Genomic DNA, 144,179 nt, shown 5'->3' with positions numbered 1-144,179 from the left:
TTATTCAATACTTTTTTTCTAAATAATTTAATGTATTTGGATAAACTTAAAAAATTATTTATTTTAATTATCAAAAAATTATATCATACACAAAAATATACCTATATTTTAAAATATTACAAAATTAACCTTTTTTCATAATATCTAAAAGAATTAAATAATTTTAAAAAGCTTATTAAACAATATTAAACGGAAGCCTAAGTTAGTAGACTTTCCTACTATGCTAAAGGCATGCCAACCGCACAGAGGTAAAGCCAAACTTTGGCATATTATTATTAGTATTATTAATATTATTCTTTATTAATTACAGTAGGACTAGTTTGATGAACAGGCACAAGAGGTGGTGAGGCCTAACTAAACAAAATTAGGTATAATTATCCAACACAAAGCCTGATTGTTAAGTATATTAACAATATAAAATCTTACATTATACATGGTAATCAGAGAGGAAGGAAAAGGTGGGATATTGAAGAAAAGTGTAGACGAGACGGGGTAGATAAAATAACTAGTTAATTGATAAGCTTTGCCAGAAAGTGGAATTTTAAGGAATTCTTGAAGGTATGAAGACTATGAGAAAGACTAATTGGTTGGGAAAGGCAAATTAGTAGAAACCGATAACCCTAAATAAGGCTTGTAGGTGAGAGTGGGAGATGTGAATGAGAACAGAGGACAGATGTGGTTTGTTGTCAGAGCACAGGGGTAAGGAATGGGCCATATTTGCATTCTGGAATATAAGTGGGCAGTCAGGCACAGGGAAGTAGTAAAGAGAATTATGTAGTTGATATAGCAAGTATGCCTATGAACAAGCATGTTAGTTGCATCTGGATTTAGAAAGGGTGGGTATAAGGTTTGTATTTGAGATGACAGTAGGGGAAAGTGGAGACTCGCTCAATGGGATGAGTAAAAAAAAAAAAGGTCAGAGTCAAAAAAGAATGCCAAGGCTGGCATCCTGTGTGTTTGTCAGGGGTCCGCGGCTAAGAGGGGAGGCTGCACGCAACTTGCAGCACTCACCCTCAGTCCATCGCCGCCCGCGGTCTCTCCTCCTCCTACCTGTCGGCGAGCGGCGTCTCCTCTCCGCCGCTCGCATCCTCCATGCCTCCCAGCGGCAGCATGTATAACGCTGCACGCTGGAAGGTCGTTAATTTATGCAAACGCCGAGGTCACGTGAGTGACCCGGCGTTAAAGCAACAGTACCACAATCACAGTGGGAGGCGTAGATATCTCCCACGTGTGATTGTTAATTCTGATTGGAAGTTATCCAATCAGAATTAAACCTAGGGCATTTATACTTACCTTTCCTGTCTTTCAGTGCCCTGTTGTGGTCTTGTGTTACCTGTAGTGCAGTTTTCTCGTGTTGCTCTCTGGTTACCGATTGTTTTGCTCGTTATTCCGATTATCCTGTCTTCTCCTCTCCTTTGACCTCGGTTTGTTTCTCGTTCTCCCGTTTTCTGGCTCCCTTTACTTGGCTTGTCTCCTGACAATTCTTAGTGTGCTTAGCCCGGCCACTCTAAGGACCGGTATAGCACCCTTCCTCTCTGTGACCTGTTAGCGTGTTTGGTTCCAGAATCGTGACAGTGTTAGAGTTAGCAACTAAAAAGATCTGGGTATCATGAGCATATAGATGGTACTAGAATTAAAAGGAACCAATGAGACCACAAATGCCTCATTTCCACTGAGCAGAACGGTTCAGGTCAGTATAGTTTGGAAGGGTTACAATGGTCCAGCCTATTCAGGTGAGCGTTTCCACTGCAAGTCGGACCGCCAGGGGCCATGCGGGGTTTAGACCAAATGCCTATCATGTCATAACGTGTTATTTGTCGTGAGCATTGACGTCCGCCAATCAATGGATTGCATAGTGTGATGCTGGTAGCTCCGCCCTAACCGTACCGTACCATTTCCTATGGACCTTCATCTGAAGGGGGACCAGGAATGATGTGGTGCGGTTCGGTTCTATTGTATGGGCCACTTTCATAATGGAAACACTCATAATAGCGTATTGTACCGAACTGACCCAAACCGTTCCGCTCAGTGGAAACGAGGCATTAGAGTTGAAGCACAGATTGAGCAATGACCAGCGCTGTATTTGCATATGCATGGTAGGCATAGAATCTCAGGCATCCTCTCTGCTCTTGTTTAAGCCCACTCGAGAAAATTCTTGAGAAAACAAAACTTGAGAAAAAATATTTAAATATGACAAAAAAATTTTCTATGCACACAGTGGTTTACCACTCCCTTGCCTGGTGGTCCGGTAACATATTTCTGAGTTCTCCAGAGCCGATGAAGCCGGAATCCACCCCATCACCATTCATTGGCTGAGAACATCAGCTGGCCACTCTCAGCTGATGACTGACATTCTGTGCAATGACTTGCAATGAAGATTGCACAGAATTGACATGTCAGCCCAGAATTCTAATTCTGAGCTGGTTGTTGATAGCTCCTATCATGACTGTACCAGTGGAGAAGTTACCCCACAGGCAGCTGAGGGGTTAATATCTGTATGTGCAGCATTTCAAAGTGAAACGCTGCTCATACAAACTCCATGTACCTTGACCATTTTAAATCCCTGAAATGGTCATGGTGCTTGGAGTAACCTTTAAATGAGGTGGTCATTTAGGTATCTAGTGGCCATGATTCCAGGCGATTAGAGGAGATGGAATAGCTCTTTGGGGATGTCCAAGAGAGAATTTTTAGCGTAGTAGCGTAGGCACCTGTGGTGCCCCATTTGGACATGTGTCTGTGAGCAGGTGTCTTCTCTGCCTAATTATAAAATTGGTCCTGGCAATGACAGAGAGAGAGGTGAGAGAAGAACCATGAAAGAACATGAAGACAGAGGTTACAGAGGATGTGTAGAAGCTTTCACATACATAGTCCAGATGCTGCATCCCTCATCCTGTAATATTAATCTCACATACCACAAAAAATCTAGAATACCAAAAAACACACGTAGATCAGTGTTAAAATGGCTAGATTAATTTAAAAAAACTAGACAAATCACTGGGGTATTCACCAGATAACACATAGTGTAATATCAACAGTTATTCGTGTATCTTAACAGTATTATTATTAGTATGTAAATATGCCAACATTTTACACAGTGCTTTACAATTAATAAACAGGGATATTGGACAACAAGCAATAAACATACACAATAATGTTGACAGACACAAAAGGTGAGGAAGGTCCTTCTCAAATGAGTTTAGAATCTAGGAGAAAGAGGTAAAGGAACAAAAGAGGAGAAACAAGATGTTGGGGGGGATGGTTGAAGAATATAATACAGTATTATGCTAATAAAAGTTGTGTATGGACGAACCAAACGAGAGAGTGAACTTGACTATGAACTATGCACAGGGCTCAAAATTTCAACTAACCACTAGAAAATGGAGAGTGAAAGAGTAGCCCTGGCGAGCAGAAATTCACCCCTGGTGAGAGGGCCACGGACCCTTTACTGTAGCAATGATATATGACAATAAAACATTTGGTGGTAATATCAGGACTCTGCACTGGTCATAAAGATGCAGTACATACCCACACTGTTATGTTTTATAGTATGAGTGCGTATATGTCATAGGTCTGGCACTAGCAGTCTCCCAGTTCACTCACCGGAGTTCACGTCTCTGGCCAAAGGTCCTCATGAAAGTCCCAGAATGGAGGACTAAAACAATGTATTTCTATTATTGTGATGCTGTCTAAAAAAAGTAGCTTTTTGATTTCTTTGAAAATATCCAATGTGTGCTCTCCTCTAACAAACTACATAAAAGATCACATATTTACATTGGACCTGTTTAAGGATTACATGGTTGAATAGTCTGAGTTGGTTCGAAAGGACCCACAACCAGTAACCTGTGTTTATTATACATTATCCCCCCACAACCAGTAACCTGTGTTTATTATACATTATCCCCCCCATAGCCAATAACCTGTGTTTATTATACATTATCCCCCCATAGCCAGTAACCTGTGTTTATTATACATTATCCCCCCATAGCCAGTAACCTGTGTTTATTATACATTATCCTCCCCATAGCCAGTAACCTGTGTTTATTATACATTATCCCCCCCATAGCCAGTAACCTGTGTTTATTATACATTATCCTCCCATAGCCAGTAACCTGTTTATTATACATTATCCCTTCATAGCCAGTAACCTGTGTTTATTATACATTATCCCCCATAGCCAGTAACCTGTGTTTATTATACATTATCCCCCATAGCCAGTAACCTGTGTTTATTATACATTATCCTCCCATAACCAGTAACCTGTGTTTATTATACATTATCCCCCATAGCCAGTAACCTGTGTTTATTATACATTATCCCTCCCATAGCCAGTAACCTGTGTTTATTATACATTATCCTCCCATAGCCAGTAACCTGTGTTTATTATACATTATCCTCCCATAGCCAGTAAGCTGTGTTTATTATACATTATCTCCCCCATAGCCAGTAACCTGTGTTTATTATACATTATCCCCCCCACAACCAGTAACCTGTATTTATTATACATTATCCCCCCCACAACCAGTAACCTGTGTTTATTATACATTATCCCCCCACAACCAGTAACCTGTGTTTATTATACATTATCCCCCCCATAGCCAGTAACCTGTGTTTATTATACATTATCCTCCCCATAGCCAGTACCATGTGTTTATTATACATTATCCCTCCCATAGCCAGTAACCTGTGTTTATTATACATTATCCTCCCCATAGCCAGTAACCTGTGTTTATTATACATTATCCCTCCCATAGCCAGTAACCTGTGTTTATTATACATTATCCCCCATAGCCAGTAACCTGTGTTTATTATACATTATCCTCCCCATAGCCAGTAACCTGTGTTTATTATACATTATCCCCCCATAGCCAGTAACCTGTGTTTATTATACATTATCCTCCCATAGCCAGTAACCTGTTTATTATACATTATCCCTTCATAGCCAGTAACCTGTGTTTATTATACATTATCCCTCCCATAGCCAGTAACCTGTGTTTATTATACATTATGCCCCCATAGCTAGTAACCTGTGTTTATTATACATTATCCCCCATAGCCAGTAACCTGTGTTTATTATACATTATCCTCCCATAGCCAGTAACCTGTGTTTATTATACATTATCCTCCCCATAGCCAGTAACCTGTGTTTATTATACATTATCCCCCCATAGCCAGTAACCTGTGTTTATTATACATTATCCTCCCCATAGCCAGTAACCTGTGTTTATTATACATTATCCCCCCATAGCCAGTAACCTGTGTTTATTATACATTATCCCCATAGCCAGTAACCTGTGTTTATTATACAGTATCATCCCATAGCCAGTAACCTGTGTTTATTATACATTATCCTCCCATAGCCAGTAACCTGTGTTTATTATACATTAACCCCCATAGTCATTTATCGTTGGACCTAGGCAGCATGATGTCTTAGGCCGGCCTAGAGAGTGAGTGAGTGAGTGAATAATATAATATATATGTTCAGAAACATATTAGTAATATATGTAAATCGGGATCATGCAAAGAGGGTGAAAAGGTATTAAAGAAAAACACACTTATTGCATCAAATTTACAAAGCCAAACTTTTAATAGCTTTCCTCATTTCTTTCCTGGGATGAGGAATATATCGGTTGTAGACTGAGGATTTCCATCTGCCCAATATTTTAATAATATGCACTGGAGTGTCAGTGTTGAAGGAGACCGACATTCTAAATGAAAGACCCGAGACATGCATACAACCCAATCTTAGGAGTAGTGTTCTGATGTAGAAGATGAATTTAGCCGTAGTCAGAGGGATTCAGTGAGAGTAGTGGTGAAATGTGTGTGGCATGACTGAGTGTGGGTAAGTAAGAGTCAAGTATTTTAACTGGGCACTAGTTCTAGGTGGGATAAAGTGGTATAGCGGATGGCATCAGTGAGGACAAGGAACGGGACATGGCTAGCTTGGTATCCAACCTTGTGCAAATGGGGAGTTTGCAGTTGTGCAAATGGACTGTTTGCGGTTGTTTGCGGTGCGTTAAACGGGGAGTTTGGTCTGTCACTGTGAAGCGGGCGTAACCCTTACACTACCTGATTGATACAACATCATACCTGATGTTTTAAAGCACGTTATTCCAAACTATTTAGGAATGTTAGGTGATTTATGCCCTTTATGGATTAAAACCAGACTCATCAACTATGTAATTTTCCATGGGAGTTTTGCCATGGATCCCCCTCCGGCATGCCACAGTCCAGGTGTTAGTCCTTTTGAAACAACTTTTCCATCACTATTGTGGCCAGAAAGAGTCCCTTGGGTTTTAAAATTCGCCTGCCTATTGAAGTCTATGGCGGTTCGCCGGGTTCGCCCGTTCGCGAACATTTGTGGAAGTTCGCGTTCGCCGTTCGCGAACGTTAAATTTTATGTTCGCGACATCACTAGTCAAGTATATCATGTTTTGCTATTGTCTGTCTCTAACATAATGTGGGTCCTCACACAAAGCACTTTGGGTTGATAGGAACACTCCAAGCACCATAACCACTATATTTTGCTACCCCATTGTAAAACCATTGCAGGCCCTGCAGAGCTTAGCTAAGGAACTTCTGGCTCTCCAGCATTAGTAGTGGAGGTGAGGAGTGATGCCTAAGAGACCGTAGGTAAGAATTCAAACCGTCCAGGAATGGTTTGACTTCTTATAATGGGGAGTGCCAGGGCTCCCCTGGTACCATAACCACTACTGTGTGCTTGGAGTGTTCCTTTAACCTCTGCCAGAGATCTCATAATCTAAACGCACCTGGATACAGCACTCCCTGTGACGCATCAAACACACCCCATTAGTACCATTACTCAGATTCATATGTACCAAAGAACATCATAGAATTTTGTCAATGTAACATGTGCCTTTGAAACGCCCAAATTGTACTATAGCCTGTTGTTTGATATTATTGGCCCACACATGCATTAGGAAAAACTGTTAATAACTGTAATGTCATTAAATCAGGAATTTAAGAGATCTTTATTCTAATTCATTCTAATTCTAAAAAGAGATCTTCATTCTAATGATTATTTAGGGTAATCAGGGAAATAACCCAAAGTGTCATTTTTGAGCAGTCACTGAGACTGAAAGGCGTCTAGACTGTACGCCCACTTCTACTGCATCAAAGTTGGGCAAGCACCCTGTGTAACTATCTTTATTGCCAGCGTACCAACTTGTGACTGAGAAGGGGGAGAAATACCTATTTTTAAATAGTTTTTTTCTCTTAATCCATAGGTTTGCTAGAAAAAGTGCTAAAATACTGTAGATATGAAATGTTATGCTCTTTCAAATGAGCATACATTGTAGGCACCATGACAGGTCCTTTTAAAAGGATAAGAGGTCATCAGTGCTGTAGCAATTTAGATTTTGCGGATCCTTTGAATGTTGCTGCTGCTGGTACCATAAGGTACTAGAGATTAAGCTTTGTCTCACAATAATTCTAGTATTTTTTTAAAAATTTGCATTCAGCGACAGGTATTGTGGGATGCAACACAAATCATATTTGCGTGGGCAAAGATGTAAGGCACATATGGGACTGATGTAGGTGCATATATATTCAGCCCCTGAAAACTGGGAAAGCTCTAAATAACTTTTTATCTATACATCTGCAAGTTTGAATAGCGTAATGTATAGATGACTTTATAAATGCATTAAATAATGACCCTCGGATTTATAGCAGACAGAATTTTTTGTGTCTTAGATTTTTCAGAAAACATCTGATAGTACCCTGTTTCCTGAAGTAGAACAAATTCCTAGCATTTTAATGATTGTATGTGTAATCAGAAGAAGATTTAAAGGATTACAATGATTATTATAAGTAGATCAAGCCGTCTCCTGTATCAGTTAGTGGAGGCAAGACCTAAGGAAACTTTGAGATTATGTTGCGCAAACAGGCCCTCAGACATTTCCTCCTAATGAAACATCTGTTTTGCAATATTAACTCAGCAGAATGGTAACTTGTGAGGCTCCTCATTCTAGAGTGTAAATGATATGCCTCATGTGCCTCAATTCTGTTTAGGACATACTATAAAGTTTGACTGCTCTAGAAAAATTATAGAGATGATGGACAATGAAATTAGAGAAGAAACAAAAAACAAAACAAAAAGAGTGTAATATTGTTTGAACATTTCTGCACTTTGAAATTTTTGCTGCCCAATTTTGTTAACATTGTTGATTCCTTATAACAGATGTGTTCCTCTCTTCTTTCCATCCACAATTTATAGTTATAAAATAGAACAAAAAGTAGGTGTAATATGATTAAAATTAATTGCAAATAAAACAAAACAATTAATTAAAGGACCACTATAGTGCCAGTTAGAGATGTCGCGAACATAAAATTTTGCGTTCGCAAACGGCGAACGCGAATTTCCGGAAATGTTTGCGAACGGGCGAACCGCCATAGACTTCAATAGGCAGGTGAATTTTAAAACCCACAGGGACTCTCTCTGGCCACAATAGTGATGGAAAAGTTGTTTCAAGGGGACTAACACCTGGACTGTGGCATGCCGGAGGGGGATCCATGGCAAAACTCCCATGGAATATTACTCTTCCTCCACCCAGCCAAGTACAACACCAAGGGTCCCCGAAAGGTGACAACAAGCCCCCTGGGACGCCTGATGTGTTTGGTCTTCCACCTCCTCAAAGCCACCTTCCTCCTCTGACTCCTCTTCTTCAGACTCCTCTCTCTGCGTTGCCTCTCTCTGCGTTATTATAAGGTGTGTTAAGTAGTACTATTCCTATCAGTTTAATCCCTGTTACGTCCCCTATCAGGGGATGTGTATATGGCATAGATTTTAGGAACCGGGAGATGGAAAAAGATGCTTGGTCAGTCCTCCTACTTCAAATTTGGGGCACTGCGCGTGCAATCTAATGTGCCACCAGATAGGAGTGGTGTGTTAAGTAGTACTATTCTTATCAGTTTAATCCCTGTTACGTCCCCTATCAGGGGACGTGAATATGGCATCATTTTTAGGAACCGGGAGATGGAAAAAGATGCTTGGTTGGTCTTCCTACTTCAAATTTGGGGCACTGCGCGTGTAATCTAATGTGCCACCAGATAGGAGTGGTGTGTTAAGTAGTACTATTCTTATCAGTTTAATCCCTGTTACGTCCCCCTCATCAGGCCTTTTTTAGTCGAATGTATCGCCCACTGTCAGTCCCTTCGGGATCCATCCCTCATTCATCTTAATAAAGGTGAGGTAATCTAGACTTTTTTGACCTAGGCGACTTCTCTTCTCAGTGACAATACCTCCTGCTGCACTGAAGGTCCTTTCTGACAGGTAACTTGAAGCGGGGAAGGCCAGAAGTTCTATCGCAAATTGGGATAGCTCAGGCCACAGGTCAAGCCTGCACACCCAGTAGTCAAGGGGTTCATCGCTCCTCAGAGTGTCGATATTTGCAGTTAAGACGAGGTAGTCTGCTACCTGTCGGTGGTTCTCTGAGGGTGGACCCCGAAGGGCTGTGGCGATGCGTAGGACTTAAAAAGCTCCGCATGTCCTCCATCAACAACACGTCTGTAAAGCGTCCTGTCCTTGCCGGCGTGGTCATGGGAGGAGGAGGATTACTTTCACCTCTTCCCCTGTTAGATTCCCGTTGTGCTGTGGCATCACCCTTATACGCTGTGTAAAGCATACTTTTTAATTTATTTTGGAACTGCTGCATCCTTTCCGACTTGTGGTAATTCAGTAATATTTCAGGCCCTTTCTGCTTATACCGGGGGTCTAGAAGCGTGGACACCCAGTACAGGTCGTTCAACTTCAGCCTTTTTATACGAGGGTCCCTCAACAGGCACGACAGCATGAAAGACCCCATTTGCACTAGGTTGGATGCCGAGCTACTCATGTCCCGTTCCTCGTCCTCAGTGATCTCACTGAAGGTATGTTCTTCCCCCCACCCACGGACAACACCACGGGTACCAGATAGGTGACAACGAGCACCATGGGATGACTGTTGTGGTTGGTCTTCCTCCTCCTCCTCAAAGCCACATTCCTCCTCTGACTCCTCTTTCTCACAATCCTCTTCCAGCGTTGCCGCAGGTCCGGCAAGCGATGCTGATAAGGCTGTTTCTGGTGGTGATGGTGACCACAACTCTTCCTCTTCACGCTTATCTACGGCCTGATCCAGCACTCTTCGCAGGGCACGCTCCAGGAAGAAAACAAATGGTATGATGTCGCTGATGGTGCCTTCGGTGCGACTGACTAGGTTTGTCACCTCCTCAAAAGGACGCATGAGCCTACAGGCATTGCGCATGAGCGTCCAGTAACGTGGCAAAAAAATTCCCAGCTACGCAGAGGTTGTCCTAGCTGTCACGACCCTCCTTAGTCGACATGCCCTCGTGCAGTACTCGCACTCACCACTGTTTCTGTTTGGCACTGTTTCTCATTTCCTTTCGTTAGGCACTACACCTGGCCCTTGTTTAGCACCTATATATTCTGGTTTCTCCCCTCACTCCCTGTCAGATCATTATCCTCTATCCTTGACCCTGTACCTGCTGGCTCCTGTCTCCTGTCTCCTGTGTCTTGTTTCCTGAGTATCCTGAGTATCTTGTGTTTCCTGATCTGGTGTTCCGATGTCCTTATGGTCCTGTGTCCTGTGCCTCCTGTTCCAGTGTTCGCCTGCAATGTTCCTGTCTAGACTCCTTCTCCAGTGATTCTGACCTTGCTGCATTATTTCTGTGTGACCTGCTTAGGACTTTGCCCCTTGATGTTCATTTTGTACTTGGTGGCTGCACTAACCTGACTAAGCCTTTACCTTTGCCTAGGACTATCGTGGACTCTGCCTGCTCTATTGTATATATTGGGTTATTGTATATATTTATATATTTGTGGCATTGTCATATTTTGTTTTGTATATATTATATATATCTATATCCTTTTGGTTTGCCTTAATACATTTTCTTTATTACTCCATTTATCGTGTCCTAGAATTATTTCTCTGCTAAGTTGGTTCCCACACTTAAAGGGACAGTGCTGTTGCAGGGCAGCACCCCTTCATGTCATGACACTAGCACCCCGGTCATACAAATAGTCGTTAACGGCTTTTTCTTGTTGGAGCAGGCGGTCGAACATTAGGAGTGTTGAATTCCAACGTGTCGGGCTGTCGCAAATCAAGCGCCTCACTGGCAAGTTGTTTCGCCGCTGGATATCTGAAAAGTGCGCCATGGCCGTGTAGGAACGCCTGAAATGGCCACACACCTTCATGGCCTGCTTCAGGACGTCCTGTAAGCCTGGGTACTTATGCACAAAGAGTTGTACGATTAGATTACACACATGTGCCATGCACGGCACATGTGTCAACTTGCCCAAATTCAATGCCGCCAACAAATTTCTTCCATTGTCAGAAACCACTTTGCCGATCTCCAGTTGGTGCGGAGTCAGCCACTTTTCCACCTGTGCGTTCAGGGCGGGCAGGAGTGCTGGTCCGGTGTGACTCTCTGCTTTCAGGTAAGTCAACCCCAAGACGGCGTATCCGGGATGTGGAATAGTACCTGGGGAGCTGGTGGGATGCCGTTGATGTGGAGCAAGACGCAGCAGCAGAAGAGGACTCAGCCGAGGAAGTTATGGAAGAGGATGGAGTAGGAGGATTAGAGGAGATGGCAGCAGGCCTGCCTGCAAGTCGTGGCGGTATCACCAACTCCTCTGCAGAGCCACGCATTCCATGCTTGGCAGCCATCAGCAGGTTTACCCAATGCGCAGTGTAGGTGATATACCTGCCCTGACCATGCTTTGCAGACCAGGTATCAGTGGTCAGATGGACCCTTGCCCCAACACTGTGTGCCAGACATGCCATTACTTCCTTTTGCACAATCGAGTACAGGTTGGGGATTGCCTTTTGTGCAAAGAAATTTCGACCGGGTACCTTCCACTGCGGTGTCCCAATAGCTACACATTTTTGGAACGCCTCAGACTCCACCAGCTTGTATGGTAAAAGCTGGCGGGCTAAGAGTTCAGACAAGCCAGCTGTCAGATGCCGGGCAAGGGGGTGACTTTGTGACATTGGCTTCTTACGCTCAAACATGTCCTTGACAGACACCTGACTGTGGGCAGATGAGCAGGAACTGCTCAAGGCGAGAGACGGAGTGGCGGATGGTTGAGAGGGGGCAAGGAGGACAGCAGTGGCTGAAGATGCTGGACCAGGAGGAGGATGGCGGCTTTGAGTTTGTGTGCTGCTTGTACTCATGTGTTGATCCCATAGGTGTTTGTGATGTGCGATCATGTGCCTTCGAAAAGCAGTTGTACCTAGGTGGGTGTTGGACTTCCCACGACTCAGTTTCTTTTGGCACAGGTTGCAAATGGCATCGCTGTTGTCAGAGGCAGACACACAAAGAAAATGCCACACTTCTGAGCTCTGCAATGACAGCATTCTGGTGGTGGCAACAGCATGCGTTGATTGGCGTGCTGTCTGGCTGACCCCGGGTGCCGATGCATGCTGTCTGACTGTGCCACTTGCTCCTTGCGATGACCTCCCCCTGCTTCCAACTCATCTCCTCCTCCTCTCTGTCTCCCCATCTGAACTTTCCCCCTGTTCTTCTTCTCTTCTAGCGGGCACCCACGTGACATCCACGGATGCATCGTCATCATCAACCGCTTCACTTGAATCTGACAACTCAGCACCGTACGTCCATGTGTGTAATGCTGCCTGACTGAGACATATCCCTGTTATCTACATCCTCTGGCAATAATGGTTGCGCATCACTCATTTCTTCCAACAGATGTGTAAATAACTCCTCTGACAAATCAAGTGAAGTGGCTGTGTTGGTGGTGGCGGCAGGCGGGCGAGTGGTAACTTGAGAGGTGCCCGAAGCTAAGCTGGAAGAGGATGGTGCGTCAAGGTTCCGAGCGGAAGCTGTAGAAGATCGGGTGTCCTGTTTTAGCCAGTCAACTATGTCCTCAGAACTTTTCGAGTTCAGGGTACGTGGCCTCTGAACACTGGGCATTATTCTAGGGCAAAAGGGAATCACAGCACCACGACGGCCCCTGTGGGGTGGCCTGCCTCTGCCTGTCATTTTTTTTTCGATTAGTGGTACTATGCGTGCAAGCTACTGTGACAACAGGTATGAGTGGCACTGTGCACTGGCAGAAGTTGGCAGAGTAGACGCTGTAGGCCTGACACCAGGGCCGGACTGGCCCACCGGGATACCGGGAAATTTCCCGGTGGGCCGCGGCACCTGGGGGCTGCAGAGGTATGTGCCACCGGGTGGCCGGTCCGGTGGCACACTCAGAGGGGGCCGGCCGCTTTCTAGGCTGGTGCCGTCGGGCCGGGTGGCAGCCTCGCCGGTCCGGCGGCACTTCTAATGCTGAGGACGGAGGAGCATGAAGGAGGAGGGAGGAGCATGTCTCTGTACCATGCTCCCTCGCGGTTCCTGTGCTGGGAATTGTGGGAACCGCGAGGGAGCATGGTACAGAGACATGCTCCTCCCTCCTCCTTCATGCTCCTCCGTCCTCAGCATTAGAAGTGCCGCCGGACCGGCGAGGCTGCCACCCGGCCCGACGGCACCAGCCTAGAAAGCGGCCGGCCCCCTCTGACTACTCTCAGGTAAATGGAGGGGATGGGGCACAAGGGGGGAGGGGGGTAATATTGGGGCACAAGGGAGGAGGGGGGGTAATATTGGGGCACAAGGGGGGAGGGGGTAATATTGGGGCACACGGGGGGAGGGGGGGTAATATTGGGGCACAAGGGGGGGTAATATTGGGGCACAAGGGGGGAGGGGGGGTAATATTGGGGCACACGGGGGGAGGGGGGGTAATATTGGGGCACACGGGGGGGGTAATATTGGGGCACACGGGGGAGGGGGGTAATATTGGGGCACAAGGGGGAGGGGGTAATATTGGGGCACAAGGGGGGAGGGGGGTAATATTGGGGCACAAGGGGGAGGGGGGGTAATATTGGGGCACAAGGGGGAGGGGGGTAATATTGGGGCACAAGGGGGGGTAATATTGGGGCACAAGGGGGGCAATATAGGGGCACAAGGGGGGTAGGGTAATATAGGGGCACAAGGGGGGGTAATATAGGGGCACAAGGGGGGGAATATAGGGGCACAAGGGGGGGTGTAATATAGAGACACAAGGGGGGGTAATATAGAGACACAAGGGTTGTAATATAGAGACACAAGGGGAGGGGGGGGAATAAAACAGAGATAGGGAAGAAAGAGACAGTGGGAGAATAGAGAGAGACAGAGAGGGAGGGAGAGTGAGACACAAGGGGAGAAAGAGATGTTAGAGAGGGAGAGAGAGACAGGGAAAAGGGGGAAAAAGAAACAGAGGGGAAGAGAGATACACAAGGGGAGGGGCGAAAGAGGCAGAGGGGGAAGAGAGTGACTGGGAAGGAGAGGGGAGACATGGACACAGAGGAGCAGTGAGGGGGAGAAAGAAACATAGATGTGTGTGTGTGATCCAGGGGGGGCAACGGGCAATTGCCCTTTCCCCCCCAGGCTGGCACTGTCCAAGCACCATGTGCCTTCACAGACCGGAGGGGAGATCAGAGGTCTCCCTCCCTGTTCTGGAGGCACCATGCAGGCAGCCGGCAAGGGAGGGAGGAAGAGAGGACCCGGGAGCTCAGCCTGCAGCTCCTCCGGGTCCTTCTTGCGCGAGTACAGAGCGTTGCAGCGGTTACAGTGGCAACGCTCCAGCTCTCGCGAGAGTGAACTCTAGCGCTGGAGCAACGGGCTAGAGTTCACTCTCACCACTGCGACCTCTAGCCCCATACACACACCTAGACCCCCCCATACACACATTGCCCCCCACACACACACACAGGCACCCAAACACACATTGCCCCACACACCCTACACACTGAACCTTTCACACAAACTGCACCCCTCACACATTGCACCACTGCTCCTATACCCTACTACAGCCCCATATCCCAGCAGACCCCAGGTAAGTTGTCAAACTGTTCTTAAACGGTTTGACTACTTACTCTGGGAGCGGGTCCGGGCACTCCTGGCACCATAACCACTACACAGAGCAGTAGTGGTTATTGTGCATGGATTATTTCTTTAAATCTATAAGTGCCCCTCCCGAGATCAGGCTCTGGATCCGCCACTGGTGTGGGTGTATATATATATCTATATCTATCTATCGTATATTAATGTGTGTATTAGTTTTATATATATATATATATAATTATGCCTATTATATTTACACATATATTAATGTACATATATATATATATATATATATATATATATATATATATATACGTAATACACAGAGAAATGTAATTGATATGTACCATATGTAATGAGCAGATATTGGCCAAGTCTTGTTGCTAGGTGCATACTCCAGCACAATAACATATTTAAAGTGAAGAGCGCACCCACAGGACTTTAAACTAAACAAGATACCGTCATTTTTTACAGTTGTGCGCTACATACATTTACCATTTCAGTCCCATGACCAAGCTTTCCTTAATATATCATGGTAGTTGGACTGAAACATTGGTTATATGCAAAGGCACGTCTGCTTAAAATAAATCTGCACTCTTGGTTTTTTTGAAGCCTATATGTGCTTTTTTTTTTTTTACATTGGAGTAATAATTTTTAATCTTAAATTATCTTTTCTAACGCTGTATTTGCACATTATGCTGGCGTGACGCATTATGGGGCTGGTAAATAATTTTTTTCCAGGGCTGCTTTTAATTCCCAGTCCGGCCCTGCCTGACACACACGCTTGCAGACAACTATCTGCTATTCAATCTATTACAGTCAAAATTGTATTATTTTTTTTTAAATGTACACTACTGTTACACCAGATATGAGTTGCACTGGTGTGACACTGTGCCCTGGCAGGCCCTGAAACGCACACGTGTGAAGGAAACTGACTGCTATTATTTCACAGTCAAATTTCTAGTTTTTTTTTTAAATGTACACTACTGTTTCACCAGATATGAGTTGCACTGGTGTGACACTGTGCCCTGGCACTAGCCTAGCTATCGATTTCCCTATTAAATCAGCAGCAGCTACACTGTCCCTCCTCTCACTAAGAATGCAGCTTCCGAATGAATCTAAAATGGATGCTGTCCAGGAAGTGGGAGGGTCTGGGAGGGAGGGTCTGCTGCTGATTGTCTGGAATGTGTCTGCTGACTGTGAGGTACAGGGTCAAAGTTTACTCAATGGGTGGACTGAACATCGCATATGTTCGCCCGCCGTGGTGAACGCGAACAAGCTATGTTCGCCAGGAACTATTCACCAGCGAACTATTCGGAACATCTCTAGTGCCAGTAAAACAAACTTGTTTTCCTGGCACTATAGGGTCATTAGAGTCCCCCCCACCCCACCCTTGTGCCCCCCTCATGCTGAGCTGAAGTGGTTAAAACCCGTTCAGCCACTTACCTTTCTCTAGCACCGGGCTCCCTCGGCGCTGGTGACCTCTCCTCCTCCTGCCAACGTCAGATCCGAATGCGCATTCACGGCAAGAGCCGTGCCCGGATTCAAAGCGCCCATAGGAAAGCATTACTCAATGCTTTCCTATGGACGTCAGCGTCTTCTCGCTGTGATTTTCACAGTGAGAATTGCGGAAGCTGCCTGTAGCGACTGTCAATGAGACAGCCCCTAGAGGTTGGATTAACCCTCAGTGAAACATAGCAATTTCTCTGAAACTGCTATGTTTTCAGCTGCAGGGTTAACACTAGAGGGACCTAGCACCAAGACCCCTTCATTAAGCTGAAGTGGTCTTGGTGCCTATAGTGGTCCTTTATACACTAGATTAGGAACTAGTATTTTAAAGAAACAATCCAGACTTCTAGTAAACTTCAGCTCACTGAAGTGCTTTAGTAGTTAACAGAAGGTCCCATTTGACTTATTTTAGGAAAGTGACAGACAAGCTCTTCCTTATATTAAATTATGTTATAGCTTAACCAAAGGCTTGGTGACAAACAGTCTGACACTTTACATTCTTACGTTGTTTCCTATTTTATTCTACCAAAACAACTTGAAGCATTCGTTTGTCAGTTAAAAAATGATGTTAATGACATTAATGTTGTTAAAGGTTAGAAATATATCACTCCTATACCTACTTTATGTATATATGACTCCCCACATCACAATCCAACACAAGATGGCGCATAACTACACAATGTTCCAAATTATTATGCAAATTCTATTTAAGTGTCACAAAGATTAAATATTTTGTTTTTCAGTTTAAGTCATGGATGGCATTGTGTCTCAGGGCTCTTTTGATCACTGAAAACAATCTCGGACACCTGTGATAATTAGATTGCCAGGTGAGCCCAAATTAAGGAAAAACTACTAAAGGAGGGTGTTCCACATTATTAAGCAGAGCACCATTTTCATGCAATATGGGGAAGAAAAAGGATCTCTCTGCTGCCGAAAAGAGTGAAATAGTTCAATGCCTTGGACGAAGTATGAAAACATTAGATATTTCACGAAAACGTAAGCGTGATCATCGCACTATTAAGAGATTTGTGGCTGATTCAGAGCACAGACGGGTTAGTGCAGATAAAGGCACATTGAGAAAGATTTCTGTCAGATCCATGCATCGGATCAAGAGAGCAGCTGCTAAAATACCATTACATAGCAGCAAACAGATATTTGAAGCTGCTGGTGCCTCTGGAGTCCCACGGACATTAAGGTGTTGAGTCCTCCAGAGTCTTGCAATTGTGCATAAACCTTCTAATCGGCCACCACTAACCAATGCTCACAAGCAGAAACTGCTGCATTGGGCAGAAAAATACATGAAGACTAATTTTCAAACAGTCCTGTTCACTGATGAGTGCCGTGCAACCCTGGATGGTCCAGATGGATGGAGTAGTGGATGGTTGGTGGACGTCCACCCTGTTCCAACAAGGCTGCGATGTCAGGAAGGCGGTGGTGGAGTCATGTTTTGGGCCGGAATCATGGGAAGAGAGCTGGTCGGCCCCTTTGAGGCCCCCAAAGGTGTAAAGATGACCTCTGCAAAGTATGTGGAGTTTCTGACTGACCACTTTCTTCCCTGGTACAGAAGGAAGAACTGTGCTTTCCGTAATAAAATAATCTTCATGCAAGACAATGCACCATCTCATACTGCAAAGAATACCTCTGCATCAATGGCTAGTATGGGGATAAAAGGAGAGAAAGTCATGGTGTGGCCTCCATCCTCCCTGACCTCAATCATATTGAGAACCTTTGGAGCATCCTCAAGCAAAAGATCTATGAAGGTGGGAGGCAGTTTACATCCAAACAGCAGCTCTGGGATGCTATTCTGACATCTTGCAAACAAATTTAAGCAGAAACTGTCCAAAAACTCACAAGTTCAATGGATGCAAGACTCGTGAAGCTGCTATCAAATAAGGGGTCCTATGTTAAAATGTAACATGATCTGTTAAAATGTTTAAAAAGTTAAAATTTTGTTATAAGTTTGATTGAAATAGCTTTTGATTTCAGTAAATATGCTGCAAACACAACAAATTACAATGTTCAGTTCTTTACAACCTATAAAGTGTTTTGAAACTTACTGTGCGTAACAATTTGGAACAGTGCATTGTAAGTTTTTTATGTTTAAAATAAATACTGTTATCATTAGGAGGTTTGTTCAATAAAATTTGAATTGTACTCTTAATAGTTGATAACATGAGAATTATTTATACGAATAGATAAGTAAATATACTGGCGCTTTTTACAAAACCTTAATATAATCAGATAGCCGCTGTATCACCAAGTGTAATCTTCCCACATACACGAAATACAAATACAAAAAAGAAGAAAGGTGTAGCGCTACATACAATTCTCAAATAAGTCCACACTCTTAGGAGTATTCACTTCCCAAATGTTCGCAGGGTGGATGAAATTATATAAAGTATTCTGAAAAAGAAATTAAATCTTCATAGTGCAACTCTGTCATTCAGTGTATAAATTTTAAGTTTGTGTATAGAACCACTCACATTTAGTTGAGCTTATAGCCAAGCTCAGGAGTACACGCTTTCAGGTCCGTAAAGGCGACCTTTACCCTTCTTCAATCTTTTCTCACGATGTAGCTAGAGCTCAAGCGAAAAAGTATATAGTACAGTATCGTCTGTTACCAGTATTCCATATAAAAGAAGTATAGGAATTATACTCACAAATAGGGAGCCAACTATTAGGCTCAATTTCAGCACGATGTGTAGTTTAAGGACTACACTCCTTTAGAGCAGGAACCAGTAGCCCAGATGACTTCAAAAAATATATTTATTAAGTATTAAGATCTAAAATTGTAATGGCCAATTACAATATATAAGAATCGATATACTTTAAAAACAATATAATAACTATGTATACAATACACTGGGCATAAAGGTGATAATAATATTGCAATCCCCAGGACGCGTTTCGCCAAAACAATATCGGCTTCCTCAGCTAGGTGCAAAAGTTCTCCAAGTATACTCCAAGCGCGCCAGAAAACAGCTGAACGCCGGACTGAAAATTCAACACTAAGGTATAAGAGCAGGACTCCTGACAGTAGGAGGAATACTTGGAGAACTAAGGGGGTTATACTTGGAGGACTTATTTGAGAATTGTATGTAGCGCTACACCTTTCTTCCTTTTTTGAACATGAGAATTATGCTGACTGTTATTTACATCAATTATTTCGGTAAATGAGAAAAATATAATTTGCATAATAATTTGGAACACGTTGTATCTACGTGTTCCAAATGATCTTATCATATTTCTTTGTTTGCACTGTGTATTCAAAGGCTGTCTGTCCCCTACTCTCCCCTTCTCCCCTGCAAAATGAGTATTTCATATAGATAAAATATTTCTGAAGTACTCATAGTGACTGTTCTGAAATTTCACTGAAATTCCATCCTAGTCAAAAGATATACTGAGAAAAAGTAGGGACTACTTTGTCTCAGTATTTTTCTACCCTGACACTTTGAGACACTGGACAGAACTGCCGCCATCTAAAAGTGCTAATCTCCCAGATGTCCCAGATGTTGCATGCAAGAGAGTACAACAGTAAATTTGACTCCTGCTGCTTCAAGATAGGATAGGACAGAAAAAGATGGTGGCGCCCGCGAGAGACAGGTTTAGGTAAGTAAATCTCACCTTTCTCTATCCCTCCGGCCACCGGACCACCCGCGTCGATATCACCATTGTGGGTATTTGCAAATTATGCAAAATCCACAGACAGCTACTTCACTCTGCTGTCTTGGGGTTGTACTGCTGGATGTAGTAGACAATGAAAACTACTTAAAAAGGTACTTATGGTCGCAAAGTATTATAAGCCTGGTTGGAGAGGCGTTTTAGGTCTCTTTTGAAAATCTGCTGATTTGCTGTAATTATTGTTTATATTTGTAGCTCTGCTCCCTGGGTTGATGGTCAAAACCATACCTCTCTTTTATTTTTGTCAAGGTATTTGTGTGATGAGGAAAGAGACTACCATGCAATGTTTAATGGAAGGTAAAAAATATCCCGTGAGGTTAGATGAGCCATCATTGTAAATTGCTCAGTAAAGTGAGGGCATGACCTATGTGCAATCCTGATGTGTCATATATTACAAGGGCTCAACCAGATTTGACCAGTTTATTCGAGCCATATATTAAAAACACACTCATTTTTACATATAATGCTGGCCACTAGCATTCTCAATTTTTATATATTTTACATATATTATGTACATTATGATTATGGAGCAGCATGATTAAATTGAAGCCAGTCTTCCGCAGGCCTAAACCGTGCTGAAAATGTTCTCTTGTCTAGCTCTCTCAGGTTCTTGTCCCAAACCCCTGCAATCTCACTGCTCAATTTTCTGCAATTTAGGAGTTAAATCACTTTTGTTTCTGTTTATGCAGCACTTCCCGGACCTCTGCTGCATTAAAAAAAAAATATCTATTTATAATCCGATCTTACAGCACAGTATGTTTACTTTAGAAGTTATCTCCCATTCCTATAATCGAACTTTAGTCACACACATGTGGATGATGCACACTCTAACAGGCTATTAACGGAGCAGAAAATAAGAAATTATAGTTGAAACAGTATACTTGTTGTGAGGTTTAAGCATAATGAATTAATACGCAGAGCTTTCTTAATAAAATTATTATATTATTTAATCGAAATAGAAGATTTTCATTAAATAACATGTTGCATGTAATGACTCGTGGCTCATGAATAAAAAAACTGACTGTTAAAGAAGCAACATAAATAAATGTAAATCCTTCTAACTGTTCACTTGTGTGTAGTGTTCACAGTCGTTCAAACATGAGTCATATGAAAACTGACTGATGCATACACTCTTGTGCAGAGCGAAAAAAAATTGCTTCCTTCGAACCACCTCAGCAGAATTTTTGTAATTTTTTTTCAGAACAGGAGAAATTAGAAAAATGGTGACCATGCCTACGCTGACATGCACAAACTGCTACGATATAGTCTGGTCTAATGGCAATATCAGGCATTTTTGCGATGCCAATTTTGAGTTGCAAGAATTATATTATTATATATCTGGACTAAAAAAAAAATTGGAAGTGAAAGAGCTTGCTGACTCACTTTCTTCCCCCAAACTGCCAACAGCCTCCCACCCCAAACCGCAGCTACTTCACTCTGCTGTCTTGGGGTTGTACTGCTGGAAGTAGTAGACAATGACAACGTAATAGGTTTAATGCACACATCTTCGTTGAATAGCATGACTTTCTATCAGTCTTTTGGATTGGAGAGCCAATATCTAAATATACTAGGATTACACTGGGAAGCAAGCATCCATTAGCAATTAGCAATGTATTCACTTAGATGAGCAGTGAGGGGCTATCAGCCAATGTTTACCTCTGAATATAGACACCAATAACATGCTTTCACTCATGGCTAACTGGCTCTGCTGCCCAAATGGCAACTCAATGGAAATTTCTGAAATGTTTTCTTAAAGGACACTAGGCATGTGTAAAACCTGCTGAAACAGGGCAGATTTCAAACCAGCCCCATTTTTCACCCATATAAAAACTGACGGAGAACTAACCCAAAAACTGGTGGAGAGCCTCCACTGTAGGCCCAGACAGTGAGGGAGCATGCTCACCTGAGCTCTTCCTGCTCAGCTCCCTCACACACCACTTAATGAAGCCGGGAACCGGAATATGACGTCACTCCGGCTCCCGGCATCACTAAGCAGCGCGCGATGGGGCTGAGCAGGAATATCAGAGCTCCCTCACCGCCTACTCAGCCTGTCCGCCCCCTACCTTCCCGCCCAGCAGCCCCGCTAGACCGCAGGTAAGTAATCCACTCGAGCTCTCCCAGGGAGGCTGGGTAGATTTAAATTAAAATAACAATTTTAAGTGTTGGGGGAAATGTGTGTGTGTGTGTCTAAGTGTGGGTGTGTCTAAGTGAATGTGTGTGTGTGTCTAAGTGTGTGTGTGTGTCTGTAAGTGTGTGTGTCTAAGTGAATGTGGATGTGTCGGTCACAGAGTACGTGCGTCTGTCAGTGAGTGCGTGCGTCTGTCAGTGAGTGCGTCTGTCAGTGTGTACATCTTTCAGAGTGTGCGTATGTCAGTGAGAGTGTGCGTCTGTCAGTAAGTGTGAGTTTGTCAGTGTGTGTCCGAGTAATAGTGTGTGTCTGTCTATCAGTGTGTCAAATCAGTGAGAGTGTGTGTTTTTCATTGTTTGTCAGTGTATATGAGAGTGTGTGTCTGTCAGTGAGTGTGCGTCTGTCAGTCAAAGTGCGGCCTTGACGGGAAGGGGTGGGGAAAATTTAGGGGTGGTGTCCGAGCACCGTCCTGCCTAGGGCAGCACAAATCCAAAATACACCACTGTGTAGTATATAGATATAACTTGTTGTTTTTGTTAATTTGTTAAGGAAATTAAGAAACTGTGCAAGAGTTTTGGTATGTTAGCATAAAATCCTGAAGTGTGGATGTTGATGACCCTTGCATTGATCATCCTGGTTATTTCCTTATTTTACTTTATGAGTTCTGGATTTGTCAAATGCTCATATGGCCTGTAGGGGAGAACCTTATTCTCTAGATCAGTGGCAGTGGCATACTTCCCATCCCATATTAATCACTCATTCCCACTTTTCTTCACTCATTCCCACTTTTCTTCCTGATCACCTGGTCAAAAGCCCTGTCGTTTGAAGATGATTTATGAGTGAGAAAGGATAGAGTAAAGGGGCTGTGGACTTGCAAACAACCAATGTTTCCAAGTGTAGTTTTTAAATGTGACGCATACTCTCTTTAGGTGCAGATAAACATTGTCTTTATAAATACCTTTGGTTTTGTTTTTCCAGGGGAGCAAAGAGAGGTACCACTGGCAGAGCCATAATGTGAAACAAAGTGGAGTAGATGACATGGTCCTTCTATCAAAGATCTCAGAAGATGCAATTGTGGACAACCTAAAAAAGAGATACTTAGATGATTACATTTTTGTATCCTTTATAAAGTCTTTCTAAACCGCTTTGATTTTCAAAGAACACATTGACACCATCCTAATATATCATACGACTTATCAGGAAGATGTACAAAGGTATGATGAACTACATCCATTTAAAATCCACTGAATGTATACTTTTTTTGAAATGTAACTTTTTTGCAATCTCACAAATTTAGTGCAATTGTTCTGTGCTAAAATCATTGAGTGACCGGACTATATGAGCTGAATGCTTTGTCATATTGGAGGAATCCTAATAAAATAAGCTTGTCTGCAATATCCCATTTGTATATGTATATGTATATAGATGCAGATTTACAGGGTACGGTACTCAGTATATGTGAACAATTAAGCACAATATATAGTGAAAAGGGGCATCATTTTCCATTGCTACACATAGACCACTTGATACTAATATTGGTTTATTTAATTTAATTTATTTATTTATTATTTATTGCTTTTACATTTTACAAAATACAGACATTACATTAATAGACATTGGTATAGTATAAATAATAATGAAATGCAATTAACATATTAGACTTACATACTTTAGATTACCAACAAAAACAAACACATACACGCAGAACGGGTCACTTGTCAGCTGGGATATTATTTAGAACTAAGGGGGTTATGCTAACTAGTATTTAAATAGTAGGACTATTCAATTAGTTATTGTATGCTAATTGAGTCAAACAGACTTTCAGTTTAAGATCAAAGTGCCCAGCCTGGGTTACCATCTCTTTTCATACGAATCTTTGTTATCGTAGTATATACCTTTTTCCATAATGTATTGATATTTGAGTTGATTTAGTATATATTCCCAAATAGGAGTATCTTGTTTCAACCAATATCTAGATATTGCAACTTTAGCAGCCATAGTCAAGTGGATTAATAAATATATTTTTTGAAGCGGTATATTAGATAGATTGAAATAGAACATAACAACTTGAAATTCGTTCCCTAAATAATGGCCCAATAATGTGGCTAGTTCTTCCAAAATCCTGCCCAATAGAGGAGTTAAAAAATTGCAATCCCACCAGATATACTTCGAGCTTCCCATACCTCTATTACACCTCCAGCATAGCAGTGAGATTTCTGGATCTATTGTATTTGTACTTTTGGAAACAAAATGCCACCGATGAAGTTCGATAAGGTTTAAACAACGTAAAGCTTGTTTAACTGCTAATATAGGTTTATACACTTGATCAATATGTACAGAAACTCTAAAATCCCTAACAGATTGGGGGTGTTTTGTTAGGAGCTACCGAACATAAGTTAAGTCTATACGCAAACAATATCATGCTCACTTTGACAGATCCAGAGGCCTCACTGGCTGCTTTGGTCCCAGAGATCGAAAGGTATAGTGAAGTGTCCAACTACAAATTAAATATGGAGAAGTCACAAATAATGGCCAATAATCTGTCTCCTGCTGCAATGGAAATTATTAAACAGGATTATCATTTTATATGGACCTCCAAGGGTTTTATTTACTTGGGTATTTACTTTTCTCAAAATCTAATGGAAATGTTTGTAAAAAAAATTTACATTCTATTTAAAGATACCAGCAAAAAACCTTTGAAAGAATGGAAAAATATTGGCATTTTCTGGCTGGGAAGAATAAATCATTATCAAATCATATATCCTCCCCAAGTGGTCTTATCTATTTAGGATGCTGCCTTTATCGATACCTATAATTAAACTCGAACAAGTACATGGACTTTTTATAAACAATATCTGGGGATGCAAGAGACCGAGAATTTCAGCCTCACATCTAATATTATTTGGCAGGCCTCGGATTCAGTTCAAGAAACATGGTATAAAGTAGAGTCCAGCTTTTTAATAATGGTCTATTTTATGCTATACATAACTTTTCTTAGAAGTATTCCAATGTCTAGAGCTATCTAGTCCACCTGGACCAACTCAGTAAGCTCGCACTTGGCCTCACACTGCAAAATGCATCCAAAAGGGCCAAAATAACTAGGTGGTCCAACAATGTTTATGCAGTGTTCCTTTATTTGTGCTCCATATTGTTGTTGTTTTTTATAGCCAAGAACTGCATTTCAAATGTATAACAATTTTGTCTGTACATAATAGCCCTCAAAAAAATCAGAAGATCAAGATTTATGAAATAAGGAATTATGGATAATTCAAACTCAAAGATTAAAGGAATGCTATAGTGTTGGAATACAAACATGTATTACTACCTCTTTAGTGCTATTGTGGCTGTTCAGGCTTTCGGCCATGCTGGTCTCTGCACAGCTGGCTCAACCTCCATGGCTAAGATCATCCGTCTTGATAATCTCAGCCACTCCAGTGCTTTTCTAGGGGAAGACTATTACACATGTGCGGCAAAACTCTGCGCCAATCAGCATCTTCTCATAGAGATGCATTGAATCAATGCATCTTTATTGGGAATGTTCATAGCGTGGAGTCAAGGAACACCAGTCTTGCACACTGTCCACCACTGACACAGGTAGAACCTCTAGTGGCTGTCTGAGTGGTTGCCCCTAGAGGTGTTACTAGGCACTAATGTAAAGCCTGCAGGTACAGGTTACAGACCCCAGAACCACTGCATTAAGCTGTAGTTTTTCTGGTGACTATAGTGTCCCTTTAACCAAATTATTACATCTAACTTTGATCAAAAGTTCTGAAGTTGATCAAAAGATGGGTATATGTGGACATTATATGGCCACACATGATTAGGTCAGCTACGTCTATTTTTATTTTAGGAAAAGGGAAGACTGAGTCTGCTTAATTATAGGAAATAAATGTGTGTTTATCCTCTTCTTTGTGTGCTTTGTTTATGCTAAATTCCAGGTGCAAAGGACAGAGTTTATGACAATGATTGACAGGTAGCTAAGATGGAGGCGCCCAGTACCAGGACAAAGGGGTGCAGATTTGTACATTTAATTGTATCTTCTCACTGTATTGATACATATTTGTTAATTACAGAAATAGGTAAAATTAATATTAAAAAGTCTCGGAAAAGAGAGTTCCCCTTAAAAATGTGATGTCGTGGTTAAAAGAAAATCAGTTGTTTCATAGAAATTTTTTAAAAATGATACTGTGTCACTAAAAATGTGTAATCATGTGCTGAGTGGGTGGGAGGGGAGAAAGAGAGAAGCTGTGGTTTGTCTTATAGAAAGAGTCTCCTTAAATGGACAAGACAAAGAAAGACAGGAGAGGAAGGAAGAGGTGGCCCTCTTAAACAACATATATTAAAATAATTTATATATTAAGTAGTGTGCATTATTTAGAGATATATAGATAGATAAAGTAGATAGATAGATAGATAGATAGATAGATAGATAGATAGATAGATAGATTTTCTTATATAAGATTGTATAAAATCCTGTGTTACGCGTTTCGCACTCCCAGTGCATGTTGAGAAAGCACCATGGGGGTGCGAAACGCATCCAGGGTACTCACTCTTACCTTTTTGTGGGTGGCCATATAGGTGGTCTTCCTTATGTCTGGAAGTAGCAGGTATCACAACTACTTAATATGTCATTCCTTAAGTGTTCCTATTTTTTGCAAATGTGCTGTCCTTGCCTGGATATCTGTATATTCATCTTGTGATTATTATATGCTGTTTGCATTACTCAATATTCCTGCTCTTATATTCAGCTTTTTTGGAGTGCTGCCATGACCATTTTCTGCCATACATCGCTGCAATTTTTAGATCAATAAATGTGCACTTTTTCATTATATCTGTTTATTTTTCTGTGGATCATAAGGGCAGACTGCATTTTGTTTTGTGCTATTTTAAAGGGACACTACAGGAACTCCGACCACCTCATTTCAATAGAATGGTGTCATGTCCCTATCAGTTGAACCCTGCAACTTAAAACCTAGCCTTTCTGCAGTAACAGCAACACTAATATTGCAGGATTAATATGCTTCTAGTGGCGTTTTCACCAAAATTGGGGGGGAAACCATCAGATTGGCAAATCGAGGCGTTTTGCCATGCCTCGCTGCAATGAGGGAGCCGGCCTGCCGATAAGAGAGATGGTTTGATCTCTCTTCCGGACAGTGCATTAAGCTGCACATGCATTAAGGTGTGCCTTAGCACACCCGACACACCACGTTCACCTATGTTTCTATCTCTAACACTATAGTGCTCGTTTAACAATTAAATAAGCATCTGTATCTTTATAACTATATCTGTATAACAGCGTCTTTATCTGTTTAATAATTAAATAGGCATCCACATTTTCTGTAACACATAGGTTAATTGCAGTGTTGGCGTTTGTGTATTTTTTTACCAGCTCTTTAATTTTAATTTTGAAATTTACATTCGAAAAATTACATCTTGTCATCTTCATATTTTTACATTGACTAGAACGTTACGACCTCTAAACAGCCACTTACGCACGCAACAAGCCAAGCAAGAGGCATTGACCATTTTAGCCTCTTTGAGCGCTATATTAAAAATCCACCCAGACGCACATAAGTGCCACTAAGTGTTTGTATTCTATGCCTATTCACAGATTCAATACATCCATATATTGACATTATACTGGTAATACATTTAGAAATATGACAGAGACTCATAGGCCTCAGTTTCCTTCCTCAATCTTACAGGATGTGTGAATCAGCACACTTGTATTGTGGTAGGAGATGTACATTTTCTCTCAAAATGAGAATTACTGTATCTTAAAACACACTTACAAGAAACGCATCTTTTAAAAATGAAAGGATATATTGTACTGTAAATACTCCGCATTTTATACTTCTTGTAACAGTCTTCAGTTTTTAGAGGATTTATAAAAAGCCTATTAAGTACGATACTTTTTACACTAAATAAAATAGTAGCTAGTATTCATGAGTATGTATCATCAAGTAAGTTGGACTTCAGAACAAACAGCATATACATGAATTAAAGATTTCCTAAGACATACATTGGTAGAAATGTAGAAAAAGTTTTAAAGGTGGAATATTCACCAGGTATCCAGAAATCAGAGGGTTATTGAAAACATCAAATACTGCCTAATATTTGTTTTTATGAATAGAATCCTAGGTAGCTATCTCAGGTCTCAAAATTGCCAATAGACCTTAACCATTCTTGATCAAAAATGTAGCCCTGGTGAGTAAAAATTCACCCCACGTTATTGTGCCATGAACCGTCCTGGCTTACAGTGGCAGGTAAATTTTAAGGTCTGGCTAGTAGCCTAGGACTTCACATTTAAAGCCTTGACTATCTGCTTTATAACATGGCTGTAAAAAAAAAAATGTTTTAAAGGGACACTACAGGCATCAATACAACCATAGCATGAAGCAGTTTCATAGAAACTTAGAAACTTTCTCCCCAACACTGACATCACTAAAGACAGAAAATTTGAAAAATGATCACCAGAGGAATACCGCAGCAAATACTGCGCATTATTGGTAGTTCCTATGATTTAGAGCAGGAAAATTACCCTCACTCAATCCTTGACATATATTCTGTGCTGTTAACATAACACACATAGCACACACACCTAAAGATGTGATTGACAAGTAAGGGAAGGTAGCATATTTATTTTAGATCTATTGAAAAATATATACATTTGTTAGCAATTCTGCTAGCACAAACTTGCAAATTTTGTCTCGTCAATTTAAAAGGGGGTAGAAATGTACTTCTCAATCCATGAACCTCCCATAAAGATATGAGTTTGGTAAATTCTTGAAAATTGTAGAGGTTATAAAAGTAATCTGACTTTCTTCTGGAGACCATGTGTCTGCTCTTAAATGTGTTTAGCTGTATATATGGGGCTATTGTTATCCTATCATATGGAAACATCATGACAGAGGGGCCTATCATTCATCTGGGTGCATCCAATCTTCTAAAAAGTCTTCCTATTCAATGGCCACATTCTGTTCATGTGGATCAATTGTTGAATATAATTACTTCCATGTGACAGCTGATCATTTTATCATTCCTCCAAGTTTCCCAGTCTTTATCAGAAATTATACGTTGAAGGCGTCCTTTGTGTTCTCCAAATATAGACATCCCTGGATTAAACGTAGTGTTAACTATGACAATATTACAAGGACAGAGGAGCTGAAACAATACTTAGTTAATCTGTGCAGTTGTGGCATTTCGCAATATTGGATGTTTCGGACTGTCTATCCCCGTCATCACCGACCATTATTCCTCTTTGTTAGCATAGTTTGTCTATATTTGGCAAATTTGTATCTATATTTTTCAGACTGTGACCCATGACATATTAAATCATTTTGCTGATTTTGTGACTAATGCACCCTCATTCCATGCAGCAAAGATGCACCTTTTAGAAACTCCATTTGTTCCTTTGAAAAACTCTCATATTGAAATGTTAATTGTCAGGTGTCTTTCATAGCGAATACGTGTTGCTAATTAGTAATCAACTTAAAGGAATACATGTAATAATGAATAAATGTAATTATTTTAAATGTTGGGATTTTCCTGTTTCTTTTTAGAATGAGGACACCTTTAAATATAAACTACTTCTAATCCACATAAGACCATATCAGCTTGCCTCGGCCTCCAGGAGATTGACACGAGTGACCTTCATTTCCCAAACTAATATTATTATATAGCTCCAGGATATGCCATAGCGATTTACAATCAGAAAAAAGGCCTTGCTCGAAGAGCTTATAATCTATAGTAGCCAAATATGCATCATCGGGTGCCTTGTTCTAAGACATTTTTTGATAGGGTGGTCTGACCAGGATTGAAACCTGAGTTTCCCAGTTCAAAGGCAGTTATGCTACCATTCACTAACCAGTCAAGATACTCCATAGTCTCCCTTGCATAGACCAAATACACCGACTTTGAACAAATGCAAGAATAAAAAACAAATAAACTAATAGAAACATAGAAACATAGAATGTGACGGCAGATAAGAACCATTCGGCCCATCTAGTCTGCCCAGTTTTCTAAATACTTTCATTAGTCCCTGGCCTTATCTTATAGTTAGGATAGCCTTATGCCTATCCCACGCATGCTTAAACTCCTTTACTGTGTTAACCTCTACCACTTCAGCTGGAAGGCTATTCCATGCATCCACTACCCTCTCAGTAAAGTAATACTTCCTGGTATTATTTTTAAACCTTTGTCCCTCTAATTTAAGACTATGTCCTCTTGTTGTGGTAGTTTTTCTTCTTTTAAATATAGTCTCCTCCTTTACTGTGTTGATTCCCTTTATGTATTTAAATGTTTCTATCATATCCCCCCTGTCTCGTCTTTCCTCCAAGCTATACATGTTAAGATCCTTCAACCTTTCCTGGTAAGTTTTATCCTGCAATCCATGAACCAGTTTAGTAGCCCTTCTTTGAACTCTCTCTAAGGTATCAATATCCTTCTGAAGATAGGGTCTCCAGTACTGTGTACAGTACTCCAAGTGAGGTCTCACCAGTGTTCTGTACAATGGCATGAGCACTTCCCTCTTTCTACTGCTAATACCTCTCCCTATACAACCAAGCATTCTGCTAGCATTTCCTGCTGCTCTATTACATTGTCTGCCTACCTTTAAGTCATCAGAAATAATCACCCCTAAATCCCTTTCCTCAGATGTTGAGGTTAGGACTCTATCAAATATTTTGTACTCTACCCTTGGGTTTTTACGTCCAAGATGCATTATCTTGCACTTATCCACATTAAATGTCAGTTGCCACAACTCTGACCATTTTTCTAGTTTACCTAAATCATTTTCCATTTGGCTTATCCCTCCTGGAACATCAACCCTGTTACATATCTTAGTATCATCCGCAAAAAGACACACCTTACCATCAAGACCTTCTGCAATATCACTAATAAAAATATTAAAGAGAATGGGTCCAAGTACAGATCCCTGAGGTACCCCACTGGTGACAAGCCCAAGCTTCGAATATACTCCATTGACTACAACCCTCTGTTGCCTGTCACTCAGCCACTGCCTTACCCATTCAACAATATTCGAATCCAAACTCAAAGATTGTAGTTTATTGATAAGCCTTCTATGTGCAACAGTGTCAAAAGCCTTACTGAAATCTAAGTAAGCAATGTCTACTGCACCACCCTGATCTATAATTTTAGTTACCCAATCAAAAAAATCAATAAGATTAGTTTGGCATGATCTCCCTGAAGTAAACCCATGTTGTCTCTGGTCTTGAAATCCATGTGTTTTTAGATGTTCAACAATCCTATCCTTTAACATGGTTTCCATCACTTTCCCCACTACTGAAGTAAGGCTTACTGGCCTATAGTTGCCCGACTCCTCCCTATTACCTTTCTTGTGAATGGGCACAACATTCGCTAACTTCCAATCTTCTGGGACTACTCCTGTTTTCAATGATTGGTTAAATAAATCTGTTAATGGTTTTGCTAGTACACCACTAAGCTCTTTTAATAGCTTTGGGTGTATTCCATCAGGTCCCATTGACTTATTTGTCTTTACTTTTGACAGTTGAAATAGAACCTCTTCCTCTGTAAACTCACGTGTAATAAATGACTCATTTATCCTTTTTGTTAACAGAGGTCCCTTTCCTTCATTTTCATCTGTAAATACCGAACAAAAATATTCATTGAGGCAGTCAGCTAGACCTTTATCCTCATCTACATACCTTCCTTCTTTTGTTTTTAATCTAACTAATCCTTGTTTTACTTTTCTTTTCTCATTTATGTATCTAAAAAAAGTTTTGTCCCCCTTTTTTACTGACTGTGCTATTTTCTCTTCTGTGTGGGATTTGGAAGCTCTTATAACTTGCTTAGCCTCTTTCTGCCTAATCTTATAGGTCATTCTGTCTTCCTCACTCTGGTTTTTTTTATAATTACTAAATGCTAACTTTTTGTTTTTTACTATTTTGGCCACATCTGCGGAGTACCACAGTGGTTTCTTGAATTTTTTGCTTTTACTGACAAGCCTAATGCAATTTTCTGTTGCCTTCAGTAGTGCAACTTTTAAATAATCCCATTTATTTTGGACTCCATATAAATTGCTCCAGTCTGATAATGACTCCTTTACTAATAATAAAGTAAGAATGAAGACTAATGTAAGAATAAAGAAATAGATCAACTAATAAAGTAAGAATAAACAATAAATCAACTAATAATAAAGTAAGAATAAAGAGATAAATTAACTAATAAAGTAAGAATAAAAAATCCACTAATAATAAAGTAAGAATAAAGAATACAAAATAAATTGACTAATAATAAAGTAAGAATAAAAACAAATCAACTAATAATAAAGTAAGAATAAAGAATAATGTAAGAATATAGAATAAAGAAATAGATCAACTTATAAAGTAAGAATAAACAATAAATCAACTAATAAAAAATAAGAATAAAGAAATAAATTAACTAATAAAGTAAGAATAAAAAAACAACTAATAATAAAGTAAGAATAAAGAATACAAAATAAATCGACTAATAATAAAGTGAGAATAAAAAATAAATCAACTAATAATAAAGTAAGAATAATAAATAAATCAACTAATAAAAAAGTAAGAACAAAGAATATAAAAATAAATAAAATAAAAAATATTAAAAATATGTGTGAGACTAAAAAATACTCATATAAATATGATGCCATGCCAAAAAAAAGTAGAAGTGTCTGCTCAGTCCAAGCTCAAAATACAGCCACATATAACAAAGCTACATTGTGGTTTAATGAAAAACTGAAATGTCGTGAGACTGAAAACATTTAAGCAAAATTACCAAGTGTTGGGAAATCGTAGATGGTGTACCTATAATCTTTGCATAACTCTCTTTACTGAAACTCCCAGCAGCACAGAACAATCAATCAAAAACACTTCAATGTTACACAAAAGGACCTGCTACACACATCACTTTCATCACTTTACAGTGCAAGCTAATCTGCCACTACAAGGCAAACCTCTTAGGTGAGCCCTCCATTAACAATTTACCTGGATGTTTCAAGTTAAAATCTGTAATTAGAATGGTATTTTTTATAAACCTTTAGATACTTATTAACCCCAACACACATAGGGTGAGCGGCAGCACTGTAACATGGGTATGTAATACAAAGCAAATACAAATATACAAAAACACAAATACATACAAAAAAAGTTAACTGCGCATTATCCCAAATCCCTATGCACATTTAAATAACAGGAGATTTTAAGTGTCACCCCAATGGCCATTAAAGTGCAAGCTCACCTGCCAAGTCAAGGCAAATCTTTCATTTCTCCACTACTTTGGCTTAAAATTTAAAATTCACTTTGAATTCACTTTAAATTCTCACTTGAGTGAATAACTCTGTCACTGTACCATTGGTTGAAATCTTTGTTGATGTAACCCTTTACAAGAAATATATTTCATATTCATAATTGATGCATTTCCTCTTGGCTTTAGCATGCTAACCATACTACCTTCATTTTTGGTGCAATACACCCTGCATAGAATGTTCTTCATCTTGCAGGCATGTTGGTCATTCTTTCTCTAAGGCAATTTCCAGATCTTTTGAAGAGATTCTGAAGTTGCTAGGTCCAACATATTTTCATGGACACGTATGAAACATGGCGTCTTGCAGCTGGGATTCTTACCTGATAAATACATTTTTCTTCTAGGTTATGAATTCTATATGTAATGATATATGTCCAAGAAAACCAGAATGTACTTTGTTGATATATTTGGACCAAAAATTAAAGGGACACTATAGTCACCAGAATTTGTTCTGGTGAGTAGAACCATTACCTTCAGGCTTTTTGCTGTAAACACTGACTTTTCAGAGAAAATGCAGTGTTTACATTACAGCCTAGTGATAACTTCACTGGCCACTCCTCAGATGGCTGTTAGAGATCCTTCCAGGGTCATGGCTGCCTAAAATGCATCCAAACATTCAGTATCTCCTCCCTCTGCATGCAGACACTGAACTTTCCTCATAGAGATTCATTGATTTAATTAATCTCTATGAGGAGATGCTGATTGGCCAGGGCTGTGTTTGAATCATGCTGGCTCTGCCCCTGATCTGCCTCCTTCTCAGTCTCAGCCAATCTCATGGGGAAGCATTGTGATTGGATCAGGCTACCACTTCTGATGATGTCATCAGACTGCTTGTTTTTCTGAGTCTAACAGCATGCAGAGTTACAGCTTCAGGCTTGAATACAGTAATATTTTTACTATATTTATGGAGGCATGAGGGGCCCAGGGGGCTAGATGGTGATTTTAACACTATAGGCTCAGGAATACATGTTTGTGTTCCTGACCCTATAGTGATCCTTTAACTTAATCTAAATGCAAACATTTCTCAAAAGTGATCCTTTGGAGGAGGTGTGGTGAACACATTGTAAATTATTTACACATTTGGTGGCACTGTATAGGGATAATTGTTACCTGAAATAAGATTTTTTTATTATATTTCTGTTAAACTTAAAATACTCTTAATCCCTTCTCCTATGAAAGCACTTTTACACTTTTACATCTTTTTAGAATTAAATTCAGCAACTATTAAAAATAGATATTTAATTATTCAAATATTCTTAGCTATGGAAATAATTATTGCAAGGAAATGGAGACATACAGAAACAATATCCGGGCCTGAAGTGGTAAATCGAGTGAACTACCAATGTGTGATGGGATATTATCATACCTTGGATACATTTAATTCATTATTAAATAGATGGCTAAAATCATGTTTCTGACATTGACAAATTATATCAAATATGGTAATTATAATATTTTTTCCTCTTTCAAAATCCTCAGTCTTGAGGTAAATCAGATCAACACTGCATGAAAATATACACTAATCTAATATCTTGTAAGTAATATCAAACATATGTTAAATGTTTGTAACATTGTAGTCTCTGGTTCTGTTTTGTCTTGTGTAATATTTTGATGTAAACTATAATCTTATCAATCATTTTTTTTCAAGTTTGCTAAACATTAAATGACCAGGCAATTTTTATTAATTTATTTTGTTATTTTTGTCAGATTTCTGACAAATCAATAAGAGTATGTCAACTTTTTTTTTTTAATTCTTTATTTTTGTGGTGCAAATAGTTAACACGAGCTCTTGCCATGCCCCAACAGCAGGTACAAGATTGGTAAAATACACATATGAACACGTTTAAGGCATAGAGGGTCACTGCACACATTTTTTTGAAGTTAAGTAGCTAGGTCACAGGGGAGTCAAACACGTCTAGAGAGTACATAGCATAACATAAGATGTGATCTATATGAGTTACGAAGACATGAGTGAGTGTGAGACAAGCCGGTGAAGCATGAGTGTCAACAGAGTAAAATATTAAACGAGTAAAGTATTAGGCAAACACATGTGTCAATGTAAGATTAATTGGGAACAGGCTATCTGAACACATGCCTAATGAGTGCTGTATAAGATTATAAAAACATAAAAGTACAATATAAAATAATCATGCTGGATCTGTGTAAGGAGCTTTGAAGAAGATATCACCCTGGTTACTTGAGCTGGTTCAGGAGATAGGGACCGGCACTACGGTGAGCCCGAGTCCTCACAGAACGGAGCAGTCTCATGGTAAGCCGATAGCTGCTCTGCCGTATCGGTGTAGTAGGGAGCGAGTGTCCGTCGGGGCAGGAATCTGGGCACAGTCCAGCAATGCTTTTCGTTGAACTCCTCGCTGGGCTCCCTTGGGCTGCGGCTGTGGTAAGTTGGGCCTGCCATATTTGTTAATCAGGAGGCTAATGTCCGCCAAGGTAGGAAGCTGAACGTTGTCCGAGAAAACTTGCCGCTGTTTTTCGCACTGGATTTTTCGGGGCCGTCGTAATACAAGATGGGTGTAAGGTGAGTATGGGGTCGGCCCCTTTGCAGGAGTACCTCGCTTGGCGGCAGGATCGGTTGTCCCTGACAGGAAAGGTCATTGTGTGGTGTTTTGTTTCTTCGGTACAGCAGCTGTCAGCAGCTTGGTTGGATCGCCTGTCCTGCTTGCCGCTGGTTTGGATTGCTGCGGAGACAGGTGAGGGTTCTTCCGTTTGTTTGTGTTGCAGGGTACGAAGGCCGCAAGCCCATCAGGCTTGTGCCCGGGAGCCGCACTGGTTGCTGTGAGCATGGGGAGAGAGCAGGTCTTCCCTCTGCCTCCTGCGCACATGGCGCCCGCCATTTTAGGTGCACCGTTCTGGCCGCAGATCAAGGCGGTGTTGTTGCTGGGCCTTAGTTGCGTCGCCATGTTCGGGGCCACAGGGTGAGGACCGGGATCACCCCCGCCGGTCCATAGGGGAAGGGAACATGGCCAGGTCCACGTGGGTTTGGGTCTCTGGGTGGGCTCCGTTAGGCAGTATAGCGGGGCAGCGGCCATCCGCCCCACTCACCGCCAGAGAAGGCCCCACCTGGGACATAGAAGATTTCTTCTCCAGGGGACTGAAGCTCAAGGAGCCAGCCTCTCCCTGGATCCAGTGTTCCTTTATTCGCTGAGGACCCTCGCTGTTGATCTGTTTTTAAGTTGAAAATCATGATTTTAAAGCTTATACGCTGATACATTGCAGGAGCTGATCCTGCTTGCGACCATCCAGCTTGGCGGTCCGGCCCCGTCCCCCAAGAGTATGTCAACTTTTAAGCAGATTTGGAGATTGTTTAAGTCCGAACTGCAATTCATCTGGTGGCAATCAGTCGAATTCCGGAGCTTCGAACAAAACTGTAGCCATGTCAAGCCCTTCTCTGAGAAGTTTGTTATCATGGTGTTATTTCCCGTGATATTAAAACGACTTAACTTACCACATTGTCGACTACAACATACAGATTAGTGGTCAGTTTCACTTCGCCTGTTATGGGAATATCAGATATATTCACACAAACATATATATATATATATATATATATATATATATATATATATATATATATATATATATATATATATATATATACACTAAAACCTGATCAAAGTTTATGTTCTAAACGGAAACTGTGACCCAATGAATGAAAACACCTTTTCCTATTTTGCAAAACCATGTCTTTGGAGTGCCGTTTTTCTGTTTGAAGTCTACTGAACATTGCACTGAGCTATAAGTTAATTGAAGTCCTCAAGATTTAGGTGTTGTTTTATATAATTAATGCAATGTTTTGTATTATTGTATAACCGCGCATGTTTTCTAATTGAATTTATGTCTTTCTGTCGGCATATTGTTATGTTCAACTTAAAATAATCCATTCACATATTTTTCCTTGATAACGCCTCCAGACATATATAGGTTCTGTCTTAATCTCTGTTAATCCGTTCAAACAGATGCCCTATTTCACAGACAGAGAAATTGAACTTTACCAAGGGGCTGTAAGTTATTATATTTACCTGTTCTACTAATATTTATTTGCTATGCAATAAAGAATTTATATATATATATATATATATATATATATATATATATATATTTGTATGTTATGGCATGTATAAATGTGACTACTTTCTTAACCAAAGTCTTGCTTTTTATGCTTAAACATTTCTTGCTACATACTGTAGTCTATAAGTACCTTATGTCAGTATGGTATACCCTGCTTAATAAACATTATGAGCACTATATAGACGTGCTAACTTTAATTAAGTGGGACATTACCTTTTGATGTAGGATATTTAATGGCTATTTTACCATGATTGATTTATTTCATCATTGGTCTTTAGGAGGATTATATTAACCTAACTGTGCATAAATTCATCAGGATTTGGGCCAATCAGGAGATCAGTCGAATTCCCGAGCTCTGAACCAAAATGTAGCCAAATCACGAACCATCCGAAACGTGCAATTACCAAGAATTTTCGTTTTGAGTTGTGATTCGGGATTCTGTCCGTGGCGCAAAAAAAAAAAAAAAGATGATTGATGGGGAAAAAAGATGAATAATAGCTACTTTAAAGTCACTAATGTAAATAGAAAAGATCTACAGACCAGAAAAAAATCATAGAGTAGTATAGCCAGTATACATAGAATCACCAATTATTAAGTTGCACTCACAGACATAATTTAATAGTAGGCGTATCCAGGGGCGTATTAGCCGCGAGGCAAACAAGGCATTTGCCTTGGGCGGCATTTTCCAGGGGGCGGCAAAAAAAGCCGCCCCCAAATGCCCAAGGCAAATGTCTTGTTAGCCTTGTGGCTAACAGACATGCCGGCGGGCTGCTGGGCTGGGTGGGCGGCATTGGCAGGCGGCTGGCGAGGGAGCACTTCCTCTGAGCTGTCTGCTCAGCTCCCTTGATCTGAAGTGGTCGTGGTGGTAGGAATATGTATGTGTCATCTTTCTTCTTGAAACACTGCAGACATTGAGTTATTGCCACTTGTGTGCTAGGGTCTTGTTCTGGGCTGCCTAATGTCAGTTCTGTGCATAAACAACATGTGGCATCAGCAACAGGGACATCATATTCCGGCTCCCAGCCTCACTCTGAGGCGCGCGAGGGAGGTGAGCAGACAGCTCAGAGGAAGTGCTCCCTCGCCAGCCGCCCGCCAATGCCGCCCACCCAGCAGCCACTGGACCACCAGGGAGGAAGAGACCCCCCCCCCCCAGCATTCCCAAAGGTAAGGAGGCTGTGTTTAAATAAATTTTAAAAAATGTGTTAATGTGGGTGTGTGTGTCTGTTAGTGTGTGTGTGTTAGTGTGTGTGTGTGTGTGTGTGTGTTAGTGTGTGTGTGTGTTAGTGTGTGTCTGTTAGTGTGTGTTAGTGTGTGTCTGTTAGTGTGTGTGTGTGTGTCTGTTAGTGTGTGTGTGTTAGTGTGTGTGTCTGTTAGTGTGTGTCTGTTAGTGAGTGTGTTTGTCTGTTACTAAGTGTGAGTGTGTCTGTTAGTGTGTGTGTGTCTGTTAGTGTGTGTCTGTTTGTGTGTGTGTCTGTTAGTGTGTGTGTCTGTTAGTGTGTTTGCCTGTGAGTGTGTGTGTCTGACTGTGTGTGTCTGTTAGTGAGTGTGTCTGACTGTGAGTGTGTGTGTATGTTAGTGAGTGTGTGTGTCTGCTAGTTTGTGTCTGCTAGTGAGTGAGTGTGTGTCTGTTAGTGTGTGTCTGTTAGTGAGTGTGTTTGTCTGTTACTGAGTGTGAGTGTGTCTGTTAGTGTGTGTGTGTTTCTGTTAGCGAGTGTGTGTTTCTGTTAGCTAGTGTATGCGTATCTGTCAGTGAATGTGTGTGTGTGTATTTAGAATGCGGGGCGGGGGAAAGGTTGGGTGGGGGTGGCGCGGGGGGGAGGGGGGCGCCTGAGTTTTGTCCTGCCTAGGGCAGCACAAAACCAGGATACACCACTGGGCGTATCTCAATAGTGGAGAGATGATATGGGATCCTCAACATGGATGTATGGACATGTAGGAGAGAAATAAACCACAAATAAGTGTAGATGGTAGATTAATATACCCTGCACTACAATAAATTACACTTACGAAATTTGTAGTGATATAAAAGCATATCATCAGATATTATCCACGGCCATCCTCCTCCAATCGATGTAAAATAAGAGGGATACCGTCACTAAATTAAAAAAAAAAAGTCTAAATAAAAACAAATTTAATACAATAAAAGTCTCTCTACGATAGTCCAACCCTACGCGTTTCGTCCGTAACAGATCGGACTTCCTCAGGGGTAATTGTTACCAGGATCTCCCGTGCAGCGTCGTCCTTCTCTTTTCAGCGTGGTTTTAAATAACCCGGTAAGGCTCCCGCCATAATCCGCCTTCGATCGACGCCACGCTGTTCCAGCTGCATTGATGGCATTCCAAGCCTCGTTTTCATATATCGTTCTATCTTTTATGCATGTGTACAATCGGCACTTTGAACAAATGCACGGTCGATCCGAAAATCCATGTAAAGTCCTCCCCTCCTCCATAAACAGTCCCAAGAGGCTCATAGAACATACATCAAAAAGATAAATAGCACATATAGAAAAGAAAAGAAATATTGAAAAACAATACTCCATAAAATTAGCTTATAATCAACACTTATAAATACATAATATACATAATATAAGTAGTATTAGAGGAGTTAGTGTGTGTCAAAACAAAAAATATCCTCGTGGTATATATATCCACAACCTTAAAAGAGACACCAAAAAACCTATCTGTGTCATCCAAGTGAACCCCACAATAAAAGTCTCCAGCCCATAAATAACACTCTAAAAAGAATCATACTTGATAATATAAATAAAGCCTACAAACTCTAAAAAGTTTTTAGGGTCCATTCAGGGTATATTATTAATTTTAGAGTTTGTAGGCTTTATTTATATTATCAAATATAAATATTATTCTTTTTAGTGTTATTTATGGGCTGGAGACTTTTATTGTGGGGTTCACTTGGAGGACACAGTTGTTGAGGATCCCATATCATCTCTCTACTATTGAGATACGCCTACTATTAAACTATGTCTGTGAGTTCAACTTAATAATTGGTGATTCTATGTATACTGGCTATACTACTCTATGATTTTTTTCTGTTCTGTAGATCTTTTCTATTTAAATTGTATTGCGAGGACTGGGCGGAGTCCTATTTTTTCTACAGTCTAGAATCCATTAGGTATTTTTTATACCTGTTTGTGTGCTTGGTCTGTTTCTAACTGGTGATTAGTGTGTTTTGTATATCTTTAAAGTCACTAAATGTTGATTTACAAAGATCAAGTAAGAAGGTTTCCAAATAATTTTTTCGGTATACAGAGATAAATTATCAAACTGAACCCGAGGTTAAAATAAATCTCTGTGATGTGTTTGCATGAGCACACTCAGTTCAGACTGAGACATTTAGTGCACTTTTTTCTATTTCTCTACTCTAATTATGAGGCCCTTTAACAAACTTTATTGTCAGGAGCACAAACATCTATACCTGGCACTAAAGTGTAAAACCCAGCATTTAGATCCCGCCTGGCCCCCCTCTCTTTACAATGAAAAGGTAGGTTTCAACCACGCCACCCCAGTATCATAGCAGCTGGCCCAGCCTCCCTGACTGAAATAATCAATTTTGATTATCTCAGCCAATCCAATGCTTTTCCATAGGAAAGCATTGGGAGGCTATTGCTCATGCACAGCAAAGCGCAGCGATGCGCCCATCAGTATCTCCTCATAGAGATGCATTAAATCAATGCATCTCTGTAGGACACATTAAGCCCCTCCATGCAGAGCTATAGTTTACAGCTTTACATTGTCTTTGCAGAAGTGTAAGCACCCAATATCTTGATATGCAGATTATCTTAAACATGCACTTACCCACAATGCATTTATTTTCCAAATGTTGGCTCATCGAACCATCACCTTCACACAATGGCACACATTGCAATTTTTGTGTGCACCCTAGTAAGCATGCAGAAAGCTATATAGTTCTCAGGGGACATTTTGTTGTGAATTTTGCTGGGATTGTAGAGGTTAGCTATGATAAGAGAGGTTTGGTGTTAGTGTTATGAGTAAGTACGCTGTAAAATGTGTTTCTGGACATTGTAAGAGGACTTGGATTATAGTTTGTTTTACAGGTCTGTCTCCTTTGCTCAGGCGCAGTACGAGAACCCCCCACATATCTATGCCCTAACGGACAACATGTATCGTAACATGCTCATTGATGGGGAGAATCAATGTGTCATAATCAGGTATGTGTCTGTTGATAACTGTGTGGATATATTGATGTGTGCAGGTTTTAAATGCTGATCAAACTTCTTGGCCATCATTGGATAGAGTAAAAAAAAAAACATATTTCAGCTCATATTTCATTTCAGCTACTTAAGCTTAACTTGAGCATTGAATTCCTCTTCATTCTTATTTTAGTAAATAGCCCTGTAAGAATATTCAAAACATTTTCTCCCCAATCGGACTGAAATACTACCATATTGATAGTTTTTAAACATTTTTACCATTCTTGGAAGAAAGGGACCCAATTAGGAACGGAGAATATGACCTTGAGATTTATAGTTGGTGTGTTAAGGAGGAGTATATTTAAAAAAAAGAAGAAAAACTACCACAATAAGAGGACATAGTCTTAAATTAGAGGGGCAAAGGTTTAAAAATAATATCAGGAAATATTACTTTACTGAGAGGGTAGTGGATGCATTGAATAGCCTTTCAGCTGAAGTGGTAGAGGTTAACACAGTGAAGGAGTTTTAGCATGTGTGGGATAGGCATAAGACTATCCTAGCTATAAGATAATGCTAGGGACTAATGAAAGTATTTAGAAGATTGGGCAGACTAGATTATTATTATTATTATTGCCATTTATGTAGCGCCAACAGATTCCGTAGCGCTTTACAATATTATAAATAGGACAATTACAAGAAAACTTACAGGAACTATCGGTTGAAGAGGACCCTGCTCAAATGAACTTACAGTCTATAGGGATGGACCGTATGGTTCCTATCTGCCGTCACAATCTATGTTTCTATGTTAACCAACAGAGCTCTCTCAAAATAATGTAATCCGCTTTCATATCTACTCACTAGGATAGTTGTCTACAGGATGATCCAGATTGACCACATACAACATTGGACAATGTAAACCCATTCACTTTAGATTGCACAAGAGTGTGTGTTCATACAGACTGCAATACACAAGGGAACATATTGATACAAAACATATGGAGGCAATGCCATTTCAGCATCTTATCCTACAGAACAACATATCTCAGATTCTAATATAGAAAAATAGAAAAGGAACTCAATCAACGTCTGGGGAAAATGACAAAACTTGATGGTCAAGTTTTGTCAAACATAGTAAATATACTAAGACAAAGTACTTTATTTAAGTATAACTTTTGACTTCAATTAAATTTCTGTGAAATTCCAACACAGTCAATGTAAGTATCTCATATAGATTTTATACTCATTTTGTAGGGGGCGGCCACTTTAATAAAAAAGGTACAGTTACATTTTAATTTGTTTAATAGAAAATATATACACAATTAAAAGACGAGTAGTGTCACGTATTCATCCGCTTATAGAAATGTGGTTAATGACATTTACTGTCCACACAGGAAAAGTTGTGCCAAGCAGCAACCTAATCCACAGAGGGGTTAATGCTGAGCAGCAATTATGCAAATTAAACCTGGTAACTGACTTTGGGGTCAAAGGCCGGTTACAGCTTATAAGATCTAGAGGAGGGGTATTTAGGCCCAGTTCTCATCCTGCTCAGTGCCCTGTCGTGGTTTCCCTTGTGGTTGTCCGAGAGTGCGTTCCTGTTATTAGTTTTCTACCTGGTTTTTGACTTTGACTTTGGCTTTGTTTATTGACTTATATTCTGGTATCCTGACTCTTGGCTTTCCTTATCGCTGCGTCCCTTTCTGTGTTCCCTGACCTCGTCTAGTATTTTTGACTATTCTATGTACGTTAAATCCGGCCATTCTAAGGACCGGTAATACGTTACTTATTTGTCATCCGTGCTATACAGTTCTACGTGCTGGATCAAACAGTAATCCTGACAAGTAGCACCTTAAGAAATCCTTGGATTTTGGTGAGTATGCAATGTGACAAAAAGAGAAGGGAACATTTATATAGTGTTTTATGCCAAATTAGAGTATGACATAAATAAAATAAGAAATATATAGTCCCTGCCTAAGGATGTTTGGTGTCTCTCTGGGTCCAGTGGTAGGTGGTCCGGAGGGTATGCAAAATAAACAGAAAAAAACACTAACATAGTGTAGTATATTGAGTGAGGGAGGTAGATGAAATAGATGAGTGGAAAAGCACTTACATTATGTGGAGCCTCCTACTGGCTCCTGAAAACCAGTGTAAAGTGGTACAATCCCCACTTTTGGATCTGTTGGATAGATGAGGTTCTCATGATGATATATGTGGATAAAAAAACGAATTAGGTATCAGGTGGTATTCCTCACCAAGGAAATAGGTATCCAAACTCCAAGAGGAAATCAGGATGGCCCTGAAGTATTGTAAAATCCACTAATTGTATTAATAAATCTTATACAAAATAAAAAAATGCAAACTAAAGTTTAAAACTACTTAATGGATGTCAAATTATGAGACATATAAATGTAAATATTGTAAAGTAATTAATGGTTGTTTTCTTTCATTTTTATATTCCAGTGGTGAAAGTGGAGCAGGGAAAACTGTAGCAGCAAAATATATTATGGGATATATTTCCAAAGTGTCTGGAGGTGGCAGCAAAGTGCAGGTATCAAGAATTCTAATTTTTTTATAAAAAAAAAATATATATTTTCTCCAGACTGAAGATGTACTTCCTATTTTTTGATGTTTTGTTTTGTCGTTTAATGATATCTACAGGGTAACAAAACAAAGGCCGAAACTATTTAAGTGCGCGGTGACATGGAAACATGTCAACAAACACAACACAAAATAGCAGTAGAAATAAGGGGGCTTCCTGTCCTTGAGAGAGAGGTTAAGCAACAATTCATTTCAGAGTTTGAATTAGGCTTGAATTGAGATGCATGGTACAACAGACATATGGCTGCACTGTCTGTTAACAATAACATTTCATCATTCATGAGGTCAGACCCATTGTGTTTTTTTGGGGTTTTTTTTGGTTTGATTGGTATGAATTTGGAAATCACCAAGGCAAGCTTTCGTGCTATAAAGCATAGTTTCTGCAATAGTATTTACCTCCCTAAATAAATAGAAACATGATTGAAAATCCCAAAGAGCCATGTCTTCTCATCCTGCAGGTTCAAAATTGTGATAGAAAGCGGTTATGCGTATATTTTTAATTCGGAAATTAATACACAAAAATAAGTCCTGCACTTAAAATAATCCCTTTTAAGGAGAGATCTACTAACACTCTGCATTAAAAGGCCAGGAAAAGTTTGAATATTGTGCAAAAGTTAATTTATTTCAGTAATGCAGTAAAAGGGGAAACTAATATGTGAGATAGACGCATTACATGCAAAGCGGCCTTCAGCTCTTCTGCATTGTTCGTTCTTATGTCTCTCATCTTTCTCTTGGCAATGCCCCAACGATTCTCTATGGGGTTCAGGTCAGGCGAGTTTGCTGGCCAATCAAGCACAGTAATCCCACGGTCATTGAACCAGGCTTTGGTGCTTTTGGCAGTGTGGGCAGGTGCCAAGTCCTGCTGGAAAATGAAGTCAGCATCCCCATAAAGCTCGTCTGCGGAAGGAAGCATGAAGTGCTCCAAAATCTCCTGGTAGACGGCTGCGTTGACCCTGGACTTAATGACGCACAGTGGACCAACACCAGCAGATTGCATGGCTCCCCAAATCAACATAGACTGTGGAAACTTCACACTGGACTTCAAGCATCTTGCAGTGTGTGCCTCTCCATTCTTCCTCCATACTCCTTGGTTTCCAAATTAGATGCAAAAGTTTCTCTCATCAGAAAAGAGGACTTTGGACCACTGAGCAACAGACCAGGTCTGTTTTTCTTAAGCCCAGGTAAGACGCTTCTGACGTTGTTTGTTGTTCAGGAGCGGCTTGACAAGAGGAATACGACATCTGAAGCCCATGTCCAGGATCCGTCTGTGTGTGGTGGCTCTTGATGCACTGACTCCAGCCTCAGTCCACTACTTGTGAAAGTCCCCAACACTTTTGAATGGCCTTTTCCTGACTATCCTCTCCAGGCTGCGGTCATCATTGCTGCTTGTGCACCTTTTTCTTCCACACTTTTCCCTTCCACATAATGTTCTGTTAATGTGCTTTGATACAACACTTTGGGAACATACAACTTCCTTCGCAATTACCTTTTGATACTTTCCTTCCTTATGGAGGGTGTCAATGATTTTGTGGTTTTCTGCACAACTGTCAGGTCAGCAGTCTTCCCCGTGATTGTGATTCCTACTGAACCAGACTGAGAGGCCATTTAAAGGCTCAGAAACCCTTTGCAGGTGTTATGGCTTACTTAGCTGATTAGAGTGGGACACGGTGAGCCTAGAATATTGCACCTTTTCACAATATTCTAATTTACTGAGATTGTGGATTTGGGATTTTCATGAGCTGTAAGTAGAGATGTCGCGAACATAAAATTTTCCGTTTGCCAACGGCGAATGCGAATTTCCGCAAATGTTTGCAAACGGGCGAACCGGGCGAACCGCCATAGACTTCAATAGGCAGGCGAATTTTAAAACCCACGGGGACTCTTTCTGGCCACAATAGTGATGGAAAAGTTGTTTCAAGGGGACTAACACCTGGACTGTGGCATGCCGGAGGGGGATCCATGGCAAAACTCCCATGGAAAATTACATAGTTGATGCAGAGTCTGGTTTTAATCCATAAAGGGCATAAACCTAACATTCCTAAATTGTTTGTAATTACATGCTTTAAAACATCAGGTATGATGTTGTATCAATCAGGTAGTGTAAGGGTTACGCCCGCTTCACAGTGACAGACCAAACTCCCCGTTTAACGCACCGCAAACAAGCGCAAAAAGTCCATTTGCACAACCGCAAACTCCCCATTTGCACAAGGTTGGATACCAAGCTAGCCATGTCCCGTTCCTTGTCCTCACTGATGTCATTGAAGGTCTCTTCCTCCACCCAGCCACGTACAACACCAAGGGTCCCCGAAAGGTGACAACAAGCCCCCTGGGACACTTGCTGTGTTTGGTCTTCCACCTCCTCAAAGCCACCTTCCTCCTCTGACTCCTCTTCTTCAGACTCCTCTCTCTGCGTTGCCTCTCTCTGCGTTATTATAAGGTGTGTTAAGTAGTACTATTCCTATCAGTTTAATCCCTGTTACGTCCCCTATCAGGGGACGTGTATATGGCATTGATTTTAGGTACCCGGAGATGGAAAAATATGTTTGGTTGGTCCTCCTACTTCAAATTTGGGGCACTGCTCGTGTAATCTAATGTGCCACCAGATAGGAGTGGTGTGTTAAGTAGTACTATTCTTATCAGTTTAATCCCTCTTACGTCCCCTATCAGGGGACGTGTATATGGCATTGATTTTAGGAACCGAGAGATGGAAAAAGATGCTTGGTTGGTCCTCCTACTTCAAATTTGGGGCACTGAGTGTGTAATCTAATGTGCCACCAGATAGGAGTGGTGGCACTGGGCAAGTGGGCACAGTATACGCTGTGAGCCTGACACACACGCTGGCAGGCAGGCAACTGCAATTGAATTACACAGGAAAAAATAAATATATAACACACTTCTGTCTAAAAAAATAAATAAAAAAAATAATTACAAAAAAAAAGAATGCAGCTTCCAAATGAATCTAAAATGGATGCTGTCCAGGAGGTGGGAGGGTCTGGGAGGGAGGGTCTGCTGCTGATTGGATGGAATGTGTCTGCTGACTGTGAGGTACAGGGTCAAAGTTTACTCAATGATGACGAATAGGGGGCGGACCGAACATCGCATATGTTCGCCGTCCGTGGTGAACGCGAACAAGCTATGTTCGCCAGGAACTATTCGCCAGCGAGCTATTCGGGACATCTCTAGCTGTAAGCCATAATCATCGCACTTATGACAAATCACGGCTTGAACTATCTTGCTTTGCATGTGATGCGTCTATCTCATATTATTAGTTTCCCCTTTTACGTTGTATTACTGAAATAAATTAACTTTTGCATGATATTCTAATTTTTCGAGTATCACCTGTATATTGCAGATTTAGGTGTTTAGCACTTCCTCTCCTCACTTACTTAGGCATGGGAGTTCGTTATGATTTTTGATTTACATTTTTTCTTCTATGCCTATTTAGTAAGTCTCACAAGGAGAGAGGCTTTCTTTATTTTATTTTACTTTATCCGTCTGTCTACTTTTGATTATTAGGGCTGCCAATCTTTTAGACAGTGACCTTTCTCCCTTTAGCATTTTTTCTGGTGCTTAGGTACTAAGTGGAGATTTACTAACACCCTATGCATTAAAGGGCCAGGACTAATACAGCCTATATGTATATTGCAGAATTAGATGTTTAGTAACTTTATCACATTAGGTTCCCACACATACATACACACAAGCTAGCATTTATATATACATACTAAAATAAATAATAATACATATGAACAAAGATACAGATAAACATGCACAAACACATATGAACATACAGTACGTACAGACTCATATTATAAAAGATTCACATTCTAATACACATATAGAAACACACATACAGCCACATTTTACACAGACTTGTTCATATACAGTGAGGGGGGGGGAGTATTTGATCACCTGCTGATTTTGAACATTTGCCCCCTGACAAAGAAATAATCAGTCTATAATTTTAATGGTAGGTGTATTTTAACAGAATAACAACCACAACAAAAAATTGATTAGATTTGCATGTCAATGAGTGAAATAAGAATTTGACCCCTCGACTTAATACTTAGTAGTACTTAGTACTTAGTACTGGTTGGAAATCACAGAGGTCAGACATTTCTTGTAGCTGGCAACCAGGTTTGCACACATCTCAGAAGGGATTTTGTCCCACTCCTCTTTGCAGATCCTCTCCAAGTTATTAAGGTTTTCTAGGCTGATGTTTGGCAACTCAAACCTTCAGCTCCCTCCACAGATTTTCTATGGGATTAAGGTCTGGAGACTGGCTAGGCCACTCCAGGACCTTAATGTGCTTCTTTTTGAGCCACTCCTGGCTGTGTGTTTTGGGTCATTGTTATGCTGGAATTCCCATACGCGACCCAATTTCAATGCCCTGGCTGAGGGAAGGAGGTTCTCACCCAAGATTTTACGGTACATGGCCCTGTCCATTGTCCCTTTGATGCTGTGCAGTTGTCCTGTCCCCTTAGCAGAAAAACACCCCCAAAGCATAATGTTTCCACCTCCATGTTTGACAGTGGGGATGGTGTTCTTGGGGTCTTGGGCAGCATTCCTCCTCCTCCAAACACGGCAAGTTGAGTTGATGCCAAAGCGCTCGATTTAGGTCTCATCTGACCACAACACTTTCCCCCAGTTCTCCTTTGAATCATTCAGATGTTCATTGGCAAACTTCAGACGGGCCTGTACATGTGCTTTCTTGAGCAGGGGGACCTTGCGGGCTCTGCAGGAGATCCTCTCATGTAGTTCTGGGCTTATTCCTCCCCGTTCTCATGATCATTGAAACTCCACAAGGTGAGATCTTGCATGGAGCACCAGACCGAGGGAGAGTGAAAGTTATTTTGTGTTTCTTCCATTTGCAATTAATCGCAATAACTATTGTCACCTTCTCACCAAGCGGCTTGGCGATTGTCTTGTAGCCCATTCCAGCCTTGTGTAGGTCTACAATCTTGACATCTGACATCCTGACATCCTTGGACTGCTCTTTGGTCTTGACCATGGTGGAGAGTTTGGAATCTGATTGATTGCTTCTGTGGACAGATGTCTTTTATACAGGTAACAAGCTGAGATTAGGAGCACTCCCTTTAAGAGTGCTCCTAATCTAAGCTCGTTACCTGTAAAAAAAGAACACCAGGGAGCCAGGAATCTTACTGATTGATAGGGGATTAAATACATTTCACTCATTGACATGCAAATCAATTTATAACTTGTTTGACATGCATTTTTCTGGATTTTTGTTTTTGTTATTCTGTCTCTCACTGTTAATAAATCACCTACCATTAAATTATAGACTGGTCATTTCTTTGTCAGTGGACAAACGTTCAAAATCAGCAGGGGATCAAATACTGTAGACACATACACATACAAACACACACTCATACAGACAGACACTTACTAACATTCACACATATACCATACAAATATGAACACACACTCATACAGACAGAAACATACTAACACTCACACATACGAACACATACTCATACAGACACACATACTTATATGTTAACACACATACAAACAGTCATACATACAATTATTAACTAATAGACACACGTCTCAGTTGCCTTTATTGTGTGAACATTAGTTGTCACTTGTGTCTCTCTTGTAATCCCATTTCCCTGGGTGTCCACTAGTTGTCCCTCTTTGTACATTTTTGTCCCTATTTTTCTTCATCTTCCATACCACATATTTACTTGCAGATTGCACAGCCAGGGGATGCGTTTCCTGGATCCAATTTCTGGCTAGTGGTCAGTTCCTTCTAAATTCAGGCTGCATTGCTATAAATTTAGCAGCCATGGGCTGACAGTCCTATACAACCCAAATTATACACTTCCATGCATGCAAACAGATTAACTCAGGCAATGCACCACGAGTATCCTGAGCAGTTTGACTTGTATCTGTTGAATATTTAGCTATACTTGCATCCAGACTGCAGGGTGCCTCAAGGCACCAGGTCCAACTCTGGTGGCCCGCCAAAGGGTGGGCCTGACAACAATGAGCGAAAGCCTAAGTATGCACAGATGTACAGACTTAGGCAGGGAAGGAAAATATGTTTTGTTTGGTAGTTAGAAGATTGGACATATACAGATGAAAAATAATTAGGTCATCAGAAAATACTTGTTTATGGAAGAGCTGTTGAAGCGTGGAATGGGATTACTGTAAATGTTCAAATTAATTCGAACAGGAGAGCACAAAGATGGTAATAATAAAATAAAATAAAAATCAAGTTAAGCGGCTATACACAAAATAAAGTTCCTTAAAAGTCTTTATCTAAATACAATTTACTGTAAATGTTGCAGAGCATAATAATCTGGGAGCGTTTCAGAAAGGTTACAATAGAGGGGATGTTGTCATGTGCAGGAATGTCAATCAAAAACAAAGTTTGTGCTTTTAAAAAAAGGTACCCTGTTTGGGACAGTTAGCATTTATCGTATGTCAAAATGTTTCGATAGCTTGTTTACGGGTGTGTTTAAGAAAGGTTTGTTTTTACGAATGTTACATGGATAGAAATATTAAACACACTCAGGAGAAGCACAGCAATGCCATCTGCTGGCTTTGTTTCAATTGTCAGGGTGCTACATTTAATATTGCATGATAATGACAGTGAAACGTTGAACGGTTCTCGTGTAGTGGGATTTTGTACTTGGGGCATCCAACTAATATTACCATCTGCTTAGGTGATTTCCAAAGTTCAATCCTGAGTTCTCTGATGTAAGGGGCTCTGGAGGGAGGACTCAAAAAAAATCTGCCTTTCACAACAAATATATGCTTTTAGAGAGCGTATGTTTCACCGTGCGTTTTCTATAGGCAGTATGATACACCATCACTAGGGAGGCAAGTAATAGAATGATGTATAGACCTACGTAAAGGAGCACTTCAAGCACCATAGCCACTTCATCTCAATGAATTGATTATGGTGTCTGGAGCCCCCAACCCATCCTGGTGTAATCTTTCCTTTTAGTGTTAAACCGTTAAACATAAAAGTTTAGCTTGAACAGTAAAGTATTGTCAGTAAAGGGCTGAGAGTGTCAACTGGCCTCCCATTGCGGGTTAAGTTAAAAATATATACGTACCTTTACTTTCATTAATATGAGAACTACCAGTCAGGGATAGGATAAGAACTATGTAAGTTCCATCAGACTCCCTTGATTGTAAAACACCTTTCCTCCAGCTGGTGTATGGATTAACAGACATTTTATATGTATGTCACTATCTTTTACGTGGAATTCCTTTACATGGTCAGAATAAAGTTCCACAAAACAAAATAATTATCACCACATTCTTAAAATTTAGTTGATAATGCTCTAAACCCGTGGTTGCAAGATCATTCCTCACGCCCCACCTACTAGTCGAGGATTTAGAGATCACCTGGTTGTGTTTAAGATGTTTTTTTGTTTGTTTGTTTGTTTGTTTGTTTGTTTTTAAAAACACCTTATACACAACTGGGTAATCCTTAAATCATGGACTGCTAGGAGAGAGTGAGGACTGGATTCAGAACCACTGTTTTAAACCATGGGACACCAATATATTAGACATATACTGACATTGCTAATATCTAGAGGGTTTTATCTTCCACATAAGAAATTCAGTTAGATTAAAAATGTTTCCCCTTGCTCCATAATATTAAGTCTAGAATTCAGGAGAAACACTAGGTTTAGTGTAAAGACAGTGTTACGGGGTGAAGATTCCAAGGTTGATACTTTCCATCCATTGACCTGATGACTGTTGGCCCTTACTGTCTCTAAAAGGTCACAAAAAAGGACCAACAATGCCAGAATTCAGGCTTGCCCTTTCACTCCTACCAATTACAACAAGAAATATTATGTCTAGAATTATATATAATATTAAGTCTAGAATTCAGGAGAAACACTAGATTTAGTGTAAAGACAGTGTTACGGGGTGAAGATTCCAAGGTTGATACTTTCCATCCATTGACCTGATGACTGTTGGCCCTTACTGTCTCTAAAAGGTCACAAAAAAGGACCAACAATGCCAGAATTCAGGCTTGCCCTTTCACTCCTACCAATTACAACAAGAAAGCGGGTTGACCAAAAAGAGGTCCACAACAGAAGAATAACTTTCCATTAAACTCTGAACCATACCTGTATTGTTGAGTATATTCGTTGAAAATGTAACCTGGTAGCTATATGGTCATGCCCGTGGCACTCAGCAAATACCCAAAGATGAGAGATGTCTAAATGTATTCTCCATTGTTAAATACTTTTCATATATAAAATGACTTGGTACCTAATTTGATTCCTCTCATAGTCTTACTCATTGAGTTTGTTTTTTTTAATCCCTAGCATGTCAAAGACATAATTCTCCAATCTAATCCACTGCTTGAAGCATTTGGCAACGCTAAGACCGTCAGGAACAACAATTCCAGCAGATTTGTGAGTCAATCGTCCCCATTAATGTATACACATATATTTTATATAATAAAGTGGAACTTGTGAATATTATGAAACTGAAATATACTTTTTTGGATTTTGGGATCACTCAAACCTACCTAGTTTGCATAGTCCGTAGGTTTGAGTGATCCAAAAATTACTGAAAGTAATGGTGTATACATACAGCTAACAAGTATGTACCTCCTCTCACAGGGTAAATATTTTGAGATCCAGTTCAGCCGCGGAGGAGAGCCAGATGGAGGCAAAATTTCAAACTTTCTCCTGGAGAAATCCCGTGTGGTTAATCAAAATGAGAGTGAACGCAATTTTCATGTTTTCTATCAGGTGACTAGCATGCTTTTTACAGCTCTCATCCGAAAACCAAATATTATGTACATTGGATTTTCTTGTCAACCTATTGTTCAAGTATAACAAACACGTGAATTCCAAATTTCAAATAGCTGAAATTGAAAAAAAAAATCAGTAATACTTTAAGTTTCGCCTACTTTGACCTCAAATTTTTTATTTACTTTGAAATGTATAAAAAACTAAAAACAAAACAAAAAACCTTCAGTAGTATATTCCCAATGCCAGTTGGGTGTCTAGTGCACTAGGACAGGCTGTAGCACAGCAGTGAACATTTTAGTACTGGCATATGATGTGCCTGTTGATACCAACCGGATTAAACCGGATTTAAAGTAAGGCAGATACTTATGAATCGGAGGTATGAGCTTATCCATGAGGTGGCCATATACTATTTTGAGAATAGCCACAGCCATAGAAGGGATGTTGTCTCGCAGCTTTGGTTGTGCTAGAGCCCTCTTGGATGTCAGGGTAATCTTGTTCACAAATTTCCGTTCTTTGGAGAGCTTGTTGTGTTTTTGAACAAAGAAAATCACACACCTGCTTTTCACTTTTTTTTATATTAGTATTTTTAAGCGACAAACAGATGGTAATTTTGGTGACACCCTAACGGAGCTTGCAGTGCATGCCAACGCAGTTCACCACAGGACACAAATGTTTTTTGGTTTTTTTTCATATTTGCAGCTCATAGAAGGAGCATCGCAGGAACAAAGGCAGAACTTGGGTATCATGTCAGTTGATTACTATTTCTACCTAAATCAATCGGACACTTATAAAGTGGATGGAACAGATGATAAGAGTGATTTCTCCGAGATGCTGGTAAGTCATATTTATTTATTTCTTAAACATTCATAATGCTTGTAATAAGCCACCGTTTTTATCATGACTTTAAATGCAAAAGAAGAATGATTGCAGCACAAGTATTATGTTTATTTTATTTCTACGTTGCAGATGTAATTTATGTATATAAATTGTATTCGTGCCCCCCACAAGTTGAATCGATATGGAAATTAATGGCAAAACTTGCACATAAGTGCTGACACAGTTTAAAATTTGTCATATCTAAACTGTAAGAAAAAAAAGCAATGTCTAGTCTTTTGAAGAAGTAAAAAATGTGATAAATGTTTCAGCTAGATATCACACCGCTTTTAACAAGATAAAGTAGTGTAACAATGTGCAACCTTTTATTGTGACATCAAAAGTGGAAATATTACTTCTTAGATTTCTTCTTAGATCAGCAAACTGTTATCCAACATATTAACTATTTTTACCTGAATATTAAAGGTTGCTCCAAGCACAATGACCACTTCAGTGACTTAAAGTAGTTATGGTTTTAGGAGTCAGTATGTGCCGTGTTTCACCTTGAAGCACTGCATATACAGAGATAATTTTAATTGTATGCTGGGGGTTAGTTTCACCCCCGAAAAATGAAACTTAAGCAGCCCAAGACTCTTTCTCTATGAGAAACCTGTGATTGAACCACGCGAGTTCCATGAGACGTCAGATGGAGGCGTAAAAGTCAGTGCCGAAAGCTTTGCCCGGCGCTGAATTCCAGGTAACTTAAACTTTGTTTTTGCGGCTTATTTTATCTCCCATGAATATCACATAAATTGATTTAATGCTGCAGATTTGTTTAGTTCATTACCATCACATGGTACATTCAGACATGCTCATAAAATGTAATTTTATCCATTTTCTTCCCTCTTTTGCTGGCTTTGCCTCTTTTCGTGGAATTTGCCTGACCTGCTGAAACTCAGAATGCCATGCAGGTCATTGGTATCAATGGGGAAGCACAACAGATGGTCCTACAGATTACTGCTGGTATACTGCACTTGGGGAACATTAGTTTCCTGGAGCAAGGAAACTACGCCAAGGTGGAAAGCCCTGACCGTAAGTCGTTCTGCTTTTGTGTTTAGAGAGTACGTACATTAGACATGCGTGGAGGAAAGATTCTAGATAAAATAATTTGAAAGATAAAAAAGGAAAACGTCCCAGCACAACTTTAGCTTTTGTTAACAACAAATTGATGTGATTAGTTTATTTTAAAAAGCAATCACATATACAGTATATATATCCATACATACAGAGACACAGAAAACAAGGCTATATATTGTGGAAAGACTTAAAGGGATACTATAGTGCCAGAAAAACAAACCCATTTTCCTGGCACTAATGGGTTAATAGCTGTCCCCCCACTCTCCCCCTTGGGGTCCCCTTCCCGCAAGGCTGAAGGGGTTAAAAACTCTTCAGCCACTTACCCGAATCCAGCGGCTATGTCCCTTGACGCTGGCTCAGGCTCCGCCCACGCTCCTCCCCCGCCGATGTCAGCCTAATGCACATGCACGGCAATGGCCATGAGCGCATTAGACCTCCTTATAGGAAAGTATTATTCAATGCTTTCCTATGGAAAAAATCTGACACTGGAGGCCTGTGAAGGTGTCCAGCTTCAGATAACGGACCAAAAGTCCGTTTGGATTCCGGAAGCTCTCTAGAGGTAGACAGCCACTGAGGGCAGACTTAGAGCTGAATGTAAACATTGCAGTTCTCCGGAACTGCAATGTTTTATATTGCAGCACTAAGTGAAACAGGGTCACAGCATCCAGACAACTCAATTAGCTGAAGTGGTCTGGGTGCCTACAGTGTCCATTTAAAGCTTAAAACAAGTTACACAGTTACATAGTTTGTTATAAAATTAACCAGATGCAATAAACTTTGCGATTAGACGAAAGAAAGGGGTTGCAGTGTGAAGGGTACAATAGTTATGTTGTAACATTGATACAATTCTCTGTGTCTTTTTTCAGACTTGGCCTTTCCTGCCTACCTGCTGGGCATAAACCAGGACCGCCTCAATGACAAGATCACAAGTCGTAAGATGGACAGCAAGTGGGGGGGACGTTCTGAATCCATTACTGTCACACTAAATGTGGAGCAGGCCACTTACACACGAGATGCTCTCTCCAAAGCCCTCTATGCAAGGGTCTTTGATTACCTTGTCGAGGTACGCAAACTAAGATGCTGACGTATGTTAATGACTGGTTGTTTTATGCATATGTTAAAGGAACACTATAGTGCCAGGAAAACAAACTAGTTTTGCTGGCACTATAGGGTTATAAGGTCCCCCCTCCCTTGGAGCCCCCCTCCCGCTGGGCTGAAGGCTCCTCCTTCTGCAGACGTCAGCTCCGAAGAGGAGACAGCCACTAGAGGCTGGATTAACCCTCTGAAACTGCTATGTTTTCTGCTGCAGGGTTAACACTAGGGGGACCCGGCACCCAGACCAATTCATTGAGCTGAAGTAGTCTGGGTGCCTATAGTGGTCCTTTAAACATTTGACCATGGTTTGTTTAATAATGGTGCCCTAGGCAAGTACCTGCAATATTGTATAGGAAATCTCTCACTACTGCTCTCAAACCGATAACCTGTTGATCTCAACTACACAGAGGGAATTCTCTATCAAAATCCATCATTCAAACAGCTTTTGCTTAGCTTTAATACTGAACTTACTTATGTTGGTAACATTTTTGGTGTTTAAACTATCTGAAGTTTAATAAATAGTAATACACTATAACTATTGGAGACTTCTCTGTGTGCACTTACCTTGAAGTGTGAAGATAACAAAATAGACTTAAATGAACACGATAGTGTTAGTAATACTGTACTGTAAAAAACGGTATTACTAACACTGTAGTGTCCCTCTGCCTCTGCGGCCCCCCTTAACTGATTATAATGTGGAGGTCCCTTGGGGCTGGATGGGGCTCCTCCTCCTGCGCCGTCATTGTGATGGAGGAATCTAATGCACCTGTGTGGCGGACGCTCATTAATGCTTTCCTTTGGGGATTATCAAGACGCTGGACATTCTCATGTAAAGCGTGAGAACGTGGAGCGTCGTTTCACTGAGGTAAACTCTGTGTGAATCGAGGACACGCCTCTAGTGGCTATCTGAAAGATAGAGGCAGTCTAGACCACTAGAGGAAGTCTTGACCCTGAAATGTAAATATTGCAGTTTCTCTTAGACAGGGTTAAGGGGCCAGGGGCACTGCTACTTAATCTCCATGAAGTGGTCTGGGTGCCTATTGAGTCAGTTTAATGAAAATCCCACAGAAGGAAATTAAAGAGCATATACCCACCTAACCCTATGATTTATATTGTATTAAAAAAATATTCTTTATTAACTATAGTCCAAATTGTAACAAATTAGGCTATAATAGTGATGTTTTGCCATTAGGATTTTAATTTGCTAAATTTTATTGTTTAATGAGTAAACCCTATGATTGTACTGTGTGCGCTTTATTACAAAACAGTAAAACAGATTTTATTTTAATTTAATTTTAAAGAATAAAGTAATGTACATTAGGTTGTTAGACCTCCTAGCAGTGGTGGATCCAGGGGGGTAGGGACAATGGGGCAATTGCTCCACCAGAGAGCCGTTGCTCTCCCCTGCAGGGCCGGTGCTATCCAAGCGCTGGCCCAGCTATGTGCCTTCACAGACCTGAGGGGATCTCCACTCCGGCTCACAGGCACATTGCTGACAGTCAGCAGGGGAAAGTGAGAGGACCCGGAAGCTCAGCCTGCAGTTTCTCTGGGTCCTCCTCTCGCGAGCACGGAGCTTTGCCGCTGTTACTGTGGCAACGCTCCGGATCTCGCGAGAGTGAACTGTAGGACCGCCAAGGCTTCTCCAACAGACCACCAGGGATTGAAAAAGATCCCCCCTCTCTGGCAAAGGTAAGAAGGGAGGGGGGATCTAAAGATTATTAATTTTCTATAAAAAAAAAAAATATATATATATTTTTTTTGTCTTCCCCCTGCCCCCACACACACAAAAACTTTCACATTCACACACTGCCCCGCCACAAATTTCCCACCCCACACACTGTACCCCTATCACACACAGTAGCCCATGCACACTGTACCCCCGCACACACACTGTACCACACACACTGTACCACACACACTGTACCCCCTACACAGACACTGTACCCCCTACAAAGACACTGTACCCCCTACACAGACACTGTACCCCCTACACAGACACTGTACCCCCCACACAGACACTGCACACCTCGGACACAGACACTGCACACCTCACACACACACACCTCACACACACACACACTGCACCCCTGTCAGGGATCTTACCTGATGTAGAGTCCAGTATGCAGAGATATACGCTCACCCTTGCAAATAAACACAGACCAAGGTGACCAGGTAAGAGTTCACCTGGCCTGTGAGTCTGTGCACGGGGGCTGTGCAGGACAGGCAAGGACAAGCAGAAGAGTAGTCGTGGAAAGTCAAAGTCAGGGGAAGCCAGAGGTCAGGATAAATGAAGATATAAGCCAAGGTCGGAAGCCGGAATCAGTTTGGAGAACACTGGATCAGGATACAATAACAGGAACCAAACAGCAGAACCAGAGTCAATGAACTGACAAAGTTCCCAGGGTGAGGCAGTGCTTATATCCAGCTAATAATGCCCCTATCCTGGCAAACACCTGTTAAGTTGTCAAACTTTTCTAAAATGGTTTGACTACTTATTCTGGGAGGGCACCATGGCACTCCAGGCACCATAACCACTACAGAGAGCTGTAGTGGTTACTGTGCCTGGATTGTTCCTTTTAATAATCTACCAGTGCCCCTTCTGAGATTAGGTTCTGGATCCGCCCCTGCCTCATAGTGAATTATTGTGACAATGATAAGGGCCTTACTTAATCAAGGATAACACAGGTAACAAGTGAACAGCTATTCAGTATGAGTGAAACAAGTAAAGAAACAAATGACAAGAGCCACAACTGGTGACGTTAGGTATAAGATATGAGAGGAAGAAGAGAGACAGAGATTAAAAATGTAAACAAAAAAATTATTGTAGACAAAAACAAAGAGTGGAATAGCGCTAAGTCAGAAGAAGGGGAGGCAGCACACCTAGATGGGTTACTCTCTCCTGAGAACCCAATGAGTGAATTAATACTCAATTATGCAACCAAAGTAAAACTAATAAAATAATATAAAATCATATATATATATATATATATATATATATATATATATATATATATATATATATATATATAAATTAGGCTATTATCCACATCCGCCTGCAATGTTATATCTCTTGTCTTTATAAAGACACTTGCAGCTCTCAGGCCTAGCTCTCTTGCTTTATCCCAGGGCTAGAAGGATCCTGTAGCCAGCAAACAGGTCTAAAGACTCTGTCACTGGGATCCCAACAAATCCACACAGGACACCCACTCCTAACTCCCTGGCGCACCCTACTGTCTTGTATTGTTGTTTGTCCTCATTGGGTTCTCAGGAGAGAGTAACCCATCTAGGTGTGCTGCCTCCCCTTCTTCTGACTTAGCGCTATTCCACTCTTTGTTTTTGTCTACAATAATTTTTTTGTTTACATTTTTAATCTCTGTCTCTCTTCTTCCTCCCAATGAGGACAAACAACAATACAAGACAGTAGGGTGCGCCAGGGAGTTAGGAGTGGGTGTCCTGTGTGGATTTGTTGGGATCCCAGTGACAGCGTCTTTAGACCTGTTTGCTGGCTACAGGATCCTTCTAGCCCTGGGATAAAGCATATATATATATATATATATATATATATATATATATATATATAATTATTTTATTAGTTTTACTTTGGTTGCATAATTGAGTATTAATTCACTCCTTGGGGCACCCTACTGTTTTGTATTGTAATGAATTATTGTTATATGGAGAGAAAGATCAGAACAGAAAGATCAGATTTGAAGTTATTATAGTGATGTTTCAGTAATAGGTTGGAAGCTACTTCAGAAGTTATCTGGACATTCCTTTAACTATGCATTATGAAGGAATGCCTGCTACCAATGTTTTTTTATGGGAAGACCATTTGAGAATTTATTGAGGTTTGAGCATTTGTTGAAACTACCAACAAAGGACCTATCAAATGTTTTGGGGAGATGTTTTTGTAACACTAATCCCTTCTACATAGATTTCTATATAATGAAATAAAATATTCCTGATTTTTGTAAGTGTATTTTGAAACCAACTCTAATATACCCATTTCTGTTCAACACTTCTGCATGACCTTTCTAATCTACAACACATGACGTATCCCACTTGGACCTTTTGTACCCCAAATTTTCTATTTTGTTTGTTCCCTAGGCAATTAACAGAGCAATGCAAAAACCACATGAAGAGTACAGCATTGGGGTTCTAGATATATATGGATTTGAAATTTTCCAGGTGCGTTACTTTGTTCTTCATACAAAAACAACAAAAAGCAGATTGGTTTGGTATGACAGCTCAACGATGAGCCTTATTTTCTACCTATTGAATAAGTCCTTGATAGATAAACTTAACTTTTCACAATTAATATAAATATATAGTATCTATCATCTATCTCCTGGCTAATGCATGGCAGCATCACAATAGGGTAACCGCCACCGCTTGGATGTTTAGGACAGGAAATTGAATTATTAAAATCCGTCCTATTAGATAGGTTCTCCAAATTTTTTATTTGATGCTCACCAGACAACCTTTTGAAACCGATCAGTCAGAAGAGTTCCCTCTTACTTGATATCCAGTACACACACCCTTTTTGAAGGTGTTTCCATGGGTGTACCCCTTTTATTGGAAAATGTTCTGACGTCACAGGAACAAGCATCTAATCAGACTTTATGGACATAAAATATTTCATAGATCCCGGGAGGCCCAAGCTTCTTCACAAAAATTGTCCTGTCCACAGAGCATTTTGTAACTGAAAAAAATCGAAACTGAGTGTGTTCAGCATGTTTGATGCATAGTTTATAGTTTTGATGCATATATAAGCACATAGCCCAACATTATTTCGCCAGTTATTATGCCTTCCCTTGATTAAAGTCTGTACCTTAATCATTAACATTAAAAACTGTAACTACAAAACGTTAACTTTAACCTAGAAATAGTTGTCCTCTCAGTATTGTCAGTATAACTGGATTAATGATTCCACTATAACACGTGTTATTTCAACAATAGGATATTTTTACATTCATCAATGCTACATAATGCCCTTAGAATGAGACAGCTGAGTTTAGAGTTGTTCACTTGACAATGCAAAAGTTGGAATGCATCAAGTAATGACTGGAGTATCACTCTACACGATTGTACTGACATGAAACAGCTTGCCACATTTTTACTGTAACGTTTCTTAATACATATATACATGCACACACATTTATCCATTTAACTCAAGGGCCCTCTACGCATTTCATGCGCTAAAAAACAATGTTTGCAGACTTTTAGGCGTACGTGTTTATTTTCTGTTTTTCTGTCGTTAATGTCAGTAAATAAAAGGAACAGTCAATGTATCAAACCTTACCTTCTTTCATTTGTATAAGAAAAGTTTTGTTTTTGTTTTGTTTTTTTTATTTAAATGCTTCATATTTTTTTTTTCACCCAGAAAAATGGATTTGAACAATTTTGCATCAATTTTGTTAACGAGAAACTTCAGCAGATATTCATCGAACTAACATTAAAGGCTGAGCAGGTGACGTGCCCGATTGTGACCCTGGGACTGTTGGTTCTAGGATTTAATGAGGCTTGTACAAAGGAATTGTTAAGGCACATTGGCCTACATTGGTAGCAGATGTACGGAGCATTAAGGGTTCTGTTCAAGCAATTAAGATGTCGGACAGGGTCTTGCTGACAGATCTGATTACAACTGACTATATATATATTTTAGATGTAGATCATTTTAAAATAAGTTACAATTTAACTTCTAGACTGTATGCTCTTTTGAGCAGGGTCCTCATAAACCTATTGTTCCGGTAACATTTTGTAATTATCTCAGTTATTGTTAAATTTCTCTCTTTATCGTTTTATAAAGCACTGCGGAATAAGCTGGCACTATATAAATGCCGTTATTAATAACCGTATTTGTGCATGAGTCTTTCTTCCAGAATTCAGAAATAAAATCAAATATAAAAAAAATACTAAGCATGCAATAACATTACCTTTATATGTATCTGTATAAGCATGTAGCTCACATGGGTCAGAACCTACACCAGGCTCGAATGGTTGACCAGTTGTTGGAGAGTAGATCTACATCACAAAAGATAGTGTCTCCATGGTGCAACCTTATATATTTTTCAGACCGCTATAGACTCCACATCCTTTAACCCCCTTAAGGACCAAACTTCTGGAATAAAAGGGAATCATGACATGTCACACAAGTCATGTGTCCTTAAGGGGTTAAAGAGGTAGAAGAATCATGTTGCCTGGGAGCATCTATAACTCACATGATGCCAGATTAAATCAATTCATTAATCATGACTTCTATGAAAGTCTTGCAGCATCTTCCAGATGGTACTTTTCATGTTCCTCTCAAATGCCACAATACTCTTAGAAAAAGCATTCTCATTCACTGATGCCTATGGGTTCTATATATTTACATACGGTAGGTCCACTGATGGGCATGGTTTCTTATATTGCTGCAAAGGAGATGAGTTATCTAAAGGAAAATTCTCGCCTATTTGCGAAAGGCCTTTTAAAGCTGTCTATGTCCACATACTATACGTGAGCAATTGTGAGTATCAGTTGTAGGACATATAGGATGACAGCCAACTGGTCGATGGGGCAACATACAGCTCTTTTTTTTTCTTACATTACCACTCCACCAATCCTGGAGTATTTTAGTGCACATCCCTAACTACAAATACAGTAGTATTCTAGTACGTCCGTGAAACCTAGTGAAAGCTAAATGTACACTTCTTGGCCGAATAAGTTGATATTATAATTATAGAAACTTTTTTGTGTAGTAATCATAATGGATCATTTTGGAGTTTACTATTTGTTAATCCTGGAATAACATAATCTACATTTTTATTTACCATTATACTCACTTGCAGAATAGTAATAATTTACACAATTAAAGGACCACTATAGTGCCAGGAAAACATACTCGTTTTCCTGGCACTATAGTGCCCTGAGGGTGCCCCCACCCTCAGGGTCCCCCTCCCGCCCGGCTCTGGAAAGGGGAAAAGGGGTAAAACTTACCTTTTTCCAGCGCTGGGCGGGGAGCTCTCTGCCTCCGATCCTCCTCCGTTCCGCCCCGTCGGCTGAATGCGCACGCGCGGCAAGAGCTGCGCGCGCATTCAGCCGGTCACATAGGAAAGCATTTACAATGCTTTCCTATAGACGCTTGCGTGCTCTCACTGTGATTTTCACAGTGAGAATCACGCAAGCGCCTCTAGTGGCTGTCAATGAGACAGCCACTAGAGGATTTGGGGGAAGGCTTAACCCATTTATAAACATAGCAGTTTCTCTGAAACTGCTATGTTTATAAAAAAATGGGTTAACCCTAGCTGGACCTGGCACCCAGACCACTTAATTAAGCTGAAGTGGTCTGGGTGCCTAGAGTGGTCCTTTAAGCTGGATTTTTTGATAACATTTAAAAACAACATTTTTTAGAGCTCAGGTCGTGATATCTGCTCTTTACGTTGTGCCTATTGTACAAAATTCCATTTAGTTGCAAAAGATATTGTGTAATAGTTTACATGTTTAATGATTCCACACTAATCTTTGTTATATTTTCACAGGAAGAGTATGTGTCTGAAGGTATAAAGTGGACTTCCATTGAGTATTTCAATAACAAGGTGGTGTGTGACCTGATTGAGAACAAACTGGTGAGTATAAAATGCACACAGTAATGCCTAAAGGGGGCAAAGGTTAATGGATACAAAGCCTTAAGCTACAATTAGTGTCACTCAAAGACAGTTTTTGTAATAAATGAAGCACAATGGCCAGCATAAGCTTGTTTCGCTTCAGTGGCATCATTTCAATAAGTGACAGCATTAAAAGTCTAAATCCCAGGGAACTACCAATCTGTGACACTCCGGCATCTATTGTACAAATCTTTAATGATAATTTTAAATTATTTAACTATTTTTTTTAAATATGATATAATATTCAGTCTCAAATATTTCATTATATATATATATATATATATATAATATATATATATATATATAGAGAGAGAGAGAGAGAGAGAGAGAGAGAGAGAAATGGGGGAGAAATAAAGGGGGGGTCAAGAAAGAAAGAGAGGGGGGGAATAAAGAAAGAGAGAGAAAGAGAGAAAGAAAGAAAGAAAGAAAGAAAGAGAGAGGGAAAGAAAGAAAGAGCTAAAATAAACAGGCATAGCATGATAGGACCCTTAGCTTCTATGTGGGCTCATCGTAACCATCTTAAATACATGAATATCTGTGTTAAGCTTCATTTACCAATATTAATCAGGATGAATTTTTATTGAATGTTCTTCCAGAATCCACCAGGTATCATGAGTGTGCTGGATGACGTATGTGCCACCATGCATGCCACAGGTGGGGGAGCTGATCAGACCCTATTACAGAAGCTTCAGGCCGCTGTGGGAACCCACGAACATTTCAACAACTGGAACTCTGGTTTTGTTATACACCACTATGCTGGGAAGGTACACGACCTCCCCCCATACTTGAGATACAAAATTAGAGATATGTTAAGAAGGTCTTCCTGGGGAAACGTTTTCCAATTCAGTCAATAACATACGGAACAGCGTGTGTAAGGTTAAAAAAAGAGAGAATTATTTGCATTACATAATATTCTAGAGTTAAAGTGTATAAGAGATGGAGTCAACATGTTTATGAGGTTCTATTAGTTAAGGTAGAGTAATGTAATGGGTGGATGTTGGGTTTAAATTGAAGGACAGTGTTAGTATATGATTTGATTTGTGAGTTGACATGTGGAATTAGTTGTGTTATTTTCATCTCTCTTTCTCTCTTGCCTTCAATCAGGTCTCTTACGATGTGGAAGGCTTCTGTGAAAGGAATCGAGATGTTCTGTTTAATGACCTTATAGAACTGATGCAGAGCAGTGAATAGTAAGCTAGAGTTCATGTACATAATATATTTCTTTCATTCATCAAAGTCCTTTATGATTCACATTTGAAAGCTTACACCTAAGCATTCTTCTTCAATTATCTGCCATTCATTTATTTTCAGGGTTTTTTTTTAGGACTAGTAGTTTAACAATGCCATTTTTTATTCTTGCACGTCTAACTGAATTGATGTGTAAGACAAGGTGCTTTAGCCAGTTACGGTACATCCATAAACTGAGAACCAAGTGGTCATTAATATTGATATACACACAAGGTCTGGAGAACAAGCAGCACAATATATTAGGCATGCCAAGTCCTAAAAGATTAAAAAGCTAAAGACAATGATTTTGAAGAACCATGCTTCAATCCTTAATGTACAGCTTTAGTTCTCTTTATTTTCAGTATCTGTTTAATGTTCTGAATAATATGTTCTATCTCTGTCTAGTCAGTTCATTCAAAGCCTTTTCCCGGAAAAACTGGATTCCGACAAGAAAAGTCGTCCAACCACAGTAAGCTCCAAAATTAAGGTGAGTTGACTAATGGACCTTTTTTGGTCCTATGCTCTCAGATTCTGTTATTAGTAGATAAGTAATTTTCTACAAGTAAATACAAATTATGTGAAATTAATTCCTCCAATTATTTAAAAACATTACAACCTGCAAGTTGTTTAATTTTAAATTAATTAATTATTTAATTAATTCAAATCTTATGTGCACCTGAGTGGTTCTTGACTTCTGTGTTTCTCTAAAATTAACAAAACAAAATAGCATAACGAATGTAAATAATAGTTCCCAAAAGGTGCTTTTGATGACCACGCCATTAATTTTCTTAATTTTCCCTTATTGATGCTGTAGAAACAAGCCAATGACCTTGTCAACACTCTCATGAAATGTACTCCTCACTACATCCGATGCATAAAACCCAATGAGACTAAGAGGCCGAAAGACTGGGAGGAAAGCAGGTCAGGGGGAAAGAGATGTTACCATGTGAATATCTCACTATTTATCCTGGTTACATCTGATGTAAATCCTATATAATTTCTTTGAATTCCAGAGTCAAACATCAAGTGGAATATCTGGGCCTGAAGGAAAATATCCGTGTGCGCAGAGCTGGCTTTGCTTATCGTAGAGTGTTCAATAAATTCATGCAAAGGTATACAAATACAAAGAGCACACGTGCTGGATGATGGAGTGTGTGGTAGACTTGTTGTATACATTACAAGGTTACGCTAACCAAAAAACAGTATTTTAGGAAAACAATGGTTTTGGTTAGAGTAAACCTTCTTATCCTGCTCCACCCCTCAAAAAAACAAACATGTAAACGTACCTCTGTTATTCTCTCGGGTACCAATCCTCCTCTGCTGACATAACTCCCCCTTGCTGCCAAGGGAGGAATATATGGGAAAATAGGCTGAGAGGAGCTCATTGGCAGAACGGAGGCACCTTGACTGAAGTGGTCATGGTCCTTGGAGCAACTTTTTAAGGTACTTATTCACAATACCTAGCATAATGATATTATTTGTACAATTTTGATTCCAGATATGCTATCCTCACTCAAGAAACATGGCCACGGTGGAGGGGAGATGAGCGTCAGGGGGTACAGCACCTCTTGAGGTCAGTGAATATGGATGCAGATCAGTATCAGATGGGAAGAACAAAAGTGTTTGTCAAGAATCCAGAATCGGTAGGTTTCTGAAACCACTGTTGTTTCTGTTTAGAATTGACATTTTCAAAGGCTCGAAGCTGCATTTTATGTGATGCCAATTGGGTCATTTTATTTGCAAACTTTGCACATGTTTCTGATATATAGTGTTAATGCATCTATTTGTTACATTTAAAGGGATAATCCACTACCCAATTACGAAATAAATAAAAATCACTGTTTAGTAGATATACCCCAAAACATGCATGCATTTTATTGTGCATTTTATCATTGTGAAAAAAGAGAGAGAAAGAAGAAGCCAAAAGAACACTCTTAAAGGGGGTAACCCGTGTACAAAAGTGATAAACAGCGAAAAATGAGTGTTCTATTTAATAAAATTTAACTTTTAATGATATTATTAATAAATCGTGATGAGAAAATAATAATAAATAAAAAAGGTTATATCAAATTGCTATAATGTATTTCGTCTAATATTCATCAATATATAAATGCACCAATGTATTAATCCTATGATATCAGTTCTCAAAGGGTTAAGTAACCTTGAATGAGGACTTCCAAAAATTGAGGGAGTCCTAAAAATAATAATTATGCAGTCATAGTCTAAGTATTAAGTGGTTAAATAGCCATAAGTAAGGACTTAAAAGGTTGAATAAGTCCAAAACGTTTTAAATACAGTACTATGAATGCTAGTCCTGAGTGCCTAAATAACCATAAATAAGGACTTGAAAAGTCAAATATATAGTACTATGAATGCTAGAATCCAAAGGTTAAGTAGCCATAATAAGAGTTTTAAGAAAATAACTGTATTTCCAAACATGGGAGGTTCTGTTCTAAAGTTTTCAGAAACCTATTCCCAGATGAGTTTGCAAAACCAAATTTTTGCAATCCACAGTGGTTACAGTTCAATAGCTGCTAATGTATCAGTCATTTCGAAAAAGTCTCAATGTTGCATTGTGAAATGTCCGTTATCAAACACAGTGCAACAGTTTTATAGCAACAAAATACACTCTGACTACCCTTATAAAAAAGTATCTAGAGTGCGCTGTTTAACATTAATAAACAGTTAAGTGCTGCAAAGTAATCTCTGTGTAGAAAAATAAATGATAATGGCTATGGGGACAGTTATGAGCTTGCTGATTGTTCAACATATTGAAAGAACAAAATCGCTACAAATCGTAAATGCCGCCCATAGTGTCTAGAATAAGCCATAGTAGTTTCTAAGTGCTCGGGAGCCGAGCTAAATATGGTCTACAAAGATAGAGAAATTATGGTCAGAATTGGTCTAGTAGCTCAGGACCCCCGAGTGCCCCTGACTCGTGCGTTTAGCCCAACACCCCTCGTCAGAGGGGAACCGATGTGTGGGGAGTAACCGGAGTTTTAAAGGACAGTTGATCGTTCTGATAGGTAAGTTCAAAAAACGTCATAGTTCAAGGAACCAATAGGGTAAGTTCAAAAAACGTCATAGTTCAAGGAACCAATAGGGTAAGTTCAAAAAACGTCATAGTTCAAGGAACCAATAGGGAAGATGTGGCGTTAAAGTAATCGGAATGAACCCTAGATGTTAGTCCTTTTAGGGTTTTAACCCTTTATAGTAGACTATAAGGTTTTTTTTTGTATAATGCAGAGTCTTAATGCATAATTATGTGTTTGAAATAAAGAATTAATACTGAAAAAATTATCGGCAGAATATTGCCGATAGACTAACTTCTTTGTAGATGTTAATTAGGGTCCCGGTATTCGAATTTTCCATATATTGGAAAAGATGCATAAAGCATAAATACTTGATGGGTAAATGATCAATCATAAAGTTCTATGACTCCCAGAAATACCGGAGTGTGTTGTATTGTACAAAGATCATCATAATAGATCAAGGGACCATTAGGAAAAAGGTAACATTAAAGTGATCTTAATTAATCACCTAGTTATTAGTTCTTTTAATGTTTTAATTTTATATGATAAACTGTAGGGATTATAATGTAATACAAAGTCCTAGTGGATTTTCTAAATATTCGAAATAAAATGTCGATACTCTGATCCTCCACATGTTGAGAGGTATACCTTAAAACATAAATAGATCTCAAAAAGGGGGAGAGGAGAAAACAACCAAAACTGTATATTTGAGTACAAATGTCTGTATATATCGTGTTAGTGGTTGATTGTCAAAGAGAGAGGAGATGTTACATTTAAAGGGATAATCCACTACCCAATTACGAAATAAATAAAAATCACTGTTTAGTAGATATACCCCAAAACATGCATGCATTTTATTGTGCATTTTATCATTGTGGTTATATCCAAAAATCTGCAGGTCTTTTGTCTGTTGCCAGGGCAAACCCTCCCCTTCATGCCCCACCCAGACGTTCCGTGGCTGTCCAATCACAAACTTCCCAATGCAGCTCAATGAGAACTCTTTGCAAGGCATGTGCTCTGAGTAATTGCTGCATACTGAGTTTAGTTCCACTGAGCTTAACAAACCAGGAAGTAAAAGGTTTTCTGCTTGAGAGCCATGGGGTGTAATCAGGTTAATATATAAAAGTGCCAATTTGTATTGAAATTTGCACTTTTTGCAAAATGAAAAAACGATTTCACACATAAAGTTTTTCAGCAAGTTAAAGTGCTTTAGGGGTCTAGAGTATCCCTTTAATGAATTTCAAGGTCCATTCGAGTATGTTACCATCATACAATTATATCCTTCTTATTCAGCTTTTCTTACTGGAGGAAATGAGAGAAAGGAAGTTTGACACCTTTGCTAGAACCATTCAGAAGGCATGGAGACGATACATCGCTAAGAGAAAATATGAGCAGATGAGAGAAGAAGGTATTTTCAACTCCAATGTGCTCTAGGAATGTTGCCACCACACCAAATATTGTGTATAATTGACAAGCGAGCAAAAAGTTTTGTCAAAATAGACAAACGAGAGGGAAAAAAAAATCCATCTTGGGCCTTGATTTCAAATGATTTAATATTTTTGGATAAACTTTTTAAATTATTATTTTTTTTAAATATAAAAATATTAAACAAGATAAGACATATAAATATATATCAATATATAAAAAAGAAATCAAAATATTAAAACATTTTTCAAAATATTATATCATTTGAAAAGCTTATCTAAAAATATTAAATCCTTGGTTATATCAGGCATTGGTTAATTTGGTCTGAAATTTCCAATCCCCTTTCTAGTTATCCCTAATTTTGGCTTCAACAAATAATCCACTAAAAGGTGGAACATCATCTGGTGTATGTATAGATCTAATTTTCTTTTCTTAGTAGGCTGATTATAGTCAGCTTATTTCTCCTATTTTTTTTATTTTTTTTTTGGTTGTGCATAAGGGTAACAGGCGGAGTTGCACAGCCACAATAGCTGGTGCGCTCAAGTTCGCAAACACGCTTAATCACATGGCAGTAATAACATCGCACTTTTTTTTTTTTTAAAGTAGTTATATAAACAGGATAATAACTTACGCTTATAGAGACAAGTAAAAGTAGTATTTTGATTCTCAGATATGTGTCACTTAGTAGTCACATTAAGATTAAGATTAACAGTCAGGCTAGGACATTGCATTACAGATCATAGCTATACGCTCTAATCTTTGTGTTGGATTATACAGTGTTATGCGTTTTAGTACAGTATGTCTGGTCTGAGCCGCGATTTTAATTGTGCCGCGCTAGGCGGAAGAAAAATAAACATAAAGAGCCGTCCTATAAGGTTTGTGGCAATAAGTTGAGTAATACATATTGAGAAGTAAAGAGTGTAAACTTCACCAGTGAAACTAACTGGGTGCTTAACAACTGAAGGTACTCCTGCGAGATGGTCCGAGGGGACACATTAGGACTATGTTAGCTGTGCAGCTTAAATGCTTCGCTGAGTATGGAAGTGGGCCAGCTGGGGTAGACTATATTCAGGCTGTCCGGAGCAAGCATAAATCCCCCTGCTTATATGGTAGGAACACGTAAGGTCATGGTTAATATGTGATTGGGGGTTGATGGCCTGCCAGGCTTAAGGTAGTAGAGTAAAGTTGTGGTGCTTTCTATTTTGCATATAGCAGGGTCCCAGGTGATATCCTTACAAGCTACCCTCGTCTGCTATGTGGGATTTCCCTGCACATTTCTGGGTACCAATGTTATGTGGAAATTCTTGCTTAGGGATGCTTGCTAAGGAGGCGAGTAGTTGTATGTTAGCCATCGCTTAATATACCACACATGGAGCTCGGTATAGACTCTCATTTTAAAGAAACAAAGGCTACATAATATAAAAAGGAAAAAGGGAGAATCAAAGAAACAGGGAAAGAGGAAAAAAATAAATAAATAAACGGAGAAAAATAACAGTTATGTGCCTTATAAGTATGAAGCATTAGTAGATTAATTATTAAACAAACAGTGGCTATGTGCGTGTTACTGCAGGTGAACAAACCCAAACTTGCCAAACAGAGCAACAAGGTCCCCTGGTGTTCTCCAGGCAAGAGTCCTGTATCATGCTAAACTGGAGCCAATTACCCTATAATTAAAAGGAAATGTGACAATGTATACATTATTGTCTGCAAACATAACATATGGTAATGGGGACATAATATTTAATATTGTTTTGTAATTATTTTGTTTGTTTTATTAATTAGGTTTTTTTTTTAGGGGGGGGGGGGTTATTTTTTTTTATTTTTTTTCCACTCAAAAATAGTTACAAATGCATTCAGGCAGACTTTAGAAAATGCTATAGAGCTTGCAAATTAATTTTTATCCCTCAATATTGTTTTAAAGCATTGGGAGGCTAATGCGCATGTGTGACAAAACGCTGCACTGCGCCAAACAGCAGCTCCTCATAGAGATGCATGGAATCAATGTACCTCTGTAGGGAGCATGCATAGAGTGCAGAGAGTGAAGACGCTGAACGCCAGAACTGACCCAGGAAGCACCTCTAATGGCCGAATGATTTCCACTGGAGGTGTCCCTAGGGAGCAATGTAAACACTGCCTTTTCCCTGAAAAGGCATTGTTTACATTAAAATGCCCATGGGACATACTATACAAACCAGAACAACTGCATTGAGCTATAGTTGTTCTGGTGACTATAGTGTCCCTTTAAAATTGAAATTTATTTTGAATATACTTTGATCTCCTGAGGATTTTCACTTTAGTGGATTAACAAAGAGTAAAAAAAAATTTACTTACAGGACTATTCACTAATTCAGAATTCAGAATTGTCAGGAATTAAAAATGAATTTTAAATTTGAGACCAAAATAACTGAACTGGAAGGACATCTAACTTATAGAATCTTTCCAATTCAGATATTTTATATTAAATTTGACAATTCTCGCCTTAGTAAATAACCCTTTAGATACTTTGATTGCTGTGTTTGGCACAGTTAAAACTGCCAAGGTGGAGATGATGTAAGCAGATGTCCCCAAATTAAACTAGTGCATTGTGGGATACCATGTACATCATTTGGATACCATGTACATCATTTCCTTCTAATGGATGTTTGTGCATAACACATTTATTTGTATATTTTTTTTATTTGTTTGTTTGTTTGTTTTAGTTTATTTTACTTAATAAGAAAAAAGGTAGGTAGGTTGTTCCGAGAAGGGCTACTAAACTGGTTCAAGGATTGCAGGATAAAACCTACAAGGAAAGGTTAAAGGATCTTAACATGTATAGCTTGGAGGAAAGACGAGACAGGGGGCATATGATAGAAACATTTAAATCCATAAAGAGAATCAACACAGTAAAGGAGGAGGCCATATTTAAAAGAAGAAAAACTACCTCAACAAGAGCACATAGTCTTAAATTAGAGGGGCAAAGGTTTAAAAATAATATCAGGAAGTATTACTTTACTGAGAGGGTAGTGGATGCATGGAATAGGCTTCCAGCTGAAGTGGTAGATGTTGACACAGTGAGGGAGTTTAATCATGTGTGGGATAGGCATAAGGCTATCCTACATAAAAAAGCCTAATGCAAGTACTAAGAAAATTGGGCAGACTAGATGGGCCGAATGGTTCTTATCTGCCGTCACATTCTATGTTTCTATGTTTCTCAAATTCTGTGTCACATGAGATACTGAATGTAATCAGTTTTGATGCTTGCACGTGGAGTTAAAGAGCACCAAACTCCATTAGTACCAAAGTACAGATATAGTGACTCTAACTTTACTAAGAAGCAATTATATTACTTACCTTCATGTGGATTTGTTTTTTTATACTGTAGTGTAGAATTTAAAATTCATGCTGTTTGCTACATATTTGATTTTTTTTTATTTCTAAAAGGAACTGGGATAGTAGTTGAAATGAGAATAAATCACCTAACGTACACCAGCACTAAAACCACTAGAGGGGGTTGTTGTGTTTTTTTCAACAATAACATTCTATTTTATTCCAAAATTTTAGCTTCCAATATTCTGTATGGGTACAAAGAACGGAGAAGAAATAGCATTAATCGCAACTTTGTGGGAGACTACTTGGGTATGGAGGATAAGCCGGAACTCCGTCAGTTCATGACAAAACGTGAAAGAATAGACTTTGCTGATTCCGTTAATAAATATGACCGAAGGTTCAAGGTAAGAAATTGATTAGTGCAAGAGATGAGTAATTGCATTATCAACTGAAATGTCATTCTAGACATTTACCCTCCACACACTCATGGGTTATTCACTTAAACGAGAGTTGCCAGGAATTTAAAGTGAATTTAAAATGAGTTTCAATACTTAGACCAAAAAAGTCAAACTGAAAGCATAGTCAACTTGGAGAATTTTTCCAATTCAATTATTTTGGCAATTTTTGCAATTCAATTATTTTTAGATTCCCAACAATTGTTAATTTGGTAAATAAAGCTGTATGTGTGTTCACTAAGCACCATATTTGGTACAGGGAATTTGGCCACTTTGATTTCAATTCAGCCGATAAAATACCTCGGCTGTTCACTGTGTAATTTATTGGCATAACTGAAACTGCATTGAGCCGAATGAGACCCTGCTATTTTCATGTCATATATTGTCACATACATTGTGTAAAATAGTGAGATTCGGTTAAAAATGTAACCAATACTAACTATCAGCTAAAAAAAACAAAACAGAGATGCTGTAAGTTAAAAGCCGGGATAAATACATTTTAAGTTTATAGAGTGTGGGAGGGAGTGAATTAGGGTTAGTCCGGTTTATGGATCCACTTCCCCTGGACTGTATCAAAGGAATAGATTGATTGAATTCAAGGAACACTATTGCTAGGAATACAAAGTTATATTCCGAACATTATAGTGTCCGTCTGACCCCACCCCAGCACTAAAAGGGTTAAATAAACCCTTTAAACACTCATATTACTCCAGCTTCATGGTCCATTGGCGTTGGCTTCATCTCCACCTTGTCATTGCAATGTGGACTCTAATGCGCATGCATGGCTTCAGGCCTTCCCTATAAGAAAGCATTGAATTAATGCTTTACTATGGGGATTTTAAAGACACTGGACGATCTTTTTTCGGAACAAATCTTTTGAGCACACAAGGGTCAGAAGAACAGTGATAAAAGCAACAAAAAGAATTGACAGAAATGAAACATTTCAGGACACTTCTGCAAGCATAACACAGATCAATGCATTAGATTAGAACAGCAAAGAGTAACTTAAGACATTGGTTTCAGTACCAATTGATCCATTGTTGGGCAACAAATGTGTCTTGTGTTATATGAATACAAGACTAACAAGTGTCGTACTAATCATTAAATAGAAAGAGAGAATGAGAAGGGAAGGGTAGCAGAAGAGGAGGGAAGAGCAGAGGGTTTATTTGAAAACCAACAAAGACTACATTTGTATTACATTTGATGTTGAATGATTTAATTTAGATATACTACTAGACACCAATGATTTTCTGCTCTTGTAATGATCGTGTTTTAATTAAAAGAATCCTTTACTAATCAAACAGGTCATAAAGAGGGATCTTGTACTCAGTCCCAAATACATTTATTTAATTGGGCGTGAGAAAATGAAGAAAGGACCGGAGAAGGGTCAGATCAAAGAAGTATTAAAAAAGAAGGTCGAGATTCAGTCTGTGCAAAGTATTTCACTCAGGTGAGCTAAGACATATTTTTGGTAACACAAACCAAAATGAAGTGCAAAGTTGATGATACCCGAAGGAATCTACTACTTCTTATTAATGGTTTCCCGTACTCAGTTAGTGGCTCGTAAAGCTGACTGACATCATAGTTGACTATAAGTACAGATTAAAAAGCATTATAGAGTACACAGCAGTGTTCATTTTGTTGACTAACAATGTTAGTCAAATTTAAGTCGACTAAACTTTTTGAGATTAAACTAAAACTAAAACAATTCAGATGACTAAAATACGACTAAAACTAAAATGGATTTTTAGTCAAAAGACTATGACTAAAACTAAATAGAAATTTGCTGCCAAAATTAACACTGGAACACAGATCAGGGCCTCCAGAGGCAGCATTTGCCCTGCTGTGAAAAGTTTAAACTGGATTGTGATTTCGGTTTTTAAACTTTAATATATGTTTAAAAGACAATTGAGCATCACTTGAGAAAAGATTAACACACGAAATGGGTCGTTTTTACATTTTTATTGAGTGCTGTGATTTCCACAGCGATGACAGTTTCCCTGTAAAATACAACGTTGATGAAGTATCAGGTCTGTCCTCTTCCAACCTGCTCTCGTTTTATCTTTACACAGCACCCACCAGGACGACTTCTTTATCTTGCACGAGTCAGAGCACGATACTCTTCTGGAGTCAATATTTAAAACAGAACTTCTTAGTCTAATATGCAAACGCTACGAAGAAATTACGAAGAGTACACTGTCTCTGCACTTTGCTGACACGTAAGTTACTGCAACGGGGAAATGAAGTGTGTATTCTACCATCTTTCCCCGAAAATAAGACCAGGTCTTATATTAATTTTCCCCCCGAATAACGCACTAGGACTTATTTTCAGGGGAGGTGTTATTTCAGGGAAAAATGTGTGCTAGAAAGCAGGTCTATGTTCAGGGGAATTCCCACGGACATAGACCAGTTCACTAGGGCATGCAATCCTGCAAATCTATGTTCATGGAAGCTTCCCAGACCATACATTAGTTTACTTGCAAATGGAATCTTGCATATCTATGTTCAGGGAAACTACCCCGAACATAGATTAGCGAACGAATAGGCTTATTTTCGGGGTAGGGCTTGTATTAGGAGCATCCCTCGAAAATAAGCTAGGGCTTATTTTCGGGGGTTGTCTTATTTTTGGGGGGAAACACGGTAAGAGTGCAGAGTGAGTATTCTGAGTCTGATTGTTGATCAGTGCAGGAATAATACAGAAATGACCATATTTTTTTTTTTTATTTGCGTTTTCTTTGCATCTTGTACGCAGTCGTGTGGTATGTTATTAGTTATTATTGGCTGCTGTAAACTATTTTTGTACCTAGGTCCATATTGTAAATTGTCTCTTTATTTAAATGGTGTATTTTACGTATGGTTTAACCATGTGAGGTATGTAACTGCATTTATCTGGAAAATGACAGTCAGAGAATTGGATGTATATAATAAACATATTTAGTCTGTTGAGTGCCTTACTCTTTTACTATTTTATTAGACTACAGCTCCGGGTGAAGAAAGAAGGCTGGGGAGGTGGCGGAACTCGGGCATTACAAATTACAAGAGGGCAGGGTGATATTGCCCAGCTAAAACTAGGAGGGAAGACATTGCTCATCAGCATTGGTGACGGACTACCTAAAAATTCAAGTAAGGGCAAAATCTAGTAAGACTGCATAAAGGAAAAGACTGATAAATCTATTAAATAAAAAGAAGCTAATGTAATTACTTCACTGAACCTTGAGTTTGACTGAGTTATTCCATTGGGTATTCACATAAAAACCCTAAACCCAATCTACAGTAACTTAGAAGTTAAACTTGGACTTATTATATCCTACTCAAAGCACATTAGAAGTTCCAAAGACCAGCTTAAAATAAGAGTTTACACCAATCTCCAAATATACCTCTATTAAAGAGAACAAGGACATAAGGAACACTGTAGTCACCATAACAACTTCATCAAAAGAACATGGCAACCTTTGTGATTTTGAGAATGGTTTAACTCCTTCATGTGAGAAAGTGCCTGGGGGCCTCCTGGCACCATAACAACTTGATTTTGATGAAGTTGTTATGTTGACTGGAGTATTCCTTTAACGCTACTGTCTAAATACCAATTCACCAGGCAGTTTTATCTAGTTGTTACATTCAACTATTAGTTATTGTCTTCAGCCTATGCTAAAAATTATTCTTAAGGTAGGGCACAATATTGCCTTTCTCCATCTAATGGTCCTTAATGCATTGAACACTGATAAAGTCAAGCCTTGCTACCATGCAAACCGAGCCAGTAAAGGGTATGCACTGAGAGAACATTTAGGAAAATAAAAAGCAAAATAGTGTATACTAATGCATGTGCTACTAATGCATGTTTTTTCTCTGTCACTGATTTTATTAAGTGAACACATGATAACTGAGTGACACATTGGGTGTGAGAACTTGAGTACCTAAAGTACACATTATCATTGCCATCTTTTTCCTCCACAGAACCTACCAGAAAAGAGGTTCAACAAAAACACATGCACAGACCTCCCCCAAATCGACCAGCTCCTGCACCTCCATCAGGTAAGCATATTTACCAAAACACAGCATATTCATCCCACATCTTTTCCTTCATATTTACTACACTACTCTACATCATTTGTAGACGCCTACAGAAATGGAGCACCTAATTACTCCACAACCAAATCCAGGAATCCCACTTACACCCAGGCTAAAAAGCAAGGCAGAGCTCCACCTTCTGCTGCTATCCCTAGGAATCCTGCGCCCAGGAGGAACCGGGCACCTTCAGACCACAACATGGAATTCCTCAACGTACCAGACCAAGGAGTAGCTGGGTATGAACATATTATATAATCCTTAAATTGCTTAAAGCTTCTATATAATCAATATAGAAAATAAAAATGAATATGATGTTTACAGAATACATGCACATTCACTGATCAAACTATGAATTAAACAGGGTTTTGAATCTGTCGATCCTGAATTTATCCAAATTTTGTCCTTAATGCTTAGCGATCTGCTCTATCCAGTTTGCATAGAACATTGTTTCGCATTAAAAGAATCCCTAACAGGTGGAGTTAATGGGCATGTGATGTTGGGCCACAACATTAATTGTTCACTGAGGAGAATAAACAAACCTAAAGGTGTAGAACATCCTGCCATATTGATACAGAGCTTATGTTGACAAGTATGAAGACTGACTTTGTTAACCATTCAAACGTTCCAATTTAAAACACTGAAATCTTCCAATCAAAGCGGGATTGTGACTTATCTTAGGCCAGTATATTTACAGTGTCTCATTTTACCTAAAAGGTTCACCATAGGGTCAGGAACATAAACGTGTATTCCTGACCCTATAATGTTAAAACAACCATTTAGGTAGCTTGCCCCCCCTTAACACCCGTAAAAGTGAAGAAAACTTACCTTTTTTTCCAGCGCCGCGCAGGTCTGCCTGCGCTAGCCCTGCTTGCAATCTTCCTCTTTGCTGACATCTTCAGAATTTAGGATTTCAGCCAATCCAATGCTTTCCCAGAGGAAAAGCATTGGATTGGCCGAAATCGTCAAGAAGGTGGGATGGGACAGGGCCAAGAGCAGATTTGGCCAATCAGCACTTCCTAATAGAGATGCATTGAATTAATGCACCTCTATGAGGAAAGTTCAGCATCTCCATGCAAAGTTGCAGACAAAGACAGACTAACATGATTGAGCAAAGACTCACACAGAGACACGATAAGTAGGCACTCACATAGACTGATGCACCAAGTCCATGGCAGAAAGACTCACACAGTCTGAAACCCCCTTGACTTATTTTATCCTGAATATGCTGTCATTTGTTTATTTATCCCCTTGCTGTATGATCCATTTTGTAATGTATCATACACCCTCAAACACATTTTAAATTCTTTACGAGTGGCAACAGAGCTTTCTATAACTAGTTATCTATGTAATTGCCTGAGTTGCGCATTGCGTATTATCTGCCTGCATTTACTGTGCATCCTGTGCCTGTATACTGTGATTCTAGTTTCTGTAATTCTAACAGTCAATCCTACTTTCCTTCTGAGTAATGCTGCAGCACTGATCATTAATAATGGCAGTCTTGTACCTTATTAAAAACAAAGAATATGAAACCTCTGAGAAAGGACAAAAGCTTAGAGAAACTTAGTAGCTTGCCCCTCAGTAAATCCCCGCTCAGATCTCAAAATAGTTTTTGCTCACTTGTACCATTACAGAGAGAACATATTCCGAAGCATATCAGACTGATCCCACCCATAAGGGCATTCCAGAACCAAAACGCCGGCATGTTCTCTCTGCACAAGAGATACAGCAACCCGAGACAATAATTTCGGCCTTCTTCCGGCCTTGTCAGTAAGGTGTAGCTGATACACCTCTAGGCAGAGTGAGCACAGGATCTATGTCTGGATTACCCTTTTAACGTTGGGAGAGCAAAGCTAATGCATTGCAACAAATACAAAGAATATGAAATACAGCTCTGACCATCATAAACTCAAATGTATATTTGTGTTGTTTAACAATAACATTATTAGAAAGATACAACATTTTGAGACAATTTGTTCCAGTTCTCTAGAGATATACAAGGTGTCTGCTTACTAAGAGAGGCAATGGTGACATCAATATGTGTAATTTCACCATTAATATATAGTTTTAATATACAACTAAAAATAAAGGTCCACAGACGTCACAACATAGGGTGAAGGCAAAAAAATATACTTATTGGAGATCAAAAAGGACAAAAAAGTTACAACATTTTGGCCTAAAGGCCTTAGTCATGTAGGTTTAATATACAAGTTTGTGGTTGTAAGTATACATATGTCTACAAGCATTGATATTGTGTCGTTATACATCCTTCACTGTTTATTTCTCTTAACAGCATACAAAGGAGGAAGAGTGTGGGACAGAGGCCACCACCTGGTGTAGGACGTCCAAAACCCCAGCCAAAGCCAGTGGGACCTCGCTGCAGAGCAATCTACCAGTACATTGGACAAGACGTGGATGAGCTTAGTTTCAATGTTAACGAAGTCATTGATATTTTACTGGAAGGTGGGTTGAGATTGCAAGGAATTAGTGAGGCTAATAATTAACTACATTTCCCATAGTCCCCATTGTGTTAATGTAACCTTGAGGAGAAAATGTAAAAAAACATTTATAACATAAACTAGCACAATTTTAACTGTGTGAACCCACCTATAGTGAAAGCTGACACTGAGATGTACATGTACAGGATTATTGACGTGACCTCTCTGTGATGTCATACCATGTGAATGTATTTTTTAAGAAAATGTTACTGTGAAGTATTAGATCACAGCATGGGTGGGGAATAGAATGGTGTGGGACCAAGAGACAGGCACAATGTTTGGTATTGTCTTGTTTTTAACAATATTTATTCAATTTCAGATCCAACAGGATGGTGGAAAGGGAGACTTAATGGAAAGGAAGGGTTATTCCCAGGCAATTATGTGCAAAGGATTTGATTTAAAAAGTCTACAGCACCAGAAGCCCATCTAGAATATGAAATATTTTCCTCATTTGAGAAAATGTGTTAAGATACATGATGGAAATATTATTTGCACATGAACAAGTTAAAGGTGCTTTTAAGCCTGCAAATAATAGTTAACTTGATTTCTCTTTGTTTTGTTTTTTGTTTTCATTTTATTTGTTTATCACAAAAAAAAGTGATTTTCCAAATAAGATTTTTTTTATTATTTTTGTAATTGATATGTTATATTTTATTATGTTGCTGTGAAAACAGTGTGAACAATATCCATAAACTAAACAATAAAGACAATTGTACAAAATTGTGCTCGAGTTCCTTATAAAATTGCTTTTGGCATACAGAGATTAACAGAATGTAAAGAACAATTCACCAAAAATGTGAAGAATAGCAGTGGGCATAAAACAAAACTCAGTAATTAAGAAGCCAGATCCATCAGTAGGGGTTTAGTCAAACCATTTTAAAAGGACACTCCAGACCCCTAAACCACCTTAGCTTGCTGAAGCTGTTCTTAGATATACACCAATGAAAAAATGCATAATTAAATGTGTGCATGTTTTTATTGGGGTATATGTAGTAAACGGTGTTTTTTTTTATTATTATTATTATTATTTGGGCAGATTGCCCTTTAGCAATAGATATTAAGTTTCTACTAGCTACTGAAGATGTCCCAAAACTTCTGGCTTGGAGAGACCTTGCTGATGTGGCATAAGAAGTTTTGGATTGTTGCTGTGCATGTCTTGTCATGGTGAAGACATTAACTGTCTTCAGCAACCCCAACCTGTTAGCAGAGTTTGGCTGTTCCTCAATCAATTTTTTTACTGCACTTGTTTGGTATAATTGTTTAATCATGCATGTGACTATATTCCTACAAAGTCTCTGACTTTGTACAATTGTACCTACCGGTAGAAGAATGAATACTGTTTTAAAGGCAAAGGGTAGTCACACCAAATATTCATTTGATGTAGATTTTTCTTCTGTTCACAAACTTAGCAGAACACCATTACCCGTACCATCAATCTTTCTGCTTGATGTTATTCTTGACTTTGGTTTTAATTTTTCTCCACACTGAAAACATTTACCATGTTTTGAGAAGTTACACAACCAAATTAGAAACAAATGGCCGGTCAAGGAGAGAGCACTAGGCCAATGGTGTCCTCCACGAAGCCATGTAAAGTCTGGCTTGCAACAGGAGCTGATGAGTTACCACATCCACTAAGTCTCCAAATGCCTGACGTCATGTTCTGTGTATTCATCTATGTATCTGTCTCTGCATTGCATATGTCCCAGTGTCTGTCTAGGTGTGGGTGTTTGTTTGAATGTAGTGTTCGTAATTTTATGCATATTTAGAAGTGTATATGTGGTTTTGGGTATGTATATGCCCACTTTTTAAACATTTGAGACATAATCTCAGTTCAGCCTCTAGGGTTCAGGTTCTAGACCTGTCCCTGTTAGAATCCAGTATATTTGAAAAAGTCAGCTTAATGTAGTTGTTCTGGTGAGTATAATAGTTTCCTTCAGGCTTTTTTCATGTAAACACTGCCTTTTCAGAAAATACGCCTCTAAGTGGACACTCCTTGGATTGCCACTGGAGGTGCTTCCTGGGTCAGTGCTGCTGAAAAAGCAGCACTGATGTTCAGCGTCCCCACGCTCTGCATGGAGACACTGAATTTTCTTCATTGACATGCATTAATTCAATGAATCTCTATGAGGAGGTCCTTATTTGCCAAAACGGCATTTGGCCCCGCCCCCGTGACGATTTTAGCCAATCCAATGCTTTCAATTGTCTAAAAAATCGTCCGTTTTGATGATGTCACAAAGGGGGGCGGAGCCAGCCGGCAGAGCTGCTGGCGGAGCTGGAACTAAGGTGAGTTTTAAACTTTTATAGGGGGGGCTAAGAGGGGGCAAGCCACCTAAATGGTGGGTTAAACACTATAGGGTCAGGAATACATGTTTGTGTTCCTGACCCTATAGTGATCCTTTAAAAAAACAACAACAAAAAAACTCACAAATTGATGTTGGGTCTATTCATATTTCAGGGCCCTGTAGTAGCTCATAAAGTGAAACTGTTACAATAAATGCATATCAGTTGCAATAAAGGAATGTGGACTGTAGCTCCCATCACTCTCAGTCACATTATCTGTATGAGAATAAAAAATGTATAGTTCACAACCTCTTGAAAGCAAATATCCCTTAACTCAAAGTCCCTCCTGAATCCCAAGCAATCTCTAACCATACATCCCAACAAATTCTAAACAACAACGAGCCCTAAGATCCCCAAACCAAACCCACTCTTAACCCTAATCCATCCCTAACTCCAACTTTACTATCCCTAAGCCCTCCATAACCCTAAACTAACTCTCAGTTTATACTAACCTTGTGCCATTAGCCGAGATCTTCCTAAGTGATGTCACAGATTATGTTGATTGGTTGTGGCTAAACACTGGAGATCAGTCTAAGAAATTCACATAGATTTGTGCTGATCTGATTGGTCAGCATTAGGCCGCTAAACTTGGATTCACCTGAGGAGGGGAGCCTCGGGTATCAAATGATATCTGAATATTATTTCTGCTGTCAAAGAAAAAAGTTTGAATTATATTTTGCATCATTAAAGGGTTTAGCTTTGCTTACTATTATAATGCCGTATCTATCCCCAGATAACTGAAGAATTCTAAAGAGTTATATGCAAAGGTTTTACTCTCATGAGCCTGGATTCTATGAACAGAACAATAAAGTGCATTGTTTAATTACAAAATAAGATTAGAAAAAACATCCTTTAAATTATTTTTATTATTATATAAATATTATATAAATTACGTAGCGCTTAAATAAATGTACTCTCACCATTAACACTTTTTTACATGTGGAGTGTGCTTGCTGCAAGAGATATTTTTTGTAATTTAAGTGAAAATTAACATATTGCCTTGTAATGATTGTTATTACTTTATAAGTACAGTGCCAACATATTCTACAGTAATTGGACATTTAGATTTTATCTTCCCGATAAAACCATCGCTACAGATTTTTCTTTATAAGTCTCACCCTTTTTACAAGACACCTGAGTTTATTTAATAACTATGAATGGAGATGTGTTAATCGGGTTTCTAATCATAGTACGATATTGAAGCTAATTAATCAATCAAGGCTGTAATTTGGCTGTATAGTGATGAACACCTGTTCCTAATTCTAATCCAAAATGCAAGCTGACTCCATGATGAATGTGGGAAACAATGTGACCAGGTCACTGGGTAATACCGGTATTATAGGTGGAAATATTTACACCAAAATCTTGGATCCATGCAAGCATGAGCGGCAAGTAAACTTTGTATCAGTTTAGCTAATAAAGGTGTTTTAGGTTACCATGAAACAAAAAAACAAAAAAAAAAGCTATGTGATAGATACAATGTGTAGTTTGGCATACCTCCCAAGTATCCCTATTTAAGAGTAATAGTCCCTATTTTGGACCCAAAGTCATCTGTCCTATTTTCTATTTTAATGTCCCTCTTTTCTAGGAGCTCCATAATGTTGGTGGATCTGTGTTTATAGCAGAGCTCCAAAGCAATAATACTCACAGTAATGTGTCTTTAAACTATTATAAATGTGTTAAGAAATCAGTCTGTGTAAAAAAGATGCACGATCTTGTTCTAACTTAAATGGTAACTATAGTACTAGGAAAACAAAGTTGGTGCTGAAGGGGCTAAATAGAAAACCTTTATCACATACCTGATTCCAGTGCCGATGTCCCCCATAGGAAAGCATAGTATAATGCTTTCCTATGGGCTTTTGGGTGACGCTGTATGTTGCCTAACCACCCGGAAGTCCCTCTAGTGGCTGTCTGTTAGCCAGCCACTAGAGGTGGAGTTAATCCTGCATGGTAATTATTGCAGTTTATCAATAATTACAATTGCAGCGGGTTAAGGGGCCTGGGACACTGCATCCAGACCACTTCAATGAGCTGAAGTAGTCTGGGTGCCTATAGTGTCCCTTTAAATTTTAGATGCATTAATTGTTAATAGACAGGCTCCTAAACATTCTTAGAACAGCCCAGCCCTGGCCACACCCCCAGTCACATCTCTAAAATAAAAGTGTCCCTCTTTGTCCATTTGAAATGTTGGTGATTATAGATTAGGTTAATAATTACCTGATTTTTTTTTGATTTTTTTTTAAATAATCATTTTTAAGTTTCCAAATATGATAACTTCGTCTTCTACTCCATAAGTCATCCACACTTAGCACAGATGGACCAGTCAATGGTTTTCTTGGGGGCCGTTTTTGATAGGAATGTATATTCCCATGTTATCATATCCTGGATTCCTTTAATAAGAACCTCTCGCGAGGAGTGTGTTTCAAAACTCTTAACTGCCAGTTATGCTGCAGGCCTCCTCCAGAAATATTTAACAACTGTTATCGACAGGTAAATGCTAAGAATGTCAGTGCTTGTGGTAATATTTTTGAGTTGCTTTTTTTTTACTTTACAGATTAATTTATTTATTTTGGGGCAAAATGCAACCAGAATTCACTTCTTATGTTTGTTTTTGTTTTTTTTTTCTGATAAAACAATAAAACTATTTAAAATGTATTAATTATCTCTATCAATGGGAACTCTCCAATGCTGCTGGGGGTAACAAATTAAATGACAGTATATGTATGAGATATTATTATATATATTTTATAGACACTGTAGTGATAATGATGGGAGTTCCTAATTATAAATCCTGTGGAACGATGTACTTGGTATGCTCAGATCTAATTATGTCCTAACCCGGTGGTTCTTAACCTTTTATGAAATGGACCCAAATTATGTATTACATTACCTAATTTTTCAGTTGTAAAATGCACTTGTAAAAGTCTGGGACCCACTGAAATGGCATGGGGACCAAAATTAGTATTACGTCCCAGTTGTTAACAGGCCAACCTAGGTACCAAAATCACTTAATCTGAATGAAGTGATCTACCTGCATGGATCGTGTCCCTTTTTTAGACTATGTAAAAGGGTCCAAAATCATGCCCCTAGTTGCTGTGAATCTGAAACCCCTCCAGGCAGTTTCTTATGAGGAATCATGAAGACCTTTCATAATTGAATGTCTTCATGCTCCTTGTGATTACTTTTTTTTTTTTTTTTTTTAAGCACTAGACTGATTGCTTGTCTATGAAAGGTATTTTATTACCGGACCATGGCAAGTGCTGTACATGCGCTATAGGTCTCTGAGAAGCATTGGTCTGAACCAAGATCACTGACCTTAATGATCTCAGAAGAAAGGAGACCATCACAATGCCTAATGTCTCCGCCCCCCCCCCCTTTTTTTTTAAGAGGGCTATCAATCTTAACCTCTTAAGGACTGCATGGTGATCTATGCCATCGTGCAGGGTTTTAATACCCATTGACGGCATAGACCAGCTTGCATTAAAAATAACAGCAGCGTTAAATCCCTGCTGGTTCTATGGAGTCTTCGGTATCATTGGATACCTAAGCATCCCCTGTCAGCTGGCGCCACAGACTGACAGATGAACGATGTGCAACACTCTAAGTGAGTGCTGCACATGGCACTTTAAATCTTTTTAAATACAGCATTGTAGAATGATCATTCTCAGGCACAGAAATTCTAAACCTGCCCCAGCCTTCCTCAAATTAAAAACAGGGTGTTTTTATCTTTTCATACCTGAAGGTCCCCTCTGTCAGCTGGGGCCACAATTGGGCTATGAGCTATGTGTAGTGCTTTAAGTGATAACTGCACATCCTGTGGCTAAGCGATTACACTTAGCTGTGGTGATTTTTAGTGTGCCGACAGTATCAGGGGCCCCCCTGTTTTTTGTTTGTTTTTTTTGCTGAAAAGAACCTGGTGAGTTCTCTCTGCTTGCCCCTCTTCTGGGTTTTGACAGCTGTGCAGCTCCAATCACAGTCTCTGAAGCTGCAACAGGGCAGGGAGATTCCCTCTTGAGAAAGTCCTGTGAACAGGACGAAACGCGCGAAGACGCAGTGCCTTTCTCCTCTGCTATTTATATTGATTGTCTGGCGTGCTGATATCCATCAAATATATCTATAGCTTACTGCCTGTATGACTGCCTTCATTCAGATCCCTTGTGTTCTACCATTCATCAACAAGGGAAACAGTTTTTTATCACCACATTTTGATCTTAGAACTGCTGTTTCTATTTTTGAATCATTTGTATAGTCACCTCGGTTTTTAGGGGCACCCCCAGGTCAGGTACTTTTACATCTGTTATATCAGCAGTTGCCTTTTGGATTTTATTTAACATTTTTGCCCATTTTTATTATATTTTTCTATATTTTTTAAAAGAACACTATAGTCACCTAAATTACTTTAGCTAAATAAAGCAGTTTTAGTGTATATATCATTCCCCTGCAATTTCACTGCTCAATTCACTGTCATTTAGGAGTTAAATCACTTTGTTTCTGTTTATGCAGCCCTAGCCACACCTCCCTTGGCTATGATTGACAGAGCCTGCATGAAAAAAAAAACTGGTTTCACTTTCAAACAGATGTAATTTACCTTAAATAATTGTATCTCAATCTCTAAATTGAACTTTAATCACATACAGGAGGCTCTTGCAGGGTCTAGCAAGCTATTAACATAGCAGGGAATAAGAAAATCTTAATTAAACAGAATTTGCCGTAAAGAAAGCCTAAATAGGGCTCTCTTTACAGGAAGTGTTTATGGAAGGCTGTGCAAGTCACATGCAGGGAGGTGTGACTGGGGTTCATAAACAAAGAGATTTAACTCCTAAATGGCAGAGGATTGAGCAGTGAGGCTGCAGGGGCATGTTCTATACACCAAAACTGCTTCATTAAGCTAAAGTTGTTCAGGTGACTATAGTGTCCCTTTAATACAAATCTTATTGTTGTTTTTGTATATTTATTTGATATTTTTCTCTTAGGGGTATTTATCCGGTATCTTACATTACCTACAGTTTTTGTACAATTTACATGTGATGCTATAAAGGGTTTCTCACCAAGGCTTGCAACATTTAGTAGCTCAGCCCCCTTTGTGTTCACATCTACTTTCCTTTTGGACTGCTACATGCTGCTTCTGTATTAAGTGAAAGTGTTGCAGTTTTTGGGAAGTATATGTTATGAACCAATGTTGGAATTGGATACATCGTTTATTCAGTGTGTTATATGTCCCACCTAAGAGTTATTTAATATATCGAGGGTAATTATTTTTCATTGTATTAGCTGGTATTTTTTTTTATTAAAGGTGTATATATATATCTTTTATAGGAACGTTTGTTTCCTCTAATTATTTGTGGAGCGCACATGCAATATATTTTTAGTTACTTTTCCTATTTGCCAAGTCGCTTGGTGGTATGTAGCTGCCCAAATTTATTATCTATCTTGGTTACCACTCCCTCTCATGCTGTAATCACAAAGTGCTCTGTATTGTGTGAGCTAGGAAATTCCTCTGCTAATGTCAACACTAGTGCCAGTAGATGGATTTTGGGGGTGGAATTATGGATAGGATTAGGGGGAAAGGTAAACATGTGGGCTGTAATTATAATCGATAACAGTAGATCCATGAATAAATGGTAAAATGAAGTGTCAAATTACTCTTAAAAAGCTTGGGGCTGTATATTCTACAAATATATATACTTTTGTGGAGCAGTTTTGGATTCTATGACTACTATAAAAATTGCAATCTGAGCATGTCAAGTTGTTGCTTTAAAACCGTATCTCGCGTGCTAGCAATATTTTGACTTTAGAACTTTTTAAAAATGAATTGAAATCCTAGACATACTGGGCATTTTAACAATCAGGACTTCTAAGTAAATCTAATGTTAAGTTCTTTAGCCATATAGGGTATAAAAAAGCCCTATTTAACCCCTTAGTGACCAGACCGTTTTTCAATTCTCTTACTGTTAAGGACCAGGGCTCTTTTTACATTTTCTTTAATTTTCCTCTTACTCATTTACTGTACCCACATATATTATATACCGGTTTTTTTTTTTTCACCAGATACCATTATTTTCATTATATCATATCATATAATTTTCTTTAAATTTACCCAAAAATCTGTTGCGAATCTACAACAGCCAAAAAACACCCGTGCTAAATAGTTTCTAAATTTTGTCCTGAGTTTAGAAATGCCCAATGTTAACATGTTCTTAGCATTTTTTTTTTTGTGGAAAGTTATAGGGCTATAAGTACAAGTACACTTTGCTATTTCCAAACCAATTTTTTTTCAAAATGAATGCGTGTTACATTGTAGCACTGATATCTGTCAGGAATCCCTGAATAACCCTTCACATGTGTATATATATTTTCTAAAAGAAGACAACCTACAATATTAACCCCTTACGACCGCAGCCAAATATACAAGTTGTGATCCAAAAAAACGTAAACAAAACCTGGCATTTGCGCTATATGTCTGTCCAACCATAATTCACCTCTTTCATATTAAATGCACCCCCCATTATTATATATCATTTTATTCAGGGGAAACGGGGCTTTCGTTTAACATCAAATATTTAGGTATGGAACATAATTTAATATGAAAAAAATATTTTAAAAATGGGAGAAAATAAGAATTTTTTTAAATTTTTTTAGTTCTACGTGACATTCTAACTGTGAATGTCATAATACTGTTTGGTTTTACTGCAATAAAATACACATATTTGTATTCAGCGATGTCTCGCGTGTAAAACAGTACCCCCTATGTACAGGTTTTATGGTGTTTTGGGAAGTTACAGGGTCAAATATAGCGTGTTACATATTTCTGTTTTTTTACATTGAAATTCGCCAGATTGGTTACGTTGCCTTTGAGACCATATGGTAGCCCAGAAATAAGAATTACCCCCATGATGGCATACCATTTGCAAAAGTAGACAACCTAAGGTATTGCAAATTGAGTATGTCCAGTCTTTTTTAGTAGCCACTTGGTCACAAACACTGGCCAAAGTTAGTGTTAATATTTGAAAATGCAAAAAACTAGTTTGAACGCAAATTTTGGCCAGTGTTTGTGACTAAGTGGCTACTAAAAAAACTGAACATACCCTATTTGCAATACCCTGGGTTGTCTACTATTGCAAATGGTATGCCATCATGGGGATAATTTTCATTCCTGGGCTACCATACGGTCTCAAAGGCAACCTGGCGAATTTTAATGTGAAAAAACTGAAACGCAAACCTTATATTTGACTCTGTAACTTTTGAAAACACCATAAAACCCGTACATGAGGGGTACTGTTATACTCAGGAGACTTCGCTGAACACAAATATTAGTGTTTCAAAACAGTAAAACGTATCACAACAATTATATCGTCAGTGTAAGTGCCATTTGTGTGTGAAAAATGCAAAAAATGTCACTGTCACTGACGATATCGTCGTTGTAATATATTTTACTGTTTTGAAACACTAATATTTGTGTTCAGCGAAGTCTTCCGAGTAAAACAGTACCCCCCATGTACAGGTTTCATGGTGTCTTGGAAAGTTACAGAGTTAAATATAGTGCTAGACAATGTAATTCCCTGAACTTTTGGCCTGGGTTGGCAGGCAGGTCCTGCAAATTGTAATTAATAAAATGACCTAATTATGTAAAATTATTACATAAATATATGCGTAGAATTATTATATATATATGTGTGTATATATATATATATATGTGTGTATATATATGTATATAATTTTTTTTAATTATTTTTATTTATATATAGGTATATACATAGTGATATATACGTATATACTTATGTATATAGATATATATTATTTCGTTCTACATGTATTTTGATATCAATATATATATTAATTTTAAAATACAGTTAGAACGAAATTACGCATGTTTATATATTTTTTATCTATTTTTTTTTAATTTTTTATTATTTTTTTTATTTATTTTTTTAACGTATTTATATATTTATTTATTTTTTATTATATATAAATATATATATATAATGAAAATTATATATATATTTAACCCCTTAAGGACCAAACTTCTGGAATAAAAGGGAATCATGACGTGTCACACACGTCATGTGTCCTTAAGGGGTTAATCAATATCATTGTACGTGTATTTTGATATTAATATATATAATTATGTATACCGTATATACTCGAGTATAAGACGAGTTTTTCAGCACATTTTTTATGCTGAAAAACACTTACTCGTCTTATACTCGAGTCAGTTGTCTGTATTATGGCAATTTTCATTGCCATAATACAGACAAGGACCGGGGGCTGTCAGGAAGCTGTAACTTACCTTCACCGCAGCTCCTGTCAGCTCCCTTCTCTCTCCTCCGTCCGTGCAGCTCCCAGGTCAGCTCCCTCTGCAACTCTCGCGAGAGCCGCGGGGTCAGAGCGTTGCCACGGGTTACCGTGGCAACGCTCCGCACGGCCGCGAGAGTTGCAGAGGAAGCTGACCTGGGAGCTGCACGGACGGAGGAGAGAGAAGGGAGCTGACAGGAGCTGCGGTGAAGGTAAGTTACAGCTTCCTGACAGCCCCCCTCCTACAGCCCATCCACTGGACCACCAGGGAGTGAGAGCCCCCCTCCCTGGCCAGCTAACAAGCAGGGAGGGGGGACGAAAAAACAAATAAAAAAAATAATATAAAAAAAAAAAATATATAAAAAAAAATAATAACATTAAAAAAGTATATATATCACAATAATAATAAAATAATAATAATTAATAAAATGCCCACCCCCACCAATGCTCTGCACTCACACACACACACACTGCACTCACACACACTGCATTCATACACACTCATACACACACTGCACTGCATTCATTATATTCACACACTGCATTCATACACACACTGCATACACACTGCATCACATACACACACTGCATTCACACTGCACTCATACACACACTGCACTGCATTCATTATATATACACACTGCATACACACTGCATTCATACACACACTGCATTCACACTGCACTCATATACACACACTGCATACACACTGCACTCATATACACACACTGCATACACACTGCACTCATATACACACACTGCACTCCATTCATTATATACACACTGCATTCATACACACACTGCACTCATTATATACACACTGCACTCATTATATACACACTGCACTCATATACACACTGCACTCATTATATACACACTGCATACACACTGCACTCATACACACACTGCACTGCATTCATTATACACACACTGCACTCATATACACACATTGCACTCATATACACACACTGCACTCATATACACACACTGCACTCCATTCATTATATACACACTGCATACACACACAGCATTCATATACACACTGCATTCATACACACACACACACTGCATTCATTATATACACACACTGTAAATAAATATTAAATTAATATAATTTTTTTAGGATCTAATTTTATTTAGAAATTTACCAGTAGCTGCTGCATTTCCCACCCTAGTCTTATACTCGAGTCAATAAGTTTTCCCAGTTTTTTGGGGTAAAATTAGGGGCCTCGGCTTATATTCGGGTCGGCTTATACTCGAGTATATACGGTATATTAATATTAAAATACACGTAGACAGTGTATGCATATTTATGTGTATGTGTGTATATATATATATACTTAGATCATATATATAATAAATATATATATGATCTAAGAATATATAATTTATTTTTACACTGTTTTAACATTTTTTATTTATTTTTCAGACAGCCGGGGGAGTACCTGTCATTACAGGCACTCCCCCTGCTGGCAATGCCTTGGACGGCTATGCCGTCCATGTGATCGCGGGGTCCTCGCAAGGACCTCGCGATCACATGGCCCTGGGCGGCTGAAGAGGACGCAGGGGGACTCCCTGGGCTCCCAGGTAAGTCCCCCATACCACGATCGCCGGCGTGGGATCGCCGGCGACCGGGTAAGTACATAAGATCGCAGGACGTACTATGCCGTCCTGCGGCTTTTAGAGCCACCAAAATAAGGACGGCATAGTACGTCCTGCGGTCTTAAGGGGTTAAACTTGGGGTATATTGACTCTTTTCATGCAACCATTTTACCACCAATCAAATTTAAAATGAGAAAAAAATAATTGGTAATTAATTTTTTTTGACACACATTGCAATTTAAGAATACATGTACAGAGAACTTTAAGGGTTACTGACAAAGAACACCCCAATATGTGTTCAGCAACATCTCCTGAGTACAGTGATACCCCCCCATTTATAGGTGTCAGGTTCTCTGGGGGCTAAAATACCTTCTTTGGAGGGTGCACATTCCAGTTTTCCAACTTTGAATTTTCACAGCTAGTCATCATGCACCCATTTCCTATTTGGGACATTTTTAAAGCCAGCCAATGTAATTTACCCCCATCAAACCATATATTTTTGAAAAGTAGACACTCTAGGGCAGGGGTAGGCAACCTTTTAGCAGCACTGTGCCGATATAGGATTGTGATGTCCCGTAGCGTGCTGGTCCTATTTTTTTTTAAATCAAGGTGTGTATGCTGCCGTATTCTGCTTGTGTTATTTTTACTGTAATTGCTTTGTATCATTGTATTTGTGCGTATATGCAGGGCCGTCTTTAATAGTGACTGGCCCCTGGGCAAAGCATTTGTTTAGGGCCCCCTGGACCCTGTCCCCCCTTCCCAGGCATGCAATCACGTCCTCCACCTCAACGCAGTGGCGGACCTAAAGTAGAGAGGTGCAAGAATTTTTTGGGGTCTCCCTGTTGCACGGTGATTAAAAGGTAGATCTCCATCTGTCGTGCAACTCCAGAAATGCATTGATAGCTGGGGCTCTACCATTTACCCATGTTTGCAGGTCTGTATTTAGCACTAAGCAGTTTTTGTGTGTTTGAATGTAAACAGGTTTTTGTATGGAATTTGTTTGTACGTGGTGTTGGCGTGATTGCAAGCATGTATTTGTGTAGTGTTGAGATTTGAATGCAGAGGTGTATTTGTGTGTAGTGTTAGTGTGTGAATGCTGAGATGTATGCACATATACATACACAGAGATATATACACACTGAAATGCGCACACACACACAGATACACACACACACACACAGACATGCTGACATGCTGACATGCAGACACGCTGACACGCTGACACGCTGACACGCAGACACGCAGACACGCAGACACGCAGACACGCAGACACGCAGACACGCAGACACGCAGACACGCAGACACGCAGACACGCTGACACGCTGACACACAAACACGCTGACACACAAACACGCTGACACACAAACACGCTGACACACTGACACGCTGACACACTGACACGCTGACACGCTGACACACTGACACGCTGACACACTGACACGCTGACACACTGACACGCTGACACACTGACACGCTGACACACTGACACGCTGACACACTGACACGCTGACACACTGACACGCTGACACACTGACACGCTGACACACAAACATACTGACACACAAACATACTGACACACAAACATACTGACACACAAACACACTGACACACAAACACACTGACACACAAACACACTGACACACAAACATACTGACACACAAACATACTGACACACAAACATACTGACACACAAACATACTGACACACAAACATACTGACACACAAACATACTGACACACACAGATATGACACACACACACGCATACAGACACACTAACACACACACACACACACACACACACACACTGACAGACATATTGACACAGACATACACTTTAAAACCCACCCTCCAGTTTCCTACCTTTCCTGCTGGTGGTTGAAGGTGTTGGGAGTTGGGGTCTAGCGCTCTCGGCCAGCCCCCCTCCAAACTGCCTACTCTTCTTTCCTGCGCGCTCCTCTCTATGTGGGAGGAAGTGATGTGCGGCCGTCACTTCCTCTCAGCCTGCTCATGAAAAGCAAGGGGGCCGCTCGTGCTGTTAAAGCGCCTCAGCATGCGGCGGGCCCCTGCTGACAGAAGCCCACCTGCTGACAGAAGCCCACCAGGTGGTCCTTTGTGCACCAGGTGGGCCTCCTTAGTGTGCAGATTACCGGCCAGAGGGTTAGAAATAGTTGAGGCAGCAGGGCTCACGGTGCAGCTGCCCAGTTTGCCCCGCGTTAAAGATGGCCCTGCGTATATGAGCTATTATATTGTTTATGTTCATGAGTAGTATATGGTATTGTGTATGATATATATGAATGTGGGCTGTGTATGGGGGCCGCTTGTGCAATTGTGTGTGTGGATGGATATGTCACAGTGTGTGTTTGGTAGTGTGTGGGGGCTTTTTGGGGTATTGCATGTGGGGTTGTGTGCATGTATGTGGATTGTTAGTGGTGTTTCGTTTGTGCGGATTGTGTGTATGTTTGTGTGTGGGCTGTCCGTATTATTTGTATGAGGGAAGGGTTATTCTGCATTTCTGTGTATATCTAGCAGTGTGGGTGGCTTCCCTGGGTTCCAGTGGGGGGCCAGGCTGGCCAGGGACAGGTCAAGGACAGGAGCTGCAAAAGCAGCTGCAGGCTGTTCTACTACAGTGTGGATTCCTATTCACAAGTGCTGGGAGGAAGTGCTCTGAGATCACTACCTCTGCTCTGAGTGCTCTGAGATCACTACGTGCTGCAATGCATAAATTGAGGATTGTCCTTCACCACCTTTTCGGATTAGCAGATATCTGAAGTTTTACTGGGACTCCTGATAGGCCAGAGCCTGTTTGACTCTAGCAGCCTTGAGTGCCGTGCAAAGGCACCTCGAGTGCCGTGCATGGCACTAGTGCCGTAGGTTGCCTACCCCTGCTCTAGGGTATTTCAAATGGTGGTATTTTAACACTTTTCATGCACTAATTCTAGACGTGTACTTTTCATGCACTAATTCTAGACTATACGTGTGTCGGGTTCTGTGGGGGCTAAAAGACCTTATTTGGAGGGTGCGCATTAGTTTTCCAATTTGGAATTTTCACAGCTGGTCATCATGCACCCATGAAATTTTTTTTTAAGCTGGCTAATGTAATTTACCCCCATCAAACCATATATTTTTGATCGTACACAGAGTGCAACCCTTGACACACTACATCCCTTATACACACACCCTAGATCCCATACATAACTATGGATCCTCTACATACACACACTAGAATCCCTATGCACACTCTGAATTCTCTATATAGACACACACTAAATATCCTACGCACACTAGGCATGTGCATGGGGAAAATTTTCGGTTCGGCATTCCGAAATTCGGAATTTTCGCACTTCGGCAGTTCGACACTTCGGAAATTCGGCATCTTCGGAACTTCGGAATTTCGGGACTTCGGCACTTCTATTGCAGCCGCTAAGTAGATAACTCCCTAATTCCCACGGTATTAGGGAGTTATCTACCAAAAGGCTGAAAGACCTAAATTGGTCTTTCAGACAAATGTACTAATACTAAGTAAAAATGACTTAGTATTAGTAAATTTTGCCCCTACTCGCTATACCGCGAGTAGGGGGATGTCTAGTAAACAGTGAGCAGCCTGTGGGGGCCCTAAAGTAAAACGATGGAGGGACCAATTGTCCTCCCCCCCAGCCCCCACCCCATAGCAGTGGGTGGGGGCCCTAAATACTAATAAGGGGGGACCTAATGTCCTCCCCCTGGACCCCACCCCTGAGCAGTGGGTGGGGGGCCCTACAGTAAAATAAGGAGGGGGACCTAATGTCCTCCCCCTGAGTGGCGGGTGGGGGCCCTAAATTGGTATAAGGGGGGACCTAATGTCCTCCCCCTGGCCCCCACCCCTGAGCAGTGGGTGGGGGCCCTACAGTAAAATAAGGAGGGGGACCTAATGTCCTCCCCCTGGCACCACCCCTGAGCGGAGGGAGGGGCCCTAAATCCTAAAAAGGGGGGAACCTAAGGTCCCACCCCCTGGCCCCCACCCCTGAGCGGCGGGTGGGGGCCCTAAATACTAATAAAGGGGGGGATCTAATGTCCTCCCCCCTGGCCCCCACCCCTGAGCGGCGGGTGGGGGCCCTAAATACCAATGGGGGAACCTATTGTCCTCCCCCGGCCCCCACCCCTGAGAGGCGGGTGGGGGCCCTAAAAAAAAATGCCCGCCCCCCCAGGTGACTAGGGGTCCCCAAACCACTAGTCACTCCCTCCCCCCCCAAAAAAATATCCCCCTACCTACCCCCCTCACCCTAAAAATAATGAGGGGACATTTAACTAAGAACCTGTAAAAAAAAAAAACAAGCCATTCGATTTTTTCTTTCTTCTAAAATCTTCTTTTTTCAGCCCCAAAAAAGGCCAAATAAAAAGCCATAATAACCGACGCAATTAAAAAAAACAAAAAACAGAGCACCAAAAAAAATAATCCTTCTTCACCCATGGAGGGCTCCGCGCAGACTGAGCTCTGCAGGGCGGGGGAAGGCTTATAAAGCCTTGCCCCGCCCTGCAATTAAGCTCAGAGCACTCTGATTGGGGGGTTTAAACCATCCAATCAGAGTGCCCTGACAGGTAAATGAAGAGACTAACAGGTAAGTCCATTTACCTGTCACAGCACTCTGATTGGTTGGTTTGAAATCCACCAATCAGAGTGCTCTGTGTCATTTTACACAGCGTGGGAAAGTTCTTTGGAATTTTCCCACGCTGTGTAATTTGACTCATAACTCTCTGTCATGTTTAATAGACATGCCCCTACTCGCGGTATAGCCAGTAGGGGCATAATTTACTAATACTAAGTAATCTTTACTTAGTATTAGTAAATTTGGCTGAAAGACCAATTTAGGTCTTTCGGCCTTTTAGTAGATAGCTACCTAATGCCGTGGGAATTAGGGAGTTATCTACTTATTCATTCCTGTCATTACATTGACTGGCCAAGTAACTTACATTTTATATGAATGAATGTTACTTGATTGTTGTAAGTGTTGCAAATGCTTACAGCTGAATCCTGGCTATGTTTGTATACTTTTTATTTAAAATTGTATACAATGTAACATTTTTCTTCTTTCACTAGGTAAGTACATTATTAGTACTTAGGCAATACTGTGCTTCGGAACTTCGGCACTTTGGCAGTTCGACACTTCGGAACATCGGCACTTCGGAACATCGGCATCTTCGGAACATCGGCATCTTCGGAACATCGGCACTTCGGAACATCGGCACTTCGGAACATCGGCACTTCGGAACATCGGCATCTTCGGAACATCGGCACTTCGGAACATCGGCATCTTCGGAACATCGGCATCTTCGGAACATCGGCATCTTCGGAACATCGGCATCTTCGGAACATCGGCATCTTCGGAACATCGGCATCTTCGGAACATCGGCATCTTCGGAACATCGGCATCTTCGGAACATCGGCATCTTCGGAACATCGGCATCTTCGGAACATCGGCATCTTCGGAACATCGGCATCTTCGGAACATCGGCATCTTCGGAACATCGGCATCTTCGGAACATCGGCATCTTCGGAACATCGGCATCTTCGGAACATCGGCATCTTCGGAACATCGGCATCTTCGGAACATCGGCATCTTCGGAACATCGGCATCTTCGGAACATCGGCATCTTCGGAACATCGGCATCTTCGGAACATCGGCATCTTCGGAACATCGGCATCTTCGGAACATCGGCCACTTCGGAACATCGGCCACTTCGGAACATCGGCCACTTCGGAACATCGGCCACTTCGGAACATCGGCCACTTCGGAACATCGGCCACTTCGGAACATCGGCCACTTCGGAACATCGGCCACTTCGGAACATCGGCCACTTCGGAACATCGGCCACTTCGGAACATCGGCCACTTCGGAACATCGGCCACTTCGGAACATCGGCCACTTCGGAACATCGGCCACTTCGGAACATCGGCCACTTCGGAACATCGGCCACTTCGGAACATCGGCCACTTCGGAACATCGGCCACTTCGGAACATCGGCCACTTCGGAACATCGGCACTTCAGCAATTTGGACATTCGGAAGTACCCGAATGTCCGAATTGCCAGAAATTAGTCCGAATTCATATTCGGACCGAAGCGAATTGCACATGTCTAACGCACACTATGGGTCCTCCACACATACTAGATCCCCTACGCACACAATAGATCCCCTATAGGAATACACTGCACCACCTACACACTACATTAATGACATACACTCTAGATCCCCTATGAATGCACACACTCGCTACATCCCCTATACACGCTCTCTCTCTACTAGCCATACATATTGCACCACAAACACAACTGAAACCGACAATTACACAACATCATACCACAATCAACTCTACACACACGCAATCCCACAAACAGGCTCTAAACACATGTACAATATGCTTTCCTTACACTTTTGTCCTTTGGTATCCCATTAATGGAGACACCAAAGACATGTCACAAGCAAACACAGCGCAAGCATGTTACTCAATTTGCTTGCACTGCGTAGAACAAACAGGTCCTTTTTTTCCCAATGCGAGGGCTCTTCAGCAGGGCTCTGTGCATTTAACCAACTGTCAGAACTTAACGATTGGCTTCTCCGATATCCGACAATTCCGGGTTCACAGACCAATGGCACACCCCCATCTCTGACGCGGCTTCCTCACTCTACTTAGAGGTACCTCGCCAGTTACAAAGTGCTTGGTTATTTTGAAGCTTCCTATCTTCAGACCGGCTACAAGCAATCTCTCGTTATACTAATGACACGTGTACCGAACCAGGACTGTTTATACTGCTGACCTCCTTTCTCCAATGCTTTGACTTTGGATTACCTTTGGAACCTTCCGGCTTTGTAAAGCCTCCAAGTAACGGCAAGTTATAAATTGGATTACGTCCTTACTACTGACACCTCTATTTCTCTTCGTGCCTCCTGAGTAGTGATGTACCGAACGGTTCGCTGGCGAATAGTTCATGGCGAACATAGCGTGTTCGCGTTCGCCACGGCGGGCGAACACATGCACGGTTCGATCCGCCCCCTATTCATCATCATTGAGTAAACTTTGACCCTGTGCCTCACAGTCAGCAGACACATTCCAGCCAATCAGCAGCAGACCCTCCCTTCCAGACCCTCCCACCTCCTGTACAGCATCCATTTTAGATGCATTCTTAGTGAGAGGAGGGAAAGTGTAGCTGCTGCTGATTTGATAGGGAAATGGATAGCTAGGCTAGTGTATTCAGTGTCCACTACAGTCCTGAAGGATTCATCTGATCTCTGCTGTAAGGACAGCACATCAAAAAGCCCTTTTTAGGGCTAGAACATCAGTCTGCTTTTTTTCCCTGTGTAATCTAATTGCAGTTGCCTGCCTGCCAGCTTCTGTGTCAGGCTCACAGTGGATACTGTGCCCACTTGCCCAGTGCCACCACTCATATCTGGTGTCACAATAGCTTGCATTTAAAAACAAACAAATTGGTTTCACTGTAATAGATTGAATAGCAGTTAGTTGTCTTCAAGCGGGTGTGTCAGGCCTACAGCGTGTACTCTGCCAACCTCTGACAGTGCACAGTGCCACTCATATCTGGTGTCACAATAGCTTGCATTTAAAAACAAAAAAACGTTTTTGACTGTAATCTAATACCAGTCAGTGTCCTTCATAAGTGTGTGTGTCAAGCCTACAGCGTGTACTCTGCCAACCTCTGCCAGTGCACAGTGCCACTCTTATCTGGTGTCACAATAGCGTGCATTTAAAAACCCCAAAACTTTTTTCACTGTTATACATTGAATAGCAGTTAGTTGTCTTCAAGCGGGTGTGTCAGGCCTACAGCGTGTACTCTGCCAACCTCTGCCAGTGCACAGTGCCACATATCTGGTCTCACAGTAGCTTGCACGCACTAATCCAAAAAAAAATGACAGGCAGAGGCAGGCCACCCCACAGGGCCCGTCGTGGTCGTGGTGCTGTAAATCCCTTTTGCCCTAGAATAATGCCCAGTTTTCAGAGGCCACGTACCCTGAACTTGAAAAGTTCTGAGGACATAGTTGACTGGCTAACACAGGACACCCAATCTTCTACAGCTTCCACTCAGAAGCTTGACGCACCATCCTCCTCCAGCTTAGCTTCGGGCACCTCTCAAGATACCACCCGCCTTCCGCCACCACCAACACTAGCACCACAGCCGCTTCAAGTTGGTATGATAGAGAAGTTATTCACAAATCCGTTTGAAGAAATGAGTGATGCGCAACCATTATTGCCAGAGGATGTAGATAACAGGGATATGTCTCAGTCAGGCAGCATTACACACATGGACGTACGGTGTGATGATGATGATGTTGTACCCACTGCTGCTTCCTTTGCTGAGTTGTCAGATACAAGTGAAGCGGTTGATGATGACGATGCGTCCATGGATGTCACGTGGGTGCCCGCTCGGCAAGAAGAAGAACAGGGGGAAAGTTCAGATGGGGAGACAGAGAGGAGGAGGAGACGAGTTGGAAGCAGGGGGAGGTCATCGCAAGGAGCTAGTGGCACAGTCAGACAGCATGCATCGGCACCCGGGGTCAGCCCGACAGCACGCCAATCAACGCATGCTGTGTCCACCACCAGAATGCCGTCATTACAGAGCTCAGCAGTGTGGAATTTTTTTTGTGTGTCTGCCTCTGACAACAGTGATGCCATTTGCAACTTGTGCCAAAAGAAACTGAGTCGTGGGAAGTCCAACACCCACCTAGGTACAACTGCTTTGCGTAGGCACATGATCGCACATCACAAACGCCTATGGGATCAACACATGAGTACAAGCAGCACACAAACTTAAAGCCGCCATCCTCCTCCTGGTCCAGCATCTTCATCTTCAGCCACATCAACCACTGCTGTCCTCCTTGCCCCCTCTTAACCATCTGCCACTCCGTCTCTCGCCTTGAGCAGTTCCTGCTCATCTGCCCACAGTCAGGTGTCTGTCAAGGACATGTTTGAGCGTAAGAAGCCAATGTCAGAAAGTCACCCCCTTGCCCAGCGTCTGATAGCTGGCTTGTCTGAACTACTAGCCTGCCAGCATTTACCATACAAGCTTATGGAGTCTGAGGCGTTCCAAAAATTTGTAGCTATTTGGACACTGCAGTGGAAGGTACCCGGACAAAATTTATTTTCACAAAAGGCAATCCCCAACCTGTACTTGATTGTGTAAAGGAAGTAATGGCATGTCTGGCACACAGTGTTGGAGCAAGGGTCCATCTGACCACTGATACCTGGTCTGCAAAGCATGGTCAGAGCAGGTATATCACCTACACTGCGCATTGGGTAAATCTGCTGACGGCTGCCAAGCATGGAATGCGTGGCTCTGCAGAGGAGTTGGTGACACCGCCACGACTTGCAGGCAGGCCTGCTGCCACCTCCTCTACTCCTCCTACTCCATCCTCTTCCATAACCTCGGCTGAGTCCTCTTCTGCTGCTGCGTCTTGCTCCACATTAACGGCATTCCCCCAGCTCCCCAGGTACTATTCCACATCCCGGATAAGGCAGTGTCACGCCGTCTTGGGTTTGACTTGCTTGAAAGCAGAGAGTCAAACCGAAAAAGCACTCCTGTCCGCCCTGAACGCACAGGTGGAAAAGTGGCTGACTCCGCAGCAACTGGAGATCGGCAAAGTGGTTTGTGACAACGGAACAAATTTGTTGGCGGCATTGAAGTTGGGCAAGTTGACACATGTGCCGTGCATGGCACATGTGTGTAATCTGATCGTACAACGCTTTGTGCATAAGTACACAGGCTTACAGGACGTCCTGAAGCAGTCCAGGAAGGTCTGTGGCCATTTCAGGCGTTCCTACACGGCCATGGCGCACTTTGCAGATATCCAGCGGCGAAACAACATGCCAGTGAGGCGCTTGATTTGCGACAGCCCAACACGTTGGAATTCAACACTCCTAATGTTCGACCGTCTGCTCCAACAAGAAAAAGCCATTAATGAATATTTGTATGACCGGGGTGCTAGGACAGCCTCTGGGGAGCTGGGAATTTTTTTGCCATGTTACTGGACGCTCATGCGCAATGCCTGTAGGCTCATGCATCCTTTTGAGGAGGTGACAAACCTAGTCCGTCGCACCGAAGGCACCATCAGCGACATCATACCATTTGTTTTCTTCCTGGAGCGTGCCCTGCGAAGAGTGCTGGATCAGGCCGTAGATGAGCGTGAAGAGGAAGAGTTGTGGTCACCATCACCACCAATAAACAGCCTTATCAGCATCACTTGCTGGACCTGCGGCAACGCTGGAAGAGGATTGTGAGAAAGAGGAGTCAGAGGAGGATTGTGGCTTTGAGGAGGAGGAAGACCAACCACAACAGGCATCCCACGGTGCTCGTTGTCACCTATCTGGTACCCCTGGTGTTGTACGTGTCTGGGGGGAAGAACATACCTTCATTGAGATCACTGAGGAGGAGGAACGGGAAATGAGTAGCTCGGCATTCAACCTTGTGCAAATGGGGTCTTTCATGCTGTCCTGCCTGCTGAGGGACCCTCGTATAAAAAGGCTGAAGGAGAACGACCTGTACTGGGTGTCCACGCTACTAGACCCCTAGTATAAGCAGAAAGTGGCTGGAATGTTACCAATTTACAACAAGTCGGAAAGGATGCAGCATTTGCAAAATAAATTAAAAAGTATGCTTTACACAGCGTATAAGGGTGATGTCACTGAACAATGGGAATCTAACAGGGGAAGAGGTGAAAGTAATCCTCCTCCTCCCACGACCATGCCGGCAAGGACAGGACGCTTTAGAGACGTGTTGTTGATGGAGGACATGCGGAGATTTTTAAGTCCTACGCATCGCCACAGCCCTTCGGGATCCACCCTCAGAGAATGACTCGACCGACAGGTAGACTACCTCGCCTTAACTGCAGATATCGATATATGAACCCCTTCACTACTGGGTGTGCAGGCTTGACCTGTGGCCTGAGCAGGGCCGGTGCAAGGATTTTTGCCGCCCTAGGCAAAAGTAAAGTTTGCCGCCCCCCCCCCCCCATATGACATCACAATGCCCCATGTTAACTAACGCAAGTGCTGCAGTGCCGCCGTGTTTACATTAAAAGGCCTGCAGGGACAGGCTATAGACACCAGAACCACTACATTAAGCTGCAGTGGTTCTGGGGACTAAAGTGTCCCTTTAATGTGAGGTAAATTAGAGATTAGTGCCACGAATTTTATACTAGATTGCCTACTTACAATCAGATGAGGATGGTGATGGGCTCTAGCTGCAGTCTGGCTCCACTCGTCTAGTGTATAACAGGCTCTCTGGAGGCTGTTTGTGTTCTGGGAGAACGGAAAGCAGCTCCATTTTTTTAAAGGCCCTTTACACAGCTCATGGTCTGGGCCCCAGGGTCCACCTTCATGTTCCACCAAATAGTTTGTTCACAGGAGTAGGGGATGTCCTGATATGTGTGTAAGGAATGCATTGTGTGAATCTGTGTTTGTATGTGTAAGGGCTGCAATGTGTGTTTCTGTGTATGTACGGGATGCAGTGTGTGCGTCTGTAAGGGGTGCATTGAGTGTGTGTAAGGAATGCATTGTGTGTTTCTGTGTGTGTAAGGGATGCATTGTATGTAAGGGTTGAATTGCTTGTGTGTGTGTGTCTGTGTGTGTAATGCATTGTGTGTTTTTCTGTGTGCAAGGGGTGCATTGTGTGTGTGTGATGGACGTCGATCTCTCCCTCCTCCCTTGTCACTCTCTTCTCCCCCTCTCCCTCCCTCGTCACTCTCTTCTCTCTCCCCCCTTGTCCCTCTCTTCTCTCCCCCCCTTGTCCCTCTCTTCTCTCCCCCCCTTGTCCCTCTCTTCTCTCCCCCCCCTTGTCCCTCTCTTCTCTCCCCCCCTTGTCCCTCTCTTCTCCCCCCTTGTCCCTCTCTTCTCCACCCTCTTGTCCCTCTCTTCTCCACCCTCTTGTCCCTCTCTTCTCCCCCTCCCTTGTCACTCTCTTCTCCCCTGCGTGTCCCTCTCTTCTCCCCCCTCCCTTGTCACTCTCTTCTCCGCTCCCCACTCTCATTCCCCCTCCTAACCCCGTCAATTCCACTCCCTGTCAATTACTTCCCCCCACCTTGTCAATTTATTTCCCCTCCCTTTCAATTTATTCCCCCACCCTGCCTGTCCATTTATTCCCCCACCCTCCCTGTCCATGTATCCCCCCCTCCCTGACCACCCTTCCCCTCCCTCCCTGTCCACTTATCCCCCCCCTCCCTGTCCATTTATTCCCCCCCCTCCCTGTCCATTTATTCCCCCCTGTCCATTTATTTCCCCCCCCCCTGTCCATTTATTCCCCCCCTCCCTGTCCATTTATTCCCCCCCCTCCCTGTCCATTTATTCTCCCTGTCCATTTATTCCCCCCCCCTCCCTGTCCATTTATTTCTCCCCCTCCCTCTCCATTTATTTCTCCCCCCCTCCTTCTCCATTTATTTCTCCTCCCCCCCACTCTCTCCATTTATTTCCCCCCCTCCCTCCCTCTCCATTTATTTCCCCCCCTCCCTCCCTCTCCATTTATTTCTCCCCCCTCCCTCTCCATTTATTTCTCCTCCCCCCCTCTCTCTCCATTTATTTCCCCCCCTCCCTCCCTCTCCATTTATTCCCCCCTCCCTCTCCATTTATTCCCCCCCCTCCCTCCCTCTCCATTTATTTCCCCCTCCCTCCTTCTCCATTTATTTCTCTCCCCCCCACTCTCTCTCCATTTATTTCCCCCCCTCCCTCCCTCTCCATTTATTCCCCCCCCCCTCCCTCTCCATTTGTTTCCCCCCTCCCTCCCCATTTATTTCTCCTCCTCCCCACTCTCTCTCCATTTATTTCCCCCCCTCCCTCCCTCTCCATTTATTCCCCCCTCCCTCTCCATTTATTCCCCCCCCCCCTCCCTCCCTCTCCATTTATTTCCCCCCCTCCCTCCCTCTCCATTTATTTCCCCCCCCCTCCCTCCCTCTCCATTTATTTCCCCCCTCCCTCCCTCTCCATTTATTTCTCTCCCCTCCCTCTCCATTTATTTCTTTCCCCCCCCTTTATTCCCCCCACCCTCCCCTACCTATGTTGTAGCGTGGCCGAGCTCTGTACTGTCCGCGGGTACAGGGAGCATTTGTTTCCTGTACCCGGCCGGACTAAAAGGAAGTGAACACTCAGTGTTCACTTCCTGTTAGTCCGTCCGGGTACAGGAGACAAATGCTCCCTGTACCGGCGGATCATACAGGGCTGGCCACGCTACAGTGAGGGAGTGACAGGAGGGAGCGCTGAGCGCTTCCCTCCTGTCAGCTCCTCTCTTCATGCTGCGCCCGGGCGGTGCGCCCTCATGGACGCACCAGCCCGGGCGAAGCTGCAGCTGCCTGAGGCTCTGTGCAGAGCGCTCGGGCGGCTGCAGCATTAGGGGGGCCGGCGCTCCTGGCGGCGCCCCTTCCTAAGGGGCGCCCTAGGCGGCTGCCTAGTCCGCCTTAATGGTAGCGCCGGCCCTGGGCCTGAGCTATCCCAATTTGCGATAGAACTTCTGGCCTGCCCCGCTTCAAGTGTCCTGTCAGAAAGGACCTTCAGTGCAGCAGGAGGTATTGTAACTGAGAAGAGAAGTCGCCTAGGTCAAAAAAGTCTACATTACCTCACCTTTATTAAGATGAATGAGGGATGGATCCAAAAGGGACTGACAGTGGGCGATACATTCGACTAAAAAAGGCCTGATGAGATGAGCTGCCTTGGGCTAAAAATGGTCCACACGCTGCTGTATTTTAGCTCTGAATGCCGATTGACTTGCGTGAGTTATCCGCCACCAACTAGGGTTCAAGCCGCAATGTTTTAGGGCACTTTCTGCCTGAGAAACAAACATCAGCAGCGGCTGCAACAATACCTAATTTTTCAGGCATGTGTATATGCCTAATTTTTCGGCCCCTGGTGCTGCACTGTGGCTTCAAAAACCAAACCAAAAAAAGGCACATAACAGGGATTAAACTGATAGGAGTGGTGTGTTAAGTAGTACTATTCCTATCTGGTGGAACATTAGATTGCACGCGCAGTGCCCCAAATTTGAAGTAGGAGGACCGACCAAGCATCTTTTTCCATCTCCCGGTTCCTAAAATCGATGCCATATACACGTCCCCTGATAGGGCGCCAGCTCGTTATTCTCTTGGGCGCCAGCTCGTTATTCTCTTTTTCACTTCACTAGGGACACTTTACTGCACTTTGGGCACTTAGACCCACTTTTTGTCTTGCACAGTGTTATTCCTAGCCAGCATCTGTAATGGGAAATCAGGCAGTCATCTAAACGTTTAGATTGAGCTTTAGCTTAGAACACTCTTGAAGGTGTTTAAGGAGATTAGGGCTAGTTTAGAGGATTCTTCTTAGACCTCTCTGAGTCTTTATAGCCCTTCTACCTATCCAGCATTTCTGGAAACTAGCTAAGAGAAAGGGTGGCTGTGTGTCTGTGATACATTTAACTTTATATCACCTTATTGACACTTTTTATGACAGCATCACTCCGGTCTCCATACTCTCTGCCTATACCCATCTATTTAGAGGGAATTTCCTTGCCCCTGCCAATATTATATAATAGGTAATAGTATTACCATTATTACACAATTAGCCACTATAGGGGAATGAGTATAGTATCCCTTTGTTATTTATAAATGATACAATAAAGACTTTTGTCCATTACTCAATTTACTTTAACAAAGGGTACTAACCACGGTATTAGGAAGCATTACTCTGCTTTCCCTTTCTCCCTCTATTATACACCTATGCTCACTAGGATTTGTAGGTATCACTTTATTATAGTTGTCTAACTTTTTCCTATGCCAGTTTTAGATATCCTTCTTGGGAGATTTTTTTCTTTTTTTCAGTTTATTAGCATACCTGGGTACAAGCCCTCGGTGGGGCTGGCACCACCACCTAACCACATTTCCTCGTTTCTTCCACTCATACCGCTTTTTCCATCTTTGAAGGGGTTTGGCGAAACAAGGAAATAGTCCTCTACTCGTAACAGGGATTAAACTGATAAGAATAGTACTACTTAATACACCTTATAATAACGCAGAGAGAGGAAACGCAGAGAGAGGAGTCTGAAGAAGAGGAGTCAGAGGAGGAAGGTGGCTTTGAGGAGGTGGAAGACCAAACACAGCAGGCATCCAAGGGGGCTTGTTGTCACCTTTCGGGGACCCTTGGTGTTGTACGTGGCTGGGTTGAGGAAGAGACCTTCAATGACATCAGTGAGGACAAGGAACGGGACATGGCTAGCTTGGTATCCAACCTTGTGCAAATGGGGAGTTTGCGGTTGTGCAAATGGACTGTTTGCGGTTGTTTGCGGTGCGTTAAATGGGGAGTTTGGTCTGTCACTGTGAAGCGGGCGTAACCCTTACACTACCTGATCGATACAACATCATACAGTACGTCCCCCCCCCTCATTATTTTTATGGCCCCCACCCACCGCTCACGGGTGGGGACGGGCGGAAGGACAGTAGGTCCCCCCCCATTGTGATTTATGGCCCCCACCCACCGTGCAGGGGTGGGGGCCGGGGGGGAGGACAGTAGCCCCCCCCCCCCTTATCCTTATTTACGGAATATTCCCCGTTATAACAATGTTTGGCATTTAGTGAATATTCCCTATTCTGCTCTGTGTCAGTGTGTATCAGGGTCTCTGAGGACAGGTGTCAATCCATATCTGCCAAGTGACCCTATGTAAGAGGAACAGTCCCTATTCTGCTCTGTGTCAGTGTGTATCAGGGTCCCTGAGGACAGGTGTCAATCCATATCTGCCAAGTGACCCTATGTAGGGGGAACAGTCCCTATTCTGCTCTGTGTCAGTGTGTATCAGGGTTTCTGAGGACAGGTGTCAATACATATCTGCCAAGTGACCCTATGTAGGGGGAACAGTCCCTATTCTGCTCTGTGTCAGTGTGTATCAGGGTCCCTGAGGACAGGTGTCAATCCATATCTGCCAAGTGACCCTATGTAGGGGGAACAGTCCCTATTCTGCTCTGTGTCAGTATGTATCAGGGTCTCTGAGGACAGGTGTCAATCCATATGTCAAGGTGTCAATATGTCATATGTCAGGTGTCAATCCATATCCATTGTGATTTAGGAATGTTAGGTGATTTATGCCCTTTATGGATTAAAACCAGACTCTGCATCAACTATGTAATTTTCCATGGGAGTTTTGCCATGGATCCCCCTCCGGCATGCCACAGTCCAGGTAGTCCCCTTGAAACAACTTTTCCATCACTCTTGTGGCCAGAAAGAGTCCCTGTGGGTTTTAAAATTTGCCTGCCCATTGAAGTCTATGGCGGTTCGCCAGTTTGCGAACATTTGCGGAAGTTCGCGTTCGCGACATCACTACTCCTGAGTTCTATTGATCGGAAAGCTATCATTATATTCCATACATGAACTCATCTCATCTACTATCTTCATATTATATTCCTTAAAAGCTGCAGGAACTCATATCATCAAACTATCTTCATTCCTTAAGCTGCAGGAACTTATTTCGTCAACCTGTTTTCATTCCTTAAAGCTACAGGAATTCATCTCATCTACTATCTTCCTATTGTATTCCTTAAAGCTTCAGGAACTCATCTCATCAAACTACCTTCATTCCTTAAAGCTTAAGGAACTCACTTCATCGAACTATCTTCATATTGTATTCCTTAAATCTACAGGAACTCATCATATCACTTTATCTACATGTCACGTTCCTTAAAGCTACAGGAACTCTTCTGAACTAACTATATCTATATTGTATTCCTTAAAGCTACAGGAACTCTTCTCAAACTATCATCATATTGTTAACAGGAATTGTTCCCAACAATCACTTCTAAATAAAACATTATTGCAGAACTAATCTTTCTTTCCTAATTAATAATCTAAAAAACCTAAATGGTTTTCCTAACTTTATTTCAGCAGTTGAGTTCCACTCCAAATCCATAGAAAGCATAACACCAACATGCTAACTTTGAGACGGGGTGTGCTTGTCATTGATGATGACCACCTCCCTCCCCCCAATGGGCTGCGGACAATGGGGTACCATGGCATACTGGTGGGCTTAAAGGGACACTCCAGGCACCCAGACCACTTCTGCCCATTGGAGTGGTCTGGGTGCCAACTCCCACTACTCTTAACCCTGCAAGTGTAATTAATGCGGTTTTTTTTATAAACTGCAATAATTACCTTGCATGGTTAACTCCACCTCTAGTGGCTGTCTACTAGACAGCCACTAGTGGGAACTTCCTGCTCTATAGCACAGCTGTGTGAGGACCACCAGCGTCGCTCAAATGCCCATAGGAAAGCATTGAAATTCGTTTTCAATGCTTTCCTATGGGGAAACTTAATGCGCATGCGCGGCATTGCTGCGCATTAGGTCTCCTCGGCCGGTGGGCGGGATCAGTCTCGCCGACGGAGTAAGGAGGAGGAGCGGCACGGAGGAGGAGACAGCGACGAGGGACATCGTCGCTGCCTCAGGTAAGTGACTGCAGGGGTTTTCACCCCTTCAGTAACTGGGGATTGGGGGGTGGGAGGGAAAGGAAACCTCCAGTGCCAGGAAAACTGATTGTTTTCCTGACACTGGAGATTCCCTTTAACACAATATGGTCATATGGTGGAACTGAATCCCCATATTTGTTTGCTGAGAGAGGCAATTTTGAGTGGCCTTAAAGAATTAAGAAATTATATTTGTACGAGTGTATGGTTCCTTAATTTGTAAAATATATGTATGTGTGTATATACAGGTGATACTCGAAATATTGTGCAAAAGTTCATTTATTTCAGTAATGCTACGTAAAAGGGGAAACTAATATATGAGACGCATTTCATGCAAAGCAAGATATGACAAATCATGGCTTGAACTAAGTGCAATGATTATGGCTTACAGCTCATGAAAACCCCAAATCCACAATCTCACTATATTAAAATATTACATGCAATCAATAAAACAAGGAGTGTACATAGAACAATATTGGACATGCGAAAAGTATAAACATGCATATGGACTCCGTACTTAGTTTGGGCCTATTTTGCAGCAATTACTGCCTCAATGCGGCGTGGCATGGAAGCTATCAGCTTGTGGCACTGCTGAGGTGTTATGGAAGACCAGGATGCTTCAATAGCAGCCTTCAGCGCTTCTGCATTGTTTGGTCTCATGTCTCATTTTTCTCTTGGCAATGCCCCATAGATTCTCTATGGGATTCAGATCAGGGAGTTTGCTGGCCAATCAAGCACAGTAATCCCACGGTCATTGAACCAGGCTTTGGTGCTTTTGGCAGTGTGGGCAGGTGCCAAGTCCTGCTGGAAAATGAAGTCCGCATTCCCATAAAGCTAGTCTGCTGAAGGAAGCATGCAGTGCTCCAAAATATCCTGGTAGAAGGCTGCGTTGACCCTGGACTTGATGAAACACAGTGGACCAACACCAGAAGATGCCATGGCTCCCCAAATCAACACAGACTGTGGAAACTTCACACTGGACTTCAAGCATCTTGCAGTGAGTGCTTCTCCATTCTTCCTCCAGACTCTGAGTCCTTGGTTTCCAAATTAGATGCAAAAGTTGCTCTCATCAGAAAAGAGGACTTTGGACCACTGAGCAACAGACCAGGTCTGTTTTTCTTTAGCCCAGGTAAGACGCTTCTGACGTTGTCTGTTGTTCTGTGTGTGGTGACTCTTGATGCACTGACTCCAGCCTCAGTCCACTCCTTGTGAAAGTCCCCAACACTTTTGAATATCATTTTCCTGACAATCCTCTCCAGGCTGCAGTCATCCCTGCTGCTTGTGCACCTTTTTCTTCCACACAACTTACTATTAATGTGCTTTGATACAGCATTTTGGGAACATCGAACTTCCTTCGCAATTACCTTTTTTTGAGGCTTTTCTTCCTTATGGAGGGTGTCAATTATAGTTTTCTGCACAACTTTCAGGTCAGCAGTCTTCCCCATGATTGTGATTCCTACTGAACCAGACTGAGAGACCATTTGCTTTGCAAGTGTTATGACTTACTTAGCTGATTGGAGTGGAACACTGCGATCCTAGAATATTACACCTTTTCACAATATTCTAATTTACTGAGATTGTGGATTTGGGGTTTTCATGAGCATTAGCCATAATCATTACACTTATTACAAATCACGGCTTGAACTATCTTGCTTTGCATGTTATGCATCTATCTCATATTAGGTTCCCATTTTACGTGCTATATTACCATTTTGAAAAAGCCTGTTTAGGTGAAACGCGTTAATGGTTTTAAATTGTGTATTTTTAAATATTAAAAGTGATTTTGGTTACCTTCTCTATAGGACCAATTCCTTTTTTATTTGACAATTATTTTTATTAATCCTGGCAGTTCTACATTTTATTTTTCCTTTTTTTTATATATATATATAGTTCCATAATTTTATTTTTCCTTTTTATATATATACATATATTTCTTATCATTATTATTTTATTTTACAACCACTACTATTTTTACCTTTCACACTCGGATCCTGATCCAAAGAAATCCTAGGTGGGGATTATTCCACCAGTGCCCTATTAATAGAGCAGTATTTCCTGCTCTATATTTGTAAGTATAATTTTTATCTACTGTTATTTCACATACCCTGCCTACTGAGAGCACTATTGTTGTTTCCTATCCATTCCGGAGTACCAAGGTTGGATCGCCAGACGTCTTCTCCAGTACATCCTGGTAGCGGGGATCATACCGCTGCAACGCCTATAAGTCCAGAGCTGGTCCAAAGCTCCCACAAATGTGAGTGTATTATCATATTATTTTCTCACTTCACCCTTGGAGCCGCAATTCTTCACTATTGGCAGTTTGTCGTGTCTCCTATTTTGTCTCCACATATACGGATTATCCTACTACCCGGACGGATCAACTCCTGAGGACTGTACAGATATCCCACCAAGCTATATCAGTGAGACTAATTTTTTATTCATCTTTTATTCATTTTTTATTCATTTTTTTACCATTTTTTACATTGTATACTTTTTTTATCTGCAAAGACTCTCTTCAAATATATATTTTTCTACAGACTATTTTTTCACCTGGTTCAAAGAGACTTACACTTTCCGTTGTTACCAAATTGTGACCATTTGGTCTGGTTTACACTGTACTGTATTTTACTGTATCTTATTTTTTAGCGCAGCCCTTTCCCCCCGTTGTTTCATTCCCAGTTTGTTTTTAGGGTTTTGTGGGATTCCCTAATTAGGGTTGCAGCTTTTCTTTTTGTTATTGAGCGCAGACTCTTCCCTTTGTATTCCCATTTTACTTTGCATTACTGAAATAACTTTAGCACGATATTCAAATTTTTCGAGTATCACCTGTGTGTGTCTGTGTGTGTGTGTGTGTGTATATATATGTATAATATATATCCATCAAATATGTATAATATAATATCCATCAAATTCCGCAGTGCTTTACAATGGTGGACAAACAGACATGTAGTTATAACCAGACAAGTTGGACACAGGAACAGAGGGGTTGAGGGCCCTGCTCAATGAGCTTACATGCTAGAGGGAGTGGGGTAAAGTGACACAAAAAGGTAAGGCTAGTTAGTATTGGACTAGTGACCGTGCAAAGAGCAATCAGTCGGGAGCTATTAACAGTTTAATTGATACGCTTTTATTAATGGGGGTTTTTAATGATTTTTTTTTAATTTTGTTTTAAAAGGAATGGAGACTGGGTGAGCATCTAATGGAGGAGGGAATATATATCATACTAAGACTGGCTATGGAGCCACCCCTGTCTGTGGACCCATCACTGCCCTTTATAGAAAGCGCCAAGTGATGGGTGAAAGCTGGGCATTATATTACCAACAACTCCATAAACTGACCCTGCATGGACAGGCCGCACACACAGTCAACGCCAGCTACCACCTGGCCTGCTGAAGTCACCCCGCTCCCAGCAATGTGACGGTGCGGGTCACCCTGAGAAAGGAGAGGCTCTCACATTCCCACCACAGACACACTGTATGAGCAGGGACTACAGGCAAAAATGATGATAATGAGTTATACGAAACAATGTCCCAGGTGTTTAGGAATGCAGGCCACAGAACCAGACACTCTGGCACCTAAACTGGGAGATACTGGCAGTAATAGACATTGTGTGTGGAGAGATACTGGGAGAGTAATGGCCGCTGCGTATGTTTGAGGAGATACTGGGAGGGTAATGGGCGCTCTGTGTGTGTGTGTGTGAGGAGATACTGGGAGGATAATGGCCGCTCTGTGTGTGTGTGTGAGGAGATACTGGGAGGATAATGGCCGCTCTGTGTGTGTGTGAGGAGATACTGGGAGGATAATGGCCGCTCTGTGTGTGTGTGAGGAGATACTGGGAGGATAATGGCCGCTCTGTGTGTGTGTGAGGAGATACTGGGAGGATAATGGCCGCTCTGTGTGTGTGTGAGGAGATACTGGGAGGATAATGGCCGCTCTGTGTGTGTGTGAGGAGATTCTGGGAGGGTAATGGCCGCTCTGTGTGTGTGTGTGAGGAGATACTGGGAGGATAATGGACGCTCTGTGTGTGTGAGGAGATACTGGGAGGGTAATGGCCGCTCTGTGTGTGTGTGAGGAGATACTGGGAGGGTAATGGGCGCTCTGTGTGTGTGTGAGGAGATACTGGGAGGATAATGGGCGCTCTGTGTGTGTGAGGAGATACTGGGAGGATAATGGCCGCTCTGTGTGTGTGAGGAGATACTGGGAGGATAATGGGCGCTCTGTGTGTGTGAGGAGATACTGGGAGGATAATGGCCGCTCTGTGTGTGTGAGGAGATACTGGGAGGATAATGGCCGCTCTGTGTGTGAGGAGATTCTGGGAGGGTAATGGGCGCTCTGTGTGTGTGAGGAGATACTGGCAGGGTAATGGCCGCTCTGTGTGTGTGTGAGGAGATACTGGGAGGATAATGGCCGCTCTGTGTGTGAGGAGATTCTGGGAGGGTAATGGCCGCTCTGTGAGTGTGAGGAGATACTGGGAGGATAATGGCCGCTGTGTGTGTGTGAGGAGATACTGGGAGGATAATGGCCGCTCTGTGTGTGAGGAGATACTGGGAGGGTAATGGGCGCTCTGTGTGTGTGAGGAGATACTGGGAGGGTAATGGTCGCTGTGTGAGTGTGAGGAGATTCTGGGAGGATAATGGCCGCTCTGTGTGTGTGTGAGGAGATTCTGGGAGGGTAATGGTCGCTCTGTGTGTGTGAGGAGATACTGGGAGGGTAGTGGCCGCTCTGTGTGTGTGTGTGGAGATACTGGGAGAGTAATGGCTGCTCTGTGTGTGTGTGTGAGAGGAGATTCTGGGAGGGTAATGGCCGCTCTGTCTGTCTGTCTGTGTGTGTGTGTGTGTGTGTGTGTGTGTGTGTGTGTGTGTGTGGAGATACTGGGAGGGTAATGGCCGCTCTGTGTGTGTGTGTGTGTGTGTGTGGAGATACTGGGAGGGTAATAGCCGCTCTGTCTGTGTGTGTGTGAGGAGATACTGGGAGGGTAATGGCCGCTCTGTGTGTGTGTGAGGAGATACTGGGATGGTAATGGTCGCTGTGTGTGTGTGAGGAGATACTGGGAGAGTAATGGCCGCTCTGTGTGTGTGTGTGGAGATACTGGGAGGGTAATGGCCGCTCTGTGTGTGTGTGTGGAGATACTGGGAGGGTAATGGCCGCTCTGTGTGTGTGTGAGGAGATACTGGGATGGTAATGGTCGCTGTGTGTGTGTGAGGAGATACTGGGAGAGTAATGGCCGCTCTGTGTGTGTGTGTGGAGATACTGGGAGGGTAATGGCCGCTCTGTCTGTCTGTGTGGAGATACTGGGAGGGTAATGGCCGCTCTGTGTGTGTGTGTAGATACTGGGAGGGTAATGGCCGCTCTGTCTGTCTCTGTGTGTGTGTGGGGGGATACTGGGAGGGTAATGGCTTCTCTGTCTGTGTGGAGATACTGGGAGGGTAATGGCCGCTCTGTCTGTCTGTGTGTGGAGATACTGGGAGGGTAATGGCCGCTCTGTGTGTGTGAGGAGATACTTGGAGGGTAATGGCCGCTCTGTGTGCGTGTGAGGAGATACTGGGAGGGTAATGGCCGCTCTGTCTGTCTGTGTGTGTGTGGAGATACTGGGAGGGTAATGGCCGCTCTGTCTGTCTGTGTGTGTGTGGAGATACTGGGAGGGTAATGGCCGCTCTGTCTGTCTGTGTGTGTGTGTAGATACTGGGAGGGTAATGGCCGCTGTGTGTGTGTGTGTGTGTGTGTGGAGATACTGGGAGGGTAATGGCTTCTCTGTGTGTGTGTGGGGGGAGATACTTGGAGGGTAATGGCCGCTCTGTGTGTGTGAGGAGATACTTGGAGGGTAATGGCCGCTCTGTGTGCGTGTGAGGAGATACTGGGAGAGTAATGGCCGCTCTGTGTGTGTGTGAGGAGATACTGGGAGGGTAATGGCCGCTCTGTGTGTGAGGAGATACTGGGAGGGTAATGGTCGCTCTGTGTGCGTGTGAGGAGATACTGGGAGGATAATGGCCGCTCTGTGTGTGTGTGAGGAGATACTGGGAGGATAATGGCCGCTCTGTGTGTGTGTGAGGAGATACTGGGAGGATAATGGCCGCTCTGTGTGTGTGTGAGGAGATACTGGGAGGGTAATGGCCGCTCTGTGTGTGTGAGGAGATACTTGGAGGGTAATGGTCGCTCTGTGTGCGTGTGAGGAGATACTGGGAGGATAATGGCCGCTCTGTGTGTGTGTGAGGAGATACTGGGAGGATAATGGCCGCTCTGTGTGTGTGTGAGGAGATACTGGGAGGATAATGGCCGCTCTGTGTGCGTGTGAGCAGATACTGGGAGGATAATGGCCGCTCTGTGTGTGTGAGAGGAGATAATGGGAGGGTAATGGCCGCTCTGTGTGTGTGTGAGTGAGGAGATACTGGGAGGGTAATGGACGATCTGTGGGTATGTGTGTGTGTGTGTGTGTGTGAGGAGATACTGGGAGGGTAATGGCCGCTCTGTGTGTGTGTGTGTGAGGAGATACTGGGAGGGTAATGGCCGCTCTGTGTGTGTGTGTGTGAGGAGATACTGGGAGGGTAATGGCCGCTCTGTGTGTGTGTGAGAAGAGATACTGGGAGGGTAATGGCCGCTCTGTGTGTGTGTGTGGAGATATTGGGAGGGTAATGGCCGCTCTGTGTGTGTGTGAGAGGAAATACTGGGAGGGTAATGGCCGCTCTGTGTGTGAGGAGATAATGGAGGCATGTGACGTCCAGCCCCCCTCTGTCTCATTCCCCCCACCCTCATTATAAAGTCTCGCGATAACTGCTCTCTCAAAATGGCTGCTATGTGAAGGAGCTTTGGGATCCGCCTGCATTACACAGAAAGCTCACAGCGAGCACTGCCAGCTATAGGAATGGTAGGTGGGAAGCTGTACGGCCATATAACATGGATACACACAGCCAGCTGTCTGCCATTCACATAACAGGGACTCAGCCAGCTGTCTGCCATGCCTCCATTACATTCACATTAATACATGGTCACTGTGCCTTTATATATAGAGACGCCTTCACCCCCTCACTGCTCCTCCATACTGACCGTCAATGTGGGTTATTTATTGTATGTGTTAGGAACACAGCTGGGGGATTTAACCCGTGGGGTGGGCGGTGTAAGGGATCTGGTTATAAAGGTAATAACTGGCTTTGTTATGGGGTTGTGGTTTCTCTTCATAATAAAGGAGGATCCAACCCTTTCACTGCCATACAGTAATAACACTCACTGCTATTGAATTAATATTTCAGAATAGGCAATGGTCATTATTCTTCTGTTCTGTAAAAGTAGCATTGTATGTTTAACAGCAAACTTGTTTATTTTTTTTTATTCTTCTGTATCTCTTGTTAATTTATTGTCTTTTTAGGTGTTGAGATACATTGTTTATGCTCAGTGCATTTTGTTACTTTACTTTTGTGAGTGCCTCCTAGATTGTAAGCTCATTTGATCAAAGTCTGCATCAACCGCTTGTTCTTGTAATATTTTTATAATATTGCAGAGTGCTGTGGAATAAGTTGGCGCTATATAAACGTTTAGAATAGTGGTTTCTATTTGACGTAAAGGCTGAATAGTTAGTATTGCTGACCTTTCTCATTTCAGATGTGTATGAACGACAATCTATTTTATGAGGTTACAACACAATCCATTTTAGTATTCTGTAAATTCATGTACAGGGCAATTATGTTCAATTCCACTGTATGGTTGGTGTAGACACTAAAATAGAACCTGAGCATTTCAAATATCTGTGTTGTATGTGATTTTTAGTGTACCAATTTTACTAATTTTAAGCTCAATTTTACTTCTGTGAGACCCAAGTCAATGTGAAATCTATTCAATGTAAAGTGTACAAATAAGAATTAATTCACTAAATTGAATGTCAGACCTGACAAAGTTGAAATCTTGAGACATAGGTGTTTGGAAACAAAAATGTCTAACTATGTTTGATAATGGTTTAACCCCTTAAGGACACATGACATGTGTGACATGTCATGATTCCCTTTTATTCCAGAAGTTTGGTCCTTAAGGGGTTAAGGATACCTCTACACAAGAATCGCTAATATCAAGTAACTGTCCCCAAAATGTATGTTGATATGAGACCTGGGGGAAAATTTCAGTTAGTTTTAGGGACTTAGACTGCTTTGACATGAACCTTGCAGCGAAAAAAACACTTCTGTTAATGTGTTAAAAACGGAGTAACCGTCTTAAGTGTTGTGGGAGCAGTGGCCCTTATCTCTGGCTGGCCGCCACTATTTTAACTCTATAGTTCTCTTTGGTTCCTGGCGCTTCAGCTGCCAGGAGCCCCGTCATTGCTGTACAGCGGAGATCTATGGAGGATCTCCCAGGATGTTACTTGTTACAGCTGCTGGGATTGAACGAAAGTTGACAGAGGAGTTCCTCTTTTTGTCAACCCCAGGCTTTTACCACAAGACAGGTTAGACCCTACTTTCTTATAGTATCTTTTGATTGCGTTGTAATTACAGTGAAATTAAAAAAATGACTTGCTCTAAGGTTTTTTCTGAATTATATTTTTTGGGGCTGTGAAAAATTGCATGTTGTCTCTTTCAATGAACTTGGATTAATGGAATTAATTTACCAAAAAGTAAATGGCATGAATATACAGCCTCATGCTAAATAACTGGAATATAATATATCTTAAATAGTTTTTTTTTTTTCAATCAATTGCAAGTTGTGACTAGGTTATTTTTGTGAGAAATTGGTAACTCTTTATTTTCAGGATCAACAAGAGGGTCCAGTGTCAGAAGTACAACCTGAAGATGTCCAATCTGCTGCAAATTCCTCTAGAGTGGAGTTTAAAAGAGCGAGAGAAAAGGGGAAAAAACGCAGCCTTCATCCGTCTAGTATGTATTTATTTATGCTCCCCTTTTTTTGTTATAATATTGTATCTTTTCTTTCCTTCTGTTGCTATAACAATTGACTTTTCTCATCTGCAGAACGTGGATACAAGTGCTCTAGTTATGGTTGCACCCGTACATTTCTTAAAATGCAGGAGTTGATTACACATGTGTCTGTACATTACAAGCCTACGGAATCACTGAAAGGTATGAAACCCTTTCATTTTAATTTACACTTAATTCTCTTTCAATATATGTTATTTGAAGGGGGTATTCTAGGCACCACCACTGCAGCCATGAGAATTGTTTTCAAACCGTTTAACAAAAACATAAGGCTCTTCCACCACTAGAAACCTCCGATAGTCTACATTACCTGTTCAGCTGTGAACTTCAATGATGGGCATTTTTTGTTTTTTCTCCATACCTTCTTTGTATTCATAAAACTCTTCTCTCATAGTATGTATCTAACAGAGGATAAGGTCATAGAAAATAATCCAGGATTCGGCCTTGTCTAATGGGACAAGGACTGGAGCCTTCAAACAAATATAACCGATACCCCAGTTCTATGATTATAATATACTCTTTAAACAAGACACAGATCATCCATAAATAGTTCACTAATAAACCATGGACTCTAGTCAGAGTAACACAATGTTAGCCGGGGTGGTACATTGCTTGGTTCTCTCTAGTTGGAGCTAACCAGGACTTATGGAGGAGAGGACTGGTCAGCAAGAGAAAGATATAGGATGTGAACCAAAATGAAAGCCATGGCATCTGGTGTCAGTCAGAAATAGGAGTGGGGTACCATGTCTGATGGAAGAGCTGTGCGAACACTCCCTGTCCTATACCCTCTCACCACAATAGGTTCTAAATGAAGTTTGTAGAGTACATGTTTTCAAAAGGTGTAGATCCCCTGATGTTTTAAAACTACAGCTTCCACGATGCTTTTTCAATCTAAAGGAATGCATTCAAAAAAATCATGGGAGTTATAGTTCTACAACCTCTCACAATCTACTTTTTTTGGCCCCCCTGCTGTAGAGTCCTCTTTACAAGAAATGTCTAGTTTCTCCAGCCAAGTGTACCACATTCTTGTTTTTTTTGTTTTTTGTTTTTTTTCAAGTTATCAAAGACCATATGGCTTTTTAAGTCTCAATTTCCTCCTCTACTGTACCTAGCCAAAGCTGAACTGTTGTAACATTTAAGGACTTACAAAATTGGGAAAAGAGTGATTTGGCAGTGTTTTTTAGCTAAAAAATATCAGAGCATTATCTTTTTGTATAGAGAGAAAGAGAGGCTTAGGGGTACTGTGAAGGCAGATGCTATTGGGCAGAAATGGTGGTGATTGTGTTCTGTAGACAAACATCAAAAGGGTGCCTGGATAGGACCACCAGATGTGGAACTGAGACTGGCACATTCTTACACATTGCCAACAGAGCAGAGACTGAGTAGGGAAATTATGGAGTCTTGTACCAACCAAAGAGGAATTTAAAATTTGTTTCCTGGAGTTTAGTGCAAATTGATTCAGAGAACATGTGGGCAGCGTTGCAAAAAAGTCTCTGCCTATTTTGCACTTTACAAAGTCCTTACTTATTTTGTCTGCTTAGCAAGCACTTTGCTTTTGTAAAAGTCTATTGAAGGTCTGTTTCAAGACCCATTGCTGTTGGCAATAGTCTTGTCCTTTGCACTTGCTGTAGTGTCGTAATCCGTATTGTTAAGTGTGTGGAATTTTAAGTGCTTTGAAGATTAAAATGTGGCCTGTCCTTATATTTTCTTATTTCAGACAAGCTGTTCCTATGCTCAGTGAGTGGCTGTGGAGAGGCAGTGGAGAGTATGCAGGAGCTAATGAACCATCTGAAGGTCCATTACAAGCCTAACCGCTATTTTAAGTAAGTGGCCCATGTATTTATATTTATAGTGTACCGGGTAGAGCGAGATCTATGGGGATAAATTGTTTTAATAGTGCAATAAGTTATTTCTAACAAAATTGATGGTGTTCCTTTTAAACGTGACTTGGACTTGAGGCTTGTGTGTATTCAGGCCCTGATGGTTTTTGTCAAGTCATGTAGGAGCCAAACAGGTCTCCATTTCTGTGTTTCAAATAAAGACTGCCTTTTTAAAAAAAGATATAATCAGGTGTGCCTGGATACTTATATTGTACTTTTGTGGGAATTTGGCCCTTCCTGTCTGGAGCACACTGGTGCACTATCCTCTTCAATTGTAAATGAATCTTGGAAGTGGTCTCTATCTGGTTGACTTGTGTAGAACTGCTGGAAGATTTTAATCTTCACTTATCTTCACTTATCTTCCCTAATTTTGCCTCTACTTCCCAACTCTCATATCCTTCCCCAACCTCTTTATTCGCCTCCAATCCCTTGTACTTCCCCCAATATTTCGCTTATACACTTTTCACGCTCCCCTTTGTGTCTCTTCACAGCCCCTATTTTACTGTTATTGTTCTCACCTAAGTATTGGAGATATTTAATTTTTATCACAGATGCTGATTGGCCGGGGCTGTGTTTGGCTTGTGCTGGCTTTGCCCCATATCTGCCTCCTTTAGAGTCTCAGCCAATCCTATGAGAAAGCATTGTAATTGACAGAGGATCACGTCTGATATCAGCCAAGCAGGCAGATCAGGGGCAGAGCCAGCAGCAGCCGGCTGAAAGTAAGATTTAACTATATTTAGAAGATGCCAGGGGGCCTAGAAGGTAGTTTTAACACAAGGTTCAGGAACACATGTTTGTGCTCCTGACCCTTTAGTGTTCCTTTTAAATGTAATGATCACTGTGAATTGTCATTTTGTGTTTTGGTCTGAAATTTCTTTTTTCTTTGTTTTTAATCAGGTGTGAAAACTGTATGCAGCACTTCCGTACACACAGATCTCTTTTCAAGCATTTGCATGTTTGTGTGGACAGTAACTCAAATGCTGTCGCACTGAGTGCCCAGCCCCCACCTCCTTTAGCAGACCCCAAGGCTACAGGACATGAGGAACCAGCACAGACACACCAAAGTGTTATCCAGTGCCTCAAGAAAGTGGTTCCTGTTTCACCAACTGATGATCCTACCACACCGTCTAGAACGCCTTCATCCTCTTCCTTACCCGATGTCATTCGCCAGTCGATGAGCTCCTTGGTCTCTCAATCTTCCAACCCTTTTTCTCTTCTTGACCCTTCCCTGCTTGCTGGCAGATTTCCATCTCCTGCATCTGTTGCTGGTTCCTATCTTCCCTTTCTCCACCCTTCAGCCTACACCGCTCAGGGCTCCATTCCGCAGAGGCTTAGGCCCTTCCTGGGAAACCAAGTCCTGCCAGCCTCCAACGCTATCTGGAAAAAGAATCAAGGTCAGGCAGAGGGTTCTGCCCCTTCTTATGCCACCTGATATCCAGCTAATTAAAATGCTCCATTCACTGTTTGTCCCATTAAATTGTGTGTGTGTGTTGCAGTGCAGCATTCTGGTTAGAAAAGTGTTATGTATGTGTGTCGTACATCTCCACTCCCACAATTTCTGAATGTTTAAATGTCCAACCTTCAGTTTCAGTCTAAAAAACAAAACAAAATGGAGAACAAATTCCTTTATGTTAACAGAAATTCTTCAGTAATGCATAAAATGCCAATAGAAAAACTGCTACACATAAAAGGGCAATCTGGCAACCAAACACAGTAATCAGTCATAATGAGATATATAACTAAATTATATAGAACTCTGGCTGTTGTGTTTTCTCCTATTTATTTTAATGAATTTCTAAAAATCCTCATACATTAAGATTGTAACATGGAGTTCCTCTTAACTTCTGATGCAGAAAAATAACTTAATATGTGTATATATAGACTTTTTTTTTGTACAATTAATTTCTTGACTGTCTTTTCACAAGTTTTTTACATTATTATAACGGCAATTGTACAAAAGATCTTATGGAAGATAAGAGGCTGTACTAACTAAAGCAATGCTGATTTAAAAAAAAAAAAAAATGTGAACACATGCTGGGGTTTCTGTGATTTTACATTTGTAGATGCATTTTGTCCCTTATAGATCAAAGGCACTCACACAACTTAAAGGAGCACTATAGGGTCAGGAACACAAACATGTATTCACGACCTTATAGGGTTAAAACCACCATCTAGTTTCCCTGGTCCCTACATGCCTCCCTAAAAATAGCAAAATCTTACTTGTATTTAAGTCTGAAGCTGCAGGACCTGTCCCTGTTTCCTGTAGACATGCCCACTGCCTGCTGACCTCATCAGAAGTGGTAGCCTGATCCAATCACAATGCTTCCCCATAGGATTGGCTGAGACTGACAAGGAGGCAGATCAGGGGCAGAGCCAGCACAAATCAAACACAGCCCTGACCAATCTGCATCTCCGCATAGAGATGAATTGAATCAATGAATCTCTGAGGAAAGTTCAGTGCCTGCATGCAGAGGGAGGAGATACTGAATGTTTGGATGCATTTTAGGCAGCCATCACCCGGAAGGATCTCTAACAGCCATCTAAGGAGTGGCCAGTAAAGTTATCACTAGGCTGTAATGTAAACACTGCATTTTCAATGAAAAGACAGTGTTTACAGAAAAAAGGTAATGATTCTACTCACCAGAACAAATTCAATAAGCTGTAGTTGTTCTGGTGACTATAGTGTCCCTTTAAAATAATCACCGGTATTAAATTGTAAAAATTTTAATAGGTTTTGTGAATAAAAAAAAATGCATGTATTGCATAACATGGTCCATATGCTTTACAGTAGTCTAACCCCCTCATGGGCCTAAATTCTGATTTGTCATTTCAGTGTGTGTGTGTATTTTTACTCTCTAGTTTTTTTTTCCTGTTGACAACTCCTGAAATACTCACTGGGTACACAATGAACTGTCATTTTATTTAGTGTGTGTGTGTGTATATATATATATATATATATATATAATTTTTTTTTTTTTTAATTATTGCAGCTTTCACATCTGCAAAAGCCAACAATCCGTTTTAAAATGGGTTGCATGCTACATTTTTTTTTTATTTGTATTATTTTATAATATGCCTGCCTTAATTGTGCAAATAACACAACATTGTGTTTAATTATCAAACGTTAAAAACCATTTGCATTTTATGTCATGGAGTCAAAATAAAAACTGTTAATGTGTTACAAGACTGATCCAGAGTTATGCAAATGCTTCAAAGATAGCCCTAGGGAGGGAGGGGGAGAATAGAAAAGTTCTAATGCTGAACTCTGACTTGTACCAAATTAAAAGTGAAAAATGTCTCCATCTCTGCTAAAGTAACAACTTGGCCTTGTTGTCCCTTTTTTGCTATTTGGATTATATTTCACTGCTACATATTATTCTAGTAAATGCTACCAACACAAATAGCAGATTAACATCTCATAATTTACTCCAGGAAGAGATTGTTGAGATTTAATGAGCTCCCTTTTTATTGCTGTATATGCCCTTTGTTGCTATACACCAAAAATAGGAAAGATGTGATAGATAATTATCAACTGTTATTCCAACCTGGCAGAGTGTGCAAGTCTAGTGTTTTATACACTAAACTGAATTCAAAACAGCATTACCCATTTTAGGAGGATATATCCCAGCTGTAAAACCAGATTTGAGATTAGCACGTTTTGCAAATTACTAAAACTTGCTGTTTAGGGACTAAACCCTTACATATGTAGTTTGACGGCTAACCTATGCAATTTTACTTCTTACCTGGGGTCTTCCTTGCTTCAGCACCAGCCGAAAGCTCTGCTCTAAGCCAAGCGAGGAACGAGTTCACACAGCACTGCAGGGCTTGGCTCAGGAGAGCTAACACAATCTCCTAGCAAAAGCTTGCAGCTCTCCTGCACACTGCTGAGGTAGGGAGCAGCACCTGGAAGAGCCCAGGTACGACATCAATCTGTTCTAAGACAAACTACTTATAATATGGGGGTGCAAGAGCACTCTAATGATTATGATTTTTGCAGTATTCCTTTTTAAAGGGATACTCTAGTGCAAGTAAAACAGTTGTTTTCCTTGCACCACAGGTTCTTACAGTGTCCCCCTCCCATGGTGCTGAAGAGGTTAAAACCCCCTTCAGTCACCTGAATCCAGCACCCATGTCCCTTGGCACTGGTTCAGACACCACCCACGCTCCTCCCCCGCCGGTGGATGAGATCTAACGCGCAAGCGCCACTCTCCAATTCAATGCTTTCTATGGGTATAGAACGTGAGGACGTCCAGCGTCAGGTGACTTTTGGTCGCCTAACCACCTGGAAGTCCCTCTGGTGGCTGTCTGGTAGACAGCCACTAGAGGTGGAGTTAACCCTGAGAGGTAATTCTCAGAAACTGCAGTAACTACCATTGCAAAGTTAAGGAGACTGGGACATTGCACCCAGACCACTTCAATGAGCTGAAGTGATCAAGGGGCCTATAGTGTCCCTTTAAAGGACCACTATAGTGCCAGGAAAACAAACTTGTTTTCCTTGCACTATATAGTCCACAGGGCCCCCCTCCCGCTGGGCTGAAGTGATTACAACCCCTTCAGCCACGTACCTTAATCCAGCGCCGGGCACCTCTCCTCCCCCCCTCTGGCAGCTCCCTAGTGGAGCCGAATGCGCACGCGCGGCCAGAGCCTCTGCCTATGCTTTCCTATGAAAGTTCTGCGTGCTCAATGCAATTTTTGCATTGAGCGTTGCGGAAGCGGCTGTAGAGAAGACAGACACTAGAGGCTGATTATCCATGCAATGTAAACATAGCAGTTTCTCTGAAACTATAAGTTTACAGCTGCAGAGTTAAAACCTGGGGCACCTGGCACCCAGACCACTTCATTGAGCTGAAGTGGTCTGGTTGACATTAGTGGTCCTTTTAAGTGTGAATGAGATGAACAAAATGTTTATAGTGTTACAGCAGTGAACTGGAAATGTATCTTTATTTTTGCACATCTAATTTGCAAACTGGTAAATGCCATTGTGCAGAGAACTCCTACTTTTGCACCATCTACGGCTGGAGTATTCCATTTAACATTAAAGGGACACTATAGTCACTAGAACAGCTTATTGTGTTCTGGTGAGTAGAATCCTTCCCTTTTTGCTGTAAACACTGTCTTTTTGGAGAAAATGCAGTGTTTACATTACAGCCTAGTGATGCCTCCACTGGCCCCTCCACAGGCGGCCACTAGAGGTGCTGCCTAGTGTGCAGCACTGCCATTCAGTGTATCCACCCTCTGCATGGAGATTCTGATCTTTCTTCAGAGATGCATTGATTCAATTTATCTCTGAGGAGATGCTGATTGGGCAGGGCTGTGTTTGACTTGTGCTGACTCTGCCCCTGATCTGCCTCCATGACAGTCTCAGCCAATCCTAGGGGGAAGCATTGTGATTGGCTTAGACCACTACTTCTGATGTTAGCAGGCAGACAGGGGCAGAGACAGCAGCTGCAGACTTGAAAACAAGCAAGATTTTACTATATTTAAGAGGCAAGAGGGGGGCCAAGGGGTCTTGATTGTAGTTTTAACACTATAGGGTGAGGAATGCATGTTTGTGTTCCTAACCCTATAGTGTTGTTTAAGATCAACCGATACATAAAGAATGTCAGCTTGCTGAAATGATGGAGCCTGTCACTGTAATAAAACTGGGGGAGGGGGGGAGCAATCTAAATCGTTGTAGCATAAATACAAATCTGAGCACTTGTTAAGCATTTAGTGGAACCGTCTGCTGTGATTAATCTATTTTATTGGAATCAAGACTGAAATAAACTGACCAAAACCTTCCTTTCAAATTCTTGAAAAAATAAAAATAAAAAATCGTAAAATCGTTTCTACAGGTTTTTTTTTCTGATGTGAAAAAAAATTGATAAGTTTGAAATATATCAGCAAATCTGTTAATAACGTTTTACGTCCCCTGCATGATTGACTGCTGTTTTTGCTGTCAAATATTTGTGTGGTTTAGCTACAGCCTGGACTACTACCCCTGTCATAGTGCAATCCTTTCCGTTGATATGTTGAAGATGGCACAGTCTACTCGATATGTGGTCTTGAAAATGATCAGATTTACAATGAGTGGAAAAACACAGGTTTATTTAGCTAACTGGGAGTTTGTAGTGACCTGACCAATGTTATGTCAACATATTTAATATAGAAGAGCTACATTGGATTTTCCCCCCCCCCCATTCAGTCTGGATATTTTTGCCTAAACTCTGTAACTGCCTTATCTTTTGTATATAAACCCCTCAGAGTTCACATTTATGATTTTAATTTTGTTTTTTTAAAGAGCTAGAGATTTATTTTCACTGCTGATTTATATTTAGAAAGCTGTATTTGGTTTTAAGTATATATATATATATATATATATATATATATATTTTTTTTTTTACAAAGGGACACTCCATACACCTAAAGCACTTTAGCTTGCCATGAGCGATATGTTTGAAACATCTTTGTGTTAGAAAAGAAAAGTGCAGATTTCAATAGAAATTATGGATGTCAGTAATGCGAAACGCTACCACTTTTCTGCATGGTAATTTTTTTTATATGTGAACATTTCATATTGGGATGCTTCCTGTAAGATAGACAAGCAGTCATAAACACTAGTTTTTGCTAATTGGGAATTATTTCAGTTATTGAACCATTCTGCCATTACTTAAGATTTTGTTTCTTTTTCAGGACACTCCACAAACAGCCGCATTTTGTGGGAACATACCCGAGACAGCTATAACTGTATGCAGTGTACTTTTTCTACACAATCTCGGAACCAGATGACCAAACATATCGAAGAACAGCACAAGAGCCCCCAAAACAGATTGCAGGGTGAGATAGGTATGTTTCACTGGATGCAACTGGTAATACTTGTATTATTGACCATACTTACAGGGTAAAAATTAAAGCGTCAAAAGATATACTGAGACAAAGTAGGGACTACTTTGGATCACTAGCGGCGATGCAAAATCTTCAGACAGTGACCGTGACACTTTAATTGTGGCAGATGCACTAGAATATATTTCCATTTTCTTCTGTTAACATCCTGGCTTATCTTAAGGTGAAATGCCAGTAGTTTGTGCGTCTACAGACATAATTTTGTACCAGTTTTTCAACTGGTCAAACTCAATGAAAAGAGTATTAAAGGAACACTTCAAGCACCATAACCACTATAATCCCCCGATAGTAAATATTCAGACAATTTTAGAAACATTTTGACTTTTTACTTGGGAGCAGCTAACAATCTCTGACAATGAGCTAGCCTTTCATTGTCTCTTAGCTATATAAATAAATGTAAGTGTGATATATATATATATATATATATATATAGATTGTGGCCTTGCACATGAGAAGTATGTGCCTGGAGGCCCCCGAGATGTTAGCCTGCTACTGTCTACTTAACTCTCTTCCAATACTCCTAAAAAGATATTCTAACAAACTACAGGTGCATGAACGTTTATTGCATGACTGCACAATGCCAATTCCTCAAGGTTTTTTTTTGTTTTTGTTTTTTCATGGTTAAAGTAGTTTGTTTCACAACTACCCCATTGTACAGTGCTATGGAATTTGCTGGTGCTATATAAATAATAATTATATTAAATGTACCTCAAACTTTAAAACCAAATTGTACATATCTTGACTTAATACCACCTGTTTCCCGAATTCGCTGGAATATTTTTGTCTTTTTTCAGAGTATGATCTTGAAGCCCTTCCATTTGCACCAAAGGCTGCAGCAGAAATGGAATCCAGCCTGATCACACAGCTCTAGCCTACATAAGCCTTGTGTCTCCAGTCGCTTGTTTGCTACCTGTACGAAAACCAAAGTTTTTATTCATCACTTTTTGACAATACCAGGATCCCCAAATGCTTATTGGCTCATAATATAAATAACCGCTAAAGGTTGACATTTTTTATGCTTCAATAGTGCGGACTCCTCAGAGAACTCCTTGTATTGAGAACAGATATTTATAAGGAAACGGCAAGGAGCTAATGCAACTCTACATTGGTTCATCTAGAATTTCCATCCAATTACTTGTCCCCCCCCCCCCCTTCTCTTTCCAATCCAATGTGTTTAGTGCTTCTGTAAGGTTTTTGCATGTTAACTAGTTAGAAATCCATTTTTTATTAGTAAGAATAAGTATTAAAAAGATAACTTACGGTTAATTTCATGTCTAATAGTGTTTTGATACTTTAAAGAGTTACTCCACTGATGTGAATTATAATTCATTTGATTCAGATCTGTCTGAAACAGATTTGCACGCGTCTAAAGAACATGTTATCTTGTTAAGAGTTCCCTTGCTAGAAAAAATTGAACACCAGCTATCATGTATTTCCTACCATGAAAATGTTTAACAGATCTAATCAACTCATGCTTGAGACAAAAACAGAATACATATTCATCATAAATTATACTTTAATTTTCAATTCCACTCCCCTAATAGTTATTGGCATGACTCTAGGATCAAAAGCTTTAGTGCCTAACTGGCTACCAACCTTCCCTCTCTTGAAAGGAAAACTCCAAGCACCATAAAAGCTCTCTCTAATTATAGTGCCAGAAGTGCTCTGGCATCCCTCCAGTGTAAGTAGTCAAACCGTTTTTTACCTGTGTTTCATATTAGGCATGTGCATGGGGAAAATTTTCGGTTCAGTTCTGCATTCCGAAATTGGGGATTTTCGCAATTCGGCACTTCAAGACTTCGGAACTTCGACACTTTGGAAATTCGGCATTTCGGGACTTCTCTTGCAGCTGCTTGGTAGATAACTCCCTAATTCCCACGGTATTAGGGAGTTATCTACCAAAAGGCTGAAATACCTAAATTGGTCTTTCAGCCAAATTTACTAATACTAAGCAAAAATGACTTGGTATTAGTAAATTTTGCCCCTACTCGCTATACCGCGAGTAGGGGCATGTCTAGTAAACAGTGATCACCCTGTGACTGCTCACTGTTTAAAAAAAAAAAAATAAATACCCCCCCGCCCCCACCCCTGAACGGTGGGGGCCCTAACATAAAATGATGAGGGGGGGGGGAACCTATTGTCCTCCCCCCTGGCCCCCACCCCTGAGCGGCGGGTGGGGGCCCTAAATCAGAATAAGGGGGGGACCTAATGTCATCCCCCCTGGCCCCCACCCCTGAGCGGTGGGTGGGGGCCCTAAATACTAATAAGGGGGGGGGACCTAATGTCCGCCCCCCCTGAGCGGCGGGTGGGGGCCCTAAATACTAATAAGGGGGGGACCTAATGTCCTCCCCCCTGGCCCCCACCCCTGAGCGGCGGGTGGGGGCCCTAAATTGTAATAAGGGGGGGACCTAGTGTCTTCCCCCCTGGCCCCCACCCCTCAGCGGCGGGTGGGGGGCCTAAAAAATGTGTGTGTCCCCCAGGTGACTAGGGGTCCCCAAACCATTCGATGTTTTCTTTCTTCTAAAATCTTCTTTTTTCAGCCCCCAAAAAGGCCAAATAAAAAACCATAATAACCGACCCAATTATAAAAAAAAAAAAAAAAAGCGAGCGCAAAGAAAAATAAAAGCCTTAGGTCCTCCCCCCTTATTAGTATTTAGGGCCACCACTCGCGGGATAGCCAGTAGGGGCATAATTTACTAATACTAACTAACCTACTTAGTATTAGTAAATTTGGCTGAAAGACCAATTTAGGTCTTTCAGCCTTTTAGTAGATAGCTCCCTAATACCGTGGGAATTAGGGAGTTATCTACTTATTCATTTCTGTCATTACATTGACTGGCTAAGTAACTTACATTATATATGAATGTATGTTACTTGATTGTTGTAAGTGTTGCAAATGCTTACAGCTGAATCCTGGCTATGTTTTTGTATACTTTTTATTTAAAATGTAACCTTCTTCTTTCACTGGGTAAGTACTTAGGCAATACTGTACTTCGGCACTTTGACACTTCGGAACTTCGGTAATTTCGGCAATTCGGACATTCGGAAGTACCCGAATTGTCCGAAATTCGTCCGAATACATATTCGGACCGAAACGAATTGCACATGTCTATTTCACATGGTGCTGTTCCCCGCCTCCACTGCCAACACCAGAGAACCGAGCTATTTAACAGTTAGAATTTTCTGGAATTCAAAATCTGTTTCAAATCAAAGGCCAAAAAAGTGTGTTCCCATTCAGCTATCTCCTGCTCTATTAATGGTCTCCTAGACCAGTGTTTTCCCAACCCAGTCCTCAAGGCACACCTACCAGTCCAGGATTTAAGGATTACCCAGTTTTGTCTAAGGTGTTTTTAGAAAAAAAAGAAAAAACACCTTAGACAAAACTGGGTAATCCTTAAATCCTGGACTGGTAGGTGTGCCTTGAGGACTGGGTTGGGAAACACTGTCCTAGACCCTACAGGAGCCTCCTGTGTTGGATAAAAGTTCAATTTACAGAGCAGTAGATGAAAACTTCTAAAGCAAGTTAACAACTGATTGACAATAAAAACGTTTTCATGCAGGTTGTGTCAGTTACAGCCAGGGAAAGTGTGGCTAGGTCTGCAGAAACAAAAGTGATTTTTTTTTTTTTATTATTTTTTTTTTCAAAATAGACAATACAGGACAATACAGGACTTAATAAAAAAATAAAAATAGACAATAAAACAATAAAGCAATAAATACGTTTCGACAGCACTAGCCCTCTAAGATACTGAATCTTTTAGTTTATTACCCTTAATTATCCTCTTAATTATAAATTGGACGACATACCAAATTTAGTATCTTTACTTCAACTTGGGAGAACCTTAAATAACTATTTACTGTCTATGATAAATGATAAACCATGTAAGCATAAAAACAAAACGAACATAAAGTCACACTGTGCCGAGATCTATATATATCCTGATAAATAATACCTTACTATAGGGCTTGATATTTTCCCCTTTACTTTTTCCCTTTCTTCTACTTTCTCTTTTTTTTTTCTTTTAAAAAAAAATGTACATTATTAATGGCCAAGAAAACGGCTTTATATAGAGATACAAAATATATCAACATTACAGCCCCAAGACGTATCAACAATGTTAGCTCTGTAAGATGAAAAATTATTAAAAAAAATTCTGATCTATCTATATTCATAAGTCACAGAAAGTTTATCATCTTTTATTCTTCTCAAAAGAATGTTTTTTTTTTTTTTTATTGTTCGCTACGTAGTTTTTTAACAGTAGTGTCCAATACTCATACTGTGCTAAAATCAAATAATGGATACCACTATTTTCCTTATGTAGGGCTTAACTTTTTTACCCATTCCTCCCATTGTTCTATTCTAGGATTAGTATAATTGTCTTGTCTCAGGATTCCAATCTCCATTTTGCAATGGTTCAGGACCTGAAATTTTATCATTTCCCAAATGGGGGAATCAGATAATTTCCAATATCTCGCCAATGTTGCTTTGGTCTCCGTTAGAATGTGGATCACTATATCTTTTTTGCTTCTTGAAATTCTAGGCCAGCCTAGATGTAATACAAAGGACTTACAGGTAAAGTCAAGATCTACTTTTATCACCTCTTGACAAAATGTTGATACTTTGTTCCATAATTGCCTTAGGTTTGGGCATGACCACCAGATGTGGACATAGTCTGCTCTAGATGAGCCACATCTCCAACACTTATATTGAGAGGATGGGTACATTTTTGCCAGTTTAGTGGGGACATAATGCCATCTATTAATGATCTTATAATGACTTTCAGATGAATTTAAACAATGAATAGCCTTAGTTACGGCATTATTTGCATTTATCCACTCATTTCTTGTAATAGTAACCTGTAGGTCTTTTTCCCAAGATACAAGGGCTGGAAATGTTGGGCTCAATTTATATAATTTATATAGTTTAGCACAATATGATACTAAATTTTTATTACTTTTAGAGTTAATTAAATTCATGAATGTATGTAATCCTTCAGATGACTCTATGGCCCTATGTTTATGTAGAAAATGTTTTATCCTTAAATATGTAAATTTCTCTCTATAGGGAAGGGAAAATAACTGCCTAATGTCCTCAAAGGACATAATTTGATTCTGTTGCATTATTTGATCTATATTATTAATGCCATTAGCCGTCCAGTTTTTTATATTTAAATCTTCTATATTGACTGTCAAAATGCTGAAGGGTATATCCGTGATAATTTTATCCAGTATCTTAAGTCTCTTTTTCCAGTTTTTCCACTGCCATAATAAATTATCCGTAATTAGGCCTATGTTTGTATTATTTCTCTTTTGTAGACTCCAAAATATAGCTAATAAGTCTGGAGATCCCAGTCTTGTGGCTTCTATTTTTGCCCAAGCTTCCTCTGCGGAGCTCTCTTTTAGTGATATAATTAAATGAGCCAACGCGCATGTCTCATATATCTCTAAAATATCTGGGACCCCCAACCCACCTTTTTTGGAGCTCATATTTAGTATTTTTTTTATTCACCCTCGGTTTTTTTTTCAGCCATATGAACTTCTCAAAAGCTGTCTGTATCAGAAACAAAAGTGATTTAACTCCTAAATGGCAGGGAATTAAGCAGTTAAACTGCGGGGGCATGATCTATACCAATGGTTCACAAACTTTTTAGGTTCAAGGCGCCCTTAATATTTCAGGATTTTTCCAAGGCACCCTAAGTCAAAATTTCTAGTTGCATTTCTGTACAGCGCTGCAGCATTTACTGGCGCTATAATGTAATGTACAGTGTTGGTGTTTGAAGGGGTGCTTGTATATAGTTATTGTGTTTTAATACAGGGGTGTGTTTGTATGTAATGTTTGATTTCTGAAAGTAATGTTCACTTTTAAATCCGGATGCACATTTGTGTGAAGTATTTTGTTTGAGTGAACAAGGGTGTGTGTATGTAATATTTGAGTTAGATTGCAGGAGTCTGCTTGTATGTTATGCTGGTGTTTGACTGCATGGATGTATGCACCTACATACTTACACAGATATTCATGCACATTGACACACAGGTGCATATAAATACACCCACACATATAGACACACACACTTGCACCCTGATACATGCCCACACCATGACACAGATACACACTGACTTAAAAACACACACACAGATGTGTGTGCAGACACAGAAGCACACTGATTTTATATATATATATATATATATATATATATATATATATACGCGCAGAGGCGTAGCGTGCAGCGGGGCCGGCCGCACCGGGCGCAACATCTGGGGGGGCCGCGGACTGGCCCACCGGGAAATTTCCCGGTGGGCCGGCACACTAGGGGGCCGGTGCGCGGCCGCCTAGTGTGCACCAGCCCCGGCAGCAATTACAGGGTGACTGGCAGGAGGGGAAGCGCTCCCCTCCTGCCGGTCACAGAATGTAGCGTGGCCGAGCAGGCAGACCGGGTAGGGGAGCTTCTGATCCCCTAGCCGGTGTAACAGGAAGCAGGAAGCGAGAACGCTCCTCCCGCGAGCAGGCAGGTTGGAGCGTTGCCGTGCGTTACCATGGCAACGCTCCGACCTGCCTGCGATTCTCGCGGGAGGAGAACGAAGTCAGTCTGCAGCCAGAGGAGCTGCAGGCTGAACTGCACGCGCCACCACTGGACCACCAAGGATTGAATTTAAGCTGTTCCCCCTCTCCCCTGGGCCCTGACCAAAGGTAAGGGGGGAGGGGAGTAATACAAAAGTTTGTTTTTTTAATATAAATATATCAATGCTTTAACCCCCCCATACACACACTACACTCCTCCCCCTCACCAACAGAACCCCCCCACACACACACACATCCCCCCCCACACACACAGAACCCCCCCACGCACACAGAATTCCCCCACGCACACAGAACCCCCCATGCACACAGAATTCCTCCACGCACACAGAACCCCCCACACACACAACCCCCCCAGACAGAACCCCCACGCACACAGAACTCCCCCACGCACACAGAATTCCTCCACGCACACAACCCCTTCACGCACATAGAACCCCCCACACACAGAACCCCTTCACGCACACAGAACCCCTCCACACATAAACAGCACCCCTCCACGCACACAGAACCCCTCCACGCACACAGAACCCCTCCACGCACACAAAACCCCTCCATGCACAAACAGCACCCCTCCACACACACAGAACCCCCCCACGCACACAGAACCCCCCCCACGCACACAGAATTCCTCCACGCACACAACCCCTTTACGCACACAGAACCCCCCCCACACACAGAACCCCTTCACGCACACAGAACCCCTCCATGCACACAGAACCCCTCCACACATAAACAGCACCCTTCCATACACACACAACCCTTCGCACACAAAACCCCTCCACACATAAACAGCACCCCCCCACGCACACAGAATTCCTCCACGCACACAACCCCTTCACACACACAGAACCCCCCCACACACAGAACCCCTTCACGCACACAGAACCCCTCCACACATAAACAGAACCCCTCCGCACACAGAACCCGTCCACGCACACAGAACCCCTCCACGCACACAGATCCCCTCCACGCACACAGAACCCCTCCACGCACACAGATCCCCTCCACGCACACAGATCCCCTCCACGCACACAGATCCCCTCCACGCACACAGATCCCCTCCACGCACACAGAACCCCTCCACGCACACAGAACCCCCCCCCCCCACGCACAAACGGCACTCTCTCCACGCACTATGCTAAAATCCACGGGTTAGGGGGCGCAAATTACTTGCCTTGCCCCGGGTGCTGACAACCCACGCTACGCCACTGTATATACGCACAAACTTATACACTCATACTCACTCAAACTCATACACACACATACAAGTGATTTTTAAATATCCAGCCACCCTACTGTCAGCTTACCATATGTGTCCAGGAGCATGGCTTGGAGTCCTGCTGCTGGTGGGAGTGAGGGATCTGGAGCTATTCGTGCTCCTCATCCTCACGCAGCGGCTTCCCGCATTGCCTCCCTGCAGGATGCTGGAAGTAACAGGCTTTAATTTCCTCCTAGCCTGCCGACATTACAGGGGTCTTAAAGAACCACAGCACCTTATCATAGCACCGGGGAAACATTCCGCGGTTCGCTGCGCCCGATCTTTACACTAAAACTGCTTTAATAAGCTAAAGTTGTTTTGATGACTATAATATCCCTTGAGGTAGAGCACAGCCAGCCATAGGTTCGCTCACTTAAACTTGAAAGAGAGATGTAAAAAAGGACATTTAAGATGGAAATAAGATATGGATGTTCCCGCACTGATATTTTCACCTAACATTGGCCTCAATTCTATGTCATCGTGAAAATGATCAACTGGATTCAGCAGATATTTTTTTCTTATTTCAACTGGATGTAATGCCAGCCAGAATTTTAACAGCTGAACCCAATAAACTAATCGGCTGCTTGAGAAAACATCCTCCAATCAGTGTGTTTCGGAAGCACTTTTTTAATAACGAACCCTGTTAGTCATTAAAAAAAATATATATATTTAAAAGCCTGTGCAGATCAAGAAGACTGCTAGTTGTACAAGATAGGTTGAGAATCTCACCCATTGCAATCACCCACAATTCTGTGAGTGGGGGCATGTCCAAAAAACTGCAAGCACCCAGTGGCTGCTCACTGTAAGAAAAGTCTAGCGATTTTAAAACTAATACCTGTAAAATATACAGAGGTACCATAATAGTCAGCAATGGAAAAGTAATCTCTGTAGAATAAGTTGGCGCTATATAAATACCAATAATAATAATCACTAAGTAGAACTTTCCCCCAGTCAGCCATTGACCAATTTTGATGTTGCTTAGGCCACAATAGGCAAGTTGCTCGCTGGCATTCTGACAGTAGAGACTTCCTCCTTGCTTTACGGCTTTTGAGTTCAAAGCAATGTTGTCGTGACGTTATGTTAAAGCAGAACAGGTCACAGAAGTACTCTGACAATTCTCTTCCCAACTCAGGCTATGTCAGCATCCAATTTGAGTGTCAAAGCCTCTTAAGCACTTTATCGCTTTCCGATGAATATGGCGGGCGTCCACTGCATTTACGATGAGCAACGGTTCCAGTTTCTTTAGAACACTGCGTTATCCTGGACACAGTAGAATGCTGACAATCCACTTATAAAGCAATCTGGCGGAGAGAAAGTACTTCCTTAAGCAACGTTATGATAGGTTAACACTCCGCAACAAATCCTTTCTCAGCATCTTAAGTGCCAAATGAATACATTGTATACCAAGTTAACATGTTGTGTACCTTATATTGGCTCACAGAGCCTTATAGCAAATTGCAGCTTAGAGTTCAGAAACCCTAAACGGCGATTGGCTGTAAAGTTACAGCCTCTCATACAATTAAATTCTGAATCTAATCTTCTTTCTTACAACAGATGGTGTGTTTGTTTTGTACCATAAGTCATTGGAGAATAAAAAGTAAACATAATGATGATCTGTTTTCAGGTGTGAAATCTACATTACATTGACTTTAACTTAGTATATCATTTATGGTTTGTTTTTGTTTTTTTATTTCTATTCAAAGATGTTGAATTCCATGTAGAAGCAGGTGTTGCAAAACATTTGCACACCTCAGTATATAGTCTGTTATTTTTAAATCTTTACTTCAGCCTCTAAAAAGGACAAATACAAATCTTTAAAGTCCTGTCACAACCTTGAAAACAGAAGGAAAAAAACTGATTGCAAAAAATAAACACCACATAAATAATCTGTTGCGACACAAGGTTTGAGAATGCATGACAGGAAAAGCCCTTATAAGGGATTTCCCAAAATATGCAAGTCAAACTTATTTCGAGACTTGCGTGGGAATTTTTAAGTGACACTTGACTGTCAAAGCACTGACTGAGTTTTATTTTTTTCCCATTAAGAGTCCAGGCACACATCAATAGTTTTTAGAACAGAACTACAAACTAATGTTTCGCTTCCGTAATGAGGTCTTTATCTAGATTGAGACTCCATTATAGAGTTGTCGTTTTGTGGCTGTTCTGTTAAAACCTCCTGGACTCTACTTTGGCTATTGCACATACATGTATAGCGCTGGTTCCTCTGTAGCGCACGGACTGTGATATTTCCCTGGAAGGCAGTTCCCCTTTAGTTTGCTTTTTTAGTTTTCCAGCAATTATTTTCTCCTACAATATTCAGTTGTGGCAGGACTTCTTAGATGTTTATTATGCCTTTTTGGGGGGGGCTGAAGAAGTTTAAGAAGACCTCTGATGGTAAGGTGTTTTTTGTCTTTTTTTTTTCCCCTTACAAGAATGTTATTGCCTGCCCCTACTATTAATGAACCTTTATTGAAGGGGGTTGGCTGGGAGATCCCTCTTTACCTGACTATTAAACGATATTACCAGGTCCCCTCTGACTGTTATAAGTGCCTGGGCAGAAATAGTCGCTCATAGTTACAGCATGCAGTCAGTGGACCCCTAGTTGACATGACAGCATATGACCTTGTGAAAATGTTGAAATACAAATGTCTCTAGAAGCAGGAAGTGAACAACTAGAGTTGTATTTAGCCCTTCAATCAAAAGAGTGCTCTATCTACTGAACACCAATGTTTTAGATTAAAGGTTGAAGCCATGTTGAATTCTATTTTATGCAGGAGTTTGAAGGAGTAAAAATAAAAGAAACAACCCCCCCCACAAAAGAGATGTTTACAGAAGGTACAGGGTACTTACTGTAGGCACCAGCGTCTGAATGATTTAGGCATGTCCAATTATTGCAATGATTTCAGCACAACCCGTTGGCAAAATCACCAGGTCTACTCAAAGGTGGTTATGGAGCTTTGACAGGTCTCCTTAAACTTCTCTCAGTAACAGTCTTGCGCATTAAAGTTGGTTGTGTTTCTAAAAAACACCACAATTGCCTAAAGTGTTTAGAATAGACAGACTACAACCAAACCAATATTCTCAATTGTTAGTGATTACAATAAGGGACATTAAAATGTTAATTGCTTTATAAACAAACCTTCTGAAAACAAAAATGTCAAGTGTGGTCTTAGTGCCGTGTGCAACCTAAACCAATGGTGGATTTTGTTTATTTCTCCTTCAAAAGAGATCATTGCCCCTAAAGGTCAGATTGTCCACCTTCTGAACCAAAACCTTGAATTTGAGCTGGGGGTTTGTTTCACTGTAATTTAAGGGTTTCTCTTCAAGTGAAGCTCCCATACCTATCATATATGATTTATTTTTAAAGGTGAGAAAGGGCTAAATGTTGGGGGGGATGGAGCTGATTAAAAAGAACTCAAAATAGATTCATATATTAGTCCTGATTGTTAAAAGCCTGATGTTTAGAAGATAAGGTAATGTGATCGTACACTAACCCAAAACCTCTTACACAATGCTTACACCACCCTAATTTTAATTTCCATCCTACACAATAATTAACCCTAAAACAGCATTAATCCTTACTCTACCCTACTCTTACCCCAACCGTAAGGCAAAGCAATTGGTTTTACCGTATTTAACACAGTAGCCAAAGGTATGTTGCCACCATCTACTGGCCAATTTCAGAATTGCAGTTCTGAGTGAGTGCGGTCACTTGTGAATGAGTGACTTCCAGCACTGTACATAGATCATGCATCAGCCTGAAGCCACTAAAAATAACCTAAATGGAGGGGTATTCCAAGTATCCATTGATAACTGGGTTCCTTGGTGCAAATAGGGATTTAACCTTGCGCACACCAAATATGCAGGACGTTCCATGCCCATGGCATGCAGGACGGCACAGGATGCCATAATAAAGTAAAGGGATTCTATAGTCATCAGAAGTACAGATTAATGTAATGGTTCTGTTGGATATAGCATTGACCTACAGGCATTTTAAAATGTAAACACTGGCTTTTCAGAGAAAAGGCAGCGTTTAAATGGTTGCCCAGTAAAATCTTTAGTGATAGTCAGACAGACGACCACTAGAGGTGGTTCCTGTGTCAGTGCTGCAGAACTTTCCGTACAGCGCTGGCATCAGAGTTCCTTATTGGCTCAATATGGTGTTTTGCAACGCAAATAGCTCCCGATTCTTTCCTATGGGCTTGGCTGAGATCAAGGCTGATGTTCAGCCAGAGGTGTAACCAGCTGTGGCAGAACAGATGTGAAGGAGAATAAAAATAAATGTACGTTTAAACAGGGGAAGTGCCTAAATAGTAGGTTTACTATTATTTTTCCTGACCCTATAGTGTCCTTTAAGGTGTCAAATGGTAGAGTAAAGTATAAGTGGTAACAATAGTTCTATAGATAGTTTATAACAGATGTTTTACACTTTGGTCATTAAGCTTTGATAGTCTACGTCAGGCACTTCTGCTTATTAGCACTGGACACTAGGTACGTTACAGAAATAGGAAATGCTAATTGAGCATAAACATTCGTTATTACAGCATGGATTGTACATGTCACCTACATTCTACAGCTAGTGCAAGGGTAGGCAACCTTCAGCTCTACAGATGTTGTGGACTACATCTCCCTTGATGCTTTGCCAGCAATATGGCTGTAAAAGCATTATGGGAGATGTAGTCCAAAACATCTGTAGAGCCGAAGGTTGCCTACCCCTGAGCTAGTGCAAACCAAGTATCCTCATCAGAAACCTGATTTAATCAGCATTTACTTATCAAATGTAGAAAAGTCAGGAAGATAAAATACTTTCATCTATTCTAGCCACTGCAATTCCCAGACAGTCATAAGGCAGTGCAAAAAGCTAGATTTGTGCTTAGTTTTGTTTGAGTAAAGGAAGAAAAATATGGCATGGTTAGGAGGGCCTGATCATTAAGATACCAAGACCTATCAGCAAGGCCGGACTAGAAAGAAAGAAAGAAAAAATTCAGCCCGGGCAGTTAGAGGCAATGCAGCCCAGTATGAGGGGGCGGGGACAGAGAGGCCATGAACATTTTAGTTTGCTGTCCCTCCAGGGCATCTCATGCTGAAGAGCACTTGCATGGAAACAATGCCCTGTGTTTTACACAGCACAAACAAATTGAATCACACTATTGCAGTGCATTTGCTGGTGACTATGTGTGTGCATTCAGTTGGTTGTTGTGTACTGTGTGTAAAGCAGTCTGTTTGTAATATACTATGTGTGGTTAGCAACTATAGTGTGTGTCTAGTGGCTGTAGCGATTGTCTTTTGGTCTAGTGGTTGTGAAGAGAAAGCAAATGTATGCATTTATCTATGGGAGGCATTAGTTTGTATGTACACAGGCTGGTGTATTTGTATAGGGAGCTTTAGTTTGTGTGTAGAGCTTGCATTGTTTAGAGGAAGGGGGCTTCAGGGTTGAATATTAAATATATGTACAATTCATAATATCATCATATATGTATTACGCTAAAGTGAATACTAAAAACCCCTTCATTTGTTACCTTTGGCCAAGGGAGGGAGATATCATGGTGATCAAGTGAGATGAGTGAGCACTATAGGGCTGCGGCTTGTGAGGAGCTCAGGCTTTACTGAGAGTGTTGCCATGGTAACCCACGGCAACACTCAGTAACCGAAGCTCGCGGGAGCAGAGCACCTGGCCAGCCCCCGCAGGAGGTGAGATCTGCCGCTCCCTGTCGTCTGTGCAATGGGCCACAGAGAGATCTCTAATCTCCTCCCCAGCCCATCAAAGGACTTTGTTGCATGTTTGTGCTGTGCTCACTCAGCATCAGATTTGAATGGGCCGGCCAGGAAGATCATTTGATCTCCCTGGTTGGCCTCTGCCTTGGCCATTACAGCCCACCAGCCACTTGCCTGATGGCCAGTGCAGGCCTGCCCATCAGCATCTTTGATTACAGCTTCAGAAAATATTTAAACGTTAGATTTAATTTTTATTTATTTTTTTAAAAATGCGTATTCCAAATTCTGCAATAAAATATATTTAAAAAAAAAAAAAAAAAATTTAATTGACAGGCAAGAGAAAAAGACCAAAAAAAAGTTCCCTGTCCTTTGAAACATGTTTTAGATTTAGGGCCCAAATGCACACAACAGTTGTGTGCAACAATGTGAAAATCTTGACTCCTCTCCAAACAAATGGAAGGGACAGTAATATTTGAGTACTATATAACCTGTGTGTTTGTACAGCCAAATAAAAACGACCTATAGGTAGGTTTGTTTTGTTTTTAATATTCTTATGGGACATTGCCTTAACTCAAAATTGCAACAGAAGTATTAAACCCTAAACATGAATAACTACAGCTCTTAAATTTGTTTTCTATTGTCAAATAGTATTGTCAATTTGTCAAAGGCAGCAGAGGAATGTCACTAGGCCTGCTGAAATACGAGTAGCTCAGGTGGAATCATAAAACAATTTCTATACAGTGACTGGGATGCAGTAACCCCATTTGTGCAATGCCAATATTGTGTTAGGATTCATATACCAGAACTATGACAAGCCTTCCCGTCCTTATGAACTACATGTCACTCTATCTTTTACTTGGACCTCCAAAAAAAATACATATTGTGCCAATCAATGAATATTAAGATTGCATGAACAGTCCAAAACATGTGTTGACTGTGGGATTAAAACACAGTCTTACCAACTTCCAGTTATAAAATTTCCCCTCTAGCCAAAAAGTTCAGCATTCTACAAGAGGACACCATGGGAAAAAAAAAAAATTAAAAAATGTATATATATTTCTGGCATAAATTACTGCACCTGAAGTTTACAAACTGGGAATTGGCTTTTGAAGTCTCAAATCCACAAAAGCTTTCCTTGTAAGGTGGAGCAGAGTTTAGCATCCCAATGGGAGGAAAAGCACAGAAAGACAATCGGAAAAACTGTTAACTAAAACGTTGAACACAAATAATCTTCAAGTTTCTTTTCTGAGCATTACTCTTATTGCCAACATACGCAAGTTATTCTCAAACAAAATTACATGAGTCTGGGGATGAACACAGCAGGACAAAAGATTAAGGCATGACCAAAAAGAACATGTCTAATGCACGAGAGTAGAAGGGAGATGGTCTTTGGATCAAACTCAATTTAAAACAGCATAAACCATTCACAGATTAGAGAAACCATAGAATTTTCACAGAAAATTCCAGGACCAAAAGAGAAAAAAAAAAAATGAAAAGAAAATTAAATTTCATATTATGACCTACTATCTGACTCCGTGAATAGCCACAGACGGCCATTATTTTAAATAAAGCCGCAAACTGAAGGGAAAAAAAAAAAAAAAAAAAAAAAAAAAAAAAATAGCACACACCTCACTCAGACCAATACAGAAATAAGTCATCTCTCTCATCCCTAGACATCTAAACAAAAACAAAGTGTATATATAAATGAAAAAGGGCAGCTGACAACAGGATGCAGTGGCCAGACAGCTGGCAATACCACATGCACTGGTAACCAGCCCAGAAAGTCCATATAATAAAAAAAGATCCAGTAGCATGTTCGGGCCTTATTCATCATCATCGTCATCTTCTTCTTCTTCATCACCCTCATCTTCCAGATCTCTTTTCCTTTTTTCACCCTGGGGAGCATCTGTGAATAGAGACAACCGCACATTAGAAGAATTCAAGAATTTGTGGCAGCATGGCACTCACATTTTTATTCCCATCACCACACCCAATAGGATGCGTAATATAGCTACTACATACCTTCCTCCTCATCCTCATCCTCTCCTTCTTCCTCTTCAAGATCCTCCTGTGGAAGGAAATTAAAATTTAGATAAATGGCCTGGCTTTCAGAAACAAGATGACTAACGAAGTGGCGTGGGTCCTGTCAATTTAACCCTTCAAGGTAAATTACCATTTTGCAAAAATGGCAACGGTTTAACGTGAAGGGTTAAACAGCTCCAGTGACTTTTACACCGAGCCATTTCCCAAGCACCAAACAGTAAAACTGGGGTCACACAACATAAGCCACCACCCCCTGGAAAATGGACAAAATATATACAGATTAAGTAAACAAATTGGGAAGATCAAACTAGTATTTAGGTTAAAAGAAGCCAGGCTGTGACTGAAATCAAGGTGGAGAATATTTCCCAGATAAGAATTTAGGTCACAAAGTTTTGAAAGTCAAGGTCTAGTGAATCAACCTCCACGTCAAGTCTTGCTATTGATGCATTGAATGCTCTTCTGCCATCAAAGCCTCGTTTGGGCAATAGCCAAAGCAGAAGAGCAGGATAGTGATTGCAAGCTTTAAATATGTAGATTTCTTACCTCCTCTTCTACGCCATCTTCCTCTTCATCATCAAGCTCATCTTCATCTTCCAGCTCTTCCTCAAGTTCTTCTTCATCTTCCTCCTCATCCTCCTCTTCATCTCCATCTAGAAAAATAAACATGGTGTTAACTGCCGTTGTCACACCTCAGCCAAATGTGCTTTATTTCCACATTCATATTTACAAAGCAATAACTGGAGCAATGCCTGTGGCAGCATGAATAAAGTATTTAAAGTTAGCACAATCTGCATTCCAATACAAATGTTCATCACAGAAGTCCAATTACTGCAGTCTTCTACAAAATCAAACCTTTTCTACAAGCCTATATCCCTAGTTATGAAAAAATGTTTGAAGGTAAACTCTCCTCCATACTATCATGGAGACACTCATCTCTTTTGTTAGCCAAGTGGGAATGGATTAAAGTTAATTTTTCGTCAATTAGACCATTATACAAAACAGAGCATTGAGAGGCTGAAGTTTCCGTTTTTCAACCTGGACGACAATGTAACAGGTTTCTATTTATGGACTATTCCACGGATTAAGGGTGTCGATTCAGCGTAGTCAGCAGCCCTAGTTTAGAGGACACTATGAAAATGCTCACCTTCCCCATTTTCCTCCAGATCTTCAGGATCTGAGTCTGGTGCTTCCTGGTCATCTGCATCAAAACCATCTAGAAATGTAAGTTGCGGCAACAATTCAAAGACACTCTCTCTGTAGTTGTTCAACATTGTCACTTCGCAGTTGAATAGGTCTAAGCTTGTGAGATGAGGTAGTTTCTTCTGTAAATAAAAAAAAAATTAGATATATAAAAACCGACAGACATGTTTAGTGGTCATCCAAGCACAGGCCAATCCCAGTTAACA

The 144,179-nt window shown here is 41.0% G+C and overlaps 4 protein-coding genes across 5 annotated transcripts in view; 2 read left to right on the top strand and 2 right to left on the bottom strand.

The window, feature by feature from the left end:
• The first annotated feature begins 23,196 nt into the window (after nt 1-23,196).
• MYO1F (myosin IF) lies at nt 23,197-80,295 on the top strand. Of its 2 annotated transcripts, none has more exons than XM_063455864.1 (27): nt 23,197-23,329; nt 37,450-37,539; nt 41,701-41,795; nt 44,235-44,322; nt 52,691-52,780; nt 52,991-53,122; nt 53,825-53,959; nt 54,898-55,030; nt 55,942-56,138; nt 60,278-60,358; nt 61,554-61,640; nt 63,691-63,777; nt 64,413-64,580; nt 64,921-65,006; nt 65,449-65,530; nt 65,858-65,964; nt 66,057-66,155; nt 66,542-66,686; nt 69,369-69,483; nt 73,044-73,213; nt 74,569-74,714; nt 75,337-75,483; nt 76,239-76,387; nt 77,219-77,296; nt 77,379-77,568; nt 79,623-79,792; nt 80,147-80,295. In XM_063455864.1, exons 1-27 carry the CDS (start codon nt 23,252-23,254, stop codon nt 80,221-80,223), a joined length of 3,222 nt encoding a protein of 1,073 aa, XP_063311934.1. In that variant the 5' UTR covers nt 23,197-23,251; the 3' UTR covers nt 80,224-80,295. The 2 variants fall into 2 exon arrangements, with proteins under 2 accessions (XP_063311934.1, XP_063311935.1); XM_063455865.1 differs by lacking the exon at nt 23,197-23,329 and adding an exon at nt 35,006-35,054 and having other exon boundaries at nt 37,495-37,539.
• A 2,648-nt stretch (nt 80,296-82,943) lies between these two features.
• Nucleotides 82,944-98,098, bottom strand: LOC134612261 (uncharacterized). The gene is made up of 2 exons (XM_063456607.1): nt 97,220-98,098; nt 82,944-82,958 (listed from the first exon to the last, which is right to left on the bottom strand). Exons 1-2 carry the CDS (start codon nt 98,096-98,098, stop codon nt 82,944-82,946), a joined length of 894 nt encoding a protein of 297 aa, XP_063312677.1.
• An 18,154-nt stretch (nt 98,099-116,252) lies between these two features.
• ZNF414 (zinc finger protein 414) lies at nt 116,253-128,443 on the top strand. The gene is made up of 7 exons (XM_063455866.1): nt 116,253-116,368; nt 118,235-118,358; nt 118,452-118,559; nt 120,133-120,238; nt 121,193-121,689; nt 126,968-127,120; nt 127,972-128,443. The coding sequence occupies exons 1-7, from the start codon at nt 116,366-116,368 to the stop codon at nt 128,046-128,048; spliced, it is 1,068 nt and encodes a 355-aa protein (XP_063311936.1). The 5' UTR covers nt 116,253-116,365; the 3' UTR covers nt 128,049-128,443.
• A 12,813-nt stretch (nt 128,444-141,256) lies between these two features.
• LOC134611700 (acidic leucine-rich nuclear phosphoprotein 32 family member B-like) overlaps nt 141,257-144,179 on the bottom strand; it is an 8,877-nt gene continuing 5,954 nt past the window's right edge. The window contains exons 4-7 of the mRNA XM_063455863.1: nt 143,918-144,095; nt 143,317-143,423; nt 142,753-142,798; nt 141,257-142,636 (exon numbers count right to left, since the gene is read on the bottom strand). Of these exons, the coding sequence (XP_063311933.1) occupies nt 142,554-142,636; nt 142,753-142,798; nt 143,317-143,423; nt 143,918-144,095 (414 nt within the window). The 3' untranslated portion in view covers nt 141,257-142,553. The remainder of the gene's footprint in view (nt 142,637-142,752; nt 142,799-143,316; nt 143,424-143,917; nt 144,096-144,179) is intronic.

The sequence above is a fragment of the Pelobates fuscus genome, chromosome 5 (assembly GCF_036172605.1).
Source record: "Pelobates fuscus isolate aPelFus1 chromosome 5, aPelFus1.pri, whole genome shotgun sequence".
Lineage (NCBI taxonomy): Eukaryota > Metazoa > Chordata > Amphibia > Anura > Pelobatidae > Pelobates > Pelobates fuscus.
The sequence above is the reverse complement of the archived record's forward strand: the minus strand, read 5'-3'. Positions and strand labels throughout refer to the sequence as shown.

What these genes read in the sequence shown, in the direction of transcription:
- MYO1F (XM_063455864.1), top strand. Translation starts at nt 23,252, where the DNA reads ATGGTCCTTCTATCAAAGATCTCAGAAGATGCAATTGTGGACAACCTA. An exon ending in GAGGTGGCAGCAAAGTGCAG is followed by an intron (nt 44,323 to 52,690) that starts GTATCAAGAATT and finishes TTTAATCCCTAG; the next exon opens with CATGTCAAAGACATAATTCT. An exon ending in CATTGATATTTTACTGGAAG is followed by an intron (nt 79,793 to 80,146) that starts GTGGGTTGAGAT and finishes ATTCAATTTCAG; the next exon opens with ATCCAACAGGATGGTGGAAA.
- LOC134612261 (XM_063456607.1), bottom strand. Translation starts at nt 98,098, where the DNA reads ATGTCCAAATTGCTGAAGTGCCGATGTTCCGAAGTGGCCGATGTTCCG.
- ZNF414 (XM_063455866.1), top strand. An exon ending in AAGCCTAACCGCTATTTTAA is followed by an intron (nt 120,239 to 121,192) that starts GTAAGTGGCCCA and finishes GTTTTTAATCAG; the next exon opens with GTGTGAAAACTGTATGCAGC. An exon ending in TATCTGGAAAAAGAATCAAG is followed by an intron (nt 121,690 to 126,967) that starts GTCAGGCAGAGG and finishes TTTCTTTTTCAG; the next exon opens with GACACTCCACAAACAGCCGC.